Source organism: Syngnathoides biaculeatus, chromosome 19 (genome assembly GCF_019802595.1).
Source record: "Syngnathoides biaculeatus isolate LvHL_M chromosome 19, ASM1980259v1, whole genome shotgun sequence".
Lineage (NCBI taxonomy): Eukaryota > Metazoa > Chordata > Actinopteri > Syngnathiformes > Syngnathidae > Syngnathoides > Syngnathoides biaculeatus.
The window spans coordinates 4860951-5005129 of NC_084658.1; the positions used below are offsets into that span (position 1 = coordinate 4860951).

The 144179-nt window shown below is 41.9% G+C and overlaps 1 protein-coding gene across 1 annotated transcript; it reads right to left on the reverse strand.

The window, feature by feature from the left end:
• Positions 1–6004: 6004 nt before the first annotated feature.
• On the reverse strand, positions 6005–103584 carry zfhx4 (zinc finger homeobox 4). The gene is made up of 12 exons (XM_061805094.1): positions 103251–103584; positions 77735–80264; positions 77009–77221; positions 76442–76733; positions 74149–74690; positions 49765–49999; positions 25220–25318; positions 18132–18259; positions 16779–16979; positions 16431–16548; positions 10904–16285; positions 6005–10404 (listed from the first exon to the last, which is right to left on the reverse strand). The coding sequence occupies exons 2-12, from the start codon at positions 80216–80218 to the stop codon at positions 8849–8851; spliced, it is 11250 nt and encodes a 3749-aa protein (XP_061661078.1). The 5' UTR covers positions 80219–80264; positions 103251–103584; the 3' UTR covers positions 6005–8848.
• Positions 103585–144179: the final 40595 nt, after the last annotated feature.

The window sequence follows — 144179 nt, forward strand, 5'->3', positions numbered from 1 at the left end:
ATACACAATCAATATGCCAAGGTAAAAATGAAAATGATTTTAAGATTCAACAGAGAAAAAAAAAATAGTACAATCATATGCCCTAACTGGAGGCTTTTTGGACGATTGGTACTGTACTGTGTATTGACCATTATCAAAAACAACAAGCCCTTTCTCAGCACCTACAATGTTGTGAAAAGAGCAGCTTGTTCAATATTCTTAGATATGTCACTATAACCTGAAGGATATATGTACTGCGATCAAAAAAACGCAACCCATTTTTAAATATATTTAATGAATGAATGAATGAATGAATGAGCAGCACAGGTCGATTTATGCCTCGATATGACTGGATGAGAAGGCAGTGAACCAATGTGAGTCAGAAGTAATGTAGTACCCAATACTTTTTTGCGGAAAATGGACTCGTTTTTACTAACACTCGCACTTCCTCTTGAGTACGCCTGCTCTCAATTTTTTGTGCGACAAATAAAAAGATGACAAACAAGGACAGGTCAAACACTCTAGGCATGAATGGTTTTTGTTTGTACTGTATGTACCCTGAGCTTTGGTCTCAACCGGTTCAGATCGAAGGACGCCTGTCATCTGAAATAAGCTGGGACAGGCTCCAACTTGCTGCGATCCTAATACAGGACAAGCAATCTATAAAATGGAAAAGTAAATGATTTTTATTGCACTAATGAGCTGTTGTTGTCATTGTGAATGATCATTTTACTACACATTTTAAATATGAGGAACTCATCAGTTTTTAGCCAACATGAGCTGTTTGATCTAATTTGAAGTACCAAAGAAAAGTTAATTTATTTGGATAGCGCATTTCATACACAAGTCAACTCAATATGCTTTACTTAATAAAAAGCATTCAAATATCCATCCATCCATCCATTTTCATAGCAACTTATACTCACGAGGGTAGGGGGAATGCTGGAGCCTATCCCAGCTGTCAATGGGCAGAAGGCGAGGAACACCATGAACTGGTTGCCAGTCAATCGCAGGCCATATTGAGACAAACACCGACACTCACAATCACACATAAGGGCAATTTTGAGTGTCCAATTAATGTCGCATATTTTTAGGATGTTGGAGGAAACCGGAGTGCCCGGAGTAAACCCACGCAGGCACAGGGAGAACATGCAAACTCCACACATGCGGGTCTGGGATTGAACCCGGGTCCTCAGAAGGCCAACGCTTTCCGACTGAGGCACTTGATTCAAACAAAATAAAATACATAAAAACATGTGAAAATAAAAGTACAATTAAAACAGCTTACAGTGCAACAAGTTTCATTAAAAAGTGGAAATACTCTGAAAAGCATGAAAAAAAGTTCTTAACCTGGATTGGTAAACATTCCCACTTGGGGCTGACGTCACCTCTGACAGGCCCGTAATTAGAACCAACACTGGCTGTTGGTCCTGTCACGAACCAACGGTGCACGGGTGGACCAAAATGCAAGACTCCAAGATGAGGAAATGATGTTCAATGGGTTTTATGATAAACGAAGGTTGTGCATGACAACACAGTCCAAGAAGGCAGGATCCAAAACACAAGAAACAATGTCCGATAACTATGAGTCAACTAAAGAGCATAACCAAAAGTGTTACTGGGCTATAATGGCGCAGTGGAAGAGTGACCCTGGATGCGGGAAAGCATACTCAACAAACTGGCAAAAACCAGTGACAAAACTCCAACTTAAATACATTGTCTAATCACAGTGGCTCATGTGGCACATCTGTGACCGGTGAAGAATATCAGAGATGAAACCGCTCGGCGCGGTCGCCAGGCCACGCTCCTCTTGGCTGTGGTCCTGTCTTGCTCATGACAGCTCCCACTTAAAAGCGTGGATTTGTTATGACGTAATTATGGTTTTCAATTTTGTTGCACGACACCTGTTCCCCTCGTGTTCAAACACAAAATGCCCTAAACTGTTCGCTAGTCAGTGGCGGGTCACATTCACACTCATATTCAAACATACAGACAATTTTGATTATTTAATTAACTGAAGAAAAATGATTTTCATCATGGGTGGAAGCCGGCGTACACAATGTTTAACACGGTGTAGTAAAAATAAATTAAACATGCTCAGTCATTAAGACGAAAAGCGATGCTAAAATTTTGGCGAGGTAAAGTGGTTCATAGACATAGCTGACTTTGGAAGGTTGATTTTTTTTTTCCTCTTTTTTTGTTTTGATTTATCTATTATTGATTTCTTGTCACTTTAACCGTATTGTAGTCATCATCTTGGATCAATTACAATTACCTACCAGCCCACTCCCTCTGAAAATACAGGGTTAAGAGCAGAAGTGTCACAAGATTTACTGAGGCCTCACGTGAAATCACACAGGACAACAATTTTGCTTATGAAGTTTTGTGACACTCTTGTGGGGAGTTTTTTGTTGTTGTTGTTGAGAAAGTCCAGTTTTTCCTGTATTGAGTTGCAGAACAGACAATGTGATGAAAAACAGAATACACGTCAAATTCAAAATACATTCAAGATTTTAAATGGGATTTAAAGTATCCTCAATTTTCTCTGTTCATCCGTTCTCCATTGGGGCCCACTAATGCTGAGACAAAGGTGTGTATGCAAACCAAAATAAATATGTGGTGATGAGTTGTTTATCCTTGTTAAATCCTGACAACATAGCAATGCCAATACACAAGTGGCCTCAGATGTGATGCTAGTCAATATCTATTGACAGGCAAATCAGCATTGTTGTTCTTTGGTTCCGTCATTGTCCAGGCCCCGTGCACGATGGGCTAAACTGAGAGTAAATGTGATTGGATTTTCAGTCTCTGTCATTAAATTCCCATGCGGGGAATACTAATTCTAGTATTTAGTGTGGTGACGCTAGGGCTTGCTTTCATCTTAAACTGATTCCAATCTAATTAGATTGGGCATGTTGGGGGGTGGTGGGTTCGGGATGTATCCGTCTGGACTAATCCCTGCCTCTCTGTCTCAAACATTGTATTATCCAGAGAAAATCCATTGACTGCAGGCTATCCAAAGCCAGATCAGCCTCTGCACTATATCATGGAGAAGAGCCGAGAAGGACCCAGCATGCAGTGAGGGTGGGACCTAGTGGTCATGAGTGATGTATGGCTTGCAGAAAACGCGATTTACAATTGACAAAAAACCCTTGATCATGCATTGCAAACAAATGTGTGCATTTTGACTGATAAGAACAGCAAAATTCTAGATGTTTGTGGTCGTTATAGCATTTCCAAAACAATGCCGCTATTCCACTCAACCTAGTTGGTTACGTATGCATCCATTGGCAAAGCGGTTGCTGAGCACTACTATTTACAAGTTGCTGAGCCAATAGCCACCGAATGATTGGGTCATTGATAAAACATATTTTCAACTTTTGAACTTATGAGGATAAATGGCTACACATGACACAAATTCTAACAATTACTTTTGCTGCAGTGCTCCTTTATATTCTGGCACCCTCAATCCTTACTAGGTAATTGAATTGAATTGAATGACACTTATTGTCATTATATAATGTATTGTACAATGCAATATAGCTTTCTAAGATTCCCACTGTATTATTATGAAATGCCAAACAAAATTTCTCTAACTGTGGAGGTACTAGTGTGACAGAAAAGCAGCATAACATTTGCTATTCTGTTTAATACATAGCGTACATCTATGGTGCATTTCACCAGATCATAATGTTTGTGATTTAGTGGCAGGCCACAGTGAACAAACACATTGTGTATAGGCGTCCTTCTTAAGGCGTTTGAGAAGGCCAGAAACATTGAAAGGCCTCAAGCTATTGTTCTCCACAAAGGTCAAATGCAATTCAATCCCATAATATAGCAGAGGGGAGCCCTACCTTGGCAACAGCCCGCACTTGAAGGGTGGGCAACGGGAACGGACCATTCAACACAACGCTTGCCCGCTGTGAGCCGAGCACATTTGTCAAGGACGATGAGTGAAGGTAGAAGGGGCAAAAAAAAAAGAGAAACTGTTTTTGAACCTTTAACACATCATGGCCGCCCTGCCACACAACTAGTGTTGCCGGCGAACAATAAAGGGAACAAGTCTTTCTTGCTGGAGTGAAAAGATTGTCCACTTCATTTTTGCTGCCCTTGTGAAATTTCATTAGGTTGGATGAACGACTTGTGATTGTCAGCTCTCTGTGTTACCCTGACAAGGGTGCCGGACACATTTTGCAGGCCAGGATGCAATCTATTGTGTTGAAGTGCTTCACAGCAGCAATTTGTAATTTGACAGGATCAGATGACATTCCACCGGAAAAGTCACTGCTTCGCATTGGCATCCTTTTGCCAAAAATCTCTAACGTTAAACACAGTACAGAAGAAATAAAAATTGAGATCAAAGTTAGTAGAAACTTTGACACATACTGTATTCTCTTTGTTTTAGTCTTGTATTGTAATAGTGTCATGATTCTCACATCAGTCACATAACAATGGAAGTCACTAGTACACATCGTAGAGTTTTGGTAATTTTGTCAATAACTGGAGGAGGACTCATTAGGGAGATCATTTTCTTTAAACCAAATCCCTTTTGCCAGTATGGTTGCACAGCTTGAAAGCATTGGCCTCACAGTTTTGAGGACCCGGGTTCGATCCAAGCCTTGCCTGTGTGGAGTTTGCATGTTCTCCCCGTGCCTGCGTGTTTTTTTTCTAGGCAGTCTGGTTTCCTCCCACATCCCAAAAACATGCAGCATTAATTGGACACTCTAAATTGCCCCCTAAGAGTGATGGTGGCTCTTTGTGACCTGTGATTGGCTGGCAACCAGTTCAGGGTGTACCCTGTCCCCTGCCTGTTGACATTTAGGCTGGCTACAGCACTCCCGCAACCCTTGTGGGGATTAGCCGTTTATCCTTACAAGGGTCGCGGGAAGTGCTGGAGCCCATCCCAGCTGTCACAGTCACAATTATACCTAGGGGCAATTTAGAGTGTCCAATTAATGTTGCATGTTTTTTGTGATGTGGGAGGAAATCAGAGTGCCGGGAGGAAACCCACGCAGGCGCGAGGAGAACATCTAAACTCCACACAGGGAAGGCTGGGATTGAACCTGGGTCCTCAAAACTGTGAGGCCAATGCTTTCAAGCTGTGCAACCATACGGGCAAAAGGGATTTGGTTTAAAGAAAATGATCTCCCTAACCCTTTCCAGCAACCACGCAGGGTTCAAATCCATGCCCTGCCTATGTGGAGTTTGCATGTTCTCTCAGTGTCTTTGTGGGTTTTCTCCGGGTTCTCCAGTTCCCTCTCACATGCCCAAAACATGCGTGGTATTTTAATTTCAGACTCCAAATTGCCCATAGGTATGAATTTGAATGTCTGATGACCAGTTCAGGATCATCTCTCGCTCAACGAAGGAATTTGCTCACTTGCCTTGACTCACATATGATTTAGGTGCTGTCACATTCTAAATCCATATGGTTCATTATGATGCTACTACTCTTCCCAGTAATTTCTTATCCACATATGTATTGACATTATTTTGTGCACAGGTGCACACCCATATTGGAACAAGAACTGTGTGACTGTCCAAAATCTCTTGGTATGCAAAGGCATTTAAAGTTCCTTTTGCTGGAGCTTGGTGGCTAATATTTTAGACATGTCCAATCTTCTGGGAGCAGTTTAGTTATGCCCCCTGGTCTGTGCATCAGTGCACAAATCAAGGTTCATAAAGACATGGATGAGAGCGTTTGATGTGGATGAACTCGAATGGCCTTCACAATCCTGACATCAACCCTATTGAACACTTTCACTTATGAATTTGAGCTGAGACAGAGAGCCAGGACTGAAACATCAGTATATAACCTCACAAATGTGCTTCATATTAAGATATGGATTAAGAACGGGATATCACTTAAATTCAGACATTTATAATCCACATCCATATTAACTTAAAAATGTTTCCCGAACTTAATATGAATTAAATTTGTAATTGGATACTTAAACATAGTTTATACTAAAAATGAACAAGAAATACATACTTTATACAGAAAGAATAACTCGAGAGACAACAGTGGTTTGCAGATACAGTTTTTAATGTATCACAACAATGAGCAACAAACATACTTGATGAACTATTTCCAGAAGTTGTTCAAATACCATCTACAATAAACGTCATTTCAACTATGACAACAGGTCTGTGACAAATTAAAAAAAAAAAAAGTTCCAAAACCATGTTATTACCGTGATACGGTACAGTTGAGACCTCAAACAGTACAGTAACAAAAACTAATGCAACTACTCTCTATATATAAAACATCAATAACATTTTTGGTTTAGTTTATTTAAAGTTTTAGCCGTAGGGGCTTCTTCTTAATAAAACCTCAGGGTGCATTTCCTATGTTACCCAGATGTTGAAGAGTACATATTGAGTAGGATGTGATTGCGCCATGAAAATCCCTTTGACATCCAGAAGAACAATTCCAATTTTCAACCTTTTGAAGGCTGTCCTTATAAACATGACACAATCCGTCCATTTTTTTTAAGTTCTTTTTTTTTTTTTTTGATTTTTGGCTGCTGTGCAGTTGCAATAACTATGTACAGTTGCTGTTGGACCATCCGGTTTGTTGGTTTGTTAGCTTTTACCAGTCCTTGGTGTGGAAAGCGTCCTGTCTGTGATGCTAGCATCTTAAGCACGCGATGCGAGCAAGTGACAAGTTCAGTCTTAAAATGCTGAGCCACCGAGTGGAGAAAGGCAAAAAGCCAAGTTGTGAAAGCCTTTGGAATTAGGACAGTCGCTCATGTTTGTACAATGGCAGAATTGCACCTTGGGAGGCCAGAACGTCTCTTAGGAAACACAATCGAAAAGTGTCTTCAGGATTAAAGTAACTGATAAAATACTACAAATTCAAATAAGGACAAAAAGGTCACACAGAAAATCAAATATGGACATTTTGCTTTAAAAACTTTGGGAAAGAACACCTTTACATTAATAAAACATAAGAGGAGATGTTACTTGATTTAATTGTTTGAAACAATAACGAAGCATGATTTGATTTAACCTGTCAAACAGTTGCATTACATGCTACTTGCTCATCTCAGAATAGGAAATACCAAAAAGCAATACATTTTTGCATTTCTTCATATCAATAAATTTGTACCATGCACAGCCAACTATGAATATGTACAACAGCTTTGCTCTTTTTGTTCACAAGCCTTTTTTCTTTCATACAAATAGCCTTCTGTAACTTTGGAATGAATCACATTAGTTTCAATGACCAAACTAGAAGGTGATTCTTAAAATAACAAAAGTACAAAAAAACCTCAACTGACAATTGAACACCTTTTGACAGTTTTCACATTCTTAGTTCCACAGCAAAATTAACAACAAAACATAAAAAAAAAAATAGCAGAAGCAAATTAATTCATGGATCAGTATTTTGTCTAGTATACGTTTTGAGAAAAATAATGGCAGGCAAAATACAATTACACAGTAGCAGCAAAACTTTTGAAAGGTAATACTTTGCAATGTTGAAATGTTTTTTTTATTCTTTTTTGTTAAATGCAGATGATCACAAGTGCCCAGAGAATTGAATGGAGGATGTCCACCTATGTACTCAATAGCAGTACACAGGTGTAACACTATTTTCAGTCCGACAAGTACATGAAATTTTTGAGTCTACAACACAAATGCTGAGTATTTTTAAAGCAGCATATTTGCAAACAAATGAGCATACCTTTTTTTAACCATCGTGACCAACTTGTACCTAAACAGTTTCAAGTATACAGTACTGCTTCCATGGATGCACCAATTGTAAAATATATAGTTAGGCATCAATCCTGTAACACATATGGACCAATATGCTGCTGCAATTAACACAAATAATAATTAAAACACATACATACGAACATACAAAACAAACAAAAATGTTCTATTAAATTAACAAATCGCCTACTTTTATGATAAAAATACAAATAAAACAAACAAAAAAAAAAATAAGTGCACTATAGTCCAGACACAAGCAGGTACCGTAACAGTACAGCAATTCACCAAAGAAAAAAAAAGTTCTATTCACATGATCAGAGAGTCTATCAAAACTAGAATTATTACCTCTTGAGAAAAGGGTGTGAGCAGAGGTACAAGTGAGAAGGTTGGCACAGATTAGTATAGAGTACAAGAACAAAAGGGGGCAAGGAAATAGTTACAGCTTGTATTAAAAATTTGCAAAGACGGGGGGTTGTCATACACATTTACTTCACCATCCTAAATTCCCTCAATGGCAAAACCACACTGTCTTTGTAGGGCACAACTAAAAGAATATGCACATCGTCCATTGTAACAGTTATATTGTCTCTTGGTACTCTATACACACCAAGGAAATGCGTCTGATAAAGCTTGACATGTTTTGGTTATAAGCCGAGTGTACCCAGGCTTGCTGCTTTAACGAATGAGAAATGTTATGTTATCTGACCTGAGAATTTAAAGCTACTGAATTACACCTATCTAAAAACTAAGAGAGATTCTCTTTGAGGGTTCTGGATCGTCATCCCATACAGTACATGCTAGCATTTGGAAAACAATCCAGCTGAGGTGCAATTTGCTATCATGAGTTTTTGGCTTGAAACAAACAACCCCAAAGAGGGAGCCTGTGAAATTGTTTTCCTACTCCGTGTTTTTGTATACAATATAAGCTCAGTCAAGCATCTGCAACAGTTCTGTCCATAACAAAAACAAAATAAAACAAACAAACAAAAAAAACTAAAGGAATCAATCAATATCTTGCCAGCATATCAATATGGGAAAAACAATCCTGAGTCAATCATTTGGTACTGAATCTTTTTGGGTTAAGAGAAACTTTGGAACTGCAGTTTAAAAAGTCTTATTTTTTTTCTTTAAGCAAGGGATCCTTTTGTCACTCCTACACACTGAACATATCCATTCTGATACTACTGAAGCTCGCGTCTAGGCCAGAGGTCGGCTTCGCCTTGACTTCCAACGCGTTATCTAAGTCGTCCAGCTTCTGGCTTAGCTCATTGTCAGACTCATCTGAACAACTCTCGGTGGGTAGTGAAGTTGGAACCCCTGAGGTGCTGCAGGAAGTTGAGGTAACCGTTGACGGCGAGGACAGAGGGGGAGGGGGAGAGGCTGATGGGGAGGAGGAGGAAGCAGCTTTCTGGGCTGTGGTGGTGGCCTGGAACAGGACATTAGGCCAGGACTTCACGGACAAGTGAGACAGATGAGGAAAGGTGTTATTACAAGAAGCTGCAGACTGCGAGGTAGATGTGGTGTTAGGAGTAGGGGAGCAGACAGAATGAGGTAATAATCTAGTATGCTCTTTGGCATTTCTCATTGCTTGTTTGATTGTTTTCTCTTTGTGCAAGCTCGACTGAAGGTGTTGGCCAAGTGCTTCATTCCCATTGACGACCACATTGCAGGCGATGCATGTGTAATTGCTCACTGCCTTTCGAAGCACCGTCTCTTGTGGGTCACTGAAAGCATGTCCAAAGTAACAGATGGATTTTTGATGACGCACCACAGAATCTTCATCAGCAAAAATCATCTGGCACTTCCTGCATATAAACTCATGCTTGATGGACGGTACAATAAAAGCATCTGGAAAATCCTTTGTGATTTTGGTATCTTTTTTCGGTTCTTCTTTTGTGCTTTCTGTTGAAGAGCCTGTGTTGGTGTCATCCTTAGTATCATTAGCTTCTTTTGGTTTGAAAGAGTTGACTGCAGTGACCTTTATGCTCTGGGGTGTCTTCGCAGGGGTAGATTTCTGTTGCTGCTTCTGCTGTTGCTCCATTTGTTTCTGCTGTTGCTGTTGTTGCTTCTGCAGAGAATCCTGAAGGGACTGCTGGTACTGCTGATACTGCTGCAGAAGAGCGCTTGGGGAGAGACCAGTGGCCATAGCAGCTTGTGGGACAGCTGCTGGGCCGTATGGGAACAGGTTCTCCATCCCACAAAGCGGTGGGAAATACCCCCCTGGTTGGACCCCTCTAGGAAGCTGGGGTGAGAAGCAGTTAGGGAATCCAGGAAGAAAGTATGGTAGGAACTGCCCTCCCAAAAAACAGCTGGGATCACCTGTGGCCAGAGCATTCTGAAGGGCCTGCAGCTTCGCTGTGTCCAGCGGAGGCTCACTTCCTGGTTTCCCTGCAGCTGGTTTGTCCCTCTTCTTGGCCATGCTGGGAGTCTCTGGACATGAGCTGCTCTCTTTCTCGCTGCCCTTCGTCTTCACCTGTGGTGGCTTGTCTCCTGTTGTTTTACTGCTGTCTCTCTCTGAGTCTTTACCTTGGTGAACTGTATTATTTACTGCTGTCAAAGGTGTGGAGGGAACAGGAGGAGGAGGTGGAGGAGGAGGAGGAGGAGGAGTCTGCAGAATAGTCTTGGGTGGGGTAGTGCTGAGAGACATGGCAGGAGATGGGGTGGCTGGTGTAGGGAACCCAAGCATGCCAGCACCAGGAGATGCTAAAGCTGAAATACAGTAGTATATAGATATGGAAATATTCAATATTTAGAAATTCAATGACAAATTGGGGAAATTTGTGGTTACGTAAAGGTACTTATTTTGTCTTGTTGTTTTTTGTCAAACCTCTTATTCAAATTTTGTTATGGATCAAAACTGTCACATGTGCTTTAAAACTTCAGTCAGTCTTTGTATAATATTCAGTCTTGATAAAATAGTATAAATATGCTGAGCCAATAAGTAGGAAATTAAAAAAAAGAAAGCCATGGTAAATATATACATTTGTTGTACAAAAATCTCATTATCACTTCAACATTGATGATGAAAAACATGCATGCATTATTCCAACCATTTGTTATTTTAAAATTGTATTTAAAAATAGGACTTTCTGACTAACACCACTGTGACACAGAATAAACTGCTGCAATGGAGAATAAAACAGTGCATGATCAACTCAGTTCAAAAAGTGTGCAGTCTATTTTGTCATGGTTTGTCATACTAACTCACCAGGTGTGTTGGGTGGGAAAACAGGAAGTGATGATGGCCCGTTGACTCCAGGAAGTAGTACTGGCGGAAGGCCAGAGATTCCCGGGTAGCCTGAGGGAAGGCTAAGGCCTTGAAGTGCATTACTGTTATCCACTGCTGTCTGTTGCTGCTGACCAGGCAGACTGAGTCCCTCACCAGCTTTCTTCATGCGATCAAGTTCTTGTTGGGCCATCAGCTGTCTGACAGTGGTTGGTGCTAGGTAGTCCTTTTCCCTATCCACCTGGTTGCCCAGGGTTTCTTGCACTTTGGTGATGTGCTGTTTGGAGAAGATGTGGTCTCGAATGGACATCCGTGGCGTGTACTTGATACCACACAAAGTACACTCTGGCCTCGGTCCATCTGGTGAGCCTTGACTTATCATGAATGGTTTTCCAATGTTTATCTTGAATTTCTTTTCTTTAGCCCTGGCATTCTGGAACCACACTTGTACAACACGCTTAGGAAGTCCAATCTCATTGCCCAACATTTCACACTCTTGCATTGTAGGAGTGCGGTAATCGCTAAAACAAGCTTTGAGGACTTTAAGTTGCAGGTTACTCATCTGCGTTCTGAATCGTTTATGGCCTGGCCTATCCCCAGCATTGGTGCCTTTATTAGACTTAAATGGGTTGCCAGCCCCAAATGGGCTTGGAGAACTGGGATCAGCGAGGCTTGATGACTCACTTCTGTCATTGGTATCATCCAGGTCATCATCTCTGGAACTATAATAAGAGTCACAGTCTTTTCCGGAGAAACTGAGGGCAGGGCTCACCATGCTGAATTGGAATCGGTCATTGCCGCCATCAGAATTTGACACTATACCACCCTTATTATCAGTCAGCTTGTCCCCTCCATTTGTTGTGAAGTTTTCAACCTCATTGTTATTGCCCTCATCTCCAGTTGTAGCATCACTAATTGCAGTATTAATTGATGATGTCTCATCGAAGTCCATCTTGTTAAGATCATAAGAGGATAGATCTGCTGAGTTAACATTAGGCCCATCATTTTCATCACAGTTTTCAGCTTTTAATGATGAAGGGCTTAAGAAGTTTTTTAGTTGCGTTTCAGATGGTTTTACTGGGGTCGATGATGCGGTAGGCAACTCAAAGTCACATGGCTCGGTCTTCGTAGGCAGCTGTGAGAAGTCAAAGAAATTATACTTTGGGCTTTCACCTCTGTCATTGTCTTGATTCATCATTGGGCTTGGGGGCAAGCTAAAGCCTGCCTGTTTTGCCTCATGCCAGTGTCTAGATCGTATATGACTATCGAGAGCAGACTTAGCTTTAAACAGTGCCCTGCAAAAGGGACATTTTTTGTGGGACTGTGAGGGTCCAATAGCACGAAACTGTCCCTTTCTCTCTCGAGCACGTGTGTTTTGGAACCAAACTTGTACCACTCTCTTTTTTAAGCCCACCTCCCTTGCAATATGATCCAACATTTTTCTTGTTGGGTTAGAATCTATTAGGTATTTGTCATAAAGGACCTCAAGTTGTTCAGGTGTGATGGTGGTTCTCAGCCGCTTATCTCTGTGTTGTTCTTCGCTACTGTTTCCACCATCTTTATCATTGCCACTTTCATCCTTCTCATCCAATTTTCTCTTCATTGTCCCTGATCCTGCAGTTGAGGCCAAACCAGAACTACCCTGTGAAGAGATTTGGGAAAGGCCACCAGATAATAGCTGGCTTGCCATTAGGGGGTTATTTGGGTCAAATATCATATAGGGCATATCAATAGGTCTTTCTAGGAACTGTGAGTGCAGAAATTGGTTCTGGGCTGCCAAGAAATGCATGTGTTGATGTTCCTGCCAGAGTTCCACTGTAGGGAATGCAATCTTACACTGGTCGCACTGGTATTGAAGCATCTGATGGGAGAGGCTGTTTGTGAGGGAAGAAAGGGCCAGGGAGAGAGGAGTAGAGGGCACTGCGGCTGCCTGTGGTTGGGAATGGGGTCGGGATATGGGGGACTGGGCAACTTTGTGAGGGGGTGGTTGAGGTGTGCAAGCTTTAGATGGTCTTGGTTCTGGTAGTGATTTGACTACTGGTGAGGGTGCAGTCTCGGTTTGTTTTTGTTCACTTTCAGAATGAATCTCAATGTCTGGCTTAGGAGAGGCTTTTCCAATGCTGGCACGAGGGGAGGCCATCACAGGCGAGCTTGAGCCAGAGCTGGTAGCAGTTCCCTGGGAATGTTTGGGTAGCTCTGCTGATTGCTGGGTCATTCTAATTGGAAGTTGATCATCAATGTATTCTTCACAATGATTTTCCTCATTACCTTCTTCATCTTCATCTTTGTAACACATCTTCTTCTGGTGAGTAATGAGGTCAAAGATACGTGGGAAAACAACGCTGCACTTTTTACACTGGTACTGCATGTTGCTCGTTCTGATGTATCGTTCATTAGTGAGTTCTTTTTTCTCACTGTCTTTAGAATCAGCCTGGTTTTCATAGCTCTTACGAGCTTTCTGGCGTGCATTTTGGAACCATACCACAATTACTCGAGTTGGGAGATTGAGAACAGTGGAAAGCTGCTCAATTTCATCATCCTTTGGATAGGCATTGGTGTCAAAGAAATCTTGAAGCACCCTTAATTGGTAATCTGTGAATCTGGTTCTGGAAGACCTCTTGTTGATGGTTGAATCGGTCCTGTAGTATTCGTGTGTGCTTAGCTGAGTCTCTATTCGGATGTCATCCAAAGTAGTAATAGGAGGAATGTTAAAATTATAGGGGGAGTCTTTGCTTCTCTGCCTCTCTTTGAATAGGGTGTTCCGGAACCAGTGCTTTATTACCTTCTGAGGCAAACCAGATTTCTCTGACATCTCCTGAATTTGCTCTTCGTTGGGGGAATTGTTGATGTCAAAGTTAGCACGAAGGATTTTAAGCTGGTCATCAGTTATTCGAGTTCTTGGTCGCTTAAACTGGGACTGGCGAAGGAAGTTTGGATCAAGCCCCAATTGTTGCTGGCAGAGTTGTGTAAGGTCTGTGGACAGAGAATCCATTGCAGGTAGCTGAAGGGCCAATTGAGGTGGCAATCCTGGGTGCTGGACAGATTGCATCATGAGTGGTGGGAAAAGGGGCAGATCCAAAGAAACAGGAAGCTGCACTTGTGGAGGTGCAGGAGGAGCAGTGGATGTTGGGGGAGGATGTGGTGGTTGCAGCGGTGGTGCCTGGTGATTAGTTTGGTGTGAGGACTGGAGGGGTACAGGGACCGGTGATGGTGTTGGCGTTTGGGGCTTCGTTATTGATGTTGAAGTTGGTTGAGGTGCCGTCACTGGGGCATTAGCAGGGGGTGGCGGAGGTGGGGGAGGTGGTGGTGGTGGTGGCGTCTCAGGTGAAGCAGGGTTAATTGGGTAGAGTTTGTCATAGGCCTCTCTGTACTGCTGGGCAAACTTTTCAAGCTCCACATATGGGAAAAACTGACTGTGCACATGCTCTTGATGGCTTTTAAGAATGAGCATATTGGAGAAGAGCTTTCCACACATTCCACACTCCAGCTTATCAATGTTCATATCCATTTGCTCACCTCCATCTTTTGTTTTCTTTTGGTTCTTCTGTCGATTTTCATTGTACTGAATGACCAGTTCAAATCCAAAATTCTCCAACAGTGCTTTGGCTGCATTACCCCTTGCTCCTGACACAATGCGAGGAGGAGGAATCAATGGCTCAGTAAATTTTGACTTTTTAGTGTCTTTGTTGTCTTTTACTCCATCCATTAAACCGTCACACAGATTTTCCAATTTTGCCCTGCTGTCTTGTTTTTCATGGAGGTCTTCTGCCTCTTTTGACATTTGAACATCTGAGACTGATGCATTGCTGGGCTCCGTTTTAGGTTTTTGGTTTAGCATTTGTTGGTTCTTTTGCTGTTGAATCTGTGACTGTGTCTGGGAGACTTGCTGCTGCTGCTGCTGGTGGTGCTGTTGTTGCTGCTGAGCCTGTTGTAGTTGGTGCTGCTGTTGCATCTGCTGCTTCAAATCTTCTAGGAACGATCCTGTAAGACTTGGCATTCCAAACGCTGCTGCTGAGTGCAGAGCAAGCTCCGGGCTGAGGTTGAACTCTGCTCCTGGGATGTAGAAGGGGAATAAGAATTGTGGCTGTTGAAATTGTAGCAATGCTTCTGGGGTCATTGGGAAATGAGGGAAGAAAGCTGGGTTAAGAAACTGAGGCTGGAAGAAGGCAGCCTGTTGCTGGAGTTCATGTTGAAGCTGCATTTGCAGTTGCGCCGAGGACTGTGCTGACTTGTGACTAGTTGACTGTGCTGAAACATGGTCAGTATTTTGTTTTATATTATTGTTGCTGCTATTAGTGTCTTTGGGTTCCAAAGTATTTTCTTTATTAGATGATGGTGTTTCACTTCGAGCAGATTCTGTGTTGGTGTTGTTTCCTTGCGTGCTTGGAGCAGGACTCTTTGCTGGCACTGGAACACTAGTGCCAGTGCTATTGCTGCTCATTTCAGATTTGGCCGTTCGAGCTTTAGTCTGGTGGAGTACTGACCTCATGTGAATCTCAAGTGTTGAACTTTGGCTATATGCAACGTTACAAATATTGCATTTGAATGGTTTATTGTCAATATTGTTGCCTGTTTCTTGTGGAACTGGGCTTGATGCTTCTTGAAGCACTTTCTTCAACTTGTGCAGATGGGAAACAGAATTATAGTGGACTAGTAAAATATTCTTCTGCGTAAAAGACTCCTTACATACTGTGCACTTGTAAGGTCGAGAAGGATCTAAAAATTTCTCCATAGTAAAGTTCGGCCCTTTCCGAAATGGCAGGGTCCGTTTTGGTTCTGCTCCCATATCATCCATCAGAGAGCTGCTGTCACTTCCAGTAGGACTGGGCTTCTCTTCCTGATCCATTTCATCATCCTTGTCCAAGTCTTGCTCAAATGTCTGCGCTTCCTCTAAAGCCCTGGCTTCACTCTCAGTGATATCGCCATTCAGGGGGAGATTTCCAATCAGTTGCTGCACTTCAGCCTCAGTGAGTTCGGGATGTCCATTTTCCAAATGCTTCCTGAGAGCCAGAAATGTCCTGAAGCTCCGCTGGCAAAGGCTACACATTGTGGCTGCTCTGATGGCATGGTACTGAGAATGTATCTGGAGTTTCTGCATTGTCTTGAAGGCTAGGCTGCAGTGATTGCAGCGATACTTGTAGACATGGCGGTCAGACACTGACAGCTGCTGCTGCTGCTGTTGGAGCTTCTGGAGTTCACTGAGATGATCCTGAAGGTTATCAGGGGTCTTGCTGTCATGCCCTAACCCGCTTGCTCTCCTCCAGTCTGGAGCTTCGGAGGCCTCCTTTGGGGGCTTCATTTCCTCAGCTTGGAGGTCTAATTCATTTTTGTCCTGACTTGTCAATTCATCTTTTGAAGAGTTTCCTTAAAACAGACAAGACAATTTCAAGTGATATGGACCATTACAACAAAATACAAATGCACAGATGTTGCACAGAAGATAGATTACAAATGCAGATCATATCAACATAATTGAGCCAAATGAGCTGCTGCTGAAAGTGTTCTTTACCTTGTGTTTTTCCAGACTCATCTAGGGAAGCTGCTGAATCTATTGAAGGCATTCCTTTGTCTTGCCCAGTTTGGGGATGAATAGTAGTATTTGATCCTGTCGTATCAGGACCAACAACCTATCAAGACCAGATAGTTGTTCACACATTATGACAGATTCAAATTCAAACTTTCAAAAGTTAATGACAAAGTAGGTCACCTCGAATTTCAGACATGAAGGAAAATAATTTCAAACGCAAATGTTCTGTAGAACCTTTAGTAATTGCAATGAGGACAGTGAGGTCACTTTGGCGTCCTGAAGAAATTATGCCATGCAATTACAGGCAATTACACGCACACATGCACATACCGTCATAATGAGCTTTTCAACGCAGTCAGGTGCCACACTGTGAAGGTGGGTGAGATGCAACTGCAGGTGAATCTTGTTGCTGAGGACATCCTGACATAGTGGGCAGCGGATCACTGGCTGCATGGAATGCTGGGACATCACATGGAGCTGCATACGGTTGGCATCTTTATTGCTGAAGTTGCAATAAGGACACTGCTGAACCTACAAGAAAATGTACGTGGGTTGAGTTGAGTTTGCATCCAGATCAAATAATGGAGCGTTTGAGTTTTTTAAGTTCTATATATTTTGCAATTCTAGGGCTGAAATACCCATGCGTCTGCAGCATCAAATGTCTTTACAGCTAACATTTTTCTCTGCACAGAAAATGTAGGATTACAAACTTTCACCTAATAACCTAAAATCAACTCATTTCATTTTATTTAGATGAAAACATACCTGTTCAGAATATCTAATTAGAACATTATAGATGACAAAGGCGTACACTCTCCCAAGATGCATTGCTCATTACAGTGAGAATGCATAACATTGCTGCATCTCTACAACCTGTCTTAGAATCTTTTTCTGAAATAACAAAGTCTTCTATTCATATAGTACCCAGATGGGCTAATACTTCATAATCTAATTTGAAAACATAGTATTTAAAGAGATGCAAATGGGGAAGCAGCATGGAGGGAGTCACAAGGCGAGTGCAGGTATTCTATTTAAGAGCATAATGACTGTTCTTGATAGTAAAAAGCTCTGCCAGGGAGGGAAGGGAGGGTTACTTTTAACCCTCTCCAAAGAAACGGGAACTTCCCATCTTCCCATTTTCTGTACTGTTTATTCAGATTGGGATCATATCAAGAACTGGCGTGTATCCCAACTGACTGAGGGTGAAGGCAGACAATACTATAGATTGATCAGCAGTCAAAGACAGGCGATGTGAATGGAGTGGCAATTGATCCCACTTAAACTCCATAAAAGTCAGTTTTGTGACTGAGCTACGACACTAACAAAGGCCTTGAAGCTACGAATTACTAACTTCAGGGCATTTTGCCCCAAACAGTTCACAAACTGAAAAAACGAATGTATATCCATCTTAAGGAAATAGTGCCGGTTAGTACAGGCGCCTGTCCGGCAAAAATACATTCAGATGTCCACATAACTTAATATACATCCACTTTAAATAAATCCACACAAAGCCAAACAAACCAGCAATTGTGTTGCATTGGAAAGGGGTCAAAACAGTGACAAATCCCTCAGTGAACCTCAAACACTTTAAGGATCACTTTGATTGAGCATTTATATTGAATGGGAATTTTCCAGCATAGGTTAGCTTATGTTGCACAACTGAAAGATTCTGCAGTCTGGTACCTGCTCAGAGTTCTTCAGATCAGCAGACTTGGGCCTTTTGGGAGGGCTTTCAAGTTGTTGAACGGGCTGAAGTGAATGTTTCAATGCTGTGTGCTGTCCACTCGATTCTTTGGGTGTGGCATTCACTCCTAAAGTAAGTGAGAGAAGATAAAAAAAAATCACATTAAATAAATTGCATAATCTAGTTGAGCTCATCTTCCAAAGGACAAAAGGCATGAACCCTAAGCTTTAACATTGGATTGTTTCAAAATGGATGTAAATAATAAAAACACATTAAAATAATGAAAAACTATTTAAATTTTACAAATGAGAATTATATTTTTCATTTTTTTTCTCTGAAAACAAAACAATGGTATTTTAACTGTCATGTGCTCATGTACTTTAGTACATATTCAAAGGGATATATCGGTGATTATTTAAAGGCTTTGACACCGACATAACATATGTGTGCAAGCCCGTTCTGTAACCCTCTTGCACCCCCACTAACAAACACACTTCCTGCCCTGCGGCCATGTGAAATGGAGAAAACTCAGGCAGGCTCATTATCACAGCACGACATACATTAAATGTTATGGTAATATTATACACTTCATTAGATCATATACATTTCCCCAGCTGCCTCAACTGTGCCTCTGTCTGCACAAGAGCAACATTTTCGATTTAGGGGGTCATCATGGCTGTTGGTACAGTAGTGTGTGTGGGTATGTATTTCTACGCGCATGTGTAAGTGTTTGTGACGTTAACAAACACCGCCCAATATGGTGAGATCAGCCTCTGGTTGTATTTAGTGATAAATCTTTCATTAGCTTCATCCTCACATGAAGCCACTGCAGTTCTACATAGCTAGTGCAAAACAAAGACTCGGCAAAAGAAAACTCGGGCCCCCTCCCCAAGTCATCATCCACAAACGCTCTGTTGCCTGGTCACTCACGGCAATATGTGAGTCTCACTCTTGCGAATCAACACTTCATGCTGGATGAACAAAGGGAAAAAAAGGGGGAAATCAAAGCACTGATAGATGGAGAGGGGGTAGGAGAGAGGGAAAAAAAACATTTTGCATTTCATATTATTCCGTGGCTCATGTTTTTATTGGGTGCATATCAATTCCTCTGGCCAGTTCATGCATTTTAATTTTGTTGCATTAAGTAGGCGTTCCACTTATTTTATTTGTAATCCCCTATATCTGGAGCCTGAAATATTGGCCTGTCAAGGGAAGTGACAAGAGAAAAGGAGGGAGGGAGAAAAGGGGGAAAAAAACACAAGGGCACAATGTGAATTTCCAAGAACATCCGAAAATTGGTCCACAGCTCAGAATAGCAAGGTAATCTTGTTTTACGCCGTTTTCCAAGGCCCCTGCAGGGCTTACATATGTGTTAGTGTGCGTGTCTGTGTGCACATTACGTCTTCCATGACAGGCTTTGACACTTCATTGCAGCCGTCATATAACCTGACCTTTCTGCTCTGAAGCGCCCAACCCCCCCGGATTCATTATGACAAATTTTAATTTCAACTTTCAATTTTTGTCTCCGTCTTTTACTCAATTTGAAACTAAATTGCATACTTGCAAAGGGAGATGAGGTGATTGTCCACATGTTCACATGGTGGATGCGAGCGAACCCACACATCACCATTGATTACTGTCATCGTGAACGAATGTATGTTTGTGTAATGGCTGCATGCTCGGTTGTGTGTGTCTTTGCTTCTGATTTGTCTCGGTGCTTTCATCAAGAAAAAACAGTTGGGACTAACCTTGAATGCCGAGAGAGCCATTCTCTCTGTGGCCACTTAGGAGATTTAAATGGTGAGCCCTGCCTGTGCATAATGAAGCTGTTTGGAGAAAATGGCTTCTAAAGTCAAGTGTCCTTCAAACATAAAATGACTTGAAACCCCAATTGTGCACAATGGGCTAAAAGCACAATTCAAATACCATCTAATGAGACAATATCAACTATCCAGTTGTTGGTTTTTACTCTCCAAGAAAGAATCATTTAAAAAAATAATGCGGGAGAAGAGGAACCAGAAGAAGACTGTAACCACCTCCCTCGTTTGCCTTTGTCTGGGTGAGTCTGCATCATACACTTAATGACTCTGCCCTTCCTTCCCTCCATCCTCATGTGGACTCCACCAGCTGCAGCCCAGTGAAGCGGTGGGGCAGAATAGACCCAACACCCCGTAACCACTACAAGCCACCCCTCCCACCTCCACCAATGACAAATGTCTGCATGCAGCAGGACCTGGCTTGATTAGATAAATCAAAAGGAGATTTATGACACTCACCCCCCCTTTTTTTTGCATTTCAGGGGGGACAGCACAGCACATTCGCCACCCATCTTTATTTGCGACTGTCGATGGGATTTAGGGTGTCTCGGACGTACACTTAAAAGCAAGTACGGTCTCAGATGGAGAGAAGTAAAACAGTGAGAAATGGAGGCTAAAGAAGCATTTCTTTCAAAAGAGACTTATAAAAAAATCTCTTTTAAGGTACACTGAGTATCTACAACACAATATAATTCTGTGCCATCTAATGTAAAGGATTTGAACTCTGACTTGTACATAACATCAAAAGGTAAAGGATTACTAGGATTTGTCCCTTTTAAAATGTAGCATCAATTTAAATTCTGGGTTGCAAATAAATATCAATCTTCTTTATCTTCTACTTGGTAGTTGCATAGTTTGGTTTGATGAGAGTCAATATAAGAGATGCATGACACGTATTGATAGTTCATGGGATATAATTCCACAATAATTTGAATTTGTGATCCCTTTCACACAGCTAAACACAATGTATTAAATATATACAGTGCTGTACTGATATAAATCTCTCTCTGAGAGTGGCATGCTCATCGGCAGGGTATAATTTGATTCTGCGTCCAACATTTCTGACAAAAAGTATTTTATTTTGTGCAAACGTTCCTCATTTGACCTTGTGCAAGCATCTGAGCAATTACAGTTCATTCTAGAAAATTTGACGAAAATACGAAAGGCTCCACAACTTAAGCGAAAGCAGGCTGGGTGGCAGCATCTTGGATTTAGTATTCAATTTAGCACTGCTGAGTCCTGGCAGACTGGCTAAGGTTATGAAAGCAGTAAATCTATGAGGGGGAGCTGGTCAAAATGGGCCAGGAAGGGCCGGTTGACATGATTTACTTGTCTCTTGTTCTGAGGTTACGCATTACGCTGACCCCTGGATCATTTGGTAATTTTACCACAACACACACTGAACCCTAAACTCTCAGCAAAGCTCTCAACGGGGTCTGGAAGGAGAGAGACAGAAAATGTTTAAAAAAAGAGTCTTGCCTTGCCATTTATGTCTGTTTTTTAATGACTTGCCTTCCTTTCTGTTGGAGTTGCATCTGATAAGAGAGATGAATATGAACAGGGCCTTGTCACATTTGAGAAATTGGCCACGACGCACAACAAGCTGTCATTATGAAAAAACACACACATAGAAAAAAAATAGCTGCAGGCCTGTAATTAAACATGCTAATATCTTTAATATATTTTAATCTCATCTTGGAGAGACTGAAAATAAGTGGAGCCCTCATCTCAAATTTGCAAGATGGATGCAGATTTGGAGAAAAAAAATTAAAATATGGAATACATAAAATCTAATCTGGCTCGTGAACGGTTCCATTTTGTTTTCCCGTTAACTGCACAATCCAAATTTGTATATGCTTTTCATAAATTTGAGTGTGGGAGCAATGAGTAATAGGTCTGCTAATTTGAAGCAGGTAGATATCTGCAAATTTCCTTGGACCACATGACAGGCTCATTTTCATGCCGGGGCCTTTTGTTTGGGTGGTTATTTATAAGAAGTAGACCCCTGAGCCATGGTGACATGCACCATCTACACACACTGCACGAAAGCTATCTGGAAGTAATCCACATCAGAGACATTTGCATGGAGAATGTAACATGGATTATAATTAATCTAAAGTGACATGGGATTTTAAAAAAAGACAATGTAAATGAAGCTACGGAAAAGCCCACTCTGCCTTTTCCTGACCCCTCCCCCGCTCCTCATATCTCCCCTTTTCTTCATCATATTCCTTTTCCCCTCTGCATCTATATGGCCCCTCTTTGTTTAAAGCGTCTCGAAGATGAAGTGTGCAAGCGGCAGACTGCTCACTTGGCCACACTGTAATCCCTCCGCTCCGTAGGGAATCACACATGCGCACATCTGAAGCGCACCAGGGACTGGAGGCTGAGGAAGGAGTTGCTAAATTGTACTACTTCAAATTGGAAAAAGAGACGTGGTGGGGAAAAAACAGGGTTTGCCTCAGAGGATGGATGGATGGATGGATAGAAAAAAGTAGTTAATTTTCAGTTGGACATGGGTAAACTGATGTAGTTTTTCATTTTTACCCCATAAATTAATCAAACAATACATCATTGCCTCAAACCTTGTGTGTTTACATTTTGTCAATTTCATATTTTTGTAGTAGACTTTACATTAATCTGATTCGCCTGATTGGTATCAGATGAACATTTTATGCTGATCTGCTTTCCTGTCATCATTTGCCGATCTGATGTCATTGATCGGCTAAGCTAAAGATATTTACGTTGTGTCGCCATGGTGCATAGAGTATTTGAATCCCAAAGCCAGTTTATTTTTAGCCTTGTCGCATGTCTTTTGACGTAGTACTGTAAATATCCAATCGCCAATAAAGTTATTTAAAGAACAAAAACATGTCAGGGGCGTGGGAGAGAGAACAAATCTGAGACAATGCCCAGATTAGACTTCAGGATAAATTTGGTCTTTCACAATTGCACTATGTCAGACTACTGTAATAAAATCTTGTATTCCGATACCACCGTATTTTGCTTTTATGATCGCTTGGTTTTATCTTGTCAACTTAAATTGGCCCGGATACATTCGTTACCATGATGACGACAACAATAATGTCGTATGTTTGGAAGAGCAAAATAAGGAAAAACTTGTGTTTGTGGTCACCGGTGCTTGGAAGAGGATGTTTGTTGCAAGCAGGCAACAAAACGTTATGCGGCCTCGTAAGCTAGTGCTAGCACTAATAGCTGTAAGCGAACATGCAGGTGTTCTGTCAAATCATTTTCTAACATTTCGGTGTGAAGTAATTGAATTACAATGAAGTAATTTTGTTACAGTAACTTAGCACCCATTATTTCTCTCATGTTTTTAGTTTGGTTTAACCTGATTGGAACACATGATTTGATTATAACAGTAATTTCCAACCTTTATGGAGCCAAGGAACATCTCACGGCACAAGAGCAAACCAAACAGTCACAAAAAGTAGATTAAATATTGTATGTACTTCCTACCATCTAATAGAAGCCACTATGCACTAAATACTACATGTATAAAGATACATTATTTATTGGAAATATAATTTTTGAGCAATTAGGTACACAAGTATGTACTGTACAGTAAATTATTTAAATAGACATTGCTCCATCTTGTGATCAGATGGGTGAAAGGTTATCACTTTCTTAAACTGGCTCATCAGTGATCGGCCCCAAAAATCCTGATTGTGTCTCGCTTATCTTTTACAAGTTTTTACGCTATTTACTATACTACCATTAATGGTCAGCTCTGGGTGTTATTTTTTTTTAACCAATGATTGATCTATATAAAGTTTTGAAAATGGCCTGCTTTGTGACGACGCAATGTTAATGGCTTTGCAAACAAGCTGTTTTGGAAATTTTTGGTTACCTGAAAAGTGTTGGTTTTGGAGATGCAAGGATTCCCCCCGAGATTCCAGTGATATGTTATTTTAAGACATTTGAAGAATGTGGAACCTCTGTTCATGTTTGAACTTTTTGATCTGTTGACTTACACATAGTGACCTTGTTTTAAAAGCTGTCGCAACCTGAAGATTGTTGCACAGTTTTTCTGGTCTTTTTTTTTTTGCATGTGTGGAGTGGTGTTAAATGACATCAACGGTGATATATGGTGGTGAACGCATGGATGGTGATTCCCTCCGCCAGTCGCGCTCTGAAAGATAGAGCTGAAAGATAGATGACAAGCCAAACTAATAGGCCCCAGCCTCACTCGGCTCCCCTTCTGCCTCATTGAGCCTCACATTATGGAGCAAGGTATGCCATGTGCGGATGAGGAAGGTGGGCAGGGAAAGGAGGTTGGGGGCTGGGGGGTACATTGAGACCGATGGAGGGTAGGTGTCTGCATGGATAATGCTAGAGAGGAAGAGGAGGACATTAGTGGAGGGAAAGAGAAAGAGCAAGAACCCCATGTGACAAAATAGGAGCATGAGTGAGAAAGCCAGGTGCCGTGTGATATTCATTCCCATCTCATACATAAACAACCATATGCATAATTATATGGGAGAACCTAATGTGACAAAAGCAGTGCTATCCTGACCACTGAAGCACTCAAATTTGCCCCCCCACCCCCACCCCGTCGAACTTCCACCACCACCCGAAACTATTGTTGCTCATCGGCATTCTCAGAACGCAATGACTATTTATCTGCCATTCTCGTGTCTAAATGAACATTCACGGAGAGTATTACATATTGGCCAACAAGTAAAGGATGGCTGGAATCAGAGAAAAGAAATGACGAGTTGATGGTAAAAAAAAAAAACAATAATTTAGGCGTTACAAAGATGCAATATTAGAAAAACATATACACAGCAGCCACCTCACCCAGCCCCCCATCTAATCCTGAGCTTATGAAAAATTAATATGTCATCGGAGAGGGCACAAGAGCGGGAAAAGATTAATGCAAGGCGCTTATAAATTACAAGCACGCAAACTGATTTGATTAAAAAATAATCTGGATCCTGGACATTGCCTTGTAATAACCACAACTCGTCTCTCTTCGTCTCTCTGTGTTTTCTTCTTTTCCCTTCTCTTTCTCCCTCAGCCGTCTCTCAATCTCTCTTTGTCTCTCTCTCTCTCTCTCTCTCTCTCTCTCTCGCTTTCTGACAGATGGAAATGATTAAAGCAGGTCACATGGAGGCTAGTCAGCAGTGTTCACATGTTACGCACACATTTAAAAGTAACTCATGAGAGAAAGAGGGAACAATCATTTGGGAAAGATGGGACGCTTTAAACCTAGAGGTGTGTGTGTGTGTGTGTGTGTGTGTACTCACGGTCAGTTTTTCTGCTGTCAGTCACGTCTCGGTCAGTGAGGTTTGATGCAGGCCTGGAAGAAGAGCCAGGAGGTCGTTCAGTATCCTCAGCGGTCTCCTCTGAAAATACAGCAAAGGAAAGACTAGATTACCATGATGGTCTGAACGTGGAAGAAACACCACTAAAAGTGACACAAAGCGGACACATTGGATGATGCATTTGGATGTTTTACAAACAAGTTCTATTCGAAAGGAACATGAGTCAAGTTGACTCACTGTACAGTTTATATATCAAGTGAAAAAATGTTTTAACATGTGTCCAATTAAATATAGCCCTGTCTTGCCTCTTCTGGAGTGTAAAACAAAACATCCATGCCCTGAAATAAGGGACATTTGCGTGTAAACTCTATTTGTCATTCTGGTCATCTCGCAGTTGGTTTTTACTGATCTTGATCTATTTAAAATAAAAACATTATTATACACCACAGTGTAATAGATAAAATGCTCCAGATTGTATAGACTTTCAGAAAACACCTTTCTAACGTGTGCATGGTCACGTGTGATGGAATGCATGTGTATTTGCTCACGCAAGCACACACACACGCACACTCCTATTAGCAGATTAGCCTAGCCATCTTTGAGAGTTCAGCCCCTTGTTTGATAATTCTGTGTATCTGCAGTGTTCTGCCAGTGGATTAAAGCCAGTGTGTGTGTTGTGTGTACGCGAGTAAGTTTGTGTGCAAGTGTGTATATGTGTCGCCAGCACAAGCTAACACTAATCCTAGCCGAGCTCCAGCGCTCCCTTTCATCCAGCCATCATTTGTCTCCGGCTGGGCTGATGTCACTTTGTAATGAATTTTGAGCAGTCTGAGAGAGGCCAGATAACCAGGCCTGCGGGCACGCACGCACGCACACACACACACAGACACGCACACATGCGGGTGTGCATCTCCACATCCAGAGCCCTCCTCTATTTCAGAGCGAGCAAATGAATAGAAAATCCCAAAGTGAAACACTTACAGCCAGGCGTTAAATCATACAAACATAGACACACTCTCACGTACAAAAATCAAATTTACATAAAAAGAAAAAGTGTTAAAACTGTCATGTCTTCTTAATGTGTATATGGGGCTTGGTGGGGCTGTGAGGGTAAGAGGGGTTCTTTCACAACGAACCCCTTTACTCTGCCAGCAAATGAGGTAGGGTATGTGTACATCTCGTATGTGTCCGTGTGGGTGTTAATGTGTACGTGCACCAAACGTGTGTATACACACATAGTGTTAATATACATGTGTGTGTCCAGTTCCTTTTGTTCTATTAGACTATAGTGATGTGATTTATTATACATGGATGCTCCATCCTCCCTACTCCAAAAAGTTGGAGTCTGTATACCATACTAGTATATGCTTTGTAACAAGTGCAGGCTCTGGAACCCAACATTGCACTCTTTATCAATCACGGTCCTTTCTTTATCTCACAAGTTGCTTTTGATTTTGAAGTCATTCAAACCTTTATTTACCTCTGTTATTTTACATCTTGAAGTCTTAATACCAGACGAGCTGTAAATAAGATGGTTTTAAATGTTCCTTTGATGCAATCACAGCTTGTGAAAGCTGCATTCTCACACTATGCCCCCTTTTTTATGGGATGAGTTGCAAAAGAGACTTTGTCTCGAAATACTCCCTACCGTGAGTGTCTTCAAAGGTATGGTACAAGTAGCCCTAAAGGAAAGATGTAAATGTTTTACCTGAATCTGTTGTTGACTTGATTATGCTTCTTGCCATAGCACACGTAGCCTGTTGCCTTTGTCTGTTTTATTCTTGATTTTTTACTTGTCTTAATGTTTTTGTTTTGTTTTGTGTGTGTTTCCTGTATATTACATATTTCCAGTTTTTATGTTGAAAACCTTTTGTGTACCATCCTGGCCCAGGACTCCCTAAAAGAAGAGAGCTTGTATTCTTGAGTGTAGTCTTTATGTCTCCTAGGTTTGAGTGGACCCCACCTCTCAACCAAAGTGAGCTGGGATAGGCTTCAGCACATCTCTGACGGCCCTAATGAGGATAAGCAGTAGTACATAAATATCTGGAAAAAAAGAGGACAACAAAGAAATCAAACGAGTAAAGCTATTTTTTAGAACCAAGCCCACAGACTAGTCATGTGGTCTTTGGAGGCAATGTAGTAGGCAGTATGCTGGCGACGCCTGGTCTACACTGTGTTTGATATTTATTTCATTGTAACTTCTCTTTAATTAAGACAATGACCTGTTACTGTTGGCTGTATCATCCAAAAAAAAGCAAAAAAAAAATAAAAAACCCAACTAATTCATTGCCCATTCAACCGAACATCCCTTGTGGAAAAAGTGAGAAGGTTATTTCATGACTAGACAGGAGTGCCGCCAACGTTCAATTACGCGACGGTGAGTCCCCGACTTGCTCATAATATCAGCGGTTTTAGATTTCTGACTGACATTCAGTGAGAGTGGATAAATAAGATGGCGACAAATTCCATAAATACACCTCAGTGGAACACTGCTATACCCATCTACGACCCCAGTTTGCTTGTTACCGCGTTGAGCCAGTGGTTCCAGTGAGTAAACACTCAAGTGTTAAGTGTACACAGCTGAATTTCCCACTGATGTAGGGAGCCCCAGGAGCTTCGTCAACATCGAAGAAACTTTTGTGCTTTTCTGTACCAACAGTAATGCTGCATCATCATCATCATCAAAACTGTTGACGTGTACCTACTAGTTAAGTATATTGAGCATGCACATGCTTACCTGTAAACTGTAAACATTTTAATGGTACAGCAATGCTCCTCTACTCAACAATATGTATTAACATGATAAAGCAAATGGGGGGGACATTTTTTTTTTTTTTTTTTTTTTAGAATGACCAATGATGAAATAGAATGAACAAGTCACAAAGATCTACCCACTACGAAAATGCAAAACATGTTTATTTTAAAGTATATTGAGGATTCTTTATGTGTAAATGTATGTTTGGGTGCCATGCATAACCACATGAGCCAATATTACACAAGATAATTAACTTTAAACATTTTCTGTAACTATCTGATTTCACGATGATCACTAAACACCACTCGAATGAAAATGGACACCTGGGCTGTGTCACTCACGTTAGTGGATTCGTCCAACTGCAGTGATAAACACACAATCTCCAATGTCCTTCAACACATCAGCCATGGCTTCGCAGCGCGGTGTAACTGTACTCTTTACAGCTGCATTGATTTTAGAAGCTAATATTTCTGCCTCATTTTTAAAAGATCGGAACAATGAGTCAGCTATACCTCTTTTATGTGCGATGTGACGAAGCCGGAAACGATGGTGGTGGCTTTCGGTGTTGAACTATATTGTGTGAGAAGTGTCTGCTGTGGGGCCAGTTGGGATTTTAGTTCGTTCACTTTTCTCATTCTCAGCTTGCTTTTCGGCGGAATCATGGTGTTGTATTTTCCATAAACAGTTTGAAGATCCCGTTGCACATTTCACTCACTGGCAGATGAGGCAAACACACTTCAAAAATGACATCAGGAAAAATTAGTCCGTCTCCCATTCCGTATGAAAGTGATACATTTTTATCTTCTTTACCGCAGCATCCATACTCAAGTTTGTTAAGATTTCTTAAGCAAGCGAGGGAACTCACTGACAGTGTGTTTTCCTGTCGTTGGTGCACATGCGCGGTGATCTAAAATAAAAAAATATACGGCTGATGTCTTTTTTTTTTTTCTCGGGATGCCATCACGATCGACCGAAACTGCCTCGCGATCGACTGGCCGATCTTAATCGACGCATTGAGCACCCCTGCTGTAGATGATTTAGAAATCAGACACTATGACTAACCACAAATTTTGGAAAGGTGAGTTTAATTTCACAAGGCATACGCAAACACCTGATTATAACCATATTGGCTGAATCAAGAAATCACTTAAATACAATCTTTCAGAGAACGTGAAGTCGGCCACTCGATCTCAGGAACAAATGCATCATGCCACAATCCAAAGAAATTCAAGAAGAAATGAGAAAAAAAGTGATTGAAAGCCATCAGTCTGAAAAAGGTTACAAACCCATATCCAAGGCGTTTAGGCTTCAACGAACTACTGTCAGAGCCATTATGCACAAATGAAGAAAACTGGGAACAGTGGCAAACCTTGCCAGGAGTGGACGACCAACTAATATTACTCCAAGAGAGCGACGATGACTCATCCAGGAGGTCACAAAAGAACCTCGAACAACGTCTAAAGCCTGCAGGTCTCGCTGGCCTCAGTTAAGGTCAGTGTTCATGACTCCACCATAAGAAAGACCCTGGCCAAAAATAGCATCCATGGGAGATTTCCCTGGCGAAATTCCCTGCTGTAATCAAAAAATACAAAGGGTCATCTCATATTTTCCAAAAAACATCTTTATGATCGTCAAGACCTTTGGAGAAACATTCTGTGGACTGGTAAGTCAAAAATTGAACTTTTTGGCATCTGTGCAACTTGTTACATCTGGCGTAAAAATGGCAAGGCTTTTAATTTAAAGAACATTATGCCAATATGAAGCATGGTGGTGGCAGTGTGATATTCTGGGATGCTTTGCTGTAATTGGACCAGCACAACTTGCTGTGAGTGATGTATCAATGAATTCTACAGTGTCTCAGAAATTCTGAAAGAGAACGTCTGGCCCCCAGTTTGCACCCTCAAACTCAAGCTAAACCCTTGGATCATGCAGCAGGCCAACAATCCAAAATACACCAGCAAGCTAGAGACAATCGCAGGTGTCATTGGCCAGGAGGCGGGGTACACCCTGAACTGGTTTCCAGTCAATCGCGGGGCACATGGAGACAGACAGCAGTCACACTCACAATCACACCTAAGGGCAATTTAGAGCCTTCAGTTAATACATGCTTTTGGAATGTGGGAGGAAACCGGAGTGCCCGGAAAAAACTCTTACAGGAACGGGGAGAACATGCAAACTCTACACAGGCAGGGCCAGGATTTGAACCCTGGTCCTCTGAACTGTGAGGCCAACGCTCAAGTGCTGCGCCACCGTGCTATCGCTTAAGCCATCCATCGATCCATCCATTTTCTTAGCCGCTTATCCTTACAAGGGTCGCGGGGAGTGCCTATCCCAGCTGACAACAGCCAGGAGGCGGGGTGCTCCCTGAACTGGTTGCCAGACAATCGAAGGGCACACACAGAGACAGACAACAATCACACTCATAATCCCACCTAGGGGCAATTTAGAGAGTCCAATTAATGTTGCATGTTTTTGGGATGTGGGAGGAAATCGGAGTGCCCGGAGAAAACCCATGCAGGCACAAGGAGAACATGCAAAGGCCACACAGGCACGTCTGGGATTGAACCCAGGACCTCAGAACTGTGAGCCCAACGCTTTCCAGCTGTACCACCGTGTTGGCATTTGAATGACAAGTTTGGTAGGGTTTATGTAGACCCTGGCTCTGTGGAAACATGATATAATTAACCCTTTCAAATACAACAACGTATGCAAAAATAGGCAAGTGTAAACTAATTGAGGAATGTGAAAGAAAAGACTAAATATTAACATTGTAGTTTTTGCTCATGCATGTGAATGCTGTGAGCATTTGCTACATGCAGATGAACATTCTAAGTCTAATGTGAGTGTGCGTGTGTGTGTGTTTGTGAGTGTACAGGGGGGAGGACAGAGAAAAGAGAAACTTTCGGACTGCTGATGTTTTATTATGTATGTGAGTGACAACAGGGATGAAATACCTCCTGTCAGCCAAAAGAACCTGGACTCCAGACACTGCAATTTTAACTGATGCTGCTGCTGCTGGTGCGTCCATCTTTGTATTTTAATTCCTCCATTCTTCATTTAGGCAAGAGGAGATCTGTTTTTTTAACTGCAGCTCTAAATGTGCATGAGTTGTTTCCCAAAATTATATTAGGGAAACGTAACCTCATAGGAATGTGAATTCAAATAAAATAATCATATTTTCTAAACAGTCTACAATATTATTTTATGTTGGTGATTCCATTCAAGATGGAATATCGTGGTATAGAGTCGACATGCAGTCCTGGATGTTTACAATCCCCAACAGGGTTCTCAAGAAAACTCTAGGGGGCACTCCACCTGTAAGCAGTGTGGGAAACACTAGAAAGAAAAAGTGAAAAGAGAAGAAGGAGGAAGGCGCAGGACGATATAATAAAGGGATTGAAAGAGGAGGGTGATTTTCTGGCCCTCATCAGTTTATTTTTTCACTCCTTTACTGCCCCCCTCCCCTTCTTCTCAGTTAGATTAGCAGTAAAAGTGTGTTTTTGTGTGTGTGCGCCCGTATACGGGAATGCGTTTCCACGCTAAGGACATTCCCAGACGAGCTCTCTCAATACATCAGCACAGTGTCTGCCCTCTGACTGACCCTGACAGTTACACACCACATGATAGTGTTGATGTGTAGGTGTGTGTGTGTGGATGTGCACCATTGATCAAGTGAGTGAGACAGTGACTGCATGTGTTTGCATGTGAGCTGTCATGTGCAAGTGTGTGTGTTTGCATATGTGTGTGTGAAAGAGCAGTAAGAATCAACTTAATCGCAACCAGAGCAAAATTTTCACAGCCACCTTCCACCACTTTGTGCACACATGTACACACGCACACAGCCACATACACACATACACTGGGTGAGGCAGTGGGTGTGATTTCGGATTTTGGCAGCCTGGCGAGATCCTCCTTTGATGTGGGTTGGTCGGAACATTAAAGCCGGACGGTGAGCTTGATTCTAACCACGCCGCCCGGGTCCAATTACCCTGGACGACCAACATCAGCCTATATTTAACTGTTAGGAGAGGAAGAAGAATTAAGTGACTCTTGATCAGCTACACACCCAAGTCGCCGTGGTTTTACATTTAGCTATTAATTGGAAGCACTGGTCGTGGGCATGAATAAATGAGAAATCCACAATCCACGTAATGTTTGGCATCTTTAAAAACAAAAATGTTCCGCTTTTTGTCCATGTGCAAATTGTATGAGTGCTGTAATGTAAGTCTAATATACTTTACAGCATACAGCTGAGGCCGTTGCTTTTCCAGACTTCTGACTGGGTAACATACGCTTCACAGACTGAAAATGTGTTCACATTTGTTATGTTACCACAGAGGTAGGGAGATTTATTTATTTATTTTAAATACCCACACATGTGGGGCCAAAATAATCTACTAAACCAACATTTGGTTAAATTCATTTTTAAGTGTTATTTTAACAATGGTAGTACAGTACCATGACAAGTGAAAACGACGCATGCGGACGGAGAGCAAGAAAGAGATGTTTGGAAAGAAAATAGAAGAATAGACATATGGGAGATGGATGCAATGGAGGTTGTACTGTGGATCTGTGTGTGTTTGTGTGTATGTCTCCTCTGGCTGTATAATGACCTGCTCTGAGACCACTCGCTCCCCCTCCTGTCTGCCCCTAAGGGCCCATAACCACCATTCCGGGTCATTATGTGCCCGGTGGAGGACTCGGTCGCACAGCACAACAACCACAGAGCAATAAGACGCCAGCAAACTGGACTTGGAGACTCCAAAATGTCTGAATTCATTAGTGGGAACCAAGCTGCCACTAATTTGATTTTTTTTAGGGGCTCGGATCGTGATATATATATATATATATATATATATATATATATATATATATATATATATATATATATATATATATATATATATATAGCCCTACCCCAAAAACACAATAAAATGGGGGGAAAAAAATATTGAAAAACTACGAATAAATCAGTGGGTGGCGAACTGTTAATATAGCACGAACATTACTCATAGTTTCAGCCAAAGCAAAATATAAGGGAGATGAACATGAAGCTAGAGTAGTATGCAAAACAATTAACTTTAAGTACGAAGCCTTAAAAGGCGGTGCAGTGCGAGCACAAAGCGGTCGACCTCTTGAGCTCCAGCAATCAAACAGTGCAGGAAAAATGGTAAGCAAAGTATCGCAACTCTTTGATTTGAATCAAAATTGGAGTGAATCACATTGTCAGGTGCTGATACATTGTTCCTACCTTAACAATTCAAAAATTATCCTCAGTAGTGTGTTATGTGTGTATGTGGAAGTCATGCACTTTTCACGCTGATGTTGATTTCTTCTTACAACTCTGGTCATATATGTCCCTTGTGAGACAGAACCTGCATGTGTGTGAACGCAGTGGAGGGTGGGGTGCCGTGATGTCACATTTCTGTGCAGTGCGCGTGGCTCAATTTTGGCCTCTCTGTCCTAAAGGGGAAAGCTTTGAAACGCTACACTGTCCCATGCAGACACTCAAGTATATGCTCACACACAAGTGCACACGCACGGAGTCAAGGGCCAGCGGTAATACTGTCACAGTAATAACCTTATAAACTTACTGATCTCCTTCCCTCCTGTTCTCTCACCCTCAAATCTTTATTTACCCAACTCTCCCCTCTTTGAAACACCCCCCCCCCCCGGCCCATTCTCCCTGTACCTTTCCTTGCCGAATTTCAGCACGTTTAACAAGCATTTAGATCTTAACCAGATGTTGTTAATGTAGCATGTCTAGAATACTAAACATCAACCCAGCAGTGATGGGCTGCAGCTCCTGCACAACAGGGCCTGGGAACAACCCAAACACACACACACACGCAGATCCTTCACATGCCAACATAGTGTGCGCCATGTATTTCATGCAGTGTTCTAAAAGCCACATGCTAACATGTAAACACATGAATTTCTATCCACACCCAAGTATTTATTGTTTAAAAAAACAGCAGAACACATTACACCACCCGCCCCCAAAAAATAGACTTTAGCTTTAAATCAACCTGTAACATCAGACAAAAGCTTTGTCCCATTAACAAAATCCTGGTGTGAATGTCAATGATGGAATATGCTGAAAAATTACTTTTGTGTGGAGAGGGTGTGGGGGGGGGGACGACAAAAATGCTTATATCAGCAGCTTCAAATTTGCTTTGTTGTTGTCAATTATGACTTCCTGGGACACCATATTGTATTTCATTTTCCCTCAAATTGCCCGCTCTGCTGTCTTGCGGGCAACTAACAAAACATGTATTCATGTTTAGGGGGGAAAAAAGAAAAAACATTTGAATAAACATAACCTAGATTAAATGCTTGCTATAGAGAAATAAGATGTTGTTGCTTGTTAAGAGAAGGGGAGGTTCATTTTCAGTGCTGCATGCATGAGAGGTACTGTATATAATTCTTTAATCCCATATACAAAAGACAGGGCAACAATATGGCTTTGAAAGGTTCTGTGGTGCAACACCTGGCCTTATCCAATCGTGCTTGCGTACCTTCTGTCCATCTCTCCGCACGTAAACACCTGCGTCTTGCACAACAGCCATATTGCATTTCCGCAGCCTGAATCACCTGAGACGGAAGGGCAAGATTGGAGAGGCGGCACGACAAGCTCACCAAGAGATTTAGGAATCATCAGAAAAGAGAATTCCTCTCCTCTGTTTCATCTCCTTGCTGTGTTTTCTTTTATTTCCCCATCTTTTATCATACCTCGGCGCAATATTTGCTCAGCCACCGATTATAAACATCTGGTCGACGAGGCAGTCTGCACACCAGTGGCCGTAAAACACACACAACACACACGCACACGATGTGAGGTGGCACACACAGTGGAAATATCACACACGCTCAACAAGCTAACCCTGTCAGGTCCAGTGGATGGAGGGATCATTGGATGAAAGGAGGAAGAGAAGGAGTTATGAGGGAGGAAGAAAAAGAGACAAAAACAAACAACGAGCTGCGGGTTAATGGCGTTGCCATCTCTGCGATAAGAATTCATTCTCTTCGATTATCAGCACTTATCTTTGGATGCTGCCTCGTGTCGCTGCAGTCCTCCTCAAATACACACCCAAACACACGCACGCAGTCAGATGCGCACAACCACACACACACACACGCACGCACACACACACACACACACACACGATCACGCACAGCGAGGGTCCGAGATCGATAGATGATCCTAATGAAGAAAGCAGCTGTTTCTCGGCATACCTGCCGAACTCGATCAGCCCTGAAAGATCTCGCCGCCACGTCTATGCATTCATCCATCCATTTCGTTATCCAGCCATCTACTTTTAATCTTTTCGCACAGCTAGCCATCTATAGATGTATATATCCCATTTGTCCCTCCAATTATTCCATCTTATCTCAATATCCATCACTATATTGGCTAACAGCCATACCACCAAGGCAGATATTGTTGATAATTGACCAGAATGGTACTTGTCATGTAGTCGGGGGTGTATTTCTTCTCCTCAAAACAAATAACAACCCACCAAAGAGGTTATCTAATTTAAAAAAAAAAAAAAAAAGTGGTGTTTAGAGCATATGCTTTCTGTTACCAATGTGTGTATCTATGCTTTTAAACGGGCCTGTGATGGCAGGAGACGAACAAATAATGTTGAAACAGCTCTTTATCCTATCACGCTGTTGTACTGTTTTAGCTACTCTGAAAATGCCTGCTTTCAGACTCCTCAAATACAACATTGCCATCATGCTTGACAGTCACACAAAAGCACGTAACTGTAAAATGTTGATTTTTGACCGCGTTAATAGAGAGAGGCCTTATCTCCTTCCTGTAATTGTGATGGATTCAATGGACGTTACATTAACAGAGAATGCATTCATGTCATGGCCACATTCCTGATTGATGGCCGCTACCATTTAACAATTTCATACTTATGCGACATGTCATTTCCCTTTAGAGAAGAAAGGCAAAAAGTGTCTTGTGTTATTATGTGTTCTGGAGCATGCCATGACTTCTCAACATAGGGAGAAATATTCATTAGGTTGCTCAGAATCAGCTTGGAAATGACCACATGGAAATTGTAATGCGTGGGCACACGGACCCAGGGCAAATGCCCCGGAGATGGTATTCCCAGATGGTTATAAAGTAGGAGTGTTAGCTTTCCTTAGACCTTTTCAAAAACATGCAAAAAATGTCCATTTCATTACGAGCTAAACAATGTCATATGGGCCCCCACTGGCCCTAATAGAGGCAGACAAAGACAGAGCAGCACACATATGCTTCGAATAAATCAGATTACCCAGGGAGTGGGGGCGAAGAGGGAAAGAGAATGAGGGAGTGAAAGAGGGAAAGAAAGGGAGACACCGCCAGACACTTAGAGGATTGACAGTATTCCCATTTCTTGCTACCCCCCCCTTCCCCGCAACCCTCACTTTCCTTTCCTACACCTCCCTCCCACCACCACCCCTCGCCTCCTCCAACGGGATCTGTTTTAGATTTGAGCCAGAGCTTCAGCCATATCTCTCCCTTATCTCTGCTAGCCGTCAGAAAACAGAAAGCTCCATGTTTCCATGCATTAGACTCCCAGTTCCTGACACGCCACTTGAAAATCCCCACAGCCCTTCAAAATGGTCGAGCAAAAGTGCAATGATATGATTTCAGGTTAGCAGCTTGCGTTCCATACATCTTTTTCTGGATTGATCTTTTCTCCAGAACGGCTGAATATTTGAGCCTTTTCGCAAAATAATTGAGGAGCTTTCCTGTCGTCATTAAAATTATTATTTTTGTGTACAAATCACACACTCTGAGAATAATGTGCCCCACCAACCTTATATGTTTTGAAATCATGGAAAAAATACAACACTTTAAAGGCAAAATTTTGTGTTTTCAAAGAACCATATATATTTTTCAAATTCATTATTACTTGCACAGGTGTAAAGATGCTCACTTATACAGTGATTAAATTTTCATACAATTCCATAGTAATAAAGTAAATAACTAAGCAAGAATAACCTTACCCGAGTATCCTCCAAATTATATTGTTTTGAACCATCATTGTGTTTAAAATAATTATAATCACAATTTGAGAGGCGTCAAGATGCGCTGTTGTTCATTTTTCCCCAATTAGCACTTTTAATGACAGGACATGGAAGTATTGACTCCCCTTGAACTTTGAACAAAAACAGAGGAAAACTGTAGAATGTTCAACGGCAAAAAAAAAAACAAAATCTATATTCAAATGACTCCATTGATTTAATACTTAAGTCTTAATTACAGCTAGGCTTGGACATTCAAACAGCGCCGTCACAATAGCCAGCAAAGAAGATAGGAGAACATTATTGATACACTTTAACAGCAGTGGTCGCCCAGACATTGATTCAGACATTTTGCGGTGCCTTTGGCATGCTTGGAGGATTTAAATGAGCAGGCAATTGAGGAAACACACACACACAGAGCTAAGTGAGCTACACAGGATAATTAACCTTCATCGAAGAAAAGTCAGACCTGGCTTATCTGCAAACTGAAATGTGTGTATGTGTGTGTGTGTGCCCATCAGGTGTAATTACATTATTAGGTGAGGAGCTGATTGACTTCAGGTGGGGCTGCAGGAGGGGGAAAAGTAAATACATCGTGATTTGTGTGCGTATCAGGCCACATTTATTGGTGGCTAAGGTGCTTTTAGCTTCTTTTAGCAGCATCTTGCCACATGGCAGTCAGCGTAATGTCCCCACGGGGCTAATCAGGTATCTGATACCTTTTGTTTTGGGAGCTCATTGATGGATGAAATCCTTATCTGTGCTATTGATCAGGAAAGGGTGCACGGGGGTCCTAAACTGTCTGTCTAGCAGCCTGCCTGCTCCGGCTCTAACAAGATCGCCAGGGCCGAGTATATCAGTTAACATTTAATCAATGGCAGCTTAAGACACTGGGGCACTGGGAGAGAGGCCCACCGCTTCAAGCCTTCTGCTCCAAACCATTACCCAGGATTGAAGGGAAAATGTGTGTGAATGAGTTCCGGGTCCAGCAGATGATTATAAGGGATTCGGATGGTCAGATCACGTCGTAGGGGGACAGCAGTGTGTCTATGTGATGTGACGTGAGAGTTGACTTATGTCCTACACTATAAAAAAGACACACACCATATATCATCAATATCGGGTGAAATCCCAACACCTCCAAAATGACTACCAAAATACCGCTTTGTCCAAATTGGTATCACAATCTTATATTGCTCTCATGTGCTTTTGCACACAAACATCAACTCAACACCATCCCAAAATAATTTCCACTAATTAAATATGCACCCCTTCCCCCCTAAAACAAAATGCTATTTTATTATTCTTGATCTATTAGAATATAGCGTCACCACATCAACAGCACATCAAAGTGTGTGTTCACAGCAAGCCACCAACCGGAAAAAAGAAAAAAAAATTAATAAGGCACAAAAGCAGACTTGCCCCCATGGCTTACAAAGGTCCTTCTGCAACAAATCATGAATGTGATTAATTTTAACAAAACAAACCTAATCAAATGCATCTAACCTCACTATTTCACTTATAATCATCGAAAGAATTAATAACAAGGCTTTCAAAATTCCGCACTGCAGTTTTACAACACTTGCCAAAAATGTTGATCAAGAGTGTGAATAAATTTGTTCTCTAGTAATTTTCACCACTTGTAAAATGGTTAACATTGCCTAAAAATACCAAAGTGAGGACAGACCGAGAGTATCTATTTTGGAAAAACAGGCAAACTCGTTTTCTTTCCCACAATACGAAAAGACCCTTTAAAATTGAAAGTGATTAAAAAGTCAGCAGTAAAAAAATCACTTTAGTTGAATAAATAGCACTTTCATTAAAACACTGCTACACAGTGACAAACATCTCTATTCATCAGCCCTCGTAATTGGATCCCATCGTCATCAAATCACAATTTTATAGACTTAAAATAAGAGCACATACAACGTCTTGCACGTGTGTGTGTTTGGACTTGTTCGACGGGGGAAGCCCCTCGTTTTGTCCAAAGCCTGGGAGATTCCCACCTCCGAAAATCAATGTTTGTGAGAGCAGAGACTACATGAGGTAGTGTGTGTGTGTGTGTGTGTGTGTCAAGGTTTTGTAAGACAAATCTCTCCAGCGCGCGTCGCTTTAGTGCTATTGAACCAAGCTTCGATCACTCGGCTGCTGTGAATAATGCAAGGGAGGCTACTTGCTCACTTACAGCACAGGACTGTCGGGCTTGTGCGTGTGTGACAACACGGTCCCTTTCTCCTCTTTGCAAATGCAACGAGGCAGTTCCCCGACATTCTTCCACTTGGCCTTCTTAATCTCGTGTCAGATACAGGAACTCCCACTTTGATATTGTCTCATCGAGTGTGTACATCTCACGTGTGTGTGTGTGTGTGTGTGTGCGCGCGTACATGTGTGTGTGTGTGCGCGTACATGTGTGAGTTTGTACGCTGGAGGGCTCCTACAGCGGACGGAAAGAGCTTAACTCAAGCGAACAGCTCCGTGGCACGAACTTTGACACGACCTGAATCATTGTTACATTCAGCTGGCACACAGAGGAATATCGTCATTAAAAAAAAGAAAGAAATTACAGACGATAAAAAGAGAAAAAAAGGTAAACACTCGTCTTCATGTCCTCAGGTATGTGAGGCATAGATAATAATAAAGCGGAAGCTACAGAGTAATTATTCTGATTATACTGTAAATGATGAGAGTTGTGTATCTTCTTGCTAATTAAGTTGAAAGATGCGGAATGACACAAAGCGTCATACTTTAATGGTGTCCTGTACTTGATGTGGCCCCGGGGGGAGACAATGGACACACAGATGCTTAATGCCCGTGTCCATGAACAACATCTTCTTTTTGGCCATAACCATCCGTGTCATCACTTATGAGGCAATTAAACAAAACATCACATCCAATTTCCTTTCATCCTCTTGTTTCCTCTCTTCCACTCTTTTTTTTTCTTTAGGCGGGGAGGGCTCCTCTTCCTCAGTACCTCTCCCACTTGGCTCCTCGTCCTGCCTTCCCATGCGATTCCAAACAGGGTTTCAATTTCAGCATGCTGATTGTCTCATTGCCGACTCCGTGCATGTCTAACACTCACTGGCACTCTCGGGACCGGCCTCTTTGACTCCCACATGATTCTGCTGTGTGTGTGTGTGTGTGTGTGTGTGTGTGCATGCAACGGGGGGATGAGGGTGCAAAATGCCTATTACGTTGAGAGTGTGGTCCCTCTTACACCGGAGAGAATTCTCTGGTGCCTAAAGAGCAGAAAATTGCCATACTCCTCTTCCTCACTCTCTATTAACCTGTGTTTGGAAACAAAGCTCCGGCCAAGTTGTGTGCGTGCATGCGTACCTGTGCATTTCCTACGAGTGACAATTGGAGAGTACTCCACGATAAAGTATTTGGAAATATTTGTCAACAATAGTATCATGGTATGTATCAGTGATGCAGAGAAAATCACAAAAATCTTTCATATCTTCTATTGAGAAATGCAATTTTGGAGCTTTTGAACAATCTAAGGCCAACTTTGCAGGCAGTTATAAGAAGGAGGCTGTAGACCTTTCAAGGCTGCGTGTCCTTGCAATGGGTCATTTGATTTCAGCGCACTGTGCCAATTGGTTCTGGCCTATCCCAGAGCAATTATTCAGTTGTGTTGTCCCAAGTGTTAAACGCAGTGTTATGGAGGATGGGCAGGTACATCCAATTCCCACACATTTGGGAGAGTAAAATCAAAGGACGCATTCCTTTATGTGGTTGCTGTCTTTTCAAAAATTGTTAGAGCAATAGAGTTCTTTCCTGGAAGCGTTTGTTTTGTCTTCTCGTAACGCTTTCCATTTCCATTACTTCAAACTTCCAGCAGTCTCGCAAATTTTATATTATGCAAAATGTTGAGCTACCTGAATGACAAAGTCTTCTTTTGAAATTATGGCAATCTTCATTACTTCTAAACATGTGGCCAGCACACACAACCTGTTAAGAGTGAGCGGATGTACAGTAATGTAATGCCCAGACAATTTAAAATTTTAGCAAATCAGCAACAAAGTAGGAAAACATTAACTCCACAAGCATCATTTTATGTTGTCTCTTGAAACGTAGATTAGTTAATGTGGAGGAATACACAAATATCTATCTAAAACTACACATTTACTCAACTTTCCAAATGTTGTGGAAGCAGTCTTCAGATTTTTTTATTGAAATCAACACTGTTCAAAGTTTAATATTATATTTACTCAGTCAACCAATGGGCATCAGTCAGACTTAGCTCAATGAAATCAGACCATTATACCTGATCAATAAAATGACTGATTATCCAGAGTTGTTTAACACTTTCTTAAAGTGAAAACAAAGCTGGCGCTTACGTGTGCAAATGTTTAGACTCTGGACATACTGTATGTGATGCTGGTATATCAGTAGAGTACTTTGAGAGCATTTGAGTGCATAATGTCATGATTTGTCCTCAAACCTACTCCATTCTTTATTACATCACTTCTATTCATTTTTCAGATCTGTATATTTGTGTTTGTAAATGAAGTTTTTCCTCTTTTTTTCATCCCTCCCGTCTGTCCCTTGTTATAAAAGAGCAAAATTAGAAGATGTCATCTTATGAAGAGCTTGGAGATGAATCCAAGGAGGCATATTTGTTTAATTTGCACACAGACATCCTACATCAAAGTCAAGACCCCCGGATCATTCTGTGGATTTTTATTTTCTTTTTTCCCCCCTCTCCTTTCACTCCCAGCATCCTTTTCTGATTCGGTGTCACATTTTTTTTTGCCTCTCTATTTTCTCAGTGTTATTAGGACATGATAAAAGCAAAAAAGGGATGTCATGACACGAGACCCCCTGTAAGCATTAGGAGGTGGAAGAGAAAACGAAAGAGAATGAAGGAGAGGGTGGGGAGGGTGCAAAGGGGAGCGGCAAAGATGAAAGAGATTTTGTCTGGAAATGATTGCTCACAAGGCATTGATTCTGAGCTTTAATCTCACACCGAGTGCTCAAATTTCCTATTAGGGAGATGAAGAGAGAGAAAAACAGAGGGATAGAGATAGAGTGATGGAGAAAGAGGAAGAGAGAGAGAGAGCAAGAGAGAGAGAGAGAGAGAGAGGTTGTCGTCACATACTGTATGTGGGAGGCGAAACTTGGCACGACTCACAATCTGGAACAAAAAAACGTACATTTGCCTTATTCTAGACACTTGCTTGGCCAACGCTGTACTTTTTTTTTTTTTACACTACATTACATCAAGCGAACGAAGACTGACACACACAGACACACACACAGATCCCCTCCCACACATACACAACAAGCCATTGACAGGGGCTATTGCTGCAAAGCTTCCTCCAGTTAGCGATGATTAGCCTGAGCTATAGGTAATCAATAGCCTCTATCAATGCTATACCTCCCACTGATGGATGAGGTAAAAGGAAAGAGAGGAAAGAGAGGAAGGAGGGAGGGAGGGATGACAGAAATTCTTCCTGACAATAACAACTTATCATGTGGATCTGCGTGTGTGTGTGCGTGTCACCCGCCTCCGATGTCCATCTGCAAATTGTATCATCACCGTCTCAGATTAGTGGCTGCTTGGCCTAAGACCAAGCATTGCCTGGTTACCGTGGCTCCAGCCCCACACGGGCCCCCCTCCCATCACCTGATTGTTTGTCTTAATGCGGTGTGACACAGCTCATTGTTTTGTCCATCTGTGGTTAAGAGTCAATGGACAGAGGGTGTGTGAGGGGATCAGGGAGGAGAAAAGAATGGAGGTGAAGGAGGATGAAATAAAGAAGAGGAGGATCTTAAGAAAGGAGGGGGGGCAGGTGAAAAAAAAGCTGAAAAAAATGACACCAAGGAGAGTCCATGTGAGGGAAAACAGCCAAAGCAAGCGTTCTTCATCAAAACTAACTATGTTCAACACTTCCTGTTCTAGAGGCTCTGAGGTCCATATGGCCTTTTGTGACATCACAGACATGTGAAACATCCCTTTCAAAAGGCTTAAGTCATATTTAGTATGCGTCCTCAGAGCCCCACGGCTTTGTGGCATTGGTCAGGTATGGTAATTCAGATAATCAGCGCAATCTTTGCAAATTATAACTGTCAGTGTGGCGGGGCACAGAATCGTTGGCGGAAAACATGAGGGAACAATTTAGCGCGGGTAATACCCTCCTCCACCACAGAACTGCCTCCACTCAAAGAAAAACAATCAGGCCGAGCTTTGACCGACCCCCCCGACACACCATTTCAGAAATAGTTTATGGTGAACGAGCCTCATTTCTTCAGTCAGGCTCTCTACAGTATGCGCACACACAAACCGCACTATCATTATCATTTGCTTGCATGGAATTATTCAAAAAATGACCACGCTGCCTCAGAGAGCTTGGCTTTGGGGAATTTGGGGGTAAATTACTGCTTGCCCTAAATATACTAATAATGCATATATTCGGCATTTGAGTGCGGCTTATTCCTTTTTGGCTAATTCATCATTTAACTTGATTACATGCATTCTAGGGCACAATTGGATTCTACTACTACTTTCAGCCACCCAATTGTGTATAATATACAGTACATATACTATACACACAGAGACAAAATACACACAATTACTGGCTAAGTAAACCCAAGAAGATATAGATATATAGGTTATTATGTAACCATAGGGATGATATAGACGTAAAAAAAAAGCACACACTTATTTAGCAGCCAATATTGTACACAAACACAAACAATGAGTTTTGATCGCTTTGATGTAGCTAAAGAAAATACAGTTTACTTGTTTGCAGTGGTGTTTATACTTACATGTTTTTTGCTTTTTATGATGCATCAACCACTGTAATATTGTTAAATTAGGCTCATGTTGTTGTTTTTTTTGTTATTGTGGCAGTAAAATGTAAATTTTTTTGTAAAGAATTTGAAAATGTGCTGAAATTCCATGCACATTTAGTAAATTTTAAACTTAAAACTATTTAAAACTTGAAAATCCAATTTTAAAACAAGTACTGAGCACTGCTATATTCATCAAAAACGTGACTGGACAACCCGGAAAGCGACTTCACGTGTGGTCAGATGTTAGGCTTCTATTTTGAAGTTGGCCCTCACCATAACGTATAGGCTGAATTGATGATTGATTCTTGTGGCGGCTGGCTTTCAAATGAAATTGTTAAATCAAATAAATAAATTAGTGGCACGGTGGGGCAGCTGGAAAGCGTTGGCCTCACAGTTCTGAGATACCGGGTTCAACCCGGACCCACCTGTATGGAGTTGGCATGTTCTACCCATGCCTGCGTGGGTTTCCTCCCACATCCTAAAAACATCCAACATTAATTAGACACTCTAAATTGCCCCTAGGTGTGATTGTGAGTGCGGATGTTTCTCTCTGCAATTGGCTGGCAACCAGTTCAGGGACTACCCTGCCTCCTGCCCGTTGACAGCTGGGATAGGCTACAGCACTCCCGTGATCCTCATGAGGATAAGCGGCTAAGAAAATGGACAAATAAATGAATATGCTTCGTGCAGTGTAATTGTGAATGTGGTCTACATGTTCCTACTGTTCCCTTATTTTGTTCACTCACTTCTTACGGAACAATTGTCAACAATCACTGGGGATACGTTGCACCATGTTGCCACTCCCTGGCTTGCATATCCTTGCCTGGGGGTCTGCCTATATACCATTATTGCAGAAAATGCCTTATTGCATGCGTTCATCCAAAAACTGTAAAATAATATATCCATACACAATTGAATTATGTGTTTTTGACTCCTTTTCATTGCTTAAACAAGCATTGTTTGTGAGGAAACTGGCAAAATGACACGCTGGTGGCATCACCTACATAATTAGCATTCATTCAATTAAAAACGTTGCAGCAAAATTCCAATAAATTGAAATAGAGGCATAGTATTCAGCTTTTAGGGAGAACACCCAGGCAACAGGTGAATTCCTCAAATTAGTGACCACATATTTTATTCATATTTTCCAAATTGTGTGAACCTCCCCAGAGTTTTAACTGGATTTTAATCAGTCTTCCACCCCAATAACACACATGTCAATTTTGCCAGTATCCCTTTTATATCACTTGGGCAATGTGAGATTGTACCAAATGTTGTTGAGGGTGAGTATAGAAGATGGTAAGTCAATCAGATAGTCTATGCATCCATCCATTTTCTGAGCCATTATCCTCACAAGGGTCGCGGGAGTGCTGGAGCCTATCCCAGCTATCTTAAGGCAGGAGGCGGGGTACACCACAGGGCACAAAGAAACAAACCATAACCATTCACACACAATCACAACTTAGGGCAGCTGAGAGTCGCCAATTAATGCATGTTTTGGGGAAGTGGGAGGAAACCAGAGTCCCGGGAGAAAACCCACGCAGGCACGTGGAGAACATACAAACACCACACAGGTGGGGCTGGGATTTGAACCCCGGTCCTCAGACAGTCTGACGAGTTGTAATGTGTGAAACTTTGCAAACTAAAAGACAAATGTGCATGTGTATGTGTGTGTTGCATCCAATCTCTCGTGCTTCTCACCAGCTGTGTATGTTTAAGTGATGGCTGCAAATTACGGACAAAAATCCTGTAAATTGGTGTCTGTCTGAAGAGGAACCTTAGCGAAAGTAAAATACAAGGACTGAAATGGTTAAAACCATTCCCACCAAGCAGAAAAAAAGGATAAAAGAGTGAAAGTGACAGAGACAAGCCAGTAACGATGATGTCCGAGCACGTAGACACAGAAAATTCTCTATTTTCTTTGTTGAAAATCAAGTGATCACATGTTCACAAATGCGAACGCATACATACAGCTTGCTGAACCGAGGATTCATCAAGGAGCACGCTCCTCATGCAAGTCCACATCTCCATCCATTTCCAAGCACATTGAAGGCTAATAACTGTCCATTATGCTCATTTTAGCCTACAGCCGCTAGGAAAGTGCTTAGCGCGGCGACAATAATTTGACGAGGACCAAACATGTCCCAGAGCCTTATCACTCAATAGGAAACAAAAGGACACAGACATATACACATGTAATAAACAGTCTTTTGGTCTTCAAGTTATAAGAGAGCTTTTGTTTAAAAGGGGGACCCAGACAAAGAAGGTCATCTCCCTCTCCGTTTAATGCATGTTGTGTGGTGGTGGCGGTGGGGGTGTGGAGTGGGAAGTGTGGGCTATGGATGACGGGCCATACTCTCACAAGTAATTACCTCCAAGAGATCCCATCTACCATCCTTTTTCACTCAGGTTAGAGGCAAGTGAAGGGAAAAAAAAGTAGGCAGGGGGAAGAAAAGTGTGCCCTTGTGTTTCTGCTTGATCTGACTTATGAGGAGCTTTACACATGATGGTCACACGGTTGGCTAATGGGCAATGAGACACGATCGGAGCCCCCCCCCAACACACACACACCTCACAGTATGGTGCAGAAAGAACCGCAACACAGTAAAAGCAAAAGCTCTTCGCTCCAGAGTCTCCAGAAGTTTAGCTAAAAATGGTCATGTCGTGCAAGCTGTCATATTTCACTTCTTCGGCATGGATTTGATTACACAGCTCCATTCAGGGCATAATTTCATTACTGTGTGCAGAAGTGCCCACACAAAAAGATGTAATTTCTCTTAACAACTTTTGGACAACCCTCAAAGCAAAATGGCCTCCAAAGTCCTTCCACGCTGAGAGGCAATTCATTTAAATTCATTCTTATGATGCAAACTGTTTTTTTCCCCCCGTTTTGAATCAACTCAATTATCTGTAACACTTGTAATTGTGTATACAGAAGTGCAATTTTTCAGAGCGATACCGACACAGTGGGCTTTTTGTTTTTGAGGAAAACCACTAAAGGATCATGGGAGGGTGCAGTCACAGAGATGGGAATTTGTCTCCATGTCCTTGATGAACTATGTGGCGAATTAATATGAAATGATTTGATGAATTGTGTTTCTGTATTTTTATAGAAGAATTTGACTGTGAACGTTGTGAATTCCTGTTCCCATGCCAGGGTCGTATTGAGTAGAATCATACTGCCATAGGCCTGCACGGAGCGCAACTTCCCATAGCTGACGTAGAAAACAAACCAGCTGAGACTAAATCAACAAGACTTCCATATGCCAATATGTGATAGATCAGGAATCTGACACTGTAATGTAGCGTGATTTTCAGGTTATATTTTTTTACCCGAATATAACCATTATGACAAAATACTCTGTATCACTCTGCATCTTTTATCCTGAAACCAATAAAATTAAACCTGTGCAAAGAGGTGAACAGACACAGGAACAAAGCAAGCCCAGGGGAAGTGTTGCTTGCGTACGCCTGTCAAAATGCCTCCTCGACTATGTTGCAGCTCCGTTGTGCTGTACCCTTAATTAGGCCATAAAATCAGCACCCAAATTGTTTAATGAAAGCCATTCACATGTACATAAAGTCTGGAACATTAGAACCCTTATTCCCAAATGGGCCTGTAATTATCGGGCTCAGTGCCAGGTCTCAGCTTTAAGGGAAAGATACCGGTCAGCACTTAAATTAATCTTTTTCATACCGCTCTCTAATGAACCAAAAGTGCTCAAGTCAGGAGTTGTAGCCCCAGAAAAAAATAATGGTATGTGCACACAAATGGATGAATGCAGGCTCTTTAAAGCTCCCATATTTTGGCAATTGAGCCCCTCTACAGTGGTACACGGTACCAAACATTAGTATCAAAGACTCAATTGGGAGAGCACATGTTTATTATGTTGACAGCGCTAGCTCTGGAATGGAAAGGGAAGGCGGACAGCTTTGCTAGTGACGTAGATAAGCTTGAGAAATTCACTTGGTCTGATTTCAGGTTTATTGGCAGAAAACTGATCTGGAACTCAGGAATGCCAGGAGGATTTTAAATCATATTTTACATATTTACTGAGGCACAATGGACACAAAGTTATAACCCCAATACAATAAAAAGTTGCTTCGGCTAATTAAGGCCCCTTTAAAGGGAACACTGGCTGGAAATGTTCACGAATCTGAAGTTGGTTCAGTTAAAGTTTTGTCCATGTATAAACTACAATTTTATTTAACCATGGAACTATTTACCAATACCCAATTTTAATTACTGAGTATCATAGGATTGAACTTTGCTTGACCAAAAAAAAAAAAAAAAAAAAAAAAAAAAGCTATGCTGATGTGTACACTGTTAAAGAAAATATCCTTGATATATCTGCCATCCACCCGGATCACTTAAAATATACAACTTGGCCAAAAAGAGGGCAAAGGGAGGGGGGGGGCAAAAATGTGGTTTGGATGCTGTGAGCTTCCTTTAAAGGATTGCAGTAGTTTCCCCTTGGAAATTCCCCATTGGGAGTCAAAACCAACATATGAAGGGACGGCAGCAGTGACAAATACGAAGCATTTGAGGAGCACAGCTTTTGAACCAGGTGCAGTGGTCAAATTTTGCTTTTTAAAATGTGGTTGCGCTCACAAAGACTTGGAAGTGTGTGGGGGTGCGTAGGAGGGGCAGTGGAATCTAATCTAAAGCATGAGATAGGGCGATGTGATGAGGAAGTGGCAGTGAAATGCAATGGATTTCCTGCTGCGGCTCCAAATCTTACAGAAATGTGATCTGTGTGTAATTAAAACCAAAGTTACACCAGTAATGAGTGTCCATGTCAGGGTGGGGAGTGTGTGGTCAAGACTGGATACTTTGGGAAGCACATGCGCATACACACACAAATGTCAGCCCAAATGCTAAGATGGAATGCTGTTCAAAGCATGCTACCTTCTTCCCCCAGCCCCGCCCGCTCCTTCAGGTCAAGCAAAGCAAAAACAAGTTAAGCGCTCATTTTCTTCCTCCAGCATTAACATAAGGATGACTAAATAATGGACCCTGACTTTTGTGGTTTAAATTACACCACAAGACCCCCGCTCTCCCCCTCCGCCCCCCTACCCTTACACCCTCACCAACTATCAAACCCCCACTCAAAGAAAAACGATTAATCTTTCTTCTCTTTTTTTTTTTTGCTCTCTCTGAATGTTTTACAGTTCTGTTACACTTATTAGCTGCTGGCAGGACGGAGACCCTTAAATGAAAGCCAAATTGCTTTGGTCATGAGAAAGGAAATGAAAGCTCACTCCAGGGAGAGACTGCGTGCGTGTGTGTGTGTGTGTTGATTGTAAGCGTGCACAAGCTGCGAGATCCTCCCAAGGTGAAATTTCATAAGCTGCCTGCCTGCCTGGGATGTCCCTGTGCATACAGCTTGTGTGTGTCTGTCTGTATACACGTGTGTGTGTGTGTGTGTGTGTGTGTGTTTGTGAGAGATAGAAGTGCGGCAGCCTAATAGGAACAGTATGCTCATTTTGGAGAGATTAGGAGGGAAGGACGGCTCTGTATCAGGAGACGTGATGTGGATAGGAAGGCCAAAGGCGAGAGGGAGGGAGAAAGATTTGACAGCATGTAAAGGGAGTGGTGCGAGAAAGAGGAGATAGCAGGACTGTTAGGGAGGAAAGTAAGGTGGATATAATTATAGCCAAGGGCAATCACACTGGGAAAAAAAATACATCAGTGGAAAAATAATTTTGTAAAGGTTGCAGACGCTAAAAGTCTGCATGCCTGTATGTGATAAGTGGGACCAGAAGGTTCATGTGTGATAGCAAATCCTCATGTGAGGCAACACCTTCATTGATAATTATCTTCTGTATATGCCTGAATTCTGACATGATGATGACTCAATAGGTAATGTCAAAAAGTTGACCAAAATGTATTGAGGTATTTCTGCCGAGTAAGGTATGACTAAGAAGCACAAACATGACAACAGACCTTGGCTGGACAGACACTCCTTGACCTGGAACAACTCGTGGAGGCTGAATCCGTCATCGTCCCCTCTCAGGCCTTGCTGGTGCAGTTGCAGCTTCTTCAGGCCTTCGTTTTGCTGGTGGCGGGCCGAGCGGGCGTGCTGCACCAGGTTGAGGCGAGCCTTAGTGGAGTAGTCGCACAGCGTGCAGTAATAGATGCACGACTCTGGGCCGTAGGCGCTGTCCAGCTTGTGCAAGTGCTGTTAAAGAGAAGGGAACAAACAGGCAACTTCTTTAGACATGTCCTCGATGTACTGTAAAACTTTTGGGAGAACATCAGTGAAAGAAATTGCCTTAATTATGCCAATATCATTTACCACTTTATTACCATTAAAACTTTTCAATCTGCTCGGGTTCCAGTACAGTTCCAATGAGCCACTGCCCAGAAATCTGACTTCCCAGGCTTCAAACAAGCCAGAGACGTCAATGGATAAAGTCCCTGCAACTTTGTCTTTTATTTCTAGCTATACTTGTTAATTACACATTGCAGCCCTAATAAAGGGGAAAAAAAAGGCCGAAAGCCACTTTTGGGTTTGTGCTTAATTTTGCGTTTTATGAAAGCATGTCTCAGTTCCAACATCAAATTGATCTCTTATAAAATATTATATGATAACAAAGAAAACAAGAGCTTAATTGGATAAGTCTGAGGTGACGTGCAGACTCAGCACATAGAAAAGTCAAAATAAGGGGCCGGGAGGAAAAAGCTCTTTTTCTCTGAACATTCACATTGTCCAGCTCTCGTCATTGTTGCCAGCTGCAGGGGTTTCTCATTCAACGTGTGCTGTCAGTTGCAAGCCCTGCATCTCCACTTGCCTCTTTAATGGCATTGCAGCCATGCAAAGCCGCCCCCTACCTCTCGCCCTGCCCTCAGCGCCTGCATGTGCACAAGCTCACAAACATGCACGCACAGCACAGCAACCCAACCCCCCACCCGGGCCCTGGTCTATAGCAAGCTACCTTGTCCTGCTCTCATACACCCAGTCAAGCCAAGCATATCGAGTGTGCCTCTGTTGTTGCTGCCGGGCTAATGAACAATGCACAAAAACAAAAGAGCAGGCCAAGCTTTTATTATCTGATCCTCTGTGGTGGGAGGAGGGAGGCACAAGAGGGGGTGGGTTGGGGGAGGTCGGGGGGGGGGGCTGCAAAGACACAGGGGCAAATGCTGCATTTCCTCCATAAAACACGAGTGAGGCTTTAATGCATGGATCCAACATTCTTTCCTGCAACGTCCCAACATTGTTTCGGAATCATAAAAAACAGGAGCAGGGGCACAAGGGTGTGGGCGTGTTGTGTTTGTGTGTGGTGGACTGCAGGTGTGTGAGTTCTAACCCCCCAGGTCCCCTTCAGTCTTTGACAAACAGGGATTAGAAACTTAGCTACAGCTGCTAACACGTCTTTTCTTCATTCGTTCTTTCTTTCTTTTGTCAGAACTCTGACCAGGTTTTTCTCATGAGGCGGTGGGACGTCCCTGCGCAGTCAGAGGCCCTTTCAGACGTCTTAAGTTTTAATTAAGTCCGAGATGTCAGAAGAAAGCTCCCCGAGACCAGAGCTCAGGGCCATTAATTACAGCTATCTTTGTTTCTCTAAAAGGAGGCCTCCCTCGCACTCTTTCCCCCCTCTCGCTGTTTTTTTTTTCTACACTTCTTTTCTTTCTTGCCCTCGCTCGAAGGAAAGAAGTTGAGTTCCAGTCATTGCACATACTTGTGCTCCTGGACACATACATGCATATATCACATGCAAGTTTAATATCTGATGACTTTGAAACATTTCTCCCAAAAGCTTTTTTTTTTTTTTTTTTTTTTTAATGTGAAGCCAATCATAATGTCCTGGCCTGTCATAGTGGCCTTACATAATCACACCATATGCTATGCAGGATACACTAGAGCCCCTACAGTTTCTTGACATCTTTCATTCTGTCATCAATCATTAGCACTTCAGTGTAAAAACAATGGTGCCTTTCATCGTGCCTTGTTTTTGTTCTTTCTTGATTCACTCATTTCACTCCAGTTACTTATTCTATGCATAAATGGATCTAGCCACAATGAATGCAAGTCCTTAGCATTGAGTAGAAAACTCGTACTCAACCAAGACCTTGATTTTGTCCACTGACAACATTTGCAAAAAAATAAAAAATAAAAGAAAGAAAGGCGCCATGTAAATGTGACAAAGCCTGTGTTCTTTTTCTAAGCCTTGACCAACTGATAACTCGGCGGAAAAAGAATGAGGTTCCACTCGAGTTATCCTTCACTGGTTTTTAAATGTTTCTTCTGGCAAAGCAATCCAGGTAATTGAACTGGTTGGAAATTAAAATGCTCATACAAATCAGCAGCGGCCCCAGAAATACTTCACGTGGTTCAACATTTTGACTTATTTGCTTTTAGGTTTATGAAGCTTCAGTCAAACAGAGTTGAATGATACACTTGGGGTTGAAGCAGGCTGCCAGCTAGGTTTAGACCTAATATTAATTCTCTCGCCATCAGCACATTCCGGAGGGTTTGTTTAAGACCTAAACTAGAGGGCTGTCTGACTGTCGCTCTGGCACTCGGCAGGCGCTCTGGAGATCGCAGGCCAGAATATCCATGATTTATGAATGTTTAAAGGAGCACTTTGACTCCTGCCAGGCGTGGGCTGTGTAATGCATATTCAAACACACAAACACACTGTTCCTGCTCCTGGGTTTGTGCTTGTGTCTGTATCCCATTTAAAGTGGATATAATGGATGAACCTGCTCTCGGGAAACATCAGTAGGACTTCGTTGTTTTGAATTAATAGGAAACTGCCATTTTTGTGGGGTTATCTGTAAAAGATGATGACCATGACACCTTAATGGACATCAAGAAAATAAACTGAACTAAATAAACTAAATTCCAATAAATCTAGGTCTGCACTTTCTACTGATTTGATGGCTTTTTTGTTTTTACATACAATGTAGACAACATCGACCACAATGTTATGACCAAATATGAAAAATAATACTGTACATAAACTGTATGTGTGATAACGTCTTCAAAATTGAAGAAACAGATATCATTTTCAGTAAATGTGAAATTGGAAGTACCATTAAGAGCAAATAATAAAAACAGATTGTGACCTGTGTCATGGTATCAGCATGCTTTTCGAAATAAAATTTTAGACTTTTTAGAGGTTTTATTTAAGGATGGAACATGTTTGTGAAGTGCTGCTGGAAACATTCTACTTAAAACCTAGTGCAGTACTTGGTTGTACTGTATATAAGTTTGTACCGAATTCTCAGGAGAGCCCTTTGAATTAATACATTAGGGCCACATTTTTGTCTGTCTGTGTCCACATAATTACAAAAATACTCACATGCCCTTCTGACTCACGGCACCTCATCACAACTCCTGGTGGTGGCTAATTGTCGGGAATTAGCGTTTGGCAAACAACCAAATAAGCTAATCAAGCTCATAAACAGCCCCTTGTCATGGGTCGACCATTATGTAGCATACACACCTCTTTGGATGGCGGCGAATGTGAACACTCAAACCGCCCTCCCCCCACACCCCCAACCCAGCCCTTCACGTAAAATGCAAATTGCCACACGGGGACTTACTGTTTATTTGTCAAAAACACAACATTGTCAGTCTTGTCCATTAAAAAAGAAGCACACACACACACAAATTGGGAGAGGGTGGAGAAAAGTTAATTTGACAGGTTTGGGAAGCTCCCGTGTGGTGTTTTTGGTCCCGTGTGCGTGTGTGTGTGTGTGTGTGTGTGGGTGTGTGTGTGTGTGAGAGAGGGAGAGAGAAAGAGAGAGAGAGAGACAGACAGAGAGAGAGAGAGAGAGACAGAGAGAGTGAGAGAGAGTGGCTGATAGAGGACTACATTCATTATTCTGAATGAGATGTTTACAAAACACCTTTCCGGCACACACAAACACAAGAACACACACCTCAGCGCTCACTCACTTGGTGCGGGGTTGGGGGGGGGGGTAATCGGCGGTGCGGCATCATATTCATTTGTTCTGTCTGTGGTGGCAAAGCTGTCTCATTAACTGAATTCTTAATAAGGCAAAGCAAAATACATCCCTGCAAAAACTTCTTTCATCTTCCTTTTATGCGGATGTGTGCGTGTGTGTGTGTGTGTGTGTTTATGCACCAGTCACTTCCAGAGCACTTTTGTTTTTTATCTTTTGTGTGTTTTTGTGTCTCCCTTTATAATTTCAATTGTGAGCCTCCCTTTTTTGCCTTTTCCTCTGATGGTGTGCGAAACTTGTAATGACAAATACGTTTCAAAAGCAGACGGCTCGCTATTTCCTCCATAAACCATATGACAAATTAAGATATTTAGCACAAACATGACCCTTTCCTGTCATTAAGTGCAGAAGCACGGCACTAATGAACGCATACTGCCACTATAGCTGTCTTAACAACCGCTATGTGAGTCAGATCATGCGCATACACGTTATCAATGTAAAGAACCATTACATACAGAACATTACTGTGTCCGCTGAGGAAAGGGGTGCACACATGCAAAGATGCCTACTCACACCTATTTCATCATTGTTTTTTTTTCGTTTGTTTGGTTTTTTTGGGTTTTGCTTTTTGTGGGAGCAAGGATCTAGTTGTTGGCAATACCCTCCTTGCGGAGCGTCACCAGCTTCCGGTGCTCTCCCATGGGCCCACCGGAGCCATTCGAGAGAAAAACAGCCCCACTTGGCCCAGCAAACAACAAAACCGTGTTTTGTTCCTTGAAAGCATTTTAAACACATCCCAGCGCTGGCTGGAAAGCTGCCAAGTGTAGAATTCCAACCTGCGCTACCTTTTCCAAAATGCGCTACTGCCTACCATCGCTCAGCCCGCTGGAAAAAGGCGAGTGGATAGCGACATCACTGCTGATAAATATATAGCGCTAAAAAAAGAAGCTGACGGCTCAGGTACATGTCACCTTACTTTCACCATTAGAAAGAGGAGCAAATGTAAGGCATGCAAAGCAAAGACAAATATGAAGCCACAAACAAAAACTGTGAGTGTATATTGTCAGGGGAAAACTTGAATCTCGACTTTATGACAAAGTTGCCTAATGAGAGTCTCAGCACTATCCTGCGTGTACTATTAAAACGCAGTAACTAAACACATTTTATAAGGCCAGATTTTTAACAAGTATCTCTCTCTTCCTGGACAAACACTTACCCATAAGACCACAACTCTTCCACTGAATTTCTTTTGAAGACCAGTGAAGTCTCATCACAGTCAAGACAATAACCAAAATTATTCAGTTTTCATCCAAATAAGCGACAACTTTGGATTATGATCAGAATGTATGAACCACTGCCCTGTGATTCACTGGTGACCAGTCCAGGGTTTAGTCTGCATTTTGCCTGAAGTCAGAGGGGCTAGCATCTAGCTGTCCGTGACCCTGAACAGGAGGAACAGTACTGAATATGGATGATTGAATTAATAGATGTTTTGCTTGACAATAAATGTCACTGGCTGATTGATGCACACAGGTCGAGATCAGGTGTTGAAACCGGCCATTACAATTAATTACAAATTTTTAAATGTAAAATATCAATGCTTTGGGGAAGCATACCAGTTAGCCTTGCTCTCCATCACAACAAGGTGAGAGACAGATTATTCCATCCATCCATTTTCTGAGCTGCTTATCCTCACAAGGGTCACGGGAGTACCGGAGCCTATCTCAGCTGTCATCGGGCAGAAGGCGGGGCACAGCCTGAACTGGTTGCCAGCCAATTGCAGGACACATATAGACAGACAACAGTCGGACACACAATCACACCTCGGGGCAATTGACCCCTCCGTGGATATTGCGCAATCCGCGTCACTGACCAATCAGAGGCCAGAGATCTGCATAAACCAAAGCCCGTTTTTGCTCCCGCCATTTTCTCAGACAAAATTGCATGGTCCAGTATAGGTTTAGTTAGTGTTTTATCGCGTATTTGGGTTATTTTACAAAAAATATGGTTAAGAGGTGTAGTCACGGACTTTGTAATAGTGACGACAGGTATCCTGAAAGGCTAGTTGGTGGAGTTCGATTCGTACCCTTTCCAAAACCGAAGACCCAATAAGAAAAATGCCTTCGATGGATCAAACTTTGTGGAAGACTGCATCATCAACTAAATCCATCTAATATCAACCGGAACACATATGTTTGCACGAAGGTATGCCCTATATTTGATTTTCAATACATGTCTCGTATAAATGAATTTGAAGTTCTTCGCTAGCATAACACTGCTGCGTGTGAACGATTGACACACTTATTCTTTGTTGAGTGATATTTAGCGATGATCGGACTGCACAAACGTGTTGCTTTCTTGCTGGCTCGCGGCCGAAGCTTAACCAGACTGTGTTTGCACGAAGATATGCCCTATATTTGATTCTTGTTTGTTCTTCGCTAGCATAACATTGCTACGTGTGAATGATTGAATGATATCAGAGCATGGCGTCTCTCTCAGTTAAGAATGTATTGTATTTAGAATCTATAATATATCGTTGATTTGAATGAAATCAGAAGCATGGAGTCTGTCTCAGTTCAGAATGTATTGTATTGTATTTGCCATTTTTACTGTTTGTCTTACGTCAGCGCACGTGGCGTGACGTCACTTCAGGAGGCGTGGTTAAGTGCCCTGTACGGAGGGGTCAATTTAGAGTCTCCAATTGATCCATGTTTTTGGGATGTGGGAGGAAACAAGAGTGCCCGGAGAAAACCCACACAGGCATGGGGAGAACATGCCAACCCCACACAGGCAGGGCTAGGATTTGTACCCCAGTCCTCAGAACTGTGAGGCCAAGACTCTAACAGCTGGTCAACCGTGCTACGAGACAAAAAATTATTTACTTATATGGCAGGACTTTTTTACGACATGGAATTTCTGGCAAATTATGGTCAAACATTTCAAAATATTACAAAGACAAAAATACAGGCATTGGCCCTGAAAATACAGATTTAAATTTTGAGTGCTGAAGCTGCCTCAAAACAAGGATGTCTTACCATGAAATACCTTCCTGTAAAATAATCTTTTGATGAAAAATACTTGTCATCAGATATGTACTGTACCTACACACCAGGCAAATCTTTGGCTTTATTTTTCACACCCTCAAGGCAACTGTGTCCTTCTGTATAACTGCTCTGTTTAAGACTACAAAAAAAATCCTTAATAGTGCAAATAAAAATAATCTTCTTTCTTCCTTATTGCTGATCTTCTTTCCTTATTTTCCTTGCAAAGCTTCCACTATCATAAATGCTAAGAAAAATATTTCCTCAAGCTAAATTGCTTCTCCTGTGTCTCAGTCTTGGCTGATGGCCGTCCCATGTAATCACAGCTCAGAAGCCCGTCCATGAGGTGCATGAGGGCCCATGGGCGAGCTTAGCTTAGGTCAGCCAATAATAATAAGCATCCATTGCATAATGGCTGCCAAGGCAAATAAATGAATTATCACACTGAGTCTTTCGAATAAAGCCTCCTGCCATCGTTCTCTCCATTCTGCCTTTACTCTTTGCTACTTGTCAGAAGACACAATGAGGACATAAAGGTGATAAAGCTTTGGGGAAAACAGAATAACTCCCCAGGCCTACCGACCGGATTTCCCTTTCTCTCACTTCCTTACACATGCATACATTATACACACTTGCAGTGGTGATGTAAGTATATCTGACATAAGGGCCAAAGGTCAATCTTGAAGTTCACAGCTTCCTGACCTTCTTGGCCCCCTTTCTTGGAAAAATCACTTCAGTCTCCCGAGCCCTCATTTTTCTCTCCCTTTTACACAAGCACACTCGTCGCCCATACCCCCCCCCCTGCCCTCCCACACACACAGCCACCCCCTCACAAAAGGAGGAGACAAACAGCCTTGCTAAGGATTTACATGATCCATTTCTTCTGGTTTTAGTCAATGAACCCTAGTCACACATATTTTACATTGTACTGAGCCAACAGTTGGGAATAACAGACTCAAAGAAACACAGACGCCAGATGAGAGCTTACTTACTCATCAGCGCTTGTGTGCATGTGAGTGTGTATTAGATGTCTTAAAAGGCAGTTTACCTCCACCCCCACCAAAATGGATGAGTATTTACATTAGCATTAGATTTAGACAGCAAGGCTCAGCCACTTATTCCCTATTAGCTATCCTGACCTTAACCCATTAGGGTCTAAAAGCTCATGCTTGTCTCCATTGCTGCCAAGTGACTCTGACCAGACCTCCACATATCCCTAAACCATCTTCTCTGTCATCTCACAATGGGATGGCGATCACAAATCGCCAAGATCAAGATGGTTAAAACGCTAACATGCTCACAGGAATATATTTTTTCCCAATGCAGTGCAAGGGGGGAGGGATTCCGCGTGAATGCTAACAAGCTCTTGGGCAGGGTTAATCATTTTCCAGTTTTTCTAACATGCAAAGATGCTTTGGGTGAAAATCAAGGCAAGGCCTAATTGACAGGATCTGTGAGAGACGTCAAGAAAAACAAAAATAAAAGGAATGGAAATCTGGGGCTTCAGCTAATTGCTTGGTACCATCAAAGAGGTTTGTACTACACTGATGTTGTTATATTTAACTAAAACCGAAAGAGAAGGGAAAATAAATTTGGCGCCGGGAGGGGTTGCATTTTTTACTTTATTTTTTTGCCAAGTTTGGTTTTCTTTGCTCTCTTCAAGCTGCATGCTTTCCAAAAGATTATCCATGAGTAGTAGTTAGACAAAAGGAACGGTAAAAACGCAGTGAAGCCAACTAACTGATTGGTTTAAGAGACAAAAAGAGTGAAAAATTATAAGAGGTGAGAACAAAATAGCATGACAGAAGGGAAGAGAATGATATGGAGCAATCTAGACAAGAGTAGTCGGCTTCAAATCACTAATTACACATTCCTGAGCCTGTGAAGGGAGTATTGTTTTTCAGTTAGCCCCTACCCTGTCACATGGTTTCACTTAGTACAAAACAAAAGGTACAGGGAACAAAACACGTCTCACACCGAGAGTTCTGCTAATGAAAGAGAAATGGGGGAAATTATCCCTGGGGTGGATCCTCGTGAGAAATCGGGTGGTGATTATAGGCCAAAGGGAATTCATTTTGAAACTGTCACAAAATGTCAGACTGTCTGTCTCTTTCCTTTAAGAAGTGCAGTAATTAAATGAGTCTCTCATCACGCAGTAACACTGCACATGACATACTTGAATCACACCTTTCAATCTTTATTTAATACGAGTTGTTGTTTTGTGTGTCTTGCAAATAATTGGAAAGATGGTACACTTGGTTCTTGCTGTGTCTGATACAGAGGTCCAACTGCCTTTCTCTGCATGTTTATCTGTAGGCCTCCCCAAAAGCACATCAATGATTCGTGCAACAATTACTGGCATGTCAACAGACTGCATTTTCAATAACTTGATTTGTTCTGTCTAACCCCTTTAACTGGATGCTGCTATCCCAAATGTAGCGGAGGCTCCCGTGGTGGCATGAACAGGGATCAAGTAAGATGATAGCGACGGCACTATAGGGTAGAGATGCTTGGCTGGTGGTGTTTGTCTAGGTCCCGGCAGTGTAAAGGAAGGATATTGTTTTCCCTTGAAAAAGCCTCAGCCGTAGTCCACATACCAGCGTCCACTCAACATACCAATGGACTCTTTGAAGATTACTCAAATGTTTGCCTTTGTTCCCCCAGCAGCCCCCAACCGCCCAGTCTGCTAGCCCTTACCTAGACTCCTGCTTCAGTGAAGAGGAGGAACGAATATACAAAAAGCAACATCAATTGGCCTAAGCTAAACAATAATAATACAAAATGAATTAGTATGAAAATCATACAAAAAGTTTAGCTCTCCACACCCACGCCCCACTTATGGAATTATGCTGCTGCAATAATTATGGGTGTGATGTGGAACATACAAGCTAAGGAGCCCATTTTACTCATGACCCTACATATTCTACATCATAATTCATTGATTTATTCATTTTCCATACAGCTTATCCTCACTAGTGTCGCAGATGTGCTGAAGCCTATCTCACTTAAATTCAGCCAAGTGGCAGGGTAAACCCTGAACATGTCACCAGTCAATTGCAGGGCACACATATTGACACTCACGATCACACCTACAGGCAAGTCTTCACTCAACCCACCATCCATGGTTTTAAAATGTGGAAGAAAACTGAAAACCTGCCCTTTTGTGTCAATTGAAATAGGTGGAGCGACTTCAGAAAAAAAAAAAAAAGTGATTTTGATGACTGTGTACTGACTTTTGTTAGAGTGGTACTATGGAATTTAGATGATGAATCAACAGTATAGCCTCTCAATCATCCTTCAATCCTTCAAGACTACTTGTTGATTAGTTGTGTTCTCTCATGAAAACCCACTTTTGTGTAACAAACAACTTACAGCAGGGGTGCCCAAACCTTTTTGCCCCAAGGTATAAGATCTACTTTTCAAGCAGCTAGCCCTTCGTGATTTATCCACTGGGAGTGTGTGTGGGGGGTGGGGTGTGGGGGATTATTATTCTTGCACGATTTCTAAGAACAGAAATCAAAATTCAATAAAAATACATAATCGGGCTGTGCCACTCACATCTGTAGACTCATACAGCTGCAGTGAGAAGCACTCGCGGTCTGCGATGTCCTTCCAAAGTTGCTTGGTCAAATCCAAGGCCATGGCTTCACTGTGTCGTGTAAATGTAGTTTTTGATAGCTCATTTTGGTACATCCATCCATCCATTCATTTTCGTTGCCGCTTATCCTCACGAGAGTCACGGGGCGTGCTGGAGCCTATCCCAATTGTCAACGGGCAGGAGGTGGGGTACACCCTGAACTGGTTGCCAGCCAATCGCAGGGCACCTGGAGACAAACAGCTGCACTCACAATCATACCTAGGGACAATTTAGAGTATCCAATTAATGTTGCATGTTTTTGGGATGTGGGAGGAAACCATACAGCCCGAAGGAAACCCACGCAGGCACGGGGAGAACATGCAAATTCCACACAGGCAGGTCCGGGATTGAACCAGGGACCTTGCAATTGTGAGGCCAAAGCTTTACCAACTGATCCACCATGCCGCCCTCGTTTAGTACATGTTAGTCCTTTTACTTCGTCCAGCTCACCCACTCATTTTTATACCCTATTGTTTAAAAGACATAAATTGTAGGTCAACTTGCTAGAGTGCGCATTATGTGCACAGGCGGAGTGAAACGTTAGCAAAGGCCAGGAATGGTGAAACCGACCGTCAGTCAATTGTCGTGATGTGATCTACGCATTGATCACACCTGAATCAAGTCACGGGATGGATGATAGGCTGATGTTTTTTTTATTTCCGGTAATGCAATCAACCAACACTACCATTGTGATCGACATATTGACCACCCCTGACCTACAGTATTTTCTGCCTTTTATTTCACAGAAAATGAGGGAAACTACACCTCCACTGACCGCATTGTTATTATTATTAGTAGTATTTTTTGCTAATTCTCTTCCAAAGTTTCAGTAAGTTTAATATTTCCAACGGTTTGACCGAGATAATTTTTTTACGGTAAACGTTCTCAGTGAATGACATGCAAGTGTCTTTTCATTCCAGCAGTTTATGCTGCGCTGGTGTAGGCAATTAACATTAGCCACCCATCACATGACACAGTCCTTACCCCTGGTAGTGATGATTTGGATGTTCTTAAGTTTTATTCAGCCTCACCAGTAAAGGCCACTTTATACTCCAGCAGTCGCGAACACCAGCATTAGCGCAAAGGTAGAGAAGCCTTAAGGTTGTATCCATCCATCCATCCATCCATGTGTTATCTACCGCATTTCTGGGTCGGGTCATGGGGTAAGTAGCTTCAGCAAGGGTACCCACAGTTCCCTTTTCCTAGCCACTTCTTCCAGCTCTTCCGGAGGGATCCTGAGGTGGTCCCAAGCAAGCAGAGAGACATAGTCATCGCCGGGGTCTTTTTCCAGTGGGACATCCCCAGAACACCTCACCAGGGATGCGTCCGGGAGGCATCCAAATCAGTTGCCCTAGCCACCTCATCTGGCTCCTCTCAATGTGGAGGAGCAGCTGCTCGACACTGAGCCCCTCCTGTATGACAGAACTTCTAACCCTGTCTCTAAGGGAGAGCCCGGACACCCTGCGGAGGAAACTCATTTCGGCTGCTTGTATTCGGGATCTTGTTCTTTCGGTCACGACCCACAGCTCATGCCCATAGGTGAGGGTAGGAACATTGATGGACTGGTAAATTGAGAGATTTTCCTTTCAATTTAGCTCCCTCTTTACCACAACAGACCGATACAAAGTCTACATCCCTGTAGACACTGCACCGATCAATCTGTCGATCTCCCGCTCCATTCTTCCCTCACTCGTGAACAAGACCCCAAGATACTTGAACTCCTTCACTTGGGGCAAGATCTCATCCCTGACTCAGAGAGGGCACGCTATCCTTTCCCGACTGAGGACCATGGTCTCAGATTTGGAGGTGCTGATTCTCATCCCAGCCGCTTCACACTCGGCTGCGAACCACTCCAGTGAAAGTTGGACATCACGGCTTAATGACGCCAACAGAACCACATCATTTGCAAAGAGTAGAGATGTGATGCTGAGGCCACCAAACTGGACACACTCTACGCCTCGGCTGCGCCTAGAGATTATGTCCATAAAAAGTATAAACAAAATTGGTAAGTCCAACTCTCACCAGAAATGAGTCCGACTTATTGCCGGCAATGCGGACCAACCTCTGACAAAGATCGTACAGGGACCGAACAGCTCATATCAGGGGGATTGGTACCACATACTCCCAACGAACCCCCCGCAGAACTCCCTGAAGGACATGGTCGAATGCCTCCTCCAAGTCCACAAAACGCATGTAGACAGGTTGGGCGAACTCCACTGGACCACTGTTCCACGCCCAGGACAAAAACCACATTGCTCCTCCTGAATCCGAGATTCAGCTTCCCGATGGACCCTCTTCTCCAGTACCCCTCCTGAGACGCTGGACAGTGGACCATAATTTCATCAAGTCGTTCTCCATTGCCTCACCGAACTCCTCCCATGGCCAGGTTTTTGCCTCAGTGACCACGGAACCTACATTCCGCTTGGCCAGCCGGTACCTATCACCAGCCTTGGGAGTCCCACGGGCCAAGAATGCCCGATAGGACTCGTTCCTCACCTTGACAGCATCTCTCACTGTTATGTCCACCAACATATTCAGAGGTTTCCACCATGACAGGCATAGACCACTATACGGCTACAGCTCCAGTTGGCCGCCTCAGCAATGGAGGCGAGGAACATCGTCCACTTGGACTCAACGTCCCCCCACCTCCTCTGGGTCATGAGCAAAGTTCTTTAGGAGGTGGGAGTTGAAATTCCTTCTGACAGGGAAATCTGCCAGTCATTCCCAGCAGACCCTCACAATAGGTTTGGGCCTGCCACATCGGAACGGCTTCTCCCTCCACCATCGGAGCCAACTCAAGACCAGGGGGTGATCAGTTGACAGCTCCACCCCCCTCTTCACCCGAGTGAACAAGACACGCGGTCGCAAGTCCAATGAAACGACAACAAAGTCGATCATCGAACTGTGACCTAAAGTACCCTCGTGTCAGGTGGACATGTGGACACCTTTATGCCTGAACATGGTGTTTGTTATGGACAATCTGTGATGAGCACAGAAGTCCAGTAACAGAACACCACTGGTTCTGATCAGGGGGACTATTCTTCCCAATCACGCCCTTAAAGTTGTAATAATACATAAAACTTGAGATTCTGTTCATGCCTCGGTTTTTGACTCAAAGTTCGTCATACGATTATATTATCGCAAAGACGCTGTTTTGCTGCCACTTATCTCAGCTGACTTCAGGAAAAATGCCAGCCACACACTGAACTGGCCACTAGACAATCGCAGGGCACAAATAGACAAGCATTTGCACTCACATTCACACCTACGGGCAATTTAGTCATCAATTAACCTATTGTGTATGTTTGTGGAATGTGCGAGTAAACCAGACGACCTGAAGAAAAAACGTGCAAATTCCACACAGACAAGGCTAAATTTGAATTTCATGAATTGATCAAATTAATTTATTGAATTTGATGAATTGAATGAATTGAATTTGATTTCAGGTACTCAGAACTGTGAGACAGCTGTGCTACAAATGATGATGTGCGATATTAACGCTCAGCGATTGCCTGGCGACCAGTCCAGGGTGTACCCCACCTTTTGCGCAGTCTCATCTGGGATCGGCTAAAGTATGTCCACAATCTTTATGAGAATAAGTGATATGTAAATTGGATAATAATAATTATCCATCCAATTTCTGAGCCACTTAACCCTACAAGGTTGGTGGGAGTGCTGGAGCCTATCCCAGCTAACTTCGGGGAAAAGGTGGACTATACCCTGAACTGGTCGCCACTCAGTCGCAGGGCTCATATCGACACCATCAATGAGCCGGAATGGAACCCACAGTGCCCGCATCAAAGTCAGTCATGTGTACCACTACACCATCAGGGAATAATAATAATAATAATAATAATAATAATTATAATTATTATTATTATTATTATTATTATTGGCATTTATGCCATTTCAAAGGTGACCCTGACTTTACTAATCCCTTTCAAAATGATACCTGCCCAGACGGCCTAACATAAAATCCTTCTTGCAGTTTCTCTACTGAGCTTGAGATTTTTGTCATTACATCTAAACATTGGAATACCAACAAACATTTTACCATTTTTGAGCAGTTCAATTATAAAAAAAAAAAAAAAACCTGACCACAAGAGAACAATGTGAATTCCTTATTGATGAACCTTCGTGCTTTCTGCATTATGTACACTGTTTGCATGATAACAATTCTCATATCTAATAGTGTCATGCCCCTGGATTCCAGCCAGGGCTGGGCGTGGCCAGCTAATCTGAAGGTGCACACCTGCGCCTCATGACCTTTGATTAAGACCCAGTACATATAAGACCCGGGGGACGACTATTACTCTGCTAGATCGTTGCCTCTCATGCCTCGTTCCCGCACTACCGTACTCCTGACGGCTACCTCCCGTGTACCGACCAACGCCTGTCTCACGACCTACCCCCTATCTCTTTAACCGGACCAGATCATCAAGCCATGAGGGACTACATCGAGGACTCGCTGGCAGCCGGACTCATTCGCCCCTCATCCTCACCAGCCGGTGCGGGTTTTTTTTTTTGTCAAGAAGGACTCCACGCTGCGACCCTGCATCGACTACCGAGGCCTGAACGACATCAGTCAAGAACAGGTACCCTTTGCCGCTTATCTCTACAGCATTCAAACTCCTCCAGGGAGCCCGGATCTTCACCAAGCTCGAGTTGCGCAGCGCTTACCACCTGGTGCGGATTCGGGAAGGGGATGAGTGGAAGACGGCGTTCAACACCCCCACAGGGCACTATGAGTATCTGGTGATGCCCTTCGGACTGACTAACGCTCCGGCCGTCTTTCAGAACTTCATTAACGACGTGCTTCGGGAGTTCCTGAACAGATCTGTCTTTGTTGATATTCTCATCTTTTCAGCAGACCTAACCTCTCACATTCAACAAGTCAGAGAGGTGCTCCGGCGTCTGCAGCAGCACCAATTATACGTGAATATGGAGAAGTGTGAGTTCCATCGGGCATCCGTGTCCTTCCTGGGCTTCGTCCTGGCTGAGGGAGAGATACGGATGGATCCTGGGAAGGTCGACGCGGTGCTGCGGTGGCCTACCCCCACCAACAGGAGGGACGTACAGAGGTTTCTGGGATTTCCCAATTTCTATAGGAAATTCATAAGGAACTTCAGTTCCGTGGCCGCTCCTCTGCATTCGCTCACCTCGCCACATACCCTCTTCGACTGGTCCGGGACCTGCCAGGAGGCCTTCAGCAGGCTCAAGGCAAGCTTCACTACTGCGCCCGTTCTCATTATTCCGGACCCAGATAACCAGTTTGTGGTGGAGGTGGATGCATCGAATTCAGGAATCGGAGCAGTCTTGTCGCAGAGGAGTCCCAGGGATGGAAGGATCCACCCGTGCGCGTTCCTGTCTAGAAAGTTGACCCCGGCAGAGAGGAACTACGACGTGGGAGATAGGGAACTGCTGGCGGTCAAGAGCGCGTTGGAGGAGTGGCGGCACTGGCTGGAGGGCTCGCAAGTACCCTTCGTTGTCTTCACGGACCATAAGAACCTTGAATACCTGAAGTCGGCGAAGAGGTTGAACGCCCGTCAGGCCAGGTGGGCCCTATTTTTCACCCGCTTCCACTTTAAGGTGTGTTTCCGCCCAGGCTCCAAAAACGGCAAGCCAGATGCACTCTCGCGCATCCACGAGGGAGGGCGCACGGATTCAGACGCCGCTACTATCCTGCCAGCGGGGTGCTTTGTGGCCGGTTTCACCTGGGCGATCGAGTCGCAGGTGAAGGAGGCTCTGGGAGAGACACCGTCACCCGCGGATTGTCCGTCGGGCCGCCTGTTCGTCATCCCATCTCTGCGGGGAGACGTCATCAACTGGGCCCATACCAACAAGACGGTCTGCCACCCGGGTATGGCGAAGACACGTTCAGTGGTCGAACAAAGGTTCTGGTGGCCTAACCTCAGCAAGGACGTAAGGGAGTTCGTCAACGCCTGCCCGGTGTGTGCTGCCAATAAGACTTCCCGCCTACGGCCTGTTGGTGAGTTGCAACCCCTGTCCATCCCCTTTCGTCCGTGGTCACACATCGCGCTGGACTTCGTCACCGGCCTGCCGCCTTCTCAAGGGAACACAGTGGTGCTGTCCATAGTGGACTGTTTTTCCAAAATGGTCCACTTCGTGCCGCTTCCGAAGATCCCGTCGGCCAAGCAGACAGCCCAGTTGGTATTAGACGAGGTCGTCCGTTACCACGGCCTACCCCAGGACATCGTTTCGGACAGGGGTCCGCAATTCAGCGCCCGTTTCTGGAAGGAGTTCTGCAACCTCATCGGCGCTTCAGCAAGTCGGACATCGGGTCATCACCCAGAGTCTAACGGCCAGACTGAGAGGATTAACCAGGAATTAGAGACCGGTCTTCGATGTCTGGCATCCAGGGACCAGAGCACGTGGAGCCAGCACATCAAGTGGGTGGAGTATGCCCACAATTCTCTACCCTCCGCTTCAACAGGTATGGCTCCACTCCATGTCGTGCATGGGTATCCTCCGTCCCTGTTTCCTCCACTGGTCACAGAATCCACAGTTCCGTCGGCCCTGGCCGTGGTGCGACGCTGCAAACGGACCTGGGAAGCAGCTCGGAGGACACTGCTGCGCATGAGCAGCGCCTACAAGGCCGCAGCAGACCGCAAGAGGAGGGCCGCACCAGAGCTCAGAGTGGGACAGCGAGTGTGGCTCTCCAAAGATCTCCCGCTGCGGACGGAATCCCGCAAACTTGCTCCCAGGTTCGTTGGCCCGTTCCCGGTTTCCAAAGTTATTAACCCGGTCGCCGTCTCGTTGAAACTGCCCAGGTCGATGAGGGTGCACCCTACGTTCCACTTCAGCAGACTTCGCCCGAATCGCACATCGTCGCTGGCTCCTCCGCTCAAATCCCCCCCGCCCCCCCCGCATGGTCGACGGTGGGTTGGTGTACACTGTGCGCCAGTTGCTGTCTTCCCGTCGCAGAGGAAGGGGGGTCCAGTACCTGGTGGACTGGGAGGGATATGGCCCGGAGGAGCGCTCTTGGATCCCCTCCCGCTTCGTCGTGGACCGCTCCCTCATCAGGGACTTTCACGCGGCTCACCCTGATGCTCCTGGGCCGTCCAGAGCCGGCCGTTGGGGGGGGGGGGGGGTTCTGTCATGCTCCTGGATTCCAGCCAGGGCTGGGCGTGGCCAGCTAATCTGAAGGTGCACACCTGCGCCTCATGACCTTTGATTAAGACCCAGTACATATAGGACCCGGGGGACGACTATTACTCTGCTAGATCGTTGCCTCTCATGCCTCGTTCCCGCACTACCGTACTCCTGACGTGTACCGACCAACGCCTGTCTCCCGACCTACCCCGTAAGCCTGCCGTTACTGATCTTGCTGCTTGTTTGGACTGACTCCCTGGTAACCGACATTGGAACGAATAAAGGCTTATTCCGCACTGCTTACCTCTCACCTGAGTCGTGCATTTGGGTCCACCCCCGAGTCTCGTCCGTGACAAATAGGTTGTAAGCACAGGGAAAAAAAGAAGACAAAAATATCTGCATTTTTTCTATTCAAGTTATCTTCCTAAATGTTAGCACTAGGCTAACGTTTGTTTCAGCTTTTTTCTTTCACAACAGTACCTGACCAAAGGGCACAAAGTTGAATATCTTATCGATTTGCCTTTGTGTTTTCTGTATTCAGCATGCTATCTTGATATATGCCACCATACCAACTGTTAGCAACAGTTGGTGGGATATGGACCATTTTGACCATTTTATTTCTTGTTTTTGTGGATGACAATGTTTACAATAGTTCTACAAGGCAAGCCCAACACCATAAATGTGGGTTTCAAACTTGCAATAGTTAGCAAGCTCGTTCAAAATTTTGGTGGCATTTTTTTTATTTTAAAATGTAATCAAGTCCATGAGCATACGTCTTTTTGCACCAAATACTGCAAAATTTGGGTGGGAACAGTTCTAAACTCCCAACACTCCAATCTTTCTAGTTCATTGAAACAATGCACAATTAATTGTGAAGGTAATTATTCTTGTGGGGTTGTTTAATGTGCAGAAGAGCCACAAATCAACACTGCCCCCCTGCCCACTGTCGTCCAACACACATTAATCCCGAACAAGTAAGTGGGCTTTCTATCAGGTCTATTTCAAAGCATTGGGGATTACTTCACAGAACCTAAGCTGCTTGAACTCACAGGAGGTCAGGAGCATTGTGATGCTGCTGGGGGGGAAAGGGGGCCAATGGGTAAAGGTGGATGGACTGGAGGACAAGCCGGTTCCTCTTTCCCCTCCTTTCACTGGCCCACCAACACTATTCCTCTAGCCTTCCAGCCTTTTCATTCCTGCCTCTCTCTTCCACCATATAATCGAATATCTCCCAGTACTTATCTATTCAATGAGCACCTAATGGTTAAAATCAATTACAGCTGGAATGCTGAAATGCCAAATACTGGGCCACATGCTGATAATGACAGAGAGCGCGTGTGAGAGCGACAGAGACTTGGGACCGGTCCATGGGAGGCATAATTATCTCCAAATCGATTGATTATTGATTTGGTAGGGGCGTTGAGGAGTATTTCAGCTCAACTTTGTCCACATCAATATCTTATGGTATCACAAGAGAAGAAAAGTAGGAGAGAGCCAGGATCTAAACACCTAAATTGCGAAAAAGGATGTCTATTTTAGTGCCACTAAATAACACATACTTGTCAAAGATCAGATTGTGCATCCTCTTGTATTGTCATATTCTTTGGTCAAACCCTAAAATCCCCAGCCTACCTTCCTTAAATTATGAATGTGACAACACTACAGAGGTGGGAACAATTCATTGCCAACATAAGTCACAGAGACAAGTCTCAAGTCTTTGCCCTCAACTCCCGAGTCAAGGCTCAAGTCGAGACATGCAAGTCCCGAGTGAAGTAGGAAGACCTACAATTTGAGTTTTGAGTCCTTGCAAGTCAGTTTACCTACAAACTAAAAATCCCTTCATTTTCTGAACCGCTGATCCTCACAAGAGACATGGGAGTGCTGGAGCCTATCCGAGCTATCGTCGGGCAGGAGGCGAGGTACATAACCTGAACAGGTTGCCAGCCAGTTGCAGGGCCCACGGAGACACACAACAGTTGCACTCAAATTTACACCTATGGGCAATTTACAGTCTCCAATTAATGCATGGTTTTGGGATGTGGGAGGAAACCGGAGTGCCTGGAGAAAACCCACCCAAGCATGAGGGGAACATGGAAACTCCACAAAGGCAGGTCCGGGATTTAACCTGCGAGCTCAGAACTGTGAGGCAAATGCTCCCCCCCACCTCCCCCGCTTGAGAATTTTTAGCGTTATTAGCAGCACCACTTTAAAAAATTTCAGTACTAGCACCCCACAAGAAATTATCAAGCAGCGGGGCGCGTGGAAAAAGTTAACCCCCAAAAAGGGGGGCGCGCCACAAAAAGTTTGAAAACCACTGAGCTAGACAAAACGCATTTTCTATTTTGTCTGTATTTACATGGCCAACACAGTTATTGCTACACTAGCTGCAAACCTGTAAGGAAAAAATTGGACATCTGGATGTGACAACTGAAATCAAATTGTGAAAATTTGGTGATGAACATTATGCGTGAGTGGCAATTCTGAGTCAGCATAGTCTAGATTCCACACACCATCCACATATAAAGTCATGCACACGAAAGCTCTGCTAACCATCTGGTTGAAGCTTGGAAAGGAGAAACTCTTATTAATATCGAGGAGGATTATTGAGGGATAAAGGCTTTCCATTGAAACACACAAAGCAGCACTGTACACACACAAATATACACAAGCACTTGCATTTACCCTTTAATTAGCGGTCACTCTCCCCTACTTCCCCTTAAAGCTCACAGTTATCCATTGTAACAGCGGCAGGTGAAAGGCCAGGCAGGTTCAACCATTTACGAGGCATAGGGATGAAGAGGTGAAAACAACGGGACAAAAGATTAGGTAAGTTGTCTGACAGGGACACATTGTGTCAGAAAATGACGCTCAATCTCTGTTTTGAGAAGAATAGCATGTGTTTGAGATAATGGGACGTAAGGATGCAGTGATCAAGCAGACAGCAACTCAAGTGGGAAGACTTCAGAATGGAGACCAAGGTTGAACAAGACTTAACTGTAGATATAAGTACGCCGCCGTGAATATATGCAACGCCACTCTTCTGTATGAACATATACAAGAGACTGTCATAAACCCTGTCATGCATTTGAAATAGAGCTGTCTCTTTACTTTTCCTAAGGACCAACACAATGGTTTTTTTAGGCAAATCTACAGGAGTCAATCTCCCGTCTATTTCCCTATCACACTAGTGTAAATGACAGTGTTATAATTTGGGCTTCTTTACATACAGATATTAGATTTTTAAATGAGAGTAGGAAAAATTGAGCTGCGCTAATAGCCAAGACACAGCGTTGGACATAATACAGCAAATACATAAACCGAGCTATCTGCATTCTAAAGAAATCAGCTGAATACAATATGCATGGATGAAAGAAAAAAAAAAGAAAAAAGAAATAGAAAAAGTTGATAATGAGAAAAGGGGTATTTTTTAAGATCCTTCACCAAATGCATTCTCGTTTAATTGGCACCTGTTACTTGCCGAGGGAAATATCCTTAATGAGAAGGCGTATCATCTAATTTGTCAAAGTAAGGAAAAAAAATGAAAAGTGTTAGAAGCAGTCATAAATAGAGACATCCATATATCGGAGTTTACTCAAGATGGACATCCTCTGCTCTCGTTTTCGACTTTGCCCATAAAAACGTTGAGTTTTTTTAAAAAAGCGGAGTTCAAAGAAGGACACGAGGGACCAGGAAGACAAGTGGGGAAATAATGAAAAGAAAAACAGAAATAGGGAAGGAAATGCATACTGGATCCAGGATGTCCAATTCTGCTTGAATAATTACGGAAAACTGGACAGACAGATGGGCAGACAGTCGGACAGATGGAGGAGGGGTGGTGGCGACTGAGGACAGTTGAAGATTTATTCAGACAGCCATCTGAGAAACAGGTGCTATAGCCGATGAGATATTGTGTCTATGTGTGTGTGTGTGTGTGTGTGTGTGTGTGTGTGTGGTCCCTGACCACGCAACATTGACCGTGAACATTCTCCACTCCTAATGACCCAAGGGCACAGCCCTGATCTCAACCTCAAAGCCCTATGGACACACACACAGGCTAAAAACTGCCCCCCACCCCACCACCACTTGGCCCTACAACACTTGTGAATGGCACTGACAGATTTACTCCCATCTCTTGTGCGTATTAAAGGCCACTGTTTGTTATTACAAATCATAAACGAAACCATACATCATCATATTTAATGCTAAGCTAAACACCACAGCTCCGGCCAGTGACAGACATGCTACGGTATGACGGTGTTTAATGTTCAACTAACCACATATGCTACTGGCACAACGTGCTCACAAAGACTTGCACTCAACAGCTGTGCTAATACAGAATTTAAGTAATACAACGCATAATAATACAAAACTGAAAGAAATGGGAAGAAAACATGAACCAATGATAAGCATTTGATAAAATCTCTGAAACAACTATGCAGAAAAGTAACACACGAATGCTATATTTTAAGAATCATCCCTAATGAGACTGATGGGATGAAGGTTTTGAACTCCTGTTTCCATGCTAGTGTTGTACTGACCAGTAGGTGTTGTCACGGTATGAATAAACCTCCATCTCCCATTCTGCTTTTTTATGAAATGCACTCCATTTTTTTGTCTCATGAATTACTTCAAGGTCTAATTGATATCCAATCAATTCCATACAATCATCAGAATTCCGATTAATTGGTTATTATGTCCATTCTTTGTTAGAACTTTTCCTCTTCAAAGCATCAGCAAAGAGTCACGTCTTTTCCAAATGAGCCCCGTGACATTTGACACTTGCTGGTCCTGGGACACCCTTTTATTTCATGTCTATTTGCTGCAAATGTCATTTGTCGCTCTCTTTTTCAAAGTTTGGAAAATAAGACACTTTCAAACTCCCCTTAGAAGTGCTCCATCTCTGCTACAAAGCGGTCATAAAAATCTCCTGAATATGCTTTTTGTTTTGGGTCTTCAAATGGTTTCCCATGCCATAAAGTTTTTCTGTGTTTCCAAAAAAACAGATGGTAAAGTCGTCAGCACTCGGATCTTTTATGCACCAAGCCAAGCTACCTCCATTCCCATGTGCATTTCACCTCTGCCAATACATGAAAGAGGAGGTGTTTTTTTTTTTTCCTGGTCAAATAAAACAAATGATTTTTTTTCCTCGACTCCAGTTCTACCACTGGTTGCCTTCTCTCCCACTTTCTTGGCTTTACTAGCACATGTACCACATGTCAAGGGTAAAATATTGGGACTTGTGCCAGATGCATTAAAAGCCTCATCTGTGGAGCACATTTGTTGAGGCCTGGAGAGGTCGGTGGGTGGGTAGATGAGGTATTGCGGTGCACAGGGTGCACAGAGCGGGCATTGGGCTGGCCCTTGCTTGTCTTGGTTAAAAGACATTGCCTTGCTCTAGTGGAATAATTTTGTGGGCGGGGGCGGGGGGGTGTAAAAAAGAAATGCTTTAACAAAAAGAAAATTCTTCCTGTATTAAATGCTTACGCTGTCTACTTCTTTCTTAATAGTTTCTTGGCCGGCTTTGATGACAAAAATTGGCTTCAATAAAGCAGCACACTGAAAGTGGAACTGGATTACAACATAAGTGTCAGAACAATAATGGTGGCACTTCGGTTTGACAATGCTAAAGTTTTCTACAAAAATGCATCATGGAAAGGTCAACATAAAATGTTCTGTCCACTTTAAAGGAAAGTTATTTGCTAGCTAATTTCAATTACAGTGGACTACATTTTGTGCAAAATCCTACTAAATTCTCATTGAAAGGTTTTCCATTTAATTATTGTCACGAATGGAGCTAACATATCCCTTAATATGACTTACTCTGCTGTTTGCAGCCAAGTTGGCATTGAGACTGAGACTTTGTTCTCATTGGCCTTATCTAGAAAAATAGAGGCTTTTGAAAGTGTATCAGCTTCTTGTTAAAAGAGACACACCAAATGCACTCATCGTATGCTACCATGAATGAAAATTGATTAAATAATTAATCAGTCAATCATCACGACAATTTCATAAAATTCAGTAAAATTCATTGGCAGACTCACTAACTGTACGTAAATACATTCTTACCAACTTGAAAAATATATTGATGATATAAAAAAGCCAACATATATTTTGGCTTTGAAAAATGAAATATTTACAGTGATTCGTTTCCTAAACTTAAAAAAAATACTTTATGTGAGTTCTGACAGAAAACTACTGTACAAAAATGACTGACTTTGTGCTGAAAAACAAAGTATTAAATTATTTTACAATTATTTACAGCTGAAAGGTCAGGCTGAAGAATTTGAAATCTGTGGGTAATTAATGGCAACAGTAATGCCAGCTGATAAAAAGCAGGAAATCAGCCCGTATCTGATTGGAATCATCTAGCATCCAGACAACGACCTTTTTTCATCTTTGCCATTCCATTCTCACGGGAGCGTTTTATCCTTGTGAGGTTCTCAGTTAAGAGGGCAACTCAAACTCCTGATAAACAACAACAGGCTGAATCCAAACTGTGTTTCATTGCATCAAGTCCCCTATATTGTATAGGAACGGGACTGTTTTGATTGCTATATGATATGATGTGGAACAAAAACCACTGCGATTAGATAATAGCTTTTTTTTGTTTTTTGTTTTTTTTACCTTGTAAAGCCGTATGGCAGCCTCATGCCTCTGGTTGGTGGTATGTAGCCTCAGTTTATCCACGCTGTTGCTGTAGTAGTCACAAGCGTTGCACTTGAGGTGCACAGGGTTGCCAATCGCCACACACTTTAATCTCCACTGGTTGGCCTTGCCTCCCTCCTTGATGTGGGCCACCAGCTGGTGCTTCTGCATGTGCTTGTCCGTCTTGCAGTGCAGCTGAAAGTTGGCCTTGAGCTGCGTGTTGTAGCTACACAGCTTGCACTGGTAGATGTCGCCGACCACGCAGCGCCAGTCCTCCTCCAGCAGCGAGCGCTCCGTGTTGACGTGGGCATTAAGAGCCTCCAGGCTGTCTGTGGAGTAGCAGTTGCACACGGCGCACTGGTAGAGGCGCAGCGAGGGGTCACTAATAGGTGGCGACAGGGAGGAGAGGGAAGGGTCCACTGAGGACATGCTCCCCATTCCACCTGAGGACACCAGCGAGAGGTCGTCAGCCATCAGCTGGCCACTGGCGAGACGCAGTTCCGATGATAGGTCACTGTTCACTACCAAGACAGTGAAAGCGAAGGGAATATTAACAATAAGATAAAGGTGGAACAAAGAGAATAGTGGATAACAACAAAAATATAAACAAGGCATGAAAAGAATTGGGCATTAAGAATCAGGAAAAAGACAGGGAGGGAGAAAGGAGTCCTCCATGAAGGCCTCGTTTACACAAAAGGATTTAATAAAATAAAGTCTTGGAGACGATTGGGGAGCCTTACAAAGTCCGGTCTATAAAAAAGCCCTAATAGGATTGAATCAGGATCAATTACAATCATCCTTTTCAACTTGCTAACTCGCTCATCAGGTAGCTTTAATTACTCCTCTCAGCAGCAGTGGGATGACGTTTTTCAAACTCTGGGCTTTTCTATCATCCATACACACACACACACACACACACCATTTTTTTTCTTTTGTCCACCCAAACCTGGAAATGAAAAATCTGCCACCACAGAAATGTATAAAAGTTTTGTTTGATACCTACAATGACCTGTCTATGTCAGCTATCAAAGCACTTCATGTCTGGTTTCACCTAATTTAACACTTTGTTTGGAGCACAAAACAACTGATTGAAATACAAGATATTAAGAAAATACATTTCATTCATCGTTGGGTGAATGGCGTTGTAGCCATGTACATTTCCAATGACGTTCGCCGGTATTTCAATATAAAACAATCAGAATTGCACCATCAAAACCTAGGTACAGCTGCGCTCACTATAGGGAGCTGTGTGTGATTGGTGTAATTCACTGCAAGTACATGTGCTGGCTGGGCTGTGACCTCAACACTGGCAGAGGGAGTGAGTGTAACACTGCAGGGTCATTGTTAAATCTGCCTCACTCCTACGGGTATCCACTTCCTGCTGTGTGCCAGTGTGTGTGTGCATGCGTGTGTGTGCATGTGGATGTGTGTGTGTTCTCTCTGGGGCATGGAAAGGTGGGGTAGCGTACATGGCGGCGAGGATTAAGCTGATTTAAGAAAATTACAAATGAAAGATTAAGAATAATTCTCGTGTGGCGTCTCATAATCATCCTTTTAATCAGTGAGGGGTCAAACAAAAGGAGATATTGACAGAGTGACAATATGAGAGAGGAGATAAGCGGAAGGAAAAAGAGCTGGAGCTAAGGGGGCCCAGTAAAAAAAAAAAGGATGGGATGGGAGTGATAAAAGAAGGTCAAAGGATTGAAATAAAAAATGGAAAAGAAGAAAATCGTAAGAGATGATACGTGAGACAAAAAAAAAATCCAAGTGAATGACTGAATGATGCAAAAAAATGAAGCCCAAATTCGACAGGATTAGGCAATTTTCTACATACGTTTTCAAATCCTATGCTGCTATTTTTGTAGTTATGCATGCTGTAGTGTGTATCTCTTAGATGTCTACAATGACACAACACATTTAAAGATTATCCAATGCAAATGAAAGAATGTCCTTCTCGAGAGATAGCTGACACTTGCTATCGTTGAATTCCAATTCAATATTCAATATATAAAACTTAAGGAAGCTTTTCGGAATATGTAGACATGCAAAATAGAACACCAAGTCATTATTGTAGCACAATATATATTTAAGTTTGGACTTTAATTATTGTTATATTAATGATCTTTATAATAATAATGTAAAAAATATAATGGATTTTTATTTCCTTATGGTTAACTAGTCCTGTAACAGACTGGAGACCAAGCCAGGGTGCAATTAAGGTTATATATGAATAGAGGGAGGTTTTTTAAATATGGATTCATGGGTAACTTACCAAGCCCAGATCCAAGAGCATTTGCTGTCGCTGCATCAAGCTGGAAGGGGCTGATCATCATCTGGGGGTCTGGGCCACCACCACCAGGATTCTCCAGTTTGACACCCGCCAGGCCAATGTTCTGAGCCAGATAATACTGGTATAGCTCTGCCTCGGCTGGTGCCAGGCCTAAATGAAGACTGTGCTGGATCTGCTTCATGTTCTGCTGTAGCAGCATCATGTTGTGCATATGTTTCTCACTCGTCATATGGATTCTCAGGTTTCGCGCCACATTGGTCTCATAGTCACAAACCTGGAGGAAAAAAACTTATTTGGCCTTTTATATGTGATTACATCAATTCAATCAACATGCAGCCACACATGACCCTGCCATAGTAATTGATGTTTTAAACAATATTGTATGAAAAATTATTTTTTAAATGACTTGAGGTCACATGAGTTTTGTGGAAGAAAAAAAAAACAGTAACACAGGGTGAAATAAGTAACTCGTGTTGCAAATTGGTATGTTGCTACCGTTGCACTACAATGTTGCTCTGTCGATTTTTTTTTTCTTTTTTTTTTTTTTACCTCACATCGCCAGGTCGGCTTCTGTTTGGGTTTAGAAGGTGAGGGTGCCCCACAGCCACCACCAAGGCCCGCACTAGCTGCTGGGTTGGCATGGTTGTTGTTGTACTGTGCTTCACTCCCACCATTCTGGAGCGTTTGGACATTGTTCAGATGCTTGTCCGACTGCATATGGATGCTAAGGTTGCCTTTGGTAGTAGTTGAGTAGTTGCATACCTAAAATGGAAGATTTTTTTTTATTAGATAAGGTATGCAGTAATCCCCTGTTTAATGTGGGGGTTAGGTACTGGACCACCCCCCCAATAGGTGAAACCTGCATATCTCACCACCACATATTTTAGGGATTATTTATACATAGTTTAAATTGTAATGAACCTTCACAGACTATTGATTATCTCCCCATGTCTACCATACTCCAATAAACACTTTCCATACTCTTAAACATACATTAATGCACAGTAATACTCTATATTAAGTACATTTTAGTCCTTGTAATATGTGTTTTAATTTAAATATGCACAATATTCTGATTCTGATGAATATGGGTGGCATGGGGTTATTGAATCCACAATTTACTGAATCTGCAACATGAACCGCGATATGGCAAGGGAACAGTGGAGTATATGAAAATTGACACAATTCAGACTATGTGCAATTTACCAGGATTCACACCTTATAATTATGTCCTTCTCAGATATATAAAAGACAGTGATGTAAAATTAGACAGACCTCACAACGGAAAGGCTTGTATCCACAGGTATAGCTTTCCCCTCTGGCTAAACGAGGGTGAGGTTGTCCCGTACGGCAGTAAACACACGATCCTCCAGACTCTGGATGTTTCTCCTTCATATGAGCGTCCAGTGTCTGCTGGTACTTGTAGTGCCAGTTACACTTGGGACACTTAAGCGTCTTGCAGGAGTTCCGCGAATGCATCATCGTCATGTGCCCCCCAAGAGAACGCGAGGATCCCAAGACTGTGTCACACTTGGGGCACTCCACACCACTTCCTGGTGACCCTTCACCTGGACCTGGTGTACCAGGTGTACCTGGGGTGCCAGGAGTACTGGGGTTTCCAGTGTGTGGATGAGGAGGTCCAGGACTCTCATCATCCCTCCGCATCAATATCGTGTCAAGGGAGTGGGAAGATGGTGATGACCCATCCCGTCCCATCAGCGCTTCAGTGGTTGAGTCATTACTGCTCTCCCGCTCTCTGGCAGCAGCCAGGGGTACGGACGGACAAGTCTTTTCCATCTCCAGCTTCTCACTCATAGGCAGGGAGGAAGAGGAGGTGGGTGCAGGACCTTTGTTTTCACTGTTAAACATTAGCACACTGTTGGAAAGAGGGGAAATACTTTGGTTTAAGAGAGGGAAATCTTTGCTACTGGTGCTGTTGACCCTCTGGCCTTTCATGAGCACACTCATTGCTTGCTCCTCTTCATCCTCTGCCTCAATTTCTTCTCCGCCACCATTGGAGTAACTGTCCTCATCCTGCTCTGGACTTTGTTCTCCCACTGCACCGGGCTCCCGCTTGATGGGTGGGTAGTGGCTCAGGTCCAGCCCATTGGGTTGCAAAGTGCATGTGTCCCTAACGTGGCCCTTACTGTTAAGATTAGAGTTCCAGCCATCCAGGTTGCCACCAGTGGCAGCAGCAGCAGAACTCCCACTCGAGGTTCTATGGGCACCAGCCCCTACCCCAAGGTTTTGGTTGGTCTCAGCCTTTGGCATGGTTTGTGATCTGGGATTTTGGTCATTGGAGGAACTGCTGGCACTGCCCTTCAGGAAAGCAAAGCCTGCCTTCAGTGACTCGGCATTCTCCCCACTACTGTGGAAAGCATTCCACAAGCCGCGGAGCCCAGTGTCTGGCCCTAGGAAGTTGCCAGGTGTGGGAAAGTGGGATAGCACAGATACAGGGGTTTTTTTTGGTTCCAGAAAGCTTATAAGAGGTTCTTTGTCCTTCCCTATGCCCTGTATGATAGCAGAGACACGCTTGTTGCTCAGCAGCTTCTGCTCCTGCTCATTTAGAGTCATACGGTGGTCATGGACAGCATGTGTCACGAAGGACCGGCTATAACCAAATGAGAGCTTGCACAGGAAACACATGAGCACTGGCTTCCGCCGCCCATCGGCCACACAGCCCTCAAATTTGGATAAGTCCACATTGTTGGGGACATCTTTGGACACGCATGAGTTTTTGGCTGTACCATCCCCCATCAGATAGTCTTTGTCGTTCTTGTGGCGGAGGTCATAAACACGAAAACTGTGCAACACAGGACTAGCGCCTGCCCTCCCTCCAGTTGAGGTATTTGATATGGAGGGGGGGTCGACCGCCAATGTTTTACTTCCGAAGGATGATGCGATGTGGAAGGAGTTAATGATTTGGGGATAGAAGGACATGGGTGCAGCAGGCTGCTCCAACCGATCCCCCCCTTGGCTCAGACCACTTTGGCCAGTGGCGGTCTGGGTGTTGGGGAAGGTCTGGGAGGATAGCAGACCCCTGAAATGGAGAGCCCCGGGGAGCCCTTCCTGGTTGCCACGCTGCTCTTTGGAGTCCTCTACGATGAAGGCAGAGCCATCTGGCTGGTAGATGATCTCACCGTACAGGTTCTCCACATCACTCTCCTCTTCCACCTCGCTGTTTATTTCTCCTCCATTGGCCGCACCCACCCCATGCTCTTCGTCATCTTCACTCTCCTCCCCTACCATACCTTCAATCTCGTCAACGTCTTCGTGACCTCCGGTGGTAGGTAGTCGGGCATTGGGGCAGTGGTGCTCCATATATTTTTGTAAACTAGAGAAGGAGCCGGAACATTCGTTGCATGGGATCTCCTTTGCCGGTGCCACAGGAGATGTGGCAGGGGAAGAACAGTCTGAACCCAACGGTGCTCCTCCTCCTACTCCTGGTAAAGTCCCAGTAACACTCCCTTTGTTACCGGTTGTAAAGCTTTCTCTCCGACTCTGTTCTGTAACAGAGTCAATGGTTGCGCTGACAGAGGTGAGTACAGCAGTGGACCTCAGTGGGCTAACACTGGACTCTTCAAGGCCATTCTCCATCTCTCTGGCTACAGGTGATGTTTGGTTGTTATTAGCATTGTTGCTGTTGGCGACACCAGTCTCCATGGCCACAACGGAGTTGTCCTCAGCAGCAAAGAGCCTCTGGCCACCATGTTCCTGCTGCCGGGATGAGACCATAGGGGGAGAGTCACAAGTTGCCATGACGTCCACTACACGAGGATCTCATCTCATCCAGCCTATCAGGGACCTGAGTTAGAGAGAAAAGAAGAGTGGAAAACATTAGAGGCAAGTGATAAATAATCAGAAAAAGTAATTGACATCTGATTCAAAACCTGAACTGAAATTTCTCCAACTAAATGACCAGCTTCTGTGGAAGGCATTTTAAAGAGGACCGTTGTGCAACACTTGATGAGCCACTCATGGTGTGCAAAGTTTATTTTTAAAACATCTAGGAATTGCACCCAAATGACTCATTCTTGACTTTAAAGAACTGTATTAGAGTTAGAGGAGCCTTCAGTGAATGAAAGTAAAGTGAAAGTGAAAGTGCTTTGGTCTCAGCATGTTCTTACCAGTCAGGAATTGTTAATTAAATGGCACATATTTGGCCCATTAAGTCCCTTCAGGCATCATTTTGAGTCTCTGTGAACAAGGCAAATCAATTAAATATACTGATAATTCTCAACTCTTCAAGTATATTTCATGATGTATGATCATTGTTTTTATGTTTCATTTTAGAGGCATAAAGGAAAAAGGGCATAATTGTAAAGAACGACATTTTTGTTTGGTGGTTTGCTGTGAGATTTTTCTAAAGTAAAATGGATGAATTGGTTCAAAGCAGATGTTTGGAAACTGATCAAAACTCTCAATCTTTATTTCCCTGTGTAGAAATATGTAACAAACCCAACAGTTCACTCAATTCTATAATCGTGAAGGCAAAAATCAATTTACATAAAAAGATACTGGTGCTAATTAAAGGAAACCATTTTCTTGCTCAGATAAACCCAACAAATGAGAAACCGTAGTACGTCTTTTTAAGAGGTACAGTACCAGCACCTCTCAGGTAGCTTGCGTGTGAATGAGCTGACATTAAAAGAAAGCTTTAAAGGGCTATGTTGACCTTCACCCCCATCCACCTGCTGCTTAATTCTACATCGCTTTTGCTACTCTCTCCCTGCCTCACAACAAAGCTACAAAGCAATTAGTGGATTAATCCGTACCAATCCAAGGCCAAACAAAGCCAGTGGGAGGGACAGTGAAACCGTGAGGAATGAAATCAAATGGGTGTGATTATGTTTGCGGGTGAGTGCATGTGTATGTGCACACGCTATAATCAGGTCTAATCTGACATATCCAAGAGATGATTCCATGGGGACTAGTGATAGATTAAAAGAGAGAAATTGTGTTTTTTTTTTCCCGGTCTCACTCAGGTTCTGTCGTTTTATACAGTAGGTAAGATTAAAGGGGGAAAGGGGATATCACAAGGAGGATGAATAATTTTAATTTTTTGGGGAGGAGGAATGAAATTTCCAGGCTATAGTCCATTAAATGCAAAGCTATATTCATTATTTTTTGTTAATCATTTCAAAATGCTATTCAGATTTACCATTGAAGACAGTTTCTCACACTAACACCATCATAGGCATGTAAAATAAATAAATAAAAATATTTTTCTAAAAAAAAAAAAACAAGCTTACACGTGTCTTACAATGAAGGCACCCTTGCAATTGTGGAAAAATTTGTAGAAATAAGCTTCACCTTCTATACAAGCCGCGAGTTAAAACAGGCCATAAATATGTGTTATGCCGCAGGAATGTATGAGGTTATCATGTCATGTAACAAGCTGGTTTTTTTTCAGTGGTTTGCATTGTACTTATACCAATGTTCCTTGAGAGGACACTGGCTTAGAAATCACAAATGATACGACTATGATGGGGTAAATTTAAAAAGGCATTCAGCGATTGCACGTTATAAATATCGCTACGTAACATACATTGGATAAAATCAACAAAATTTGCCTGCTGTAATAAAGGCATAAGATACAATTAATTAATATGAATAAAAATAAACTGGCTTGCTGTCATGAAAAATATATTTTTAGAAAATGTTCCTCTCTTGTGAGCTTTGTTTAAAATGCGACAACTGAGAAACGGACAGTTTGACCGCAAAAAGGTACATGTTCAGATTTACTACATTGCTGTTTCGCCACTTATTTGATTGGGGCTACCAAAGAAAGTTATAGCTCCGACATAAAATTTAAACATTTAAATGTGGACTCATGTCATATTGATAAGCAAACGTCTATTTTTTTTTTTTTTTAATTTTGGCAGCCTCCATTGCTAACAGATTTTTATGGGCATACTCACAAGACAATCATTTTAAAACATCTGCATGTCTAGAGTTGTATCACTTTTATCCAGTCTGGCTAGTCCACAGTTACAAGACTAGGTGTGTGTGTGTGTGTGTGTGTTTGTGTTTAAACTTATTAGAGTTCCCTTCTTTGCAAAAGAAATCACTAGTTAAGCTGCACTGACTTCAGTTTGCTGTTCTTTAAATCAAGCACATAATTACTCTCACAAGGATAGACATACAGTACAGTACAGTGAGGTAGTTAAAGTGGCTGATCAGATCCAGTGAGAGGCAAATAATAGGCCAGGAATTTCAGCTTTGGACACTGCATGTTCTAGTGGGAGAGAGGGGCTCAGGAACTTCAGAGCCTCTCATTTCTCCCTCCCCCCAACCCATCCCTCGATCCCTTTCCATCCATCTGCCTTTTAGTACTTCCATGAGGCATAGACGGCCATCCTAAAGTAGGGGATTTCTTTATTTTTTTTCCCTGTATTTTGTCCAACTTTTCTCTTCTCTTACTTTTGTCCTTTAATCACAAGAAATGTCACAATTGTCAGAATGCTCCTATATTCATGATCAGAGTATTCCGAATATGCAAACATATTTCATAGACATTGGCAAATGGATTTGGTCTGTGTATGTTTTGAGGCCTGTCATAAATCACACTGTGTAACCAGAGCACAAAGAACAAGACAAAAGACAACATTGCATTTCAGACTCAGACATACTGAGCTCCTGTTGATGTAACAGTCTTCTCCAGCTTTTGTCCTCCTGTCACACGGAGTCTCAGCCTCTTAAAAATGAAACGTAATTGCAGTGCCACCACACTGTTACCTCTATTTATGCAGGAATCTTGTTCATGTACAAATTTCCCATTTAAAACTACAACCAATGGTGAATAGGATGTTATCCATACACAAGTGATTTCTGCAAAATTGTAAAACTGCGTTTGGCCCTTCAAGGATGGATCATCACAAAATTTCACATCTTAATCGTTCATGTGAATCCAGATGAATGAGAAGTCAAAGGAGTGGCCATATTCCAATCTTTGAGGTCTCCCAGAAGGTCATCCTTTCCCACCATGTGGCCCCTCAGTCAAGCACCATATCTTCTATCAAAATGTCAGCCAGCGTTAGCCAAAGACAAAGGCCGAGGTCGCTGTGAAAACCTGCGCATCTATCTCCCACTGACACTGGCATGAATAGGACAACTCTGGTCTAATTAGGCCTGTTTATTTGTTGCCATGCGTAAGCACGGGGAACAAAAAACAAAGTGGATAAAGGAGGAGAATTGTCTTCTTCTTCCTTTAACTAAATGGAGACACACATGCATTCAATCACAGAGCCAAGTCTTGTTCTTATCCCAAAAGTTTGAATCGAGGCAACTGGACTGTTCTTGTTTGTTGAAGAAATTTCACCTTTAAACCAAAAGGCTTCTTCAAGTTCTTAATTTTAGGGAGTTCTTGCGGTTTAAAGAGAAAACAGGAGCAAATTAGAAATGGGAATAACTACATTAATGTGACCAAAATTTTACATTTGTATGCTGAAGGCATGAGAGCAGACACAAGATAGCCTTGTGAGATGCACATCTTTTACGACCCAAGCTTGTGTGTCTTTGCGGTCTTCAAACCAAAAATACACCTATATAATAATATGACACATGACTTATAACTCATTGTCGAGAGTAATAAAACAAATGCAAATCTTATATAAAGAAATATTCGACCTAACCTATCTGATTATAGTACCTGTACACAGGAATTTGTTTCTGTTCCTAGCGGTAGAGTTTGAGGCTAATTATTACACTGCAGGGTAGCTACATGTATGTTTACAAGCTTATATAGTTGAGAGTAATTCGTACAAAAGAAATCTTTATTTTTGAGGGTACTGCAGTGACATGCCATTGCAGCTGTAATGTTTTCTTTTCCATTTTACAGTACAGGCGCCGCTTGGCTAAGGTTGTCCCATTTAAGATAGCGCCCTGGGAAGCTGAGAAAACCATACTGAATTGAATGTACCAGTTAGAAAAACACATGCATTCAATTGGTAATAATTCCAAAGAATAAACCCATTTCTTTTAGTTTACTGACTCAGCAGGCTGGTCACGGTAAAGGAGAGAGTGAGCGTTAAAGAGGGAGTGGAGACCGAAGGGAGGTAGAAAATACAACACTCCAGTCAATCACAGCTGTATCCGTCAAAAGTTACAAACAAATAAGGTCGAGCACTCAACAACCAGCAGCGCTCTATGTCACCAACGCTGTTCCGCAGAATGACTTCTCTCCCGTACCTTATCCGCTTTCGCTACTGAAAATGTGTCAATAGTCAAGTACTGTGCAGTGAAAAAGGGTCATGAAGTATTTTTGAATTTGATAAGGGGCAAAAGAAGGGTGAGTTGTCAGAGGGGCTCTTTACTTTCCACCTGGAGGTATGCAACACCTATCATCTAGCTTGTTGACAGGTAAATTGGCCTGACTGGATGCTGAGGTAACATTACACAAAAGTGCCCTTAGGTCCAGACCTGATGAAGTCATTGTTCGTGAAAGAAAATACCTGGTGGATGTCAGAAAGAACCCCCCCAAACCCCACAGCCCCAAATAGTCAGTTCAGAATCAAAAGCAATATTGATGGATTAAGACACAGGTATCAAACACAAGGCCAGGGAGCCAAATCCACCTCATCGTAATTTTATGCATTGAGCAAAAATAAATCATTTGCATCAACTTACATCATTCTTGCTAAAATCACTACCAACATTTTAAATCATTATATGTAATAAATAATAAAGTTGAGACAAAGGATGTTCATTTCCGAAATACCATTTTATAGTAACTTGATCGACATTGGAGAGCTTAACAGTAACCCTATTTAACGTTAAATGGCACTGGAATCGATTGGCCTACCTTGGCCACATTTTTTGTATTTTACGAGAACTTACTGCGAATATTAAATATTTCACGAGAAAATGTCGATGCGCTCTAAACTAGAAGTCATGTCACAAGATGAGACAACCAGAGATAAACAAATCAATTTTAATAATCATTACCTGTGTAGTCTTTATTCTATTCATTTGAAAATAGGTATAGATATAATTTCTAAATTAATCGGACACTCTAAATTGCTTTTGGCTGGCAACCAGTTCGGGGTGTAGCCCGCCTCCTGCCTGTTGACAGCTGGGATAGGCTCCAGCACTCCCCACGATCCTCATGAGGATAAGATACTAAGAAAATGGATGGATGGATAATTTATAATATTTTCATTACAATAATTTGCTTTATTTTCATTATTGTGCTTTTGTCCTTTTCAAGATGTCTCAGCAGCAGCGGGGCAGGTCTCTGGCATCCTCGATTGTCCAGCTGCCATTGAATACTATGATGATGCGATGAAACATTTCATATGGTTTCAGTCATAACGGCCCGCTGAGGGAAACCATACCAACAATGTGGCCCATGACAAAAATGTGTCTGACACCCGGGTGTTCAGAGATCAGAGTCGTGGATGGGGCACAAAAGATGACCTGGGGTCAGATTTCAAGATCCCATTTGTAGACCTAAATTTAACTGAGATGACAGGAAAATGCCGCCTTGGTCCACCAGTTCCTCCTGCCAGTAAGCAAAAACTAAAAGACCTATTGTGTTTCCAATCCAAACCTTGTCAACGGTATCATGACTGTTAGGATATTTGAAATGGTGGTTGAACAGATACAAGACAACATTGACAAGAATTACTTTTTTATCCAAATGAGCTGACACAGCCCATTCTAAATATATGTATAAAACTCAGCAATATTTCCAACTGAACTAAAGCTCAGACATGAAAATAAATAGTTAGACATTGCTGGGTCACAGTCTGCAATTACGGCCCTTGCTAAAGATTTTTTTTTCAGCATCAAAGGAGAAGCCAATCTACATAGCTAATGCCTCCAATTTTTTCCCCTTTCCGTCCTCCAACTCAAAACAGCAGAGGCTGAGGGTAAAAGGGAGGTGGAATGGAGGGGGTGGAAGCGGGGATTTTTCTTTTGCTGGCAATCTGGAAACACTCTCTAGTTAATTAAGGTTGATTGGAAATGAACCGCACAAACAAAGGGCAGCCTATGCCCCGAATATGATGACTTGCGCACATGTATGCACGCGAACATGAGGGTGGGGGTGTATCGGGTTGCTTTAGCCACCTCGGGAGCAGAGAAGAAGCTACCCTCTTTGGACCCTCACCCTGATAACCCCCCACACTTGTACCGCCCACAGATTAAGGGAATGCACAGCCCAAAGAATGTGTGACGACCTCCGCTGCCACAGAGGGAAAAAAAAAACTTTCAGCTTCTGATGCCACAAAAGGCAAGAAGGTAATTAAGTCTGAAAGAATAGAGGCACTACCACAAACAATGCAGCTGTGTCCATGGGGAGGGATTGGAGAGTGTGTGTATGTGTTTGGATGAGGGGGCAGAAAATCCATTAACATTCAGCGGCCGAGTGAGCGAGGGGAAAGAGGGCAAAGGGGAAGTAAGGATGGCATTCTCTCTCTTTTTGGTCCTCTTGTATTTTCCCTAATCACAGCAAAACTCATCTCTGCATCTTTTTTTGTTTCTTATCTTTTAGACTTCTTGCACATCTGCCCTGGAACACACTCTTTCCTTTCCAAATCCTCCAGCCCCTCCCTAGCTTCAGCCCGACAGTGATCCTTTTTTGAAGAATTTTGCATACACTGTGCAAAAACAATTTTCATTCTTTTGTCTCACTGTCTGAAGTCAAATCAGACTAAACCTCTCCTGTTTCAGGTCAGTTAGGATCACTAAATTTATTTCATTTTGCTAAAGGCATCAGAGAGAGAAACTCTGAGCGAATTTTATTTTATTTCCTTTGAGGTTCAAATGTTTACATAGATTTCCTTCGTATGGAGTACTATTTCCTTAGAATGGCATGATTTGGATCAAATGTTTTGGGTAACCTTTCACAAGCTTCCGACAGTACTCTGCTGGAATCTTGGCCCATTCCTCCTGACAGAACTGGTGTAACTGAGTCAGGTTTGTGGGATGCCTTGCCCGCACACGCTTTTCCGATCTGCCTACAAATGTTCCATGGGATTCATACCAGGGCTTTGTGATGGCCACTCCAAGACATTGACTGTGTTATCCTCAAGCTACTTTTTAACCATTTTGAGTGTGTTCAGCGTCATTGTCCATTTGGAGGACCATTTGTGCCTAAGTTTTAGCTTCCTGCCTGATGTCTTGAAATGTTGCCTTAATACCTACATGTAATGTTCTTTCTTTATGATGCCATCTATTTTATGAAGAGCTCCAGTTCCTGCTGCAGCAAAATAGCCCCACAACATGATGCTGACACTGCCATACTTCACAGTTGGTAAGGTCTTCTCAAGTCTACAAGCTTGCCCCTTTTTCCTCCAGATGTAACATTGGTCATTATGGCCAAACAGCTCCACTTTACCGCATCAGACCACAGGACATCTCTCCAAAAGTTAAGATCTTTGTCTTGGTGCCTTATTGCATACTAAAATCTGCCTTTAATTATCTTTCTTTAGGGAGTAATGGCTTCATTCTCGGGGAATTTTTTTGCCTTTCAGCCCACATTGGTGCAGGATTCGTTTCACAGTGGATAATGACACTTTTTTACCAGCTTCATCCAGCATCTTCACATGGTCCTCAGCTTTTGTTCTGGAGTTGATATGCACATTTTGGACGGAAACATGTTCTTTTCTGGTACACAGAGCTCGTCAAATTCTCACCATGGACATTGTCATTATGTTTATACTTGCGTATAATTGAACAGATGAATGTGGCACCTTCAAGCATCTGGAAATTGCACCCTATGATGAGCCAGACTTGTGGAGCTCCACGATTCTTTCTCTAATAACCTGGTTGAATTCTTTTGATTTTACCATGATTTCAAACAAGGAAGCAGAGTGTTTGAGATGCGGCCCTGAATGAGTCCGCAGGGGTGCCATCAATTCACTCACATATTTTCAGGAGGTTCCAAAGCCATGACATCATCATCTGGGCTTCCCATTTCCTGTAAGATATAGTAATTTTGTGTATGTAAACTTTTGACCTCAAAGAAAATAATGTAGAACTTTCTAAGAAATTCTCTCTCATTATTGTGACATTCAACAAAATTAAATTATTTTGGTGATCTCGACTGATCTGAAACAGGAGAGGTTTAGTCTTATTTCAGTTTAAACAAAATCAGAAATGTGTGTTTTTGCACAATGTATTTAAATTTCTGGCTTCAGCTTGGAGACTCTAAATTACCTTTAGGCGAGATTGTGAGTGCAATGGTTGTTTGTTTCTATGTGTCATGTGATTGGCAGGCAACCAGATCAGGGTGTACCCCCCCTCCTCTTATATATATATATATATATATATATATATATATATATATATATATATATATATATATATATATATATATATATACATTCATCGGGAGTGCTGGAGCCTATCTGAGGTATCATCAGGCAGGAGGTGGAGTACATTCTGAACTGGTTGCCATTCAATCGCCAGGCACATTGAAATGACTACGGTCACACTCACAATCACACTTAGGGGCAATTTAGAGTCTCCAATTAATACACGTTTTGAGCATGTGGGAGGAAACTGGAGTGCCAGGAGAAAATCCACGCAGGCACGGAGATAAATTCCAACAACATAAATTCCATACAGGCGGGGCCGGTATTGAACCCAAGTCCTCAGAACTGTGAGGCCAATGCTCTGGAGCTCCCACACACACGTGTATATTATATATCCTCATCCTTTCACTTACTTTTACTACTAATCGGGTTTATCACCAAGGAAGCAGTCAACAAAACGTTATAGTAGTGTTCAAAATAGCAGTTCTATTGACTAAACAGATTAATCCACATTTTCAATATATCTTTCTATGCTACATGTCAAACAAGGTAACACTAGGTGCAATAGATTCTCAGAAAACCACAAAGACCCATCATTCATGATATACACACTCTTAAGGCTGTACAATTGGGCAATTTCTTGAAAGGGGTGTGTACAAAACACAATAGCAGTGTGGCATTCAATCGTGAGGTCATGCATTTTGTGAAAAACAGGTGTGAATCAGGTCGCCACTATTTAAGGATGAAGCCAGCACCTGTTTAAAATATATTTCTTCTTGAAAGTCTGAAGAAAATGGGTTGTTCAACACATTGTTCAAAAGAAAAGCATACTTTCATTAAAAGTTTGATTAGAGAGGGTAAATGTTATAAGGAGGTGCAAAAAATTGTAGGTTGTTCAGCTGAAATGATCTCTGATACCTTAAAATGGAGAGCAAAACCAGAGACACGTGGCAGAAAACGGAAGACAACCATCAAAATGGATCGCAGAATAACCAGAATGGAAAAGCCTCAGCCAAGAAGATCAAAGACAGTCTGGAGTTACCTGTAAGTACTGTGACAGTCAGGAGATGTCTCTGTGAAGCTAATCTATGTACAAGAATCGCCCGCAAAGTCCCTCTTTAAAAAAAAAAGGGGGGGGGCATCTGCAGATGAGGCTACAATTTGCCAATGAACTCATCAACTGGCCTGAAGAGACTCTGAATTCAAGCCACAGAACACAGTGAAGACAGTGAAGCATGGTGGTACAAGTGTTATGATATGGGCATGTTTCTCCTATGATGGTGTTGGGCCTATTTATCACATATGAGTGATCATGGATCAATGTGCATGTCAAAATATTTGAAGAGGTCATGTTGCCTTATGTTGAAAAGGACATGCTCTCGAAATGGGTGTTTCAACAAGACAATACCCCACACACAGCAGTAAACATGCAAAGTCTTGGTTTCAAACCAACAAAGTTAATGTCATGGAGTGGACATCCCTGGTTCAATCCCTGAACCTTAATCTAATCGATAATTTGTGGGGTCACATTGAAAATGCCGTTTCTGAAGCAAAACCAAGAAATGTAAATGAATTGTGGAATGTTAAGGAATCTTGTTGTTTATGACTCCTTGTCAAACAGACAAAACCAAACAAACACAAAACTGTGGTCATCCAACTATATATTCTTTTAGTGATTCAAAGAATTGGTAAATCCTAGAAACAAAAACGTTTATACAACGTAGTTTTGAGTTTGTAAAGGCAACGGCAGACTGCTTTTTTTTTTTAACACAGCCCTTTCAACAAATTGCCCAGTTGCACAACCTTAAGAGTGTGTACAGGGTCCCTTTGCCTATTTGCGGTTCACCGTTTGCGTCCCCAGATATTCATGTATTTTGGTCTTCAAGTTTATTTATTTATTTTTTAATTTAGCATATTTTCACACATTATATGTATTATATTTATATTCACATAAGTATGCTGAGAGAATATAGTGTTTAAAATGCACGTTTTGTCAATTATTTCATGAGTAATTATTTTATTTGTTTCATTATTTGCTAGTCATGCTGTTCGTAGCTGTGGTGTGATCATTTTCGAGCAATGAATGACATAATCTCTAACGACCTGCCTACACAGGCAGTGTGTGAGGCAATGTAAGCGTCTTCTGCTTACAGATGTTAAAAAATATTCTTCTCTGCCTTGTGACCGCCATCATTTGGTATCTTACATACACATGAAAACATATGCTAGCATAACATGCTAACAATTTAAACAGTGTGTTCAAGTCTACTTCATTGGACAAGTCACACAACAATTGTGCACATAAACCATGCTGTCCATTTTGGAGAAAAGTTAAGGCTTTTAAGTGCATAGTATGGTTGTAAAAATATGGTACATCTCATACATAGGTATATTAATACTACATCCATTATTCGCAGATTCTCATTATTCGCGAGGGTGTAAGGAACGTAACCCCCTGAATAACGAGGGAACACTGTAAATGATCTGATTAGAGCAGCAATTGCCAAACTTAATGGATCCAAACCACATATTTTACAATTAGAAAATTTCTTGGCACACTAACAAACAAAAAATTCTCAATAAATTGCAGTAATTACTGCATGTACTTCCTGCCATCTAATAGACTACTATTTATTTGTTCTGTCTGTCACAATGCTTCACTGGCATAATTAGAGGAACAAATATTCATTATTTTTTGTAAATTTGGTAATCTCCCATGCCATCCCTGAAGATCGCTCATGGTAGACTCGTTGGGAATCACTGGTCTAGAGAATTCATAGTTTAAGATATATATACTATAACATATTCGTCTTCTGAGTTGCAGATTATTATTTTTTTTTTTTTCGGGGGGACAATGGAGAACAATAGCGCCTGAAAGTCATCTTGTTTCATTGTTTCTCTGAATTGATGTAAGTATATAAACGAGCTACCAAAATTGCACAGTTTCATCCTTTTCTAAATTAGATGTAGAAAGAAAACCCACCTTAGAGTGCTAAGCGAGAACAAGATTAGCACCTGGAAAAAAATGACAGAAAGAAAAGACATGGACACATGAATTTCATGTCTGTTTTTTTTTTTTTTTTGCCACTTGTCCAGCACAGCGGTTTAACTCAATTAGCAAAGAATGTAATTTGATTTCCAGACTCAACATGGAATTTAGTAAGACGCCTGCACTCTCACACAGTACTAGCGAGCTATCCCTCTGCTCCCATGTGCTTGCAGCTAAGAAAGAAGTATTCATCGCTCATGCATGTGTGTCAGCATGCGTGTGTTCCTGCCTATGCGTGAACCGTGGAATGATCATGACACACATAAGTGTGAATCAGGCAAATGACTGCTGATGTCAACTTCACTTTCTTAATGAGCGAGGAGCAGAACAAAAAGAATGCAAATCATGATGTCAAATTGTGTGTCAGCATGTGTTAGCACATCTCCTGTCCACTGCTCGTTACAGTGAACAACTAATTGTGACTTTGTAGCGCGATGTCTTTAGTAATCTGCCTGGTTTTGTCTCTGCATCTCACCACAGACGTGGATTAGCGCTAAAACGATGACTGCTTAATCCTTGATTTACCCGTACTAAATAAATATTAATCTAGCATGCTCATCATGCTCTTGTAAGGTACAACATACACAATATGAAAGAGCTTAGCCGTTACATAAATCATAGCCTTATCTTTTGGATAAGGCTAAAGCATTGGGCAACACCCACGCACACGGTCACACACACTCACGCACACAAAACGCACTCCATACTGGGATTATTTGCCAAGTGAAATTATTAATCCTGCTAAATACAAAGTATGAAAAAAAATGTAAAAATGTTTTCTCTGGGCGGGTGTGGATGCACAATTATGAACCACCACGAGAGAGAGCAAAAACCAACACATCACTCATTTGTGTTGATTCAAACCCCTCTCACACGCTCACTCAGCCTCTCAGCAGGTTTGTTGAGCAAAAATACTGCTGGGAATATAAAAAATTAAAAAAATGAAAACTACCTTTGCTCCCACTCACTCGCACATACACACGCAAGCATAGCCCCACACACACTTAAATTGACAAGGCCATGGCAGTGCGGCGCAGAAGAGGTTAAGCAAACAGTGTCCACGTCAGTCAAGGATAGCACACACTCACAGACAGACACAGAGCACAGTCTCTTGACGCAGGCATTTCGCATCCACCTGGCAAATATAAAAGGCCGGTTATACTGTATCAACCAGCCAGAGCCCCGAATTCTTTGCTTGTTTTGTGCTATTACAACTGCCCTACTTGCGAAACAACTCATATTTCTGGCTCATTGATTTGTGAAGAAGAAAAAAAAAGATTCCAAAAAAGTATTTTTTGGAAAGAGTGGAACAATTCTGGGAAGATAAAAGAGGTAGTAGTGTAGATATGTGTAGTTCTGGGTCAAAATGTATTTCATTTACAAGTTAAGATGATGTTGATGTTGAGACTTTCAGGTTTAATTTGAAAGGCTTTGCAGTAATTTGACATTTACTGTTTAGGAATTTACAACCATTTTGTGTAGATTTTAAGAGGCTTTTTAGATGTTTCCTGCAAAGTCTAATCTGGGTTTCCTGTTCTTTAATATTACTGGTGGTCTGCACAATTCTGTAAATCCTCTTAATAAATCTACATGTAGATTTTGACAACGTTTGACAATTTTCTTCACCAAGGAAGGATGTTTGCTGGTTATCCACTTTCACTGACTTCAGTGGTCTTCCAAACTTCTGTTTTTACTTTTTTTTTTTTTAAACAAACTGTTGATTTGGTCTTGCCCACAAGTAAGGTTTTGGTTATCCCCTCCTTTTTGTTGACATTATTTTGCTTTGTTTTTTCTAGGATCAGAGGTTTAGTATTGTTGAGGTCCTGGACAATCAGGATAAATTTCAGTGTTTTATAAATTTGAATGCAATTCCATTCCCATATTTATGAAGGAGAAGCATCATTTTCGGAGAAGATCATTACATACAGGTCCTGCATTTTTGTTAAAATATTGTTTGGAAGAAATAATGTTTGGCTAAACACTTTTGCTTGTTTAAAAAGGATATACAGTAAAAATAAAAATAATGTCTCAAGTTTTAGGCGTTCTCGGTTTGAATATACCTCCTATTCTTTCCATGTTATCACTAAAGATGCTTCAACTGTCAGCCTTGCCTAATGCAGGTCTAACATTGACAAAAAAAGAATGCATTAATAAGTTGGTGAACATTTTACATGACATGATACTGGTGTGGAAAACAAAATCACACAAACCTTCGGGCTTGTATACTCGTGACAGGTCTAATTTCTGGACCCAGGGAATTACTAATTAACTTAAGCTTTTGGCTCTATATTTAATTAGAGAGGTCTCCAAATGAACTTTAGACCAAAGCCATTTGTTTTTTTAAACAACCTCGATGCCCCCCACTTTTTTTTCTGACAGCTGTTGTTAGTTTGCCTTCTTCTCTCATACACACACACACACACCACACACACACACACACACGCAAACACAAGGAAAGCATAGTTGTGACTTAGACCATTTTGAGTACTTTTTTCTGGTTACTATGTGAGGGAGTGAAGAGAATTTTAGAAGGGGTGAGGTGGCAAAGGTTGAGATGGAAAGCAAAGAGTCCATTTTAACTGAACTACAAACAAACAACTGTCACATTTAATTAGTGTGTTTTTTTAGATTAGTGGCGAAATATCCCTTTATCAAATAAACAACGTGTTACGCGAAGCTCAGAGCCGGCCCACTGAAGGGAGAAGCAGGATGAAATGGTCACATTACCTTTCTGCTTGCTCTAGGAAATGATTTTATTTACAGTATAATTGGCATATTAGAAAACACTGACTGTGTATTAAACACTTCAATATTAACATTTTTGAGTTACCTTGTGTGTCAATAGTGATCGGGGGATTTTTATTATTTTTTTAACATTTTCAAACACATTGATAATGCGTTACATTTTTAAAATATTCCTTTATGATTTTAACGGGTTGTAATAATATCAATGTATCCATTTTCTGAGCTGCTTATCCTCACGAGGGTCGTGGGAGTGCTGGAGCCAATCCCAGCCGTCATTGGGCAGAAAGCGGGGTACACCCTGAACTGATTGCCAGCCAATTGCAGGGCACACGGAGAGAGACAACAGTTCAGAATCAGAATCAGTTTTAATGGGCAAGTATGTAACAACACACAAGGAATTTGCCTCTGGTCGTCGGTTGCACTCACAATCACACCTGGGGGAATTTAAAGTTTCCAATTAAGGCATGTTTTTGGGGTCCGGAATGCAAAGAGAAACCCCACGCAGGTGGGACCGGGATCTGAACCCCAGTCTTCAGAAGTGTGAGGCAAACGCTCTACAGGTGCATCCACCGTGCCGCCGGGTTACAATAATATTACAACTGTAAATGGTTTTGCTGTGATAGTTTCTTCTTTTGCATTGAAAATAACACCGTAGAAACTCAGGCCCACCCATCAGCGCTTCCTGACACTTGTTTGGAATAGTGTGCGAGACGAAAGACGCATGCTTTGCTTTTTTTAACAATTCCTCCACAGCCGTCTTGTATCTGCTCATCCAAACGGTGATGAAACAAGACAAAGCTCCCACTCTCTTATTTAGTCTAGGGGCAAAGAGCTGATTCATCAGCCAAAACCACTGACAAAAACCGCCCCGGCTAATACCTACAATTTCATACAGGAACATTCCTGCACTCGCTCTGCTCTTCTTTTTCGCCACTGTCACACAAAAAAAGCCTCATTTTTTCCCCTCCCTTTCAAAAAACCAAATAATTAAAGCTTATTCCATGGATGATGCCAGGCAGGAAAAGTCCGGGTTTGAGAGGGATAGTGTTGGCTGGAGATTCCCCAGGGGAGATGTGGAGACACATGCTTGCCTGTTTTAGATCATTCCACTAGAAAAAAAAAAGAGATCTTTTTCAAATACTACAAAATAACACGTACGCTATTTTCCCCCCATATACTACTTAGCTAAATTCTAACTTGTTAAAGGGAATAGTTCTTCAAAATACTTCTCTCACATGCTTATCATTATTAGTGTTAATGTGTTAATGCAGTTCAAGCTAAATTCGTTGGTAAACTTGTCTCATTTTTCATTACACTGTTGTTTAAGCCCAGCAGTCATGCATATTTAATTAGTCACTTATTCCCTGATGAGTCCTGCCAATGGCCCTGGAATTCATGTACAATTGCCTGCAGGAATAGCGGATGCCAATCATCATGGCGGGCACTCACATTAACACTAGAGAACATGCACAAGGTGCCGCGGTGGGACGATAACTGATTTCACGGGGATGACATACTGTATATAAATGTTCAGATTATTTTTCTCATCTATTGGATATACAACATCATCCTCTCCCCACAAATGTGGAAGTGTCCTGTGACTGAGCTCTTCAATCTGTGTCTTTGTTTTTTGCTCCCAAGGAGGAGAATGTATCATTTGTCATGAGACATATTGTGCTATTGTGGCAAACGAACCTTCTGCAAACTTAGTCATTCATTCAGCAGCTTTTCTTTCCATAATTTAGGGCATCTTTGACGAATCTCTAGGCTTGACCTTAAACCAACATTTGGAGATTGTGTATTAACACTTCTCTTAAAAGTCTTCAGTTGTCCTGAAGAAAAACACAAGAAAAGCTGTGCCCCAAACGTACAGCGTGAAAGAAAAAGTTTTCAAAAGTGGATGACTGTTTGGGATTAACAGCCGCTGCCAATGTGACATGTCATAGCTGTCAACGGGGAGAAAAACATGCAGGGGAGTAAATGAATGATGACAAAGAACATGTGACAGACACCAGCAGAGAGACAAGCAAATACAGAATATAACATAAAAGGGGAAGCCTCTTTTCTCATTTACAGCAGTACGTTTTGTTTGACCTAAAACGGAGAACCAAAGCTCAGTTGGTCCATGAAATCTCCTAACTTCCACATTGAAACGCAAAGATTTAGCATATTATTCTATCCATAGCTAATATCCTGGAGTAGATGCTGAGCAGGCAGGAGAGCCTGAGAAAAAGGACAGAGAACATAGTGAGAAAGAAAGAGAGGAGGGAAAAAAATCCCCTCTTTCTGTTTTCCCTGAAGAGATTGATGAAGGCCCAGTGAGATGAGAGCGAAAGAGGGGTAACACAATCCCGACTGGCGCAAGACCAACAGCAACAAAAACATTTAGATAACCGGGCTCAATAATGTACAATTTCAATGAGGACAAAAATTACATTTCCTACAGATAACATGCCCCTTCCCATAACACAGCCTTGAAAAGAAACCAGAAAACCGTATCATGCTAAAACAGCGTTGCGCCAGTATATTATGCTAGCTAGTGCACCGTTGTCTTAATTGCATTAGTATCGTTTTACCCCACCGGAGAACGACGTGACTTAAGCTATGACCACACGTTTTTTTTTTTTTTTTTTGTTCTTTTAACTTGTTTCAACAGCAAGAGTGGAAGTGAAGTTATTTGAATATAAATGTGAGAAAGATATGTAAAATTAATAAATACAACTTTAAAATTGGCTTATGCAAGGAAGTAGTGGATGTTAGTTTTTTTGACAAATGCAGAAAGAATGTTTTGTGTGTGTGTGATTCAGTGCCCTAAAACCCAGTTAAGCTCAAATACTGTATACTGTGCGATGTGTTTTAAACAGATATTATTTGTTATTGATGTGTAAATTACCATATCTCAGTCCTTGATGGTATTTGCTTTACATTAAACTGTAATGAAAAATAATGACATGCCAGTAAAAACTGGTACTTTTCATCATTATATAAATTTCCTGCTACCTATTCTACGACGGGCGACTGACAGATAATTATCAAGCATGCATGACAGTGCTGTTACATGAGCCAAGGGTCTTCTGCATAACCATACCTGTGCTACCTGTGACATGGTTACAGCGGTCACCAATGTGGATTATACAACAAAGGGCCACTCCACCAAAACACTCAGGAACCACAGCCTACTTGATCCTGGCAAGTGGCACAGGTCACAGCCAGATAGCTATCGCCACTCCTCCAATGCAGCCAACGCTCACTTCCTTTCACACCAATGTCTGTCAAGTTGCTTGAGAGGGCGAAGAGCTAAGAAAAAGAGGAGATGCAGCAAAAAGACGGAGAGAGGGTCTTTGTCCTCCTCTACTCGGCTTCAGCGTATTTCCTCCTATGGTTTGGCCACCATTTGCATATGAAAGGTGAGGGAAGGCGTGTAAAAGGTCAGAAAAAGAGGATCCTGTTTCAATAACAGACAACAACAACAGGCCACGTTGGCCTTTGTGGCATTGCATGTTCTCCATCATATTAGCTCAACTCCCCCTAACCCCTCCAACTGGGATCATTTCTATACAGCAGACTCAATGGCCGATGATGACGGTTGATCATAAATTAGTCACAAAAGTCGAGCCGGGTCACATGGAAGTCACGGTGGCAATTCGAAGCTCTGCCACCCACCCTGCCACCCCCTCATAACACACAAAAACACACATGCACGGTATGCACATGAAACACACCTGCTTCTCTCATCCACAGCAACAAGATAATATCCCAAAAATCCAGCTCAATGTGGGAACATTGGAATTGATTTTGGGATGTGCGCCCATGTGAATCTTACCTGAGTCACAAAGTAATTACAAAGGATGTTAGAACTGAAAGGGGTCTTATGCATATTGCCTTACATGACACCTTACATCTGCTGGCATCTGAAACGGACTATAGAACACCGGCATGGCATTTCCGTACTGCAATTTCTCGACCGACAACACCAACCGGAGGCAGCAGGACTGAGGCAAGAAGGGGGTTGGGGGTGGGGGGTGCGGCGGAGGTGTGGGGGGGTGTAGCATTTCATCTCCCTTTCATCTCTGTCACCCAGTCAAGCATTCAATGCCCCATTCAGTGCCCGGCCAGCATTATGCAAAATAATGCTAATCCCCTTTCCCGTGCTTTCACACTTGTATAAACTGCCGATCCTGCCTCTGAAAAGCAATTATATCAGTTTACGTTGCTGTCAAAAAACGGGATTAGCATGCAACTACTAGTAGCAGTAGTTAGGCCCAATCTTTAGCTACCTTTGGCTAGTATTCTTGTATGCCAGTGGAGCGTAAGGGGTAGCTACAAAAACGTGTCATAATAACTTATTTGGATAGAATATACGTTTTAAAAGGCAGAACCCCATCTGCCGTTTTATGTGTTTGTTTGACTTGACAGAACCCGAGTCTTGTCCCTTAATGAAAAACAAACTCAGTGATGTCTGTGCCAGTCTGAGCAGACATTACACATGTGACACGCCACTGAACCGCTGTCGTCCAACCAAAGAAACACACCCACCACACATTGACACCACATGCAAACGCACACAGAGCAGAGAAACAGACGTAGTGGGGGGAGTTTTTTTTAGAGGGGGGGTGGAATATGTAAATCTGCGCTCAAGAGGAGTGTGTGTGCAAATAGGACCTGCTTTAATCTGGACAGTCGGGCCTCTCGCACTCTAACCTTGTCATGTTTGTGCATTTCTGGGGGGGGGGGCTGACATCCATCCTGACTGGCAGCAGATCATGGGACATTAGTCAGCACAATTAAGCAGGTTGTCATGGCGACTAATGAAATTTGGCAAAGCGGCCAGCCAGAGATTTACATAAGTGAGCTGGTTATGTGCTCGCCATTATTCTTTCTCCCTGCCGTGGCGTTACAATAGAACCACTTGTATCCTGGCCCACATACCCACCGGCACTACAAGCGCTCCTCGCGTCTGACAATTTGCATATGTTAATACAATTAAGTGCTAATTACACTAAAACTCGCATATTCACAAGCACCCTCCCCAGGAGCTACATAGAGGCTTGATCTTATTCCAAGTCTTTAACCCTCCTCAGTGATAGGGAGAAAACGTGTGTGTGTGTGTGTGTGTGTGTGTGTGTGTGTGTGTGTGTGTGTGCGATCGTTTGGTGGTGCCCCAGGCCTGACACAGGAAACACCCCCCCCCACACACACACACACACACACCCAACCACCGTCACTGCTGCCGCCTGCCCTCCCTTCCTTGAGATGTAAAACTGAGCTGCAGCACACTTCGTTCACCCCTCACAACAAGGAAATAAAACAAGTACAGCACCATAATGCATCTGATAGAACCCCAATGAAACTCAAATCGTTATGATTAAAAGGAACCTCATACATTCAGCTTTTGCTGATTTATGTGCAAAAAATGCTGACGTTGAGGTCTACGAGACAGTTCACAAACAAAAGTGGATGGAAGTGCATGTGTTTGGGTGTAGGTTCGGCATTTTGATAATGCAGGACATGGCGCCGGAGCCTTTCAAAATGTAATGGCCGTGAATCTTGAGGAAGCCAAGCGGTCGTGCTACAATTAGAGCTCCTTTGTGCCTCTTCCTCTGTCGGGTACTCCCTCTCCTCACTTGTTTTCCCTCTCCCCATCAAGCCATGTTTTAAAAAAAGCCTGAATAAGCAAGAAGAAAATATTAGGGAGGGGGGGGGGGGGGTCCCACCCTGGGGGGGGTCCCACCCTGCACTGTGCTGCTGCTGGAAACATATGCATGCATGCACCCGGCAGATGGTCGAAGAAGGCAGATTGAATAAACACACACCTATAGGCACACACGCTCCTTAATGAATGTCTTTAGGGAGTCAAAAGGCTCATTTAGTTGACTCTCAATGAGATGCAGCATTATGACTATCGTAATAATATGCCCCTCTTTTCACTAATCACCACTGTGGTCATTGTGTGGCAGTGCGCGCACATATGCCAGATGTTGCTTCATCTTTACATGCTAGTATATGCAAATATTAAAGCGGTTGAGTGAGAGGATGGAGAAATATTGTTAGAGCGAGCGGGCCGCTGTGTGGTAAGCTATAGTGTTCCTTCAGCCATGACGGTTTGGAAGTAGCACTATATGAGAAGAGGGAGGTCTGTGTGTGTGTGTGTGGGGGGGGGGGGTCCCTTTTACTAATACCTGTGTCTTGGATTACACAGCGTTTTATGTATTCAACCGGACTCATATTTTCTCTTCCTGCCTTTTTAAGCAAATTGGGTGTCTTTACGGCGGTGTAAAGCAGCGATATAGCCCTCCTTACGAAAGGCCTATGGGGATTGACTAAGATGAACATTAAAATGCAGCGATAGCCTCGTTGCAAAGCTCCTCTTTCTCTCCCTCTCTCTCAGCAGCCTCTGTCTCTCTCTCAGCAGCAGCAAAGACTTCTAAATCATCCAGTCTCCTCTATTAGACGGGAGACTTATTGAGGTAGAAACCATAAAAAATGAAGAAGGGAAATTTAATCCCTGAAATATTGATTTGCACATTAATATCAGATAGGCAGAGGGCAATCTAGCTGGGTGGAAATGACACATTGTCGACCCCTAGGAGAGGCTCGAGCCAATCTTCTTGCTGCATGTGTCTCAGGCCCAGGAGTTATAGGACAGACCTCCCCCCCACCTCCCTCTCTCTCTCTCTCTCTCCATCTCCCATCATCTCCTCCTCCCCGTAACCCTCGCACCCCCTCCGCCACCCTGGCGTGTACACGCTTAATGAAGGCTGCAAAACTGCAAATGCATTAGCTTTTAATAATCAAGAAGCATTTTCAAGGCAACAGCTATTGTCCTCAGCCCGTCTCTCTCAATGTTTTTTTTTTATTATTATTTTACCCCCTCATCGCCGCTCCCTTCCACTGCTATGGGTGAAATGAATACAGTGAGCTGCTTAACTAACGCGCAGAGATACACGCTCAGCCCTTTGATAGAGCTAAGACATCATGCAAAGGAAAAACAAAAACAAGGGGCTCGCTTTTGCAAACAAACCTATAAAAAAATAACTCATACACAAGACAAGAAAATAAGAGTGAGACAATATGATCATTATCTGATGAAATTCAGTGAAATTAGAGTCATTTCAACAGTTTCTGATTTGTGTTCACCCAAATGGGCCTTTTTTCATCTTATAATTCAAACATATTCACAAAAGGATTACACATCCAATTAAAATTGTCTTTAAAATGTACTAATTGATCTAAATAATGTCATCATTTAACATGAGGGCAAAATTATTTTTCTGCAAAAAAAAATAAGTTTCACAATCATAGCCATTGCAGGAGTTCCCATTTTAATTCTTACAAAATCTGTAAATTGTAACAATACTATTTTGCAAATGACATTCAGACAAAAAACATTTAACGTTGTGTAATTGAATACATTAAAAAATGGGAAATAATAAAACAACTACAAGTGGTTAAATTCATTTTAACAGACAAATAGTAAATAATACTCTGAAGATGTCCAATCATAAAAGCTGTCCTGCACTGAAAGATACACTTTCAATACACACACAGACACACAAACACAACACGGTTATAAATTCGGCTTGGAGACAGGCTGGCCCCATGGCCCTGATGTTTTTTTTTTTTTTCGTGCGATCGATGACCTCCACCCAATCCCACGACCTGTCACTTGTGTCCCACTCAAAGACGTCTTTTTTTAAAACCCAAAAAAGAGGATATATGAGGAAAACTAAACGACTGGCACGTAAAAAATAAAACAAACGGATGAATTGGCGGTTTAAAGGAGGATTGTCATTGGCAAGTTTAGACATTTTAGTGTACAATTTAGTGTTCAATTCCGAATACATTCGACTGGAAAATGGGAAATAAACGATTTTAATTGAATGAGATCATTCGAATGAAGCCGAAGCAGAGTGCTCGGTTCTTCCTACTCTTCCTCACGCTGACACCGTGGAGGTGGTCGTGCTCTCCCCCGGAGAAGCCACAATCAGCAGCCGGACAGTCGCTTCTCCCTCGCGGGCAGCTCAACCGGAACACTTCCCGATAGTGGAAATACGACTACTTTTTAGTATACTGGAAGCATAGCAGGTGGACATAATGGGTTTCACACGCGTTTTTTAAACTCGTTATTTAAGAGAAATTAAGTCAAATTGTGCACTTTTTCGCGTTGATGACATTAGAAAGTGTTTCCTCCATTGGATATAATTCCCAGTAGCATCCAAAAATGAGGATGAAACCTGAGGAAGTGAAGCAGAAGACGGGGGGGATTCATGTCCGAGAAACTGGGAAGGCTTCACCAAAGGCGGCTAAACGTTTGCTCCCGTCGCGGCGTAGCGGGACACTTGCGAGTGGTCGTCCGGCTCATGGCTGCCTGGGGCTCGGATCAACGTGGAGTGGTCGACCGTGGTCGCGAAACCGCTCGTAAGATCTCCTCCGAGGCTGGCAGTTACCCAGAGTGGCCGCGGCCAAATTGGAGGAGATGCACGGACAAACCGGCGTCCACATCCGACAAAACAGTGGACTTGTAAAAAAAAAAAAAAAAAAGAAAGTAAGAAAGAAAGGAAGAAAGAAAGAAAAAGAAAAAACAAAAATAAAGACACGCCATCCAACACCTGTTCTCGAAAGTGACCCGATGTCAGTGAACCAGCAGCCAGATAGATAATCGATAGGCGAGCCGTAGATGGAGCGCACACGCCGAGCCAACTCCAGTACTCAATAAAAGTTAAAGGAGACAACTTACTTTCTTGCCCCTCCAGAAGCGCCTGCACCTCCGCTCCTCTTGGCTCCAGCTCGCGCAAAACACTCACATCCAGCTCACCGACACAACCACCAAAAACAGCTGAAATTCAAATAATCCTCCCACCTTATGATGGGCAAAAAGGGAGAGGGGTCAAAATCACAAACGCCAAGCGGTCTTAAGAGTCCCTTCTGTGGGTTCCGGTGACACTGAGACGACTTGTCGGCAGGGTCGCAAACGCGGTCTCTCCTGCGGACGGACGCTCACCGAACGGCGACGTCGGAAAGGAAATGAAAATCCGATAGGTCTTTATTCTGCTAATTATTACCGTTTTAGCCCTGTTTTTCTTTTTTTAAAAAATGGCTGATTAGTTGAGTGCGCATGTCTTTGTGTGTCCATTTCCCGATATGCACTCTGGGAATGGGTCGAGAGACGCCCACAGACGGAGAGAGAGAGAGAGAGATAGAGAGAGAGAGAGCGAGAGAGAGAGAGAGAGAGAGAAGAGAGAGAGAGAGAGAGAGAGAGAGAGAGAGAGATAGAGAGAGAGAGAAAGGAGGGTGCAGAGGAAGAAGAGGCGGAGAGGAGAAAGAAGTGCAATTAGTGAGTTGATCAACAGTCGCCGCAATGCAAATGAGACGACCACAGAAGAAAAAGGAGAGGAATAGGAGGTCAAAAAGTAAAAAAAAAATATATATGAATCAACATTATTTCATGTAAAATATGACGTGCATGCAGAGGCAGAATAATGGAAGAAATAAACAGGATGGACGCAACATTTTTATTTATACAACACATTTTGATAGGGTGGGGGGGGTCTCGACCGAATATTAAAAAAATAGGTTCGGCATAATGCTAATTTATATATACACATATAAGTGAATATTATATAGATATTTTTAAATGGCACGAATATATGAAAGAAACGGCAAAATATCACATGCACACAACATAGTGTGTACAAAATCTGCTGATATTCTTCATATTGTAGACGTGTGTGATGTGGAATTTACTGGACGTACATGTGCTGCACCTTCAGGACCATTAAGGGGCAGAGGCCGTGAGGGTTCACAGAGCCTAAAAACAGTGCGCAAGTTCCCCCCCTCTGAGATGGGCCAAAAACTGCCGATAATGAGCGTTTCGGTGCAAATTGTTTACTGTGTGCTTTCTCAATGGCGGATCCTAGGCGAGAGCAAGACTTTCTCCATAGAGGAGAAAATCAAGAGATCTGGTTCGGCTTGATGGGGGTGGAGGGTGGAGGGAGGATGTCGGTGTGTGTGTGTGTGGGGGGGGGTATCAAAACTGGGGGGTGAAGTGAACCGGGGCTTGGGATGTGATGATAAGGCTGCTACTGGTAAGTGAACTACTTGCTCCACTTTGCAGCTATGCACGGACCGGGCCGGATCCTTGAGAAGCCAGGCGACCCCATGCTTGGTTGTTCTGGTTTGAGACAGGTCTTTCGACACCAAAATAGGGAGACGGAGAGGGAGGGGGGCGCGAGATGGGTCGCGGCTCTCACTTTCTCAACGGATCCCAAGCTACTGTTGCAGCTGCCTCCCCGTCCTCCAGGGGCGTTCGCAGCCTGCAAAAGCCCGGCGACGCTGCGTCACAGGCGGCCCCCAGAGTCCCGTGGAATCGCTCGCGTGATGGAGTTCAAGTGTAGTACACCGGCCATTTGTTTGCCGAGCGCGGACCTTTCTTCATTACATACATTAAACACCGAAACCGAGGAATACGCTAAAGTCATAAAACATTCTTTCTACTTTCTTTTCAAGGAGCATCCTTGAGGTAAACGGTTTGTTTTAACCCCTTTACGTTAATGACATTTTGTCCGTTCTTTTTTATGCTCTTCGTTTAAAAAGGGAAAACTATCTCATGTAAGGAAGTAATATTGGATACTGCTTATCTTGAAGTCAAATCGACCCCCCCCCCCACTATAGTTCTTCTTGTCTCCTCCCTCTGTGCGCGGAGACGGTGCGCTCTCTCCGGTAGAACGCTTTAAAATAGGCATTGTCCTCGATTCATAATTTGTCATTTATCCGCAAAGGCCGCTCGGTTTAAATGTGTAAGTGAGCGCTTCAATATTGCCAAATTAAAAAAAATACACATTTATACGTAATTTAAAATAATATAGTCGTAAAATTGTCATTCCAAAAAGCTGAATGTGTTTCGTTTTATCTCTCATTAAAGGTTTTAAATCCATGCATTAGCATATATACAGATCGACTATTACGAAACAATTAAAAAATATTCAATGGTGTATAAACATTTGATATAATAATGTTGTTTTTGCCACGCTTGCATGAATAATAAACTGAAAATGTCATGTATCAATTCACCTAAGCACCCCTAGTTTAGCGTGCATGTGTGTGTATGTTTTAATGTACCTATTTTGTCCGATGGGAAGGCACACGCTGACAAAAATCACGAAAATATGCCCAAAATCACACCAGAAAAAAAGAAAAAGCCCACAGCTGTGACCCACAACCTGACACAAGCATTGACCCACTGGCCAAGTCTCGCTCTCTTCCACACACTCTCACACATTGCTGCAAAAATCAGAAACACAAACAAAACAACGACAGATAAAGTCACAAAAGGCAATTCAACTTGATAATCATGTGCTACGTGTTATGTGGGGGGGGTAATATTAATCTCAAAATCGATTCATTTCAATTATTAAAATTTAAATCACTTGCCGAAAGGGCAAAGTTGCGTCACAACAAACTGCAAAGTAACTAAAAAAAGAGAACGTCACCCCCTTAATTCCAATATTTTTGCCTTTAAAAGTCTTTCTTAAACAGCAACACAATGCACTTCAGCCACAAAAGGGAGGAAAACAAAATTCAAAACACAACGAAAAAAACGATACTTTTGCCCATCAACTCTGTAAGCTCACGTTTCTTTCGCCCTAAAGCAAACAGACAGTGCCACACAAATATGCAATCCATTAAAAAAAGGAACAAAAAGCAAAATGTACCTTTTCTTACCTCGTTTAAAATCACCCATTAAAAAAAATCACAAACATCACAAAGCCAGTGAAAGGGGGGGGATAAATGGAAGGAAAAGGTGTAGCTTCTTAAGGTACCTTTGGTATAAAGCATTCCGTTTTGCAGTCTTTCTCTTGCTCAGTAGCGATCCGATAAAAGCATATGGAAAGTGTTGTTCAAAATGCGCACATTTGGCACGTTGTCATTGAGCGCAGACGAGCAGTGATGCGCTGCTCCGACACGGGGAAGGACTTGCGGATTGGACGCAGCCCGCCCGGGTGCCGACTTATCCCACTTTAATTTAATATTCCGCAATCACACACACTAGTGATGGCATATAATTCAAGGAGAAATTCACAGTGAAGGAAATGCTTTGTGTGTGTGCGCGCGCGCGTGTGAGTGAGTGTGTGCGCGCGCGTTTGTGCGCGTGTGTTTTTACACCACTTTATTTGATTAAGGGGACGCAGCACATTTTTTTACTTTTTGTTATCCCAAATAAATCCATATGAATATTATTTACTAATATTCGCATTTTTCTATTTAGTATTACAATTATTCTTGAAATATTTGTATTAAAAAAATCTATAATCCAGACATGTTTGCTCATCTTCGTCACTTTGGAATCAGTCGTAACACAAAATCGAGAGCCATAAACGCCTGTTTGTAAAACAGTGAACCCAAAATCAATGTATTGGGACATTTCGATCGATTATATAAACGAAAATCCATAAGCAACATGAGACCGGTATCAGCCCACTCTTCCGCTTCACTTTAAGAGAGAGAAAGAGAGAGAGAGAGAAGAGAGCGAGAGTGAGTGAGAGAGATAGATAGAAAGAGAGAGAGAGAGAGACAGAGTGAGGGTGTGGGGTGGGGGGAACTTATAGTGTCTGCATTGAAAACAAAGAGTACCAGTGCAGACCTTTACCTCTCTCTCTCTCTCTCTCTGTTTGACATCACATCTTAGTCAACAAGCCCCCAAATGTACACCCCACCTATTGATTGCAACATCAGCACCCCCAAATATTGCGCATTACACTGCTGAAACAAACTGTTTTTGGTTTTGTTAAATTGGTAAATTAAGTATTTTGACATGTAACTATGCATGAGTAGTCTTAGTGAAAATTTTGGGGGGTCCCCCTCCACTTTTTTGGGGGGTGAGGGGGATTTGAAAGTACTTCCAGATGCCTGCTGATAGCGCACCACACTGATGACAACAATTAAGAGAGGAAAATGCCCCAATCAAAGGGGGGCACACTGGATTACGTTGCATTTTAGGGGTCAAGGGGAATCATTTCATCAATTCATCCCACCCGTCTCCCCCCACCCCGCAGCTACCTCAACCCACCCCCTCGCCCTTTGTTTTCATGCCAACTATCAAATTTCAACATCATGTAACTTATAAACGCAACAGTCATGTGCTGTGTGGGGGCTGGGGGGCGTCAACACAATCAGGTATGCAAATGGACAATTGGTCATATGAGATATCGCATTAAGTGCATTAATATGCAACATGATATGGAGATGTGTGTGCATGTAATGGGCTCGGGGGTGGCGGAGGGGTTGTAAAATGAGGTACTGGTCATGTAAATTTTACATGCATGGAACCACAGCTGTTTAGGCTCTGGAGAAAGGAGAGGGAGGGATTTAGATCTGGAAGGTGGTGGGTGGGGTGGGGGAGGGGGGGGCATGTGGGGTGGTGGGTCTACACAGCTCCCGGTTCCACTCTGCTCTTTTTATAAGAGCAAATCAATGGCCTCTACCTGGCTCATGCAGATCGAGTAAAGAAGGCTGCCATGTTGGCAGAGTGGAGGAACATGTGTCGGGCAGCGGCGGGTAGGAAGTAGGAAGCAGGTGTTAGGGTCACACAGCAGAGGTCACCCCCTCCTGATTTTTTTTTTTTTTTTTGTGTGTGTGTGTGCCTTCCCTGACGAGAAAATATCAACACAGACAGGAAGAGCCAAAGCAGTGCCAGTGATTCCTTTTCAGCTTCACCTCGCCCTGCTGCCCTCCTCCCACTTGGCCCTTTGCGTCTGCCATCTTTTTCGAAGTTGATGCCTTTTTAATAGACATGTGTCTGGTCACTGTCCTTCATATATAGACTGGGGGGGGGTGGTAATGTAGCCCCAAACACCTCTGCTTGATGCCTCAACGCACACATAAACTTTCATAGCGAATCCTATTGATTATTACCCAGGCACATGCACTTATGGAGCCGTAACACGGCAGTAGATGGGAACAATAGCACCTGCGTGGTTCCTGTTCATGGCAAGCAACTGAAGCCAAAATAGAAATAGGAAGTACGTTGACAAACATGTATGAATGTGTAATGCAGAAATAGGACAAATACATAAAAAATACTTTTGCGTTATTAAAAGCTATAAAAGAAGAGTAAATAAAAAGGCCCGCTCATATGGAAGTAAGACTCCATATGGTGTCACATGGCTTATTAGAGTCCTTCCTACATGACAACCCACAAGCTTGAACATGTCAATTTGGTGGTCCAAGAGGTCCTTTTAGATCTCAGTCTCCCTCTGGGGGACTGTCACCCCTGCACTTTCCCCACCCCATCATCCATTCATCTATGCACCCCCATCCCACTCCAACCCCTGCCCCTGTCTTTCTTAACACTCAGTGGGCCACCCCAATGCTGCAAATAACCTGGTCAATTTGATGTCAACACAGTGACATCCGGGCCTCGTCTTATAGCTGTGCGGTCTGTGCTTCGCAGAGAAATTCTCCAATGAATTTCGCAGCAAAAGTACTAAGAGCGTAATATTAAAGTCATACTAGTTTATACTGTATATCTATCACCATAAGAGTCAGTGCATCGGCAATGTGAGCCAGTCAAAGAAAATGTGCGATATCAGTCCACATTGTTACCAATAAAATAAAGAAAGCCTATTCCATGGTGAATTTTCCACAAATTCCGAATTACAATTTTAAAGAATGATGATCAATTGTGAGTAAACTTTGCTGTTAATTTTTGGGCTGAATTAGACAGTGATTTAAAATAGATATTTAAATATACATGCACACTAAGCATATATATGTGTGTGTGTGTAGATCTGCCATTTACTATAAATGCATAGACAAAGGAAAAGATGACATTGGCAATGATGCACCAAAACACTTGTTGGCTTCATCACAGTGTTAAACTAAAGTCAGCGTGAGGGCTCTTCACCTTCCTTTAAAGTGGCCATCATTCATTTAACCACATGACCTGAGTTTAAGCAAACATTTGGGTTGCAGTGACCACGCATCAGTTTGCCAAATTGGGCCATATGTAGCATTTGGACATCCATGAGTCCCAACAATAATTTATTACAATAGCCCAAACAGATTTATTTAAAAAAAAAAAAAAAGCTTTGTACTTTTGAAAGAAAAAAAAAAACAAGCTGGTATTCATGATTATAAAATAAGTTAAAATGTACACTACAACACATGTAGACTTCAACAACAAAATGTATTTGCATCCTCTACTTTTATATATTTACCAGTAGAAAACAATAATATGTAATATATTTCATTAGATTTAGGGGAAAAACATTTTTTCTTGTAAACATACAAACAGATTTTGCTATGAAAAAAAAAGCAAAGCGTAGATAGGAGTAGACGCAGTTCCACACACACGCAAACATGAAGCCTGTTATGTTTTCAATTTAGGTTGAAATGCAGACATTTTCCCTGGTTGCATAACTGACTTCTCCCTTCAATTAAATACTATTTCTCCCAAACAAAATGTCACAATCATTGCACACAGTGTAGTTCACCAGTGATTTGTTCTGAAAGCTGTGTGTCTTTCTCCGAGCTGTGTACTTTTTTTTTTAGTCCTGACCTCGATACTTGCCGGGATTACAAAAGGGATGGAAGAAAAAAAACATGATGAAAATAAACATTTAATTGATAAACAATAATTCAAATATTTAAGGCAAACATGAATGAATAGTGCAAATTGTGTGTGGACAAAAATGTAACTGGAGTGGACAATAATAATTACTGCTTTTAGGGAGGACTGTCTTTAAAAAACACAAAAAGACTCTTTTACACATAGTTGAAGGTTTAAATATGATATTTTATTGTTCCTTATGAATATGCAAATTTAGGGTGCCCTGTACTCTAGGAACATGAAGAGAGGCTAGACGCAAGTCAATTTTCTGTGGCGAAACAATCACACTCGCACGCTGCATTCGTGTCACTTGCTGACTGCGATTCCAAGATGGCCTCGCACCTGTCACGGTGCACGGTCACCATTGCAAATGGAGATCAACGGTGCTCCAAAAGCCTGGTGGTTTTTTTTTTTTTCATTTAAAATTATTATTTTTTAAAGCTGCCGTCTGACCCTGGCAGGCTGCCTCTTTCTGTCTCTCTCTGTCTATTTCTTTCTTGGTCCTTCTCTCACATCAGAAGCGTTGAAATGCACCCCAGGGCCAAATAGCATGGAACAACCCCTCTGAGAAAGTGGGGGGAAGAAAAGAAGCAGGAATCCGTTTGCCCTGATATTTCACCAGCACTAGCCAGGAGCGTGGGGAGAGAGGGAAAGACAGAGGGGGAGAGAGAGCGAAAGCCATGGGATGGATAGGAAAACGACAAACCAAGGCTGCATTTATTTGGGGGGGTGTGTGAGTGCCACACTGTAGGCTGTAGGATGGTCTGGAGAAGTATGAGGTGCCGCTCTTAAGTGGGCAAGCGCATGCATAGATTTAAAAAAAGGGGGAAAAATGTGGAGGTGGTTGTTGTTGGGGGGGAGATGGAAGGATTGGTCATTCGCAAGGTAAGAAAGAGGCTTTGTTTGATTGTATGTGGGAGGAGGAGGAGGGGGTAAGAGGATGGGTGGGGGTGGCTGAAGCTGTTGTCCGGGGTTATTATTATTGCAGGCAATCTGTATGTGCATATGTGTGTGTGCGTGTGTGTGTGTGTGTGTGTGTGTGCGCCCATGTGAGAGAGAAGGCGAGATGAGGCGATATGAGATTCAGCTGCCGGGTCATTATATATATTTTTTCATGTCACAAGGCTAAAAGGAGGTTTGAAGTCACACACTTCCTGTCATCACTGATTGTACAGGCTCCTTTGCATTGGTTGGTACTAACCTGACATATGACCAACGACCCCCCTCACCACCACCACCACAACCCCAGTAAAAGTAATCAACCAGTGTGGGCACAAGGCTGATTGATATTTCTCGTAATATCACCACAATAAACAGACTATGAGCGAAGCAATATTAGACAAGCAATGTTGAAGAGTGCTTTTTGGTCACTTTTAGGGAATTCCACCTAATTTAATAGGGAGAGAGTTAATGGGCTTTTTTTCCCATTATTTTTATTATTATAAGGCGCAAGCATCAATCAAGTGGTGTCAGGCGACTGCTGAATCTGGGCTATGCTCCTCTTCACAGATGACTGATTAGCAAGCCAAAATCACCAGATCCATCTTCCGACGGTCACTTTTATTACAGTCATTTTTAAAGTGACAGCAACCTGCCTTGTCTCACGACAGTGGCCACCGCATATACAGTATACTCTCATCCCTATTCTCATCCTGGTTGTTCCCCCCCACCCTTCTGCATCTGTCTTCCTATCCCCTTCTGTCTCCCGCTGTTTGCCTACTAACTCTTTGATTGCTTGTTACTCCTGGTTCGTCTTATTTTAACTACTTTTATCTATCTTTTCCTTGTCAAACACACACACACATCTAACATGCTCATCGTATGAGAGTTAGTTTCCCGGTCTCCTGGGCAGGTTGTGGTGGGTTCTATTTGGTCAGGGTTTTGTGGAGAGGATGACAAAATAAGACTTCCATTGTCCAAAGAGTGTTACAAGAATTTTGTAAGGTCTTTTTATGTTAAGGGTACAAACATTTGTACAAGAGACCCAATTTTTTATTGTAAAAGTAATTTTCAATCAATGGTTTCCATAAATGTAACATTCGAAAAATACAGTTTTGTGTCAGACTTCAGTGGTGGCGTTTTCAAGTATAGAATGTCCACCATGTTTAAATATGAAAGATAATACGATGCTCAACTTTTCAAGGCAGTTTGCAAAAAATTTAGATTTTGCAAACATAAACATGAAATTAAAAGTGTGTCTATATTATCACACTTTTTTCCCTGCACAAAATAATGTGCCGTTGTGCATAAAATGTAGATTTGTGCCGTCTATAAGAAGCCAAACTGCTGCTACTGAACTGTATTTGAATGTAAACATTTGATGGATGGTGACAGAAGTGCATCGTAATATACTGTATAACATTAAGATGTGTTTTTCACAAAAACCTGTGTGAGAACAGACAGAAATTATTAAATATAGCTGACATATTACAAACTTTTAAGTCCACTTAATGTGCTGAAGTTTGCAAAGGGCAAGCAAAAATTTTAGGACAGTTTCCCAATTGGCAAGTATCCTAAAAAGTTAATTTGGAGCCTTGTTTCAACTTTGTACAAAGGTGGCACAATAATATACTCATTGGTCATTATTTATTTGCTTAATTCTGTGGAATTTATTGTTTAAATTGATTCTTGAGATATTTGCGGCAAAATTGAGAGCACTAAAACAACATAATTCAAGCTAAAGTTGAGCTACAGCTACTTGGACTAAGGCATCAATCCTCTGGGAAGCATTCGTATGCTTACTAATATGAGGAATGAAACAGAAATTCAGAACTTACAAAGAGAGATCTACCATATCATTAAAATAATATGATATTATGTTGGTGTGCTGTAAATGTAAGGTCATCCTGTTGTCTTACATGAATGAGAGCATTTCCTCTGTGCAAGACAGCCATAAAAGAAACGAAGTGGATTGCATAGGTCACAGCTGCACTTACACGGCAGTATTCTAAGAAAAACACGGGGGACGGACAAGTGTTAAAGTACGTAATATGCTACAGGAAAAGGGGGGGGGTATAAGTCGACTGTCTTGCGGAAGAAATTAGTTTCAGAGCTTGTCAGTCACATTTATATTCCTTTTCTCGATATATTTACAGGCTGTGTTTAAAAAAAATACCAGCATCAATATGAAATTGTTCAAAATGGCAGCCGAGCTACATATGTTTACCTAACTGTTTGCGTCCACATGAGCCTTTGGCATTCTCACAGAGCTCTCCTGTGTCTTGGCAGGAGATATGCTAATCACAACTGACATCAATCTGAAAAACATCAGGCCAAGTAACATGTGTCTAAGATTACATTTACAACCTCTCAGGCAAAGAGGGACACACAAACACGGAGGGATACATGTGAAAAGTGGGTCAGGTGAAGGATGCAAACACATTTCTGAGACAGGCTAAACGCCCCCCCAAAAAAAACATGAAAAGCTGATTGAACAGTTTGTCACAAACAGACCTCAGTATTCAAGTTTTTTTGGAGTCATCCTTATTTTGTTGCATTAATGCTGAAACCAATACGCCATTCTTTTGTTCAGACAAATAAAAAGCTATGATTTCCTTCCTTTCTTTTTTTCTTGGAAGAATGAGTCATACTTCTTTTTTTTTTTTTTAAAAGCTGTGATATGCATTAGGCTTAGAGGACAACCTGTGGCATATTTAACAGCTAGAGACCCACCTGAACATCAGAGTGACTCCGCCGGGTGTAAAATATGTCTTGCTCAAACCAATTTGGTTATGGTCATGAGATGTGCAACGTGTGTGTGTGTGTTTTGAGGGGGCAGATAGACAGACATGCACACAGGAAATGATAGTAATAGTGCTAGCAGCTGTGCCTGGCTAAGTGAACACATACGACTGGAGGTATAGCGGATCGGTCCTCTTGAAAGCTTGGGATCAAGTGTGCGCATGCATGTGGGTGTGAATGTAAATGTAAAGTTTGAATTGGATCTTTAAGGTGCACTCTTGGTGCCATTAGTCCGACAGAGTATGAAATAGCAATACTTTTCTCATCATTTGGTAAGAAACCGTACAAAATATAATAATAAAAAAACATAAAAGTTCATTTCAGAATTTTATGTCATATATAAGAAAATCAAGTGCATGCTTAAAGGCCTATCAAACGTCTTGGCATGAAAGAGGGTTCTAATAGTGAAACTGTTCTGAACTTAACCCAATGAAAAGTATTTTATGCGAGAGCTCTTCGATGACAAGCAATAACCAGTGTGAAATTCCCCTTAGATTAAATGTCCTAGGACATTTATTTAGAGGATGGGAGTCGTGCCCCCATCCTGGAAACGCAAACCTGTGTGAACGTCTAAGTCCCCACCCCAAACAACATACGCTTGCACTGTAATTCTCAGTCATGGTTTACCCCTGCGTAGGGGATGTCACAGAAAAAAAATAAATCCTAAGAGGCAAACATGCATGCACTGGAGCCCAGTGAAGTGCATGTCTCTCTCTCTCTCTCTCTCTCTCTCTCTCTCTCCCTCTCTCTCTCTCACTCTCTCTCTCTCTCTCTCTCTCTCTCTCTCTCTCTATCTCTCTCTCTCTCTCTCTCCTCTCTCTCTCTCTCTCTCTCTCTCTCTCTCTCTTCTCTCTCTCTCTCTCTCTCTCTCTCTCCTCTCTCTCTCTCTCACACACACACACACACACACACTTGCTATATATATAATTCTTGCAAAAGTAGGAGCAGCCTCACTATGTGATGCTAAGAAAAGAAGAATGTGACCTGAGATCAACAAAAGGATTATACATCCACTCCACTGTAAATGCACGACAGTCGTAATTCTTAAGTACTTAACCTGGTGTAGGTATTTGAAATATATAGTTCAGTACGTCAAAATAATCTTTATATTAAGTTTTGAGGCTGAATCACATGGCTCTCCCTCTTAGTATATTGTCATGAACTTTCATAACAGTCACCTCACCACTTTGCAATGCCACCTGGTTGTGGTGAAAGTCTCATCTGCAATGAGAGTCAAGGCTGAGCACGAGGAGGTCAGGCAGAAGTAAATCTAGAGAAAGTCTCTACCTGGAATGCTTTACAATCTTCAGCTAAACATATTGATTAGCAACATTGTGCTTAGTGAAGAGAAAGTTACAGTTTACAGCTTGTAGGTGTGTACTCTCTCATGGCATCCGCTCCTTTTGCCACAGTTATGCACCATAATTACATTAGACATATGTTATGACCCCTCACAAGGCTGGGGAGCGGGGTCATAAAAAAAAAAAAAAAAACATCTTACTTTGATTTGATTTCAAACAAGACCAATTTTGGAAGAGGAGGAAAATGCTGTACATATTACATATGAAAAGGAGAGAGGTGCTCAGTTTTTTTATTTTTACTTTACAGGGTTCAATGAAAGCTCCTTTGTTCTCTAATGCTTGACTGACTTTAATAAAAAACATTCCATTGTAATGAATGTTACTTTTACATACTAAATTTGTGTTCCTTTGAGAAAGTCAAATTCATAAATGCAGCCGAATATGCCAAATGATCACTGAAGTCAAATGGCAGTGGGAATGGGTGTTGAAACAGAGAGCGAACAGAGTCCCATTCTAATAATTGAAGCACAACCTGATATTTGTCTTCTAAGGAAGGAAACAAAATACAGGACTGGTGTGATTTTACACAAATAAAGTGTAACTCAATCTCTTTGGAACTCAATTTAATAATTTAATTGAATGAATTTATGTCCATATGTACATCTCTATATGTTGGAGCCATGAAATGTACCAGTTGAAAGCCTTTGGTGTCTGGAATATATCCTACTGAGTTGTCGCTAGGCTTTTCCATGCTGGGTGCTGGTGAGAGGTGCCAGCCAGCTGCTAGCTCGCTGGCTAACTGGCTTACGGATGCTGCAGGTCCGAGATGTTGTGTTGATGTGTCCAAAACGGATACTTCAGGGAAAGTTAAGCAGTTATTAAACATGACGCCATCAGTAACTTAGCCTGTGGCTCAAACTACATTTGAGCACATGCTTCCGACTAGTTATACACCAACAATGCTTTATGGTGGACCTAATAACACAAAACACATAAGACTTGTGAATTTAAAAAACAACAATGAGCTCTTCTGTACATTGTGGGATCTATGAAAGATGCATTTTCAGGTTTTAAAGCTTTGTTAGTTAGCTTGTGGAATTCTGTAGTGATAGAAGTGGGCCAAGCAATTATAACTAAGTAATTTACAATTGCACCGGATAGCCACTGATGCGAACAAAGGCTGTCAGTTCTTATATTGAGTGGGAGGGGCGATTCATGCTGGACTGCTAAGTGTGTCGCTGGGTGCCATTTTCAGCCACAGCGAAAAATGAAGAAAAACTGAAAAGGTGAAAAACTGTTTAATGCATCCCTGTACCTTTTCACCATCATCTTCAAACATGTATAATGTATTTAGAAACAAAACCGAATACACTTTTTAGAGTCTTTCAGTATTCCAGAATAAGCAGCTAAGAAAATGGATGGATATTATATGTAAAGTGGTAGAGTACATCAAAATACTGTATAAGGAAGCCCGTAGAGAACTGACTCTCTGAAGGCATATCTAAATTTGTGATTTACATATTATCCTCTAGCTCAGGGGTCGTGCACCTATGGCTATGGCTTATGTGGCTATTTTGATGCTTGCATATAGGTCGCAGAGCACTCATAACTACATACTGTACATGTCATTTCTGTCACGTAGGCAACGCAAATGAGGCAGAGATAGTTTGTCCTAGTAGGGTTGGGGCTCAGAAGGGTTGAACGCAGACTGTGTAGAAATTAACTTTGGAAATGCTTTTGACAAAGATGGCTAAAAGAAAAAGAGATGAGGAGTACTGCCTTTGTGGAGAAAGAAGGTTCCTATGTGTCTAATATGTAATGACAAAATTACAACGATGAAATGCTCAAATATAAAGTGCCACTTCAACACACGCCATACTACACTTGCATCATGATATCATGCGGGGAACAGCAGGAAGAAAGCATATCAAGAGCTACTGTCCAGAGTCCAAGCTACTCAGCAGCAACTCCATGTTTGAACACAACAAGGTGACTGGAATTCACATAGCTTTGCTGGTGCTTTGGCAATTGTGAGAAACGGAAAGCCATTCACTGATGGGGAGTTTTCCACAACGGTCTTGCTTGATGTTGCCAATTAACTTACTGACATTTTTTTACATAAAGACAAGCTAATCAAACGGATAAAAGACATGCCTCTGTCGGCAAGCATTGTTGGTGAGCCAACATAAGTGGGGAGAAATGAAAAAAGTTAAACCTCCAGACCAGCTGATTGTAAAAATTTGGAACACACTTCCCATCACATACCACACGCTGCGGTGTGTGAGTATTGCTGTACTGATAATGTTTGGTTCTACCTATACATGTGAGAAATCTTTCTCACACTTAAAAAAACATTAAGACCAACCTACATTCACAATTAAAGGATGGAAGTCTCAACGCCTACATGAAACATAATCTAAAGATGTATGAAACAGACTATCAAGCCATCAGTAAAACCATGCAGCACCAGAAGTCTCATTAATGGTAAGAAGTACTTTTTTCCTCATTGGTTAGTGACAGCATAATCTTATTTAAAAGAATTCAGACATTTTGTATTGTCAAAGTGTTGCTCGCACATAAAATGTGCAAATGCAGTTTTATTTAGTTTTAAAAATATTGTATGGCTTTTTTGGAATTACCATTTCAAATATTGGGCATTTATGACTCTCTCAGCCTAAATGGCTCCCGACCCCCGCTCTAGCTCCTGAAATATGCAAAATTTGGCTTAAATAGATGTCCCATTTAAATAACATCACATCATTTTAGCAAGAATGGAGAAAGATATGGAGGGAGATGAAGACAATGAAGGAATTGGTTCAAAAACCTACACTTCAGTATTCAACCTGTGACTGCCAAAACATTACACACATTGTATGTGAATGTGCTTATGTGTCTGTGTGTGTTTCCATGCATGATATCGACAACTGCATCCCTTGATCTGTGAAGAGGCGGCAATGCTGTATTTCCTAAGTGTACATTTGCACTGGAAAGAATTGTGTAAAATGTGCTGCATTTGTGTGTGTGTGTGTGTGTATGTGTAGGTACTGAAAGCAATTTCTCAGAATAACCAGCGACTTGGGCTACCTGCTGGCATGAGCTAAGCTGGAGATCAATAACAAGTGTTTGTGCCTCTATGTGCAAGTGTTGGTTATATGGTTATTGTGTGTATATGTTTGTGTGTGTGTTTGTGCACTGTACACTTTAAGGAAGACTTTTGATGTTTGGCTGGTTTTATGAAAGCAATCCATCTGAATCACAGACCATATATATTTCCATCAGTCCAAAAATCTGAAAAGTGAAACTAGCAATTCTATCAAAGTCATTATACAATTACATGTAAACTGGAGCACATGAGTTGTTAGAAGCAACATTTTGTTGAATAACGCACTCTGGACATTTTAAATCAGTCCCTGTACACATACACACGACCACACAGAAATTGTTGCTATGGTTTCTGGATGCTTTTTACATGTCGCTGTAACTTGAAGGGCACAGTGACCCAGGCTAGCAGACTCCTCTCCTTCTGCTGACAAGTCTATTATGCCCTGACAACCTGCAATGAGAAAGCCGGTAGCATCTTGTACATGATTGTGTCACACACCCTTACCTGTGTACTAATCTTGCATCATCAACAGAAATGACTCAAAAGACTCCACTGAACTTGAATTTGTCTTATTACAGTGGAACAAGTAATGCCTATACCCATTGTCACTGTGACAATATCACGGACTATGACATCAATGAACCTCAAGAGATATTTACTAAAGTCGCATAATAAATAAATACAATAAAAATAAAAGTCATCGCAAGAATGTGTGTTTAAAGAAGAATAATGTGAGTAGAGAAGAAGTTTTATATTACATTAGTTAGATAATAGCAGCACAGTGAACAACTAGTTACTCCACCTGCCTCACGGTACCAAGGACCGGGGTTCAAATTCTGGCCTCGTCTCTCTGGAGTTTGGATGTTCTCTTTGGTCTGCGTGGGTTTTCTTCCGATACTCCGGTTTCCTCCCACATCCAAAAAAAACATGTGTGGTACATTGAATGAAGAGTCTAAATTCGCCGTGAATGTGAATTTGTTTCTGATTGGCTGCCGACAAGATCAGGGTGTACCCTGCCTGTCGCCCAAAGATGACAGGGACAGGCTCTAGTACACCTGCAACCCTAGTAAGGATGAGCGGTAGAGAAAATGGATGGATGGATAGTTAAGTAATATAAGTAGAATAACTTTCAAAATAGTAAGAGCCCTCATATGTCCAAATACTTTTGTACAGCCTCACCATGCGTCACTAGTTGTATCAATGTAAAGGTCAAATGTTTACATTTCACAGTGATTTAAAGCTTTTCACATTGCAATGTCAAGTAAGAATGTTGAGAAAAATTAGATAGGCCACAAATCACATTCACTTCATATATTTTTAAAATGATATTTGCATTCACATTGTTTTACTTGAAACTTCACAGTATTCAAAAGTTTATCTATAACATCTACTGTATCTGTATGCTTGTTTGTCTCTCCATCCATTGAGTCCTATGTTTATAAAACTTAGTGTATCTTCAAAACTGAAAACAGCTGGTGTATAGTTTTTTTTTTCTGGATTCTGCCAAGCTTCATTATGGACTAATAAAAAGAAAATTCACACAATGCCATAGTAAATAATATAACAGTCGATCAAAATGGACCACTGAGTGAATGACATCTACAGGTAGCTACACGAGATCGGCCCGAGATTGCTTTTAGTTGAGATTCAGCTGTGACATGGGTCAGATTTATTCATAACTTCTGCAAAGCTGCTTGATGACATGTGTCAGAAAAATATCCAGGACTGGTGTCACAAAAGATGAATTTCAAATCCAAACTACAACATTCTGTCTTCATTGTGGGCTAGAGGCTCAACCATCATATTTTGAAAGAGATCCTGCCGTGTTCACTATGTTCAGTGCATGAGAAGAAGCGAGAGTTGTGGCAGGGCAAGTTGTGGCTGCTTTATGTTAAAACACCATAACTCACCTGCTCACAATGTAGTCAAAATTGTTTCCAAGAGTGCATGAAGATGTGGCAGAGTATGCTGAAGATTCCAAAGTGATTACTTCAAAAAGAAAAACTTGTAATTTCTAGTTAGGATCAAAATATGTGACAAGTGGTGAAATCTTCTTGACAATCGTAATACACTCATTGGTCTCAACACTAAGTTAATCTAAAACTCCAGATTTTGACAATGTTAGACTTGTCAAACCCCAGAGAGCATAGATGGAGTAATTCACAGTTTTGTCAGCGGCATAAATCCAGCACAGCGGCCAGTGCAACTTTGAGATGGGCTAGAACATTTATTTTTATTTTTTTGCAGACGAGCCGAGTCCCGAGTACTTGGTGCGTCTCCCAAGACACGGTAGCCCAGCTTGACACAAATCGGTCTTCCAAATTGAGAAACGCGCAGCAAACCCTGCAGAAGCACAAAATTTAGGGTACTTTGGTATCTGCGGACTACCACAGATTTGCTGTTTACAGTGTTAACACTGGGAACTAGTTACACTAATTTGTAGGTGACCACCTTCCTGCTCAACTCCTCTCTTTGGCGTCTAGGGAAAACAACCCACAATCACAGGAAGAGCTAACAAACAGATCAAAACACAATTCAGAGTGGATCATGACAAAAATAAAACAAAAGAAAATTAGAGCTGCTGAAGAACTAATTGGGAAATAAGGCTGCAAACTAATGTCGGAGCTTTGCTTTTCCCTTGAGAGTATTTGTCTGGTGACTGATTATTCAAGTGAAGATACAGGCAAAGACATGCTTGTGCTCAGAAAAACAGTAGAATTGTGCAAAAAAAAAAAAAATGTTTTCTGGTCACATTCAGTCGTGTGTAATATAACTGACTGCTCCGAAGTATGTGCAAATGTGTGTGTGTGTGTGTGTGTGTGTGTGTGTGTGAGTTATGAGAATTTGAAGATCTCATTGTTGAGTACCACACCAAGACACTGAGAATTATGTTATGCTTCTTCTTCTTTTTCTTTCGGCTTATCCCGTTAGGGGTCGCCACAGCGTATCATCTTTTTCCATCTAAGCCTATCTCATGCATCCTCCTATCTCACACCCACTGTCCTCATGTCCTCCCCCACAACATCCATCAACCTTTTCTTTGGTCTTCCTCGCTCTTTTGCCTGGGAGCTCCATCCTCAACCCCCTTCTACCAACATACTCAGTCTCTCGTCTCTGAACATTTCCAAACCATCGAAATTTGCTCTCTCTAATCTTGTCTCCAAAACATCCAACTTTGGCTGTGCCTCTAATTAGCTCATTTCTAATCCTATCCAACCTGTTCACACCAAGCTAGAACCTCAGCATCTTCATTTATGCTACCTCAAGTTCTGCTTCCTGTTGTTTCGTCAGAGCCACTGTCTATAATCCAAACATTATGGCCAGTCTCACCACTGTTTTATAAACTTTTGCCTTCATCCTGGTGGATACTCTTCTGTCACATAGAACACCAGACACCTTGTGCTAACTGTTCCACCCCGCTTGGACCAGTCTGTTCATTTCCTTACTGCACTCTCCATTGCTCTGTATTGTTGACCCCAAATATTTGAAGTCGTCTACCTTCGGTATCTCTTCTCCCTGGCGCTTCACTCTTCCTCCTCCTCCACCCCTCTCATTCACGCACATATATTCTGTTTTACTTCGACTAATTTTCATTACTCTCCTTTCCAGTGCATACCCCATCTTTCTAACTGTTCCTCCGCCTGTTCCCTGCTTTCACTGCAGATCATAATATCATATGCGAACATCATGGTCCAAGGGGAATCCAGTCTAACGTCATCTGGCAGCCTATCAATTACAAACAGGAAGGGGCTCAGCGCGGAACCCTGATGCAGTCCCACCTCCACCTTAAATTCTTGTGACACACCAACGGCACATCTCACCGCTGTTCTGCTGCCCTCATACATTTCCTGTACTCTTCTAACATATTGCAGTACCACAGTTCCTCTCTTGGTACTCTGTCATAGGCTTTCTCTACGTCTACAAAGATACAATGTAGCTCCTTCTTCTCTGTACTTTTCAACAAGCATCCTCAAGGCAAATAGTGGCTTTAAACAATGCTGATAAACAAAAATAAAAATTACTGAAGAGAATCTGCTGTCTGTATTGATTCAACATGCACATGATGTGCTTTCCAATTGTACACGTTTATACATACTGAATATGACAACGTCAAAGGAGAAAGTAACACAAAGTAAGCTACCAAAATATACTGGCCAAACAGAATGACTGAAACAGAATGTAACATTATACCCCTAGGCAATTATATTCCCAGCATAACATTAAATATAATCACAAAAAAAAAAAAAACAAGGCCAAAGAGTTCTGAAAGCTTTTTTTAATGCTAGCAGTGGCTTGGACATGGTAATGAGGATGCTGATTTGGTTCTGATGATAAAGAATTGTGCCAGTGCTGTTGATACTGCTGCGCTGTGTACTTCTGTCCTGCTGAGCAACATGGACACCAAATTGCCAACCTTCATTTGAAATTACTGACTCTCCAATTAGACACTGTGATCAGGAGTTCAGTGATGGAGACAGAATTTTGGAACATGTTATTTTTTATACACAAGTAGGGTCTGATTTGTGGTTGGATGAAAAAAATAAATATATCAAGGGGGAGGTGATTATGTCTTCAGATAGGTCTGAAGGTGACAGTACTTCCAAAGTCAGTCCACTGTAGATATTATGGCAGAAAGATTATAAAATTTAACAATGTTAAATATGAAACATTCATTACTTAAGACAAAAAATCTTCATGTGTGTGGAGATTCTGGGGAAAGCCAAGTACTTCTGATTCCTGACTCCGTGAACTGTGACATGGAACAGAATGAATCAAAGAAGTGTTCTAAGCGGCCAAGAATAGAAACGTGTCACACCCAAGGTCGTAGTTTTTTTTTTTTAATATAAAAAGGAGTCAGCCATTTCTGTCCTGGCTGCATTTTCAAAAACTTCCAACTTTAAGTCTCCAATATTTCTGTTCTTGGCATCCATAACGATTGGAAAATCTAACACTACTATTATCTGTTCAGTCCTCTGGTAAAGGTCAACAAAGAACATTTCAACGTAATTTCATCACATGCTTTAGAGTGATGACAATAACTGTCAACAACACGACTTATCATGTGAAACTTGGAAAAACAAAGATGCAAATATGCCATAACCACACAGTCACACACACTAGGAATTTGAAGAAGCACTTAAAAAAGTCGCTAGGAACAACTCAAAACATCCTAAAATGCTCTTAGGAAAAATGCTAAAAATCTGAGCACTCCCATTATACATAATTTAGGGGAATCTATATTCATAGAAGGACAGGGCGTGTTGTGCTCAATGGGGTAAAACGCCCCTGTGTGGCTAATGGAACGGCCTGAGTTGCGTGATTGAGTGAAATGTGCTGGAAAGATTGGGGGAAAAGCGCAGATAAATAAAGAAGAGATTCTGCTCTTTTTTTGCCGGGCTCAGCATTAATGCAGCATCTCCCCAGGTGATCAACACATTCAAATGAGGAGACAGGAAGAGGAAGAGGGACTATGGGGCACAATGAGGGACGCCAGGCAGAGGGGAAAGAGAGAGCGAATTGAAGAGATAGTCCTGCTCCACATGCACGAGGGCTATAATATCTCATATATCATCGTAATGTTACTGTTGGAAGGTTCAAAGGGAGAGGGGGGAACAGGCAGTGAGAAAATGAATCTTGACAAATTCAAAGTAAAAAAAAAAAAAAAACAACCAAGGGACATTACCAAGCTTCTACAGTAGATGACTTGAGAAGGCCAAGGCTGTCACATGCATTTCTTTTCTCCGTTTTTTTTCCATCTTACCTTCCATAATTTTGCATCAAATGTGAGTGGGCAGCCCTTTCTTGTCACCTTCCCCTCTTCACGTCCATTACCTTTGCAGAGATGCAAAGTGAACATTTCGATTGGATTGCAATGTTCAGTTAGCGCTGCCTTGATCCCCACTCTGCTATTTGGGGGCCTCCATTTTTCCTGATTTGCTGCCTTGATTTGCCTGCTTGTGGATAATGACCACAGAACCACAGTCTGGCCTTCACCTATCCACCTATTTTTCCCTTTCAATGGTCTGAAGCGAATAACAAATGGCTGCATGCCTTGACATACAGTACAGGACCATGTGTACTAATATATGCTGTACTGTACACTGCCATTCAAAGTCTTAAAACGCTCAGTCCCACTGTGAGTTGACGGGACGCACGTTCGCTATTAACTCCCGAGATACCGCATACATTCGCTTTAGAGAAGGTCCAGAATTCACAGAAGCGGCTGCTGGGTTGCAATTTTGCTGGACCGCGTCGTCTTGATTTGAGCAAGCAAACACGGGCAAGATGAAGATTGATGTAGACTTCAAGCATGCACTAATCTTGAGATTGTTGGAATTTCACCTTTTCAGAACCGAATAGACAATTACGTACAATATTGTCAGATTGCTTCTTTTTTTTTTTGTCTTTACCACATCTATTTATTGTTGGGTTGAAAGTCAAGGATCCCCTTTGGTATTTTCTCTTTTTTTTTTCAACAGGATAACAGGCTTTTGTATGACAGAGTTTACAGAGTGCTGTTATGCATGGAGGTAGGTGTAATAAGCGATGCCTTCAGCCTACACGCTGAATCACTCTTGGTTTTTACTGTGGGGAAAAAAAATAAGACAAACTTCAGAACACCCTGTTCACTTTTGTGTGTGCTTCTGTCACTGAACTGACTAAAATTGAAATGCTAATTTGGGAGGCGGGGGTGGGGTGTGGTGCCAATTTTAAGATCCAGGAATGACAGGGGCCATACAAAATAGTTATTTTAATATACATATTTTTTTCTTCATAGGGGCCAGTTACTATTTTTTCAAAGGACCCCAGTTTCTTAGTAGTCGGGCAGTATGTGATTCATCCAGTATTTGATCATATTCAAATTATTCAAGTTATATTTGATTTGTTTGATTGCTTTGTGTTCCAGCATATTGCTAAAGTTAAAAATATTTTCACACGAATGTAATACTATATTTTTGGAGCTTCTCCATTGACTGCTAAACTAGAATATGCTCATATTTCAAATAAGGAGGCTGGAGTTATTGCACAATAAAACATGGTTCTGAAAATTCCTTCCTTTCGTTGAAAAAGGTGTTTGATATTTGATAATTTAATACAATGTTTTCTTCATGATTCTGCAAGATAGAAGGAGAAAATGTAAGCTTCAAGTGTCTTATCTTTATTTACTACTTACAGTCTAACTTATGACAAAATTCCAGCCTTTATATGGTGTAGTGTTTAAAAACACAGTGGTCCGCAACACTCGCGAGTGGAATTGAGCTCATGGTGATCAGCATCCGATTTGCACGTATTTGCAGCAAGTTTAAATACAACCTCCAGCGAGTAATTGCTCGAGTGTCTGGTCTCCTCCTAGATACAAATGAACAATTTGTTTTCCAATTCTTTTGCGAAGCTTCATCTCAAACATTCAGCTTTGAAGTAGATAGGGCAAAAGGGGAGGGATGGAGGGAGGGTGCCTGTTCAGATTGTACAATGCCGTGTTTGTCTTCAAAGGGTTGCTTACAAATGCAGCGGTGAGTGCAACACCTTCAAAGTAGATTGAGAAATCGAGCTCTTTCATGAAGAAAAAAATGGATGCTTTTTTGGGGGGTGTAAATTTTATCAGACGTAACAAACAAAATCCAACCGTGGTAAATTTGGGGAAAAGCCTGGAGGTAATTCCACTCATGAACATTCACCTTTGTCTGCTTGATCACAACTGATGAAAAAATGTCTTCATACCTACTGCATTTAGAACAACTGAGGGGAACAGTAAAACATAATACAATATAGAAAACAACATATCTTGGTGTAAAGGCAACACCAGCACTAGAGCTAAACAATTAGCATCCATTTATAGTTTTCGCGAATTATTTTGTTTTAGGATCAAAGGGACCTGGAGCCTATCCCACATGACTGATAAAAAAAAGTTCACTATCACGTTCATGTGACACATTTAACATTTTTCCCTGATAAATTCCACGTTCTGACATGGTATATTTTCACGCTTTAACATTATACATGTGACCTCGGCATTCAGCTAAACAAAACAAAGCAATTTAATCCTGTTCAGGTCCCTGGCAGAACCCTATGAAGATGTGTTTTCTTTTTGATTCAAATCTTTTTAAACACTTGGCCTGATTTTCTTTACACTATTATAGAAGAGCAGCAGTTACGTAGCTAGTAACATTGAGATAAAATACACACACATATTTGTTGGGCTCTACCAATGACCCAAACCCGCTCCGTTTATTACTGCTGCATGCGAAAGTGAAAGTTGTCATGCTATAACTTAACATTTCCTTTCACCACGTTAGAAAGGAAATGTTATAATCTTAAAATGTGAACGTTATGACATTATAACATAATATTTAACATGTTAAAACATGTGCTTACATAGATGTTAGAACCTCTATACGTGGTGTTGAATATGAGTTTGAATGTCAAAGTGCACCAATTAAAAATTGATGGACATCGGGCAAGCCACATATCTGACTTGATCGCTCGATGCCACTGTGCTCATTCACAATGTAACTTTCCAGAAACTCTTCTAGGAAACAAAGAAGGCAGCCACAAGAACTGAAATGGGGGGTAGAAGAAAAAGACAAAGGGAAAAGTCATCAATTGTCCATCTGCTGTGGATGACACTGTTTGCACCCTGCATGCCATCCATATCTGTCTCATCTGCTTGGATGGACACTCTTCCTTTTCCTTTCTCTGGGATGACTGCCTCACTCAAGTCCCACAAGACACCTTTTTTTCCTTCTGTCTCTCGCCTCTTTCTTCCTCTCAGCTGCTGCTATCTTTCTGAAACTTTATGAATTAGTTACAACCCCCACGCCTCCGCCCCTTTCCCCCCCACCGCCATCCTCACCTCTCTTACATTCTCATATCAGAAGGGCTGCGAATTCAATGTGCACCTCTAGACAAGCCGTCTCTCTGGCTGTCTCCCTATTGCATCCACCTTAGTTGTCAAACCCAAAACCTCACTGGGAAAAATACAAGACTGATTAATTTTGGGGGAGGAATTATATTGATGTATTTCGCAAAAAAAAAAAAAACAAAGTTCTGCCATTCTTAAATAAAATGCAGCTGTGGATCGAATGGGCTCTCAACTCCCTGCCGTCCACGTCGCCTTCATTTCGTCTTTTTCCAAGATTGGGCAGACACAGGGGGTGGCGTGTGCGTGTGCGTACACGTGTGTGTGTGTGTCCGACTTCTTTGTGACCGCTTCCCTGAACCCGGAGCCTCCCTGCACAGAGGGAAATGGCGGACTGTGACAACGACAGGGCAGTTTTACAGTGCAGCAAGCTGAATGTTAAACTTATATTTAATGTATGACATTTCACACAAATCATCCGGCCACAGACATGACCCTGGGGTATTCCGCAGATTGCTTTTTCAGTGCCTCAGCAACTGTGGAATTGTTCATCCCAGGGAGAGAGAGAAAAAAAGAGAGTTGGGAAAGAGGGAACGAAGGCTTTGAATTTGGCGGAATGATCGCCCTCTCGCCACTTTGTCCATCTCGGGCTTGAAGCTCTCTCACTTGTTCTTTCCCTCTGTGATATCATGATCGCAGGCCATGCCAAATTGAAAACATCTTGGCAGTCTGGAGGCTGTACCAAAGAAACACCCATATATTATCTGTCGTACAACACCGGATTGGATAGCAAAACAATTATGCTCCTTTGCCGACTCAAAAGATCCGCCGTGCCACTCTTGGCCCTCGCCGTCCTTTAATTTCTATGAAGAAAAACGCTGTAAATATTGCACGTTTGATTCCCTCTGTGGGGATACGCGAAATGGAAATAGCGGCAAGCACAATAAGTTCATGAATACACAGCGAGGGAGGCCTGAACATACCCCCGCCCCTCGAAAACACTCAAGCGGTGAAAATAAATACAGGGCTCCGGCAAGCTTTTCAAACTGCCAAAAACCATATGAGCAAAGAGGAAAAAAAAATCAACATTTTCTTGGCCCTTCTTGTCAGCTCAGCCTTGCAAAACAAAGTATTGATACCAAGTGAGTGTAGTGCGGGTCATCCATTTGATCTGAAGGGACATATTTCAACATTTTGGCACGTTTTGTTGCCGCCGAGAGCCGCGCCGTCCACTAAATCAGCGTCACTCTCGTCTCTCAAGGTTAGGAAACGCGAGTGGGGAGTTAAGGAGCATTAAGGCACTCAAAATAGCACCGATGCACACCTGTGCGCACACACACGTACACAAAAATCATGTGCGAGGAAGTACGCAGGAGGTTAAAGGCTGTAGTGAAATAAAAATTCTGTGCTAAAAAAAAAATCTGATTTTACAATTCACAATTAGTCATATTTTACATCGAACAATATGAGTTACATGAACCTAAAGTTCTTAAGTCTTGTAACATTTGGACAATTTGTCAAACATTCCTGGAATATTTTCTTGAAATCACTTTTTTCTCTCTGTTTATTCTTAATATTGATTTTATTCTTGTAACATTAGTTATATAACTTTTTTCCACCATGGTAAAACATTTTCTGTTTTCTCGGGAAGAGAACTTTATTTTATTTCATTTGTGTCATATTATGACATGTTTTTGTTCATCTTCAACAACCTTTTTATTTTAACACTGTGACTTATTTCTTGCAGTACAAGAAATAATTCTGATAGCAATATTTTGAAACAATCTGACCTTTTTCTTTAAGGCAAAATGGACTGTAACAACTTTATTTTAATTTTTTTTCCGTTCATGACATTATTATTAATGTTTTCCTGTAAAATAATATCTTTATTCTGTATCATGACTTCTATATAAATAGCCCACATGACTGACATATATAAAAATGATTATATCTTAATAAATTATGAATTTAGTCTACAAATATAATAACTTTCTTCTCATTACATTATAACTTTTGACAGAATGTCTTATGACATGGCTACTGTATATTCTTTATTTTTGAATTTTTTTCATGATATTACAATGTTTTTTTGATATATTATTGTTATTTCTGATGTGTTTTTTCCTGTTTGTTATGCTAAAATTTCTGTAATATCATCTTTGTTTCATAATAAAACAAAATTCTCATCATGTATTTCTTGTAACACAATGTAATGTATTTTTTTTTCTTGTAACTTGGCTTTTCTCAAACCTTAATATGAAGAGTTTGGATTTTTTTTATTATTTGTTAAACCCTTGTTATTTGTTTTATTTTAACAATGAGCCAATTCAGTTTTTATTGCTGTGCCCATCCTGCATGCTGCAAGACTCGCCTGAGTTTCAGCTGTCGCGCTACTAAAACGCTGTTAAGCATCTGCGTCGCGCAGAATGACGTCCTCACACCGTTTGTCGACCAAACCGATCTCTGACCCCAATCGATCCAATACGCATCTTTCCTGAGACCATGACACGGTTGTCCCAGTTCTTGTGTGGACGTGCATGAATGCCGCCAACATTTTGCTTTTCAGTAAAATCTGCTGCTCCTCTACAACTGCTGTTTGAAACAAGTGGAGATGGAGAACAGTTTATTACATATGTTCTTAAAGGGAGGGGGGGGTGCAGGCAAGGGGGGTGATTACTTTCATCCCAACCATTTTGTCAAGGGTGGCGGGGGCAGGGTGGCATGGGGGGGATTGCTGGCTGACAATTTTGACTGACGAGTCCAGTCACATCCAATCAATTTTGTCAAAGCAGCGGTTGGGGCAGGGGGAGGATTCAGGGGAGGGGGGGCGAGCCCAGTATTAGGAGGGCTCTGCCCCATAGAACTGTAACTCCAATGCACGTAAATAATAATTATGTTTCCTATATACAGCATATGTTGATGGATTTCATCTAAACAGAAATTAATAATCAGTTAAAGCTTTTTGTAACTTCTGCATTTTGTACTTGAAAATTCCTCTGTTGTAAATGTTAACAAATACTAAAGGATAAAGTCTTGTAAAACAATCTAATAACCTGCCTTTGTCTTTATTTTTATATGTGTTAAAGCACTAAAATAGAGGTTATTTTATACACCGTATATTCTTTAAATTAATCAACAATTAAGCGGTGATCAGATTTTTTCTGACCAATTTCAGAATTGGCGTCATCCATATCAGTCTAGTCCTAGTACAAATATATACAAAAATAATACAACCTCCATGCACTCTTGCACATAAGCAGAAGATATTAAGGCACACCAAAGTTTAAAAAAAAGAAGCTTCAAACTCAGAACAAAATCCCCCCCCCCCAAAAAAAATAAAAAGAAAAAGGAAAACAACGTGAGCTGTGACTGCATGCTTTCTAATTATGCAGACACATTTGATAGGGACAGCAATGTCAGCGGTGTAAACACTACAAGGGAGATAAAAAAGAAAACCATACACTGTAGTGTACTAAAGCCCCCTTGAAAGTACGCACAAAAATACACAAACGCTTACTCACAAGTCCCGACCACAGCCTACAGCATAATTAGCAGTTTTCCCTCAGGGCACTGGGAAACCTGTTCCTAATTGGAACCCAGTTGGGACTTTACGTGGATTAAAATACATGAGGCATGTGTAAAAGGGAAACACACACACACAAATGTAAAAAAAAAAAAAAAAAGAGGAAGAAAAAGAGCCCATAAGTTGCCAACTTTTACCCTAAATGTATATTTACGCTAAACCCACCATGATCCACGCTTGGGAAAGTCTCCAAAGGACAATTACCGAACTATTTTGGCCCTTCTGTTTTGTATTCTGTTTTTCTTTTATTTGTGGTCCATTTCCCCGACTTAAGCTGTTGTTTAATAGACAGCGTCGTGACAAGAGAGGAGTTTGCGATCAGATTGAAGCCGCTTGGCCTTTTTGCCAATTTGCCAGCAGCCTCCTCTGTACTTGTGAGACGGCCAATTAGCTGACCATCTGACAGAGGCTCTCTGACCGTGGCTATTAAAATACACACGCACACACACACACACACACACACAAGATGCATACACAACCATGAAGGGCAGCCCGCTTATGACTGGCTGTCTATATCTGCAGTTTTTGTGCCTGGATCTCACCCCTCACCTTGCACTCACAATTAGGACACCAAAACATAAGTGTGCAGTCATTTTCCATGCCAAAAAGATGTGCTCTCTGACCCCCCCCCCACACACACACACGCACCCCTGCACCGCATTGCTGTCCTACCTCCACCTCCACAACATTTTGCCTTTTCCCTCTGCGTACTTCTTCCATCATCAACATCCAATCTCTCTTGCATTTTCTCTAAATTTTCTTGATATTGTTTTTGCTTTTTTATTAGTTTTTGGGGAAACGTGAAGAAAGAAATCATGCTATCATCCATCATTTGTAACTTTAGTAGTGAGGTTTATTTACACATTAGTTACACCTGTACAAACTAAATAAAAATATACAACTGGTTTTAGTTGCATTTGACAATATAACAATATTAATAATATTAATTAATGTTGAGGGACCAGATGAAGTTTGGGAATATTTAAATGCAGGACAGGTGCCTGAGCAGAAATGCACACAAATATCTAACAATTAAGGATTTAGGAATGGATAAAAAAAAGCATTATTAGCCACAAAAAAAATTACATTACTCGAATGAAAAAATAAAAGATGCTTGGAAAAAAGGACCAATGCAGCCCAAAGACCATCTTCCTTATGAAGTCTGGAGCTTTAAGCAACCCCCCCCTAAAAAAAAAAAAAACAGCCCAAGCTTTCTAACCCAAACACCCCCACCTCCCTACAAGCCTGTCTTTGTTGTCCATCAGTGGTTTGTTTTAAGCTTCAGCTCAGATGGCGTCACCCCTCTCCCTCTATGGTCAAGTTCAAGGGTCCTCTGGAAAACACACCGGGTGGTTATGGCGTGTGTATCAATGCTGGTGTGTGTTTGTGTGTGTGCGTGAGAGGGTGGGAGGGGGGTTTCATAGGAAAACATAGAAGCATTAGATGGACACCCTCAGCCATATTCATCACATGGTACGATACGTCCATCCATGATAAAAGTATATAAATAAATATGAATGTCACGAGGTCACAATGGGCAGAAACGTTTTCCTTTCTTTTTTTAAAGCATGCTTTCAAAAAAATGTCAATAATAAAATGAAAATGCTGTGACACCTACACAGTGTTGGCGGCGCACCTGCCTCCTCAAGGTCTGTCGGCTGCAGTCAAAATGGTGGACACAATAACGGCTGGTTTTGATTCCTAATAAGGAGGAAACAATTCTATTTTTCACTGGGGCAGCTCATACTGGGCGCTACAAATTCAAGCTCCCTCTCTTTCGCTCGCTCGCAAACACACACACACACACACACACACACACACACACACACACACACACATGCATGAACATGCACGCACACGCTATCTCACTCCACTTGGTGATATATGTGGACATCAGCGTGCATCTCAGCTACAGCAGAAATTTAAGGAAAAGGGAAAGTGACGCATATTCAATTAAAAAATATTTCCCATAATTGAGCACAATTGTATGTGATTTAATAAATCGGCTGTTGACTCAAATTTGGATTCAATATTATTTGAATCTGTCGATGCTGTGAAACTGTGATAGATGAACGATAAAATAAACATTTATTTGCATTGGAAATGCAAATTCTGTCTGTCTTGCAGATTTTTCTAATTAATTTTCCATATAATTCTTTGGAGACTATTTCATTTCCAGAATTAACACAAAAGGAACTCTTCTCACCAAAGATAATTATACAGTTAAAGAGGGTTTGCTCATTTATGCCATCTGCATGACATCAAATATGAATCTTTGATCTATCTCATTCTGTCCCTGATGGTTAAATGCCGATAATTATATTCGGAGGAAAAAAAATTAACTTTCTCGGAATAATTAACACAGCTATTCTACTTTTGTTTGCTGGGGAGCGTGTGTGCTGCTAAATTAATTCCTATGACAAACAAACTCTATGAACACAATTATACACACATGCCAGAAAGCCATTCATTGCATATAAAAATAATTTTCCATAAATTATTTTTTCTCTTTAAGTGGATTATTTTCATAATTTGAACAGTGAAGACATGTCCAGTGAATTTTCTTTTGTGTTTGTATCAACTTTTAATGGCCTTTATTGATAGGTGTTTATTTATGATGTGTGCACTGAACTTGCGAATTACAATTTTGGATCGCTAGGATTTATCTCCTCTTGCTTAACATGCCTTTTCCATGAAAACCCAAACAAATGCATCTTTGTGTCATCGCTAACTAAAGTGGCACTGGAGAGTCTCATTATGTTGTCGCAATCCACCAGAGGGGTCTGTGAGTTGAAGTGTGAGGACAAAAGAGACATTTTACATCCACACAATAAGCAGATGGCAAAAATAATAAATTTGGTGTTCATTAATATACTTAGATGAACATGAATGATTTTGTGAAAGTGTCAAAACTATTGCATGCCTCTGACTTTATTATGAGTGTTTAAAGACAAGCTTGTCATGGGTTTCTTGAGTAAAATCATTTATGCGCTTGTATTTGCCAAGTTTCGTTGGGCAATGCATGTAAATAGTGCCAATCAAACACTTTTATGAAGCTGTATATGTCTTTAACGTTATAAACAGGAGTGTTGATTTTCTATGGGCCACCATTATTTGCTCTTTAAATGTTTTTTTTTTTTTTTTATTACAAATGCCTACATTTTTAAATCACCAGCATGATTTTTGAAAGTAGGACTTAAACACTAGCTGTCTTTTTTTCCATTTCTTAATCAAATGATAGGATGACCCACACATTGTGGAAATTGGACAAATCTCACATGTGTTTTGACCAATGGGTGCATGCAAGGGTGGGGTGGGGTTGCGTTGCGGGACCTTCTCCATATCTTAATATACTCCTCTATAGGATATCTACATCTCCCCGGTGGACTGTGCGTACATTCACAGGCCGATAAATCATGATATCTTTGCCACCCAACTCCTCGCTATAACCTTCCTTCCTGTTCGCCATTATGTAAAACTATGGATTAACTTTGGTGTGCTTTCAAATCCCGCATTTGTGAGTGTGTTGTATGTGCATGCATACGGGATAGGTTTTCTACTGTATATACATCTATGCATCCATGTATGTACGTATTCAAGCACATACGCCCACCCCACCCACTCGCTTGCTCCTATCATGGATCCAAAGGTCTATCAGTTTCTCAAATGAGGTGTGTGGAGGGAAGAAGGGACACACGGTACATGAGTGGGGTGGTGGTGGATGAGTTTGGGTGGGAGGCTGGTGTGTGTGTGTGGGGGGGGGGACAAGAAATAAATTTAACCCCTTCCCTTACTTTAAAAATGCACATACATTACCATACATTGAAAAACCAGTGAGGTGCACACACCCTTGCTGCTCTATCCCCAATATGCATTTTCCCCCACCCACAAATACACTCACACACACACACACACACACACACACACACACACACACACAAGAACAGTGAATACAGCAAAGATGGATGTGTGTGTCCCTTTCAGTGGGTGTGGGTGAAAGTCTAACCCTCGCCATATTTATCTTCATAAGAGTAGGAGGTGCATGTGTGTGTTCGGCCGTGTAGTGTACAGGCCCTGTCTGTTTGTTTTTGTGGCTGTGCGTCCATAAAATTATTTACCGTACCTAAAGACAGAATAAAAAAAGATCCAGTTTATTTTGATGCTTATGTATCCCATCTATATATAAAAAAAAGTGATGTTGATGCTTTGACATAATTCATTTCTGAATGTTGCTGCACATCACGAAAAGCCTGGAAGGGCAATTCAGTAACTTTACAGTCTCTGGAGTGTTTCATATTTGGACCATACTATAATGATTAATGCAACGATTGCATTCTTTTTTGGAGGGGCGGGGGGCAAAACAGACACGTCACCTTTCCCTAAAAAACAAAAACCAAAAAACTGCGCCACCATCTCTCCTTGTTGATAATGACAGCTTCTTGTGAGACACAAGTGCACTATTGTTCAGCAAGACGAGCGTGTTCGGGAGAAGTGATTTTTGGCTTTTAGAAAGTTCCATTTTGCACTCCCCAAGTGCCGCATATAGGCCACCCCAGGGAAGTGTGTGTGTGTGTGCATGATTGTCTATTGTGTGTGTGTCATGTAAAATATTCTGACTGAACTGTCTTTTGGTTCACGAAGCGGGGAGATGTGTCCTGCCTTTTGCATTCTAATGTGAGTGGGTTTGGGAAGTAAAAGTAAACAGATACGCTTCCTTGAACACACATGCAATTCTGTGTGTGTATGCGTGAGTGTGTGTGGGAGGACAAACGTGGTAGAAACCTACAAACACACATAAATGGTGTATTTATTAGGGCCAACCGATAGATATTTTTGTGACAGATTTCGATTTTTGGCAGAATGAAACTCCAATAACCAGCTGATTTAGTGAAAAAAAATATGAAATGATTTGCATGATTATTTTTTTGGTCCCTTAATGTTTATAATCGAGACAGAGTATGAATTGCAGGCACAGCAGTTAAATGTTTTACAAGACTTTATAACAGACACAAATGTTCATTGGTATGCATGTTTAAATAGTATTTTTGTCTCATTGTAATGAGCTCATATTTTTTTTCATCATCTGATTTGTGTGGCTTTGAAAAGGGTTAATACTGTATCAGCCAATTAAATCGACCGGTTACGCTGTAGTATTATAATACGCACATGTAAACAAGCTTTACATGAACATATTAGCCTGTTTTGCTCCATCATCTTGATAACTCAATCTCATCAGTACTTTTCAATGAAAAATTATCAATAATGTTTATATAAAAAATCAGTATTATAGTCACTACTCTTGTTTTATTAAGTTGATACGTTTCATTTTTGTATCAATGATGCCCAGAAATTCATATACTGCATGCAGGAGGAAATTCTCTATTAAAATAAAAGGAGAGTGAGGTTAAGCCTTCAAGTTTTCTTCTCATTTCCTAAAATGGCCTTACGGATATAGCACCACCTGTTCCACGTGTCCATTTTCTCACAGAGGTTTTCCAAAATTCCCGACCAACGTCTCCCTTGTCTTAAATAAATGTCCATATGTGCACCTGTACTCCTGTAATATAAGAAGGTAAAGGCTCCCTCAGCATGGATGTTATAATGGAGATGGAGTGAACGCTAAGATGGGGCCCTACAAACAAAATATGACCCCGCTGAAATGATCCCATTCCTATTGTCGTCCATATTTCCTGCACCTCTTCCTTCTCCCACTTCCCCGCCAGGGTCCGTTCCCCCACAGATGTGCTCTCTGTCACGGCCACGATGATAAATTAGCACGGCTGCTGCTGTGTGAAATAGGAGCCAGTATCTGGGTGCAGAGGGCGATCCGGTGGACAATGCCAGGGATGAGCCACTGCTAGTTCAGCTGTGGAGGAAAGCTTTGGATGGGACCGTGTCATTAGTTGGGATTGCTGCCAGAACTGACAGCATGCTGGATAGCCCTTTAGGTGAAGGGTTTATCACACCCACTTTTTTTCCTACCTTTCCATTCAGTACAACGGGCTAGTGCAACTCCTTGTATGTTTGTCTAAAGTACTGTATAGTATGATCACAATTTGTATCAATTGTGTGGCACGTTAGGGGTAGGATCAAGAAGCAGCTGCATGTACAATCTGTGTTTCTTTGTGTGTGCGATTCTTTTACCTGCAGGCTTTGGGTTGTATGTGTTGGTGTGTGCGCAGACATGTGTTTCTTATGAAGCAAGGCCCATGCCGGGCAAATTAATTCTCAGAAGTTGCGCGGCAGGGGCTCGCCTTCCCTTTGAAATGGGGCATACGACTCCCTGTAATCAATAAGTCAAGCCATCTTGGCTGCATGCAGCAACCCCCCGGTACACAGATGAAGAAGTCCAATTTACTCATCATAAATTCTTATTCTCACAATAAATATGAGAGAAAGTCCCTCGGTATTTGAATATGTGGAATCTCAGGGGCATTTGAAATGCCGAATGGCCCTCGCCTCCGCCTGTGGTTGCTTTTGTTGGTCCGAATATGCGCTCTGTGTTGAATAATAATGATCCATGGTCAAGAATATTTATTTTTGATCTGTAAAGATGAAAACACAGGAGGCCCAAGTCTGCTTGGCTCATACAGATGTCCAATCTCGTCTTATGTTTGATGCATTTCATGTTTATGTCCAACAGATTTCTCTGCTACTTACATCTTCACATTTTCTAATGAGGCTGGACAGGCACCTCCAGACAAGTGGTGACGTGCGCAGGCAAAGGCATGTGACGTTTGGAGACACGCTAATCTATCGGACAAGCGATGTCTCTCCCATTTATAGCGTCCGGTTTAAAATCTGTGCGCATGACAGTGAACCGGGGAGGGGAAAGTGGGTCTAAAATTTGGCGCACCTACACTGCATAGGTGTGGGTGAGGACTGCTGCAACTGTTCAAGTAACTCAAAAGAGAAGACACTGTAGCGCAATTATTATTTTGTTGTTGTTGTTGTTGAGCGGTGCTGGCAGCATACACATATTGAATTTTTTTTTTTTTTCCAAGCATATATTCAGTCAAGAGTTTTCATGCATGTGTGGGGCGCATACATGTGGGTAAACATGATTTAATGCGTCATGGCAACTCTATAACTAGTGGTTTTGTTGCTGGCGCATCTCTGCAAAGTTCTTTTGTTAGATATGTGACATTTATGAGCCTCTGCAAATGTTATGACAAAAGCAGCGTGACAACATGTAGCCTGGAGTAAACAGATTTACTGTAAAATAAATGGAGTAAGGGGTGATTGGCTTGACCGTACATACACACTTTACAATGTTAAAAGAACCTAACCTAATCAGTTGAAGAAAAAAAACAGCAAAATGAGCTTGATATACCCCATTATTTAAATTCTTCATTATTTTGAATGATGCATTTGCTTTGGTTTTTAAATAATGACATTTGCTACATGTAATAATATATATATATATCCAGCAAAGTACAATAGTGTTAAAAATAACAGCAGGTGACTAACCAGATTAATCCATATTTTCAGTACATTTTTTATTGCCGCATGTCAGACAAGTCACCAGTAGATTCTCAGAAAACCAAAAAGACCCAGCATTCATGATACACAATCTTATGTCTGTGCAATTGGGGAATTTGTTGAAAGGGATGTGTATTAAAAAAAAAAAAAACAGTGTGGCATTCAATCGTGAGGTCATCAATTTTGTGAAAAACAGGTGTGAATCAGGTGGACCCTATTTAAGGATACACCTGTTGAACATATATTTTTTCTCAAAAGTCGGAGGAAAATGGTTCAACACATTGTACAGAACAACAGTATACTTTAATTAAAAGTTTGATTGGAGAGGGGAAACCTTATAAAGAGGTGCAAAAAAAGTATACGCTGTTCAGCTAAAATGATCTCTAATGCCTTAAAATGGAGAGCAAAACCAGGGACACCTGGCAGAAAAGAGAAGACAATCATCAAAATGGATCGCAGAATAACAACAATGGCAAAGGCTAAGCCAATGATGAGCTACAAGATGATCAAACACAGGCTGGAGTTACCTGTAAGTACTGTGACAGTCAGAAGGTGTCTCTGTGAAGATAATCTATTTACAAGAATCCCCCACAAAGTCCCTTTTTAAAAAAATAAATAAAAGGGGATGTAGAGATGAGGGTACAATTTGCCAATGAACACATGAACTGGCCAAAAGAGAAATGGAGGAAAATTTAGTGGACTGATGAGAGTAAAATTATTCTTTTTGTGTCCAGGTGCTGCAGAGAGTTTATGAGAGAACACCCAAACTCTGAATTCAAGCCACAGTACACAGTGAAGACAGTGAAGCATAGTGGTGCAGGCATTGTGATATGGGCATGTTTCTCCTATGATGGTGTTGGTCTTATTTATCGCATACCAGGGATCATGGATCAGTTTGCAAATGTCAAAATACTTGAAGAGTTCAGGTTGCCCTTGAAATAGGTGTTTCAACAAGGCAATGACCCCAAACACGCTAGTGAACATGCAAGATGGTTCCAGAAAAACAAAGTTAATGATATCTTGTGGGATGACATAAAAAATGCTGATTGAGAAGCAAAGCCAAAAACTGTAAATCAGTTTCTTTCGGCTAGTCCCTTAGGGGTTGCCACAGTTCGTCGTCACAGATGAACGCTCATATTTGTTTGGCATAGTTTTTACGCTGGATGCCCTTCCTGACGCAACCCCTCTTGGGGAGTAGAGGCCTCAGTGAGATACGAACTAACGACCTCTGGTTTACCAAAAAGCCAAGAACTGTAAATGAAATGTGGAATGTCTTTAAGGAATATTGGAGTGGAACAACAGCTGAAAGGTGCCACAAGTTGGTCGATGGAAAGCAAAACAAAGCATTGGTAAATTCTAGAAACAAAAAAAGTTTGGACAAAATAGTTTTGAGTTTAAGTTAATAGAAATCCGCTATTATTTTGAACACTACTGTATTATGCCCTTTTCATGTCCAAATGATTCAACTGGATAAACATTGCATTATTACTTACTTACAAAATTAAATTGAATCAGCTCTGTTTTGCAGCACAGTGTAACAACTATAGAGCATTGGCCTCACCGTTCTGAGGAACGGGTTCAAAGACGGCCCCCCCTGGTGTGGAACCTGCATATTCTCCCCGTGCCTGTGTGGATTTTCTCCGGGCACTCTGGTTTCCTCCCATATCTCAAAAACATGCATTAATTGGGGAATGAATTGCGCCCTGGTGTGATTGTGAGTGCGACTGTTGTCTGTCTCCATGTGCCCTGCAATTGGATGGCAATGAGTTTAGGGTCTACCCTGACTCGTCCCCGATGAGAGCTGAGATAGGCTCCAACACTCCCACGATCCTTATGAGGATAAGTGAATCATAAAATGGATGGCTGGATAGTTAAGTTAACGGTGTTAAATGAAGAAGACTGCATCTTGCACATCTGTGACACTTATAAGGGATAGTTCCTATTAGCAGAATGTTTCTTGTTCTTTGTTCTTGTGACTTTGTTTATTCTTTGTTCTGAATGTCGTACCAGGGTGGCCCTTGTGCGTTTTTACACACTTGGCCAACAAAGCTGATTCTAATGAAAAATTGACCGAAATGAGCACTGACCGGTAAGGGGACTAATAGAGGAAAAGGTAATAGTTACAGTATGTGACAACATTGGAATACATTCTGGTACTTGTAGTATCAGCATGGTCTGTTGTATATGGACTCTGGTATAGTTTGGATTAAAAAAAAAAAACAATGGCGCCCATTAGAATCACTACTACCATGGTGGTAATTTTAGGGCGTTAGGATGCAATGTAGTGTTCTCGAGGACACCTATAAGGTGTCTCAAAAAAAAGGCCAGATAGAAGCAGTTGTTGGGAAATGCTAACAAGAAGAGAAAGCAGTCTCTAGTGTTCATCAATACATTTATATTCATTGTTGGGGAAGGATGGAGAGCGCTAATTCCTCACCTGTTAGTTACATGTGAGGAGAGCTAATCCATAAATCTGCTCCTAAGTGGTTCATCAGAGAGCGGTCCGCATTGAATGCCGACAATTAAGATGCTAAATGCTCGCTAATTATGCTTGGAACGTAACACCCGGTCTGTCACATGATTACAAGTCTCTCACACCTCGGTAATTGCGGACATTTTTTTAACAGTGAGGTTTTTGAGCCTTCAGAGATATGATTGGCAAAACAATTCAGCCTCATGGTCAAATCATTAGCAATTAAAATCAAACAGCTTCCGTGGCCAAGTGCAGTGATGGAGGTTTGTCGTGGATACACACTTCAAGGTCACTCAATATTAGTACTAATATTCGCAATAATACTCAATATTACTGATAAAACATTACATATCATTAAAAGTCATTAATTACAGTTATTATTGGAACTAAAGGCCCAAGATTTTAAAATATCCTTGTTAAATGTAACTCTTAGACTTATATTCAGACATAAAGCTCGTATCTTTGACCAAAGATTATTAAAGTAATCACATAGACCAATGGATCACAAACGCAGGGGCCGCGGGTGCATGGTTGCCTCCGAAATTCACTTAAGGCGCTTCCCAGGTGTGTTTTAAAAATAGCACGGGTCACAAATTGTTATTATTTTTATTTGTGATTCACATTTAGAATTTTACTTGTTTACATTTTCGAGTTTTTAAAATAATGCTGTATATTATAAAGTATTTATATATTTGTAAAGTACAGTGAAGAAAATAAGTATTAGAACACCCTGCTATATTGCAAGTTCTCCCACTTAGAAATCATGGAGGGGTGTGAAATTTTCATCGTATGTGCATGTCCGCTGTGAGAGATATAATCTAAAAAGAAAAATCCAGAATTTAAAATGTATGATTTTTTTAATTATTTATTAGTGTGATACAGCTGTAAATAAGGATTTGAACACCTGAGAAAACCAATGTTAATATTTGGCACAGTAGCTTTTGTTTGGAATTATAGAGGTGTTTTCCTGTAGTTCTTCACCAGGTTTGAACACACTGCGGGAGGGATTTTGGCCCACTCCTCCACAAAGATCTTCTCTAGATCAGACAGGTTTCTGGGCTGTCGTTGAGGAACACGGAGTTTCAGCTCCCTCCAAAGATTTTCTATTGGGTTTAGGTCTGGAGACTGGCTAGGCCAGGCCAGAACCTTGATATGCTTCTTATGGAGCCACTCCTAGGTTTTCCTGGCTGTGTGCTTCGGATTATTGTCATGTTGAAAGTCCCAGTCACGACCCATGTTCAATGCTCTGACTGAGGGAAAGAGGTTGTTGCCCAAAATCTCACAATACATGGCCGCGGTCATCCTCTCTTTAATACAGTCCAGTCATCCTGTCCCATGTACAGAAAAACACTCCCAAAGCATGATGCTACCCCCCCCCATGCTTCCCAATAGATATGGTGTTCTTGGGATGGAACTCATCATTCATCTTCCTCCAAACACAGTTAGTGGAATTATGACCAAAAACCTCCATTTTGATCTCATCTGACCACAAAACCTTCTCCCATAACTTCTCTGTATCATCCAAATGGTCACTGGCAAACTTAAGACAGGTCTTGACATGTGCTAGTTTAACCAGGGGAACCTTCCATGCCATGCATGATTTCAAACCATGAGGTCCTAGTGTACTACCAACATTCACCTTGGAAACGATGGTCCCATTGAGATTTACCGTCATGTTTAGCTTCTTTCATTTTCTAATGATTGCTCCAACAGTGGACCTTTTTTCACCAAGCTGCTTGGCAATTTCTCTGTAGCCCTTTCCAGCCGTGTGGAATTGTACAATATTGTCTCTTGTGTCTTTGGACATCTCTTTGGTCTTGGCCATGTTACAAGTTTGAGTCTTACTGGGGTGGACAGGTGTCTTTATGCAGCTAACGACCTCACACTGGTGCATTTGCTTCAGGATAATACATGGAGTGGAGGTGGACTTTTAAAGGCGGACTAACAGGTCTTTGCGGGTCAGAATTCTAGCTGATAGACAGGTGTTCAAATACTTATTTGCAACTGTATCACACAAATAAATCATTAAAAAATCATACATTTCTTGATTTTTTCTTTTTAGATTATCTCTCACAGTGGCCATCCACCTACAATGAATATTTCAGAACCCTCCATGATTTCTAAGTGGGAGAACTTGCAATATAGCAGGATGGTCAAACATTTATTTTCTTCACTGTAAGGTAAGGTAAGGTAGGCTGTAAGGAGTTTTGTTATTTTCAAAATTTGCCACAAACAGGTTATGTAACCATTCGCAAAGTAACCCTCAGCCTCAGAAAGGTTATGATCCCTGACCTAGACCAATATTTCTAGACAGTGCAACGTCAGAATTCAAGTGTCTCAGTAGTTGTACAAATTGGTTTTCGACCCAAAAAAAATCGGCATAAAAATGCCTTGGTTTTCGACCCAATTCACTTTGTCCGAACACACGAAACCCGTGTTGAACAGGTGGTCCAATCGTATACACACGGGGTGCTACCGAGACGAGCCACTGCTCACTTGGAGTCTAGCAGTCAATCATCGCACGCCAGTGCATACTCATAGCGTGAGCGTACACCTTTGCTTATGCTTCTCAAGATTGTTTTTTGTCAGGGGCAAGGCCAAGCCACTGCCCTGGGCGGTGCTGCTTGCGAGCAGTATGGTCAAACCACTACTCTGCCTTGCCTCTAGCCTTGCATTTTTGTGCCTCTGCCCATTTTGGACTAGTTACGTGTGTATTACCTTAGCCTGGAATAAAATCATCCTCAACTCCATGCCTTTGCCTGGGAGTCCTACATTTGGGTCCAGCCCGTGCCTTGTGCCCAGGACAGTTTTTTGTTGTTTATCCAGTATTTTCTTTGCCATGGGCACAAAGAAAAACAACGGTGCTAGCAGCAGCGAAGGAAAAGAAAATTTGAGCCAACCACAGTGACTCTACAGTAGTGTTCAAAATAAAAGCAGTCCAATGTGAATAACCAGATGAATCCACATTTTCTGCGTATTTATTGTTACATGTCAAACAAGTTACCAGTAGATGCATTAGATTCTCAGAAAACCAACAAGACACAATATTGATGATATACACACTCTAAAAGTGTCACCAACACATAGAGCATGGTTTTTAATAGGTTTTATTGGAAAAAAAGGCAGCAGAATGGACCCATCTGTTTTTTTCACCACACGTCATGATGTCGTGGATTTTTGTATCTCCTGCCATGAAAATCGTCTCGAGGCCTTCATTTTGGAAAAGAAGCAGGAAGTGACATTATTTCCAGATACCCACACCGGCGGCTTCGTGTGTTTATACCAGTTTTACCGGCGGGAAAGTAGCTGTTTTTTTCCCGTATGTTAGCCAAAATGGCGTCTCATTGTATTGCTGGATATTGGTGGAACACTCAGGAGGATGGCTTCACTCTTAACACTTTTCCAAAAGACCTGGTTTGACGTGAAAAATGGATTGTATAGGTGCAAAGTATGAGAGCTTCATGGGTTCCAAATGACAGGTAGGTGTGTATAGTGATTTTAAAAGAATAGTTGGGG

Excerpts from the sequence above, each read along its gene's own strand:
- zfhx4 (XM_061805094.1), bottom strand. The coding sequence starts at position 80,218 with ATGGCAACTTGTGACTCTCCCCCTATGGTCTCATCCCGGCAGCAGGAA. Across the intron at positions 18,260-25,219 it reads TGACAGCAGAAAAACTGACC|GAGTGAATGCCACACCCAAA; the intron begins GTGAGTACACAC and ends CACTTACTTTAG. Across the intron at positions 16,549-16,778 it reads TTGAAAAGCTCATTATGACG|GTTGTTGGTCCTGATACGAC; the intron begins GTATGTGCATGT and ends TGGTCTTGATAG.